The sequence below is a fragment of the Rhopilema esculentum genome, chromosome 15, assembly GCF_057945365.1.
Source record: "Rhopilema esculentum isolate cy_ngs chromosome 15, ASM5794536v1, whole genome shotgun sequence".
NCBI classification, from domain to species: Eukaryota; Metazoa; Cnidaria; class Scyphozoa; order Rhizostomeae; family Rhizostomatidae; genus Rhopilema; species Rhopilema esculentum.
Window position 1 is genome coordinate 9239017 of NC_142829.1, and position 106644 is coordinate 9345660.

At 36.4% G+C, this 106644-nt stretch overlaps 8 protein-coding genes across 9 annotated transcripts; 6 read left to right on the forward strand and 2 right to left on the reverse strand.

Annotated features, from left to right (window-relative positions):
* The first annotated feature begins 5491 nt into the window (after positions 1-5491).
* Positions 5492-6139, forward strand: LOC148958473 (uncharacterized). The gene has a single exon (XM_089112844.1). It carries the CDS (start codon positions 5492-5494, stop codon positions 6137-6139), a length of 648 nt encoding a protein of 215 aa, XP_088968970.1.
* A 1430-nt stretch (positions 6140-7569) lies between these two features.
* On the forward strand, positions 7570-13888 carry LOC135685378 (b(0,+)-type amino acid transporter 1). Its single transcript, XM_089112845.1, has 2 exons — positions 7570-7705; positions 12471-13888. Exons 1-2 carry the CDS (start codon positions 7570-7572, stop codon positions 13886-13888), a joined length of 1554 nt encoding a protein of 517 aa, XP_088968971.1.
* Positions 13889-23187: 9299 nt separating this feature from the next.
* On the forward strand, positions 23188-33556 carry LOC135685379 (uncharacterized). The gene is made up of 13 exons (XM_065201307.2): positions 23188-23306; positions 25824-25898; positions 26394-26537; positions 27381-27479; positions 27599-27725; positions 28403-28494; positions 29128-29271; positions 29671-29736; positions 30227-30336; positions 30747-30816; positions 31255-31562; positions 32283-32343; positions 32695-33556. Exons 1-13 carry the CDS (start codon positions 23298-23300, stop codon positions 32749-32751), a joined length of 1362 nt encoding a protein of 453 aa, XP_065057379.2. The 5' UTR covers positions 23188-23297; the 3' UTR covers positions 32752-33556.
* Positions 33557-35025: 1469 nt separating this feature from the next.
* On the forward strand, positions 35026-50668 carry LOC135685203 (lysine-specific histone demethylase 1A). The gene is made up of 18 exons (XM_065201047.2): positions 35026-35197; positions 37100-37283; positions 37587-37619; positions 39601-39734; positions 39993-40071; positions 40418-40516; positions 40949-41055; positions 41988-42069; positions 42662-42756; positions 43026-43168; positions 43505-43595; positions 44198-44271; positions 44446-44506; positions 45127-45200; positions 45700-45944; positions 46930-47126; positions 47928-48170; positions 49678-50668. Exons 1-18 carry the CDS (start codon positions 35123-35125, stop codon positions 49993-49995), a joined length of 2334 nt encoding a protein of 777 aa, XP_065057119.1. The 5' UTR covers positions 35026-35122; the 3' UTR covers positions 49996-50668.
* Positions 50669-52439: 1771 nt separating this feature from the next.
* On the reverse strand, positions 52440-56484 carry LOC135685204 (heterogeneous nuclear ribonucleoprotein Q). Its single transcript, XM_065201048.2, has 3 exons — positions 55818-56484; positions 54256-54792; positions 52440-53941 (listed from the first exon to the last, which is right to left on the reverse strand). The coding sequence occupies exons 1-3, from the start codon at positions 56400-56402 to the stop codon at positions 52964-52966; spliced, it is 2100 nt and encodes a 699-aa protein (XP_065057120.1). The 5' UTR covers positions 56403-56484; the 3' UTR covers positions 52440-52963.
* Positions 56485-68220: 11736 nt separating this feature from the next.
* LOC135685333 (transient receptor potential cation channel subfamily A member 1) lies at positions 68221-78691 on the forward strand. Of its 2 annotated transcripts, none has more exons than XM_065201242.2 (10): positions 68221-68731; positions 69416-69780; positions 71133-71397; positions 71907-72231; positions 72515-72714; positions 73619-73948; positions 74184-74606; positions 75825-76512; positions 77050-77228; positions 78305-78691. In XM_065201242.2, exons 1-10 carry the CDS (start codon positions 68352-68354, stop codon positions 78513-78515), a joined length of 3366 nt encoding a protein of 1121 aa, XP_065057314.2. In that variant the 5' UTR covers positions 68221-68351; the 3' UTR covers positions 78516-78691. The 2 variants fall into 2 exon arrangements, with proteins under 2 accessions (XP_065057314.2, XP_088968756.1); XM_089112630.1 differs by having other exon boundaries at positions 68594-68820.
* A 137-nt stretch (positions 78692-78828) lies between these two features.
* Positions 78829-82943, reverse strand: LOC135685334 (uncharacterized). Its single transcript, XM_065201243.2, has 3 exons — positions 82637-82943; positions 81838-82063; positions 78829-81736 (listed from the first exon to the last, which is right to left on the reverse strand). Exon 3 carries the CDS (start codon positions 81422-81424, stop codon positions 80372-80374), a length of 1053 nt encoding a protein of 350 aa, XP_065057315.1. The 5' UTR covers positions 81425-81736; positions 81838-82063; positions 82637-82943; the 3' UTR covers positions 78829-80371.
* A 10918-nt stretch (positions 82944-93861) lies between these two features.
* Positions 93862-105726, forward strand: LOC135685620 (uncharacterized). The gene is made up of 3 exons (XM_089112846.1): positions 93862-95552; positions 100627-100658; positions 103592-105726. The coding sequence occupies exons 1-3, from the start codon at positions 93981-93983 to the stop codon at positions 105117-105119; spliced, it is 3132 nt and encodes a 1043-aa protein (XP_088968972.1). The 5' UTR covers positions 93862-93980; the 3' UTR covers positions 105120-105726.
* The last annotated feature ends 918 nt before the right edge of the window (positions 105727-106644 follow it).

The window sequence follows — 106644 nt, forward strand, 5'->3', positions numbered from 1 at the left end:
CCATCTCAAGATCGCACGCTAAATCTAAATGATTTTTGCACAAAGTAGATACCGGAGAGGTTTACCAAGGTAGGAGGTGTTTTTATGAACCCGCCGATAACGTTGGGCTTGGCGGTAAATGTCCAGGTTAGGCTTCATTTCATGAAATCATTGAGAGGGTGCAAGGCGTTTTGATTTACTGAAATAATAAGAAATGCTAGGAAGAAAATCAGAAGCCCCAATCTGAAGAAAATTACGTTGCATAAGCAAAAAACTTAACAAGGACACAAGAAAATCGATTGAAACCATCAAATAGATTTCAGGCTGTGGATATTTGTACAAGAGAAAGCTAGCGTTATTAAAAAATTGCTTCCAAAGGTGTGCTTTCCAGCAAACTGGAATCATCTAAATTCGAAAGTTTTATTTTCCTTAAAAACACCCCCCTTAAAAAAGTAAAAGCTGAGCCCTCCTGAGCCCTCCCCCTGTTCTATAGCCCTGACCTAAAGGGCTCGAAGGGCTGATATTCTAACGATAGTTTTTGAATCGACACTATATTGTGGAGGATGGTGTCAGCAGCTAAAGAACTTCAGGTCATTTTTTAAATTAGGCAAATTCGTAGTAAGCTGAAACAAGGCCTGCCTCAAGCGGCCTTGGGGCCATATTTTGAAGAAAGCTTATGGGTATTGTGCAGGATTTTTCATGGGTCTAGGGCGATGTTGAGATTGCTTGGATGCATTTTCTGAACATCCCTAGAACATCTTTTTGCAATTTTTGCCGTTTACCATGATGGCGGCCTTCACAAAACTCCTAAGCAAGTTTACCCCCGCACCACCAGAAGGGGGAGGCGGAAAGGCCACGACCCCCTTCTTTTTGGTAAGCAAAAATATTTCCATAGAGGTCTTGTTATGAAGCCTTGAATTCAAGTTCAACGTATAGAACTTGGCCCCTCCACCTTGAATTTCGTGTCGTGGGCCCCGAGTATAGGTTGAACAGTAGCAAAACAATTAAGTCTTGTTGCTAACCCGCCTAAATTTTTGAAAATTCTTGATTATAAATGAGAGTACTGATTTTTCAACAATTTTACAGATCGATCAATTCTGTCTTTTAAAGACCTCTGGTATTTGGAATTCTTTGCCCACCATGAAACGTGAAAAGCAGTTGTTATGATATATGATTATATATTGCGTCTCCTGCTACAAGATCAATGCCGTGAAAGCGAGGTTATACATTTGCAGTCCACGAATGCCGCATCCTTCCAAAACCTTTTTAAGGCAGAAACGTCGATAACATTACTAAAGTCAATATTTTAAGCAACATCACATACAATACGCAGCAAAGCCAGGTCATTCAGCTAGCCATTATTCCTTGTCATTTTGACGGACCCACTTTGCACATACAAAAAAGCAGAATTAATTTCAAATATTTTAATATCTAATTTCAGGCATTTTGGGGCCTTTACGGAAGAAAGCCTTACCTGGAATGACGCATAATTGTTATATAGTCATTTGCAGTATTACCACAAAGGAAGAAATATTTTTTCTACCTGAACTCAGTAAAACTTGATTGCAGTCTTTTAGAACAAGGTGTTGCGATAACATCGCGCCCATGTTTTTAGGGAAATCAGAAAAAAACTGACTTCTTCCTTTATTAGCCCTCTTATTTATTTTTCAGGCCTAGAATAGGAGAATTTTTCCCTACGTAAATCTACAATTTTAAAAGAAAAACGGATTTCTTGTTTTTCTGAACAGATTCCCTCAGTTGTGCTACAATTACTTGATTATCGAATGTGGCCTCGTATATCATATAAAGCTCAATAAAATTTTTCCCCACGGTAGATTTTGAGTATGTTATAGAGGAAAAAATTCTGCTCTGGATGGTGGAAAATTCGCTTTTTTATCATTTTTTTCTCGGTTGACTTTAAATTGAACGCTCCACGACCTCACAATATAGAAAAAAGCAACATTGGAATTAGATGTGACAAAATAAGCGTAGCGAGGGTGTGGTATGGCGAAATCTTTCAATGCCATGTAATGCTCAAAATTCAGTATGCGTTAACCGAGATAAATATTCTTTTTTAAGGCTAGAATAGGGGCTTGTGACCATATGTTTTGTAATTCTTTGTTCTTTGCAAAAATAATTTTGAGAATTTGACGGATGTGAATGGTGCGATTGTTATATGGTATAATGAATTGTAAAACAGGACCTTTGAATGGAGACAAATTCCCATTGTGTCTTTTGTTAGATTTGAATTGTTGTGACTGCAATAGTCTGATGACGTTGTTGAATGGTTTATTTATATCATTGAACTGATATCCCTTTATGATGAGGCTGTTTTTTTAATTCTTGTAATTTTTAATATAGCTCCTTCTCACTGGTGGTATCTCTTCTATAAATTAAAATCAAGTGACGGCTGGACTGGGCCCAAGTTCCCCAGTCCAAAAATAGCATTTTGGGGCAAATCTGAGTTAGAGTCTATTTCTAAACTCACTTAGTGCATCAAACTACTTTACAGCTGTTTATCGTAGAGTTGAATTGAGTTGTGGTATAAACAGCAGTAGAGTTGTGGTATAAACCTTTAAAGGACTGGGCCCAAGTACCCCAGTCTAAAAATAGCATTCACGGGCAAATTTGGGGGTTAGGGTCTGACCCTTATCGTTTTCAGCATGCCAAACTACGTATTTCTACCACCTTTTAGCTCTGTATCTTTATTTGGAGTTGAATTCGCATGAATGCACCTTAAATGGACTGGGTCTGAATGTTTTGCTGGTATCACGATTTGCATGATTGAGCCTATTTTGTGACTTTAGAGCTTCCATTAGAACTCTTGTACTTCACTGTATATTTCCGAAACTTTGAAGAAACATTTGAAGATAGCACAATAAGGGACGCCAGTTTTCCCCTTTGCCCCCTCTGAATTCTTCCCCAGCACGCGACTGCATTGAGGTGAAAAATACTACTTTTCGGTTGAAGTAAAATTTTGTCCGCTAAACTGCCGGGTTTCTCTAAAACTACCGTGGATCGGAAACATTTCCATGTGATTTGAAAGTCAAATTAAACATAACATTACAAAATGTTTCTTTGCTGTTAGTCCACGTATTGTTTACAATACAAAAAGGCCGTTCCATTAACCATCCAAATGGATTGCGTTCCTACCAGCCAAAGAAGCTTCTGTTATCTAAGAATTTTACGTGCCAAGGTGATTCTAGCTATGTAGGACGCACAACCCAAAGATTGGGGGATAAAATAAAACAACATGTCTCCTCTAACATTAAAAACAAAACACTCCCCCAAATGAAAAAGCCTCCTCGGTTCTGCAGATCAAGAACAATAAAAATATGTGATTCCGCTATCGGGCAGAATTTACTAGAAAACAACAGATTGTGCAAAAGTAAAAAAACCATGAATTTCGACCACAACAGGGTACCGTATTCCCTCTACAGGTAGGCTGGAACACATTTTAGAGTGGGGGTTCTAGAAATGCAGGGGGCTCCTTACGTAGTTTTCCATCGTTTTCTTTGATGCCACAGCCTTGATATCATACTTTAGCTAAAAAGTTGGGGGGGGGGGGGGGACGGCTACAGCCCATCCAGCCCACGGGCTTCGGCCTGCCTGTTTAAAGATAATTAGCTGGATTTCACAGTTCTATTATGTAATAACATCATCAAGCATTTAACGTTCAGAAAATAGCCGTCTACCGGGAGGACAGCTGGCGATATAATCAAGCTGTACGTGTTGTGCTATTCTTTGCCAGATTGAATGGAAGTACTCATATCAATAATCAAAGAAATATGTGACCATGTTTATGGGGTGCCAAATGGGCACAAAATTTCAAGGCGGGACAAAATATTTGCACAACTTCTTGGTGAGATTTTCGCTGATCGCTTGATGAAATTTTCAAACTGAATTTTGTCCCAATCAGTATGTTCACAGAATGGTCAGCAAATTGTAAGCCCAAGACATGCAAACGAGGCCATTTCTCAAACGAATTCCAAGGATGACGTTGGTGTCTGGCGCGTTTTTGTTTGAAGACCTAATTCGCTGAGATGCAATGGCCTACATCACGTATCAATTTGTCATAATGTTAGTAAGAAAGATAAGCCTAAGCAAAGTAGTATGGAAGCTAACACAAAAATGCCCAATGCACCCCTGCTTAACCTCACTGTTCTGAGATGTGATGGTGTTTTTTTTTGAAAAGAGGAAAATGAAATTGAATGTTGTGCTGTCAGTAACATTTCTCACATTAAGAATGTTCACCCAGAAGTCGTCAAAAAATCTTACACCCGTTTGCATAAAATATGGTTCTCAGATATTTCTAGGTTGGAATCATTAAAAATTGACGTTTTAGTTTGCTCAGACCTATGGAGATTTATGGATGGTGAAGTTAAACGAGGGGGCCAGGAAAAACCTGTGGCCATAAAGACTGCAATGGGATGGGTGCTGTCAGGCCCATTACAATGTAAGAATTCAGATTCAATTGAGTCAAATGTCAACTTTATATCTGAATCACCAATTTTGCTTTTGAAATGTGACAGATCTGCATTAGAAGATAAAATTCAGAAGTTGTGGGACTTCGAAACAATTGGATAACGTGAAAGAAATGAAGTACATGAGACCCTGTTAGACAACATCACTTTCAATAGCGAACGATACTCTGTTGGTCTACCATGGAAGGCAGGTAATAAAGTTTTACCTACGAACTTTGCCAATGCTTTAGCCAGATTTAACAGCCTTATTAGAAAACTTGAGAAAGACCCTTCTACACTGCAAAAATATGATGATATAATGAAAGAGCAGATTGAATTAAGTATTGCTGAACAGGTATCAGAAATGGATGTCACTGAAAAGGTACAATACATTCCCCACATGGCTGTAGTGAGAGAAAAGCGGAGACAACAAATGTCAGGATTGTCTAGGATGCGTCCTGAAAAAAAGAAAGTTTGATACCCCTTTAGATGATTGCCTGCATGTGGGCCCGACTCTCTCACCTTTAACTCACCTTTAATTTTTGACATCTTGCTACGTTTTCGTGAAAGTAGGGTAGCTCTTGTAGGAGACATAGAGAAGGCTTTCCTTCCCCAAGAAGACAGAGATTATTTGAGGTTTCTATGTTTAGATGGTATAAACAAAACAGAGCCCAAAATTTGCATCGTGAGATTCAGACGTGTTGTTTTTTGTATCAATTCATCGCCCTTTCGCCCTTTCTGTTAACTTTGTATCAAAGTTAACAGAAGGATTTTACGTTGAATGTCGATGAACCAAGATCACTCTATTTGAATGCAAAGGAAAGAATGCCAGCTGGGGGGCTCAGACTCCGAAAATGGAAAAGCAGTGATCCCACTCCAAAAAGTGAGATTAAAGAAGAGACCAAATCAGAAGAAAACACAGTGTAGCTAAAGATTCCACCTATGCAAAAGAAAGCCTTAGGGGTACAAGTGCTTAAAGTAAAAAGAGTAAGGTTTTATGGGTAATATGGAACAACGAGACTAATAGACTGGAATTTGACTTTACTAGGATGTGTGACAAAGTAAACAAAAATCATCCTACAAAGAGAGGTATTTTGAGTGTTTTAGCTTCTCTTTTTGATCCTCATGGAATTTTAAGTCTTGTTGGTGTGACTGCTAGGATTTTGTTTCAGGATCTTTGTAAGTTAAATGTAGGTTGGGATGAGCATATATCAGACTTATTGGCAGCAACATGGAAATTGTGGCTAGAGGATCTTGAAAGGTTGCAAAATATCAGTTTACCAAGATATCTTTATGACGATGATAGTGACAAAGTAAGACCTGTAGAAATTCATGCATTTGGCGATGCAAGCAGGAAAGCATACTGCGGAATAATATATCTGGTATATGAATTATCTGAAGGCATCAAAACAACATTGCTGTGTTCAAATAGTAGAGTTGCCCCTTTGAAGGAAATAACAATTCCAAGGTTAGAGTTGTTATCAGCCAAGAACTTAGCCACTTTGGTAGACAATGTGCTAAAAGCTCTCAGTTCTCAATTGGAAATCACAAATATACAGCTACGGCTAGACAGCAAAACAGTCTTAAGTTGGATCCAGGGTCAAGGTGAATGGAAGCAGTGGGTCCAATTTAGAGTTTTAGAAATTTTGAAGGTGACAAATGCAGATGATTGTGAAAAGATGAGAGAACTCTCCTGATAGTTCAAGGGGCACAAGTTAGCCAACTAATGATCAGCAAGTTGTGGTGGGAAGGTCCACATTGGCTGAAAGAAGGAAGAGAAAACTGGCCTTCACAAGAGGAAATTGCTCCAAACTCTGAAGAGGTTAACTGTGAGAGAAAAAATGTAACAGTAATGGTAACAACTATTGAACAACCTGCTGATATCAGTAAGTACAGTACTCTCAAAAGATTGCTTAGGGTAACGTCATTCGTTTTCAGGTTTTTTGGAAATTTAAAGGCAAAGAAAGAAGGAAAAGCTTTGCGGTTAGACAAATTGAGTGCAGAAGAAATTGTAAAAGTTGAAAAAGAATGAATGAAAATTGCGCAATCATCGATGAAGGGTAGTTAGGTATTTGAGAAAGTAAGAACGTCACCGGGAATTGAAGATGAGAATGGTTTGCTCGTTTGTAAAGGTAGGTTGGAAAATTCTGACTTGAGCCTGGAAGCAAAGCATCTACTTTTTCTGTCAAAAGAGCACAAGCTGACAGAATTGATAGTTAGAGATTGTCATAAGAGAGTTACATTGTTTAGTCAGAGGCACCTTAGCAGAACTTAGAGTCCGATTTTGGGTAACTAAGGCTAGGCACTTTGTTAAAAAGGTCTTACATTCATGTTTTGTTTGCAGGAAATTGGAAGGAAGACCATACCAACCACCACCAACAGCCCAAATGCCAGACTTCAGAGTAAAAGAATCTATTCCATTTGCAAATGTTGGAATTGACTTTGCAGGCCCGTTATATGTGAAAAGTCAAAAACAAGCTTCAAAGAAGGTATACGTTTGTTTATTCTAATGTTGCGTGACTAGAGCCCTGCATCTAGATTTAGTTGAAGATTTATTTACTCCTACATTCTTAAACTGTTTAAGGAGATTTTGTGCAAAAAGGGGCACACCAGAAAAAGGGGCACATTCAAACTTTAACGTTTTTGAAGAAATTTCATGGAGACAGGAATGTTCACACTTTTCTAGAATCTAAAAGAATTGGCTGTAACTTAAACCTTAAGGTAAGTCCTTGGAAAGGGAGGAGGGCACTTTGAAAGAATTATCAGAGGTGTTAAGAGATGTCTACGTAAAGTACTTGGAAATGCTAGATTGACTTCTGACGAACTACGTACGGTTTTGTCAAAGGTAGAATGTATTCTTAACAACAAACCTTTGACATATTTACATGATGAGGTGGATGGAGAAGTATTAACTCTATAATATCTATTGGTAGGTAGAAGATTAAGCATGCTATCAACAGGTATTGGTTGTAAATTGAGATTTGATGAAGACGCCCTTGATTCATCACATTGTAAGCGCTTTTCTTACTTAACCAGATTGTTGAATAGTTTTTGGAATAGGTGGAAGAAGGACTATCTCATAGATCTGTGAAAATCTCACCGAATGAATAAGAACAACCCAGCGAACATGAATGGAGGAAGCATTGTAGAAGTGCAGGACGAAAATCTAAAGAGAGATCAATGGAAAATTGCAATCGTCAAAGATGTAACTCGGGGAAAGGATGGTCACATACGCGGTGCCAAGGAATGCAAAGCTGGAAGAGGTAAGCATGAGCCTTTAACTAGACCAATTAAAAAACTATATCCTTTAGTGAGTTGAAATGGAGCTTTGAGTGAGGAGGATGGAGCGAAAAATAAGAATTTATTATAGAATAAGAAGAACGAGAGGTCCGCAGGGAAGCAACCCATAAAGCCCTGGTCAAACGATACAACATTTCACCCAACATTTCGCCTAACATGGTGTTGGGCGAAATGTTGGATCGTTTGACCACCTTGTTGGGTCACCCAACATCGTAACTTTACCCAAGTAGACAGCACACAAGAGATACTCGTTATTTGATGTTTTCTCTATTGTCAAAACAGTAAGACTAAAATATTCTAAGTTGGATTACACTATATTAAAACACAAACAAAGGAACACTGTGAAACATCACACAACACGATGACAGTGACGCACATTTCCCGGAAAGAGAGTTACTAACACAAAAGCGCGACAAACAAACATTTGACATTAACACGCAACATAATCAAAGATCTAGCTAAACATAATGATAATAATTACTGAAGAATACAAGTCCTAAAAGTTACAATACAAGTTACATAAAGAAGAGGCATCAAGCGTCAATGAAGAAACTGTAGCACAGAGGAGCTACAAGAAAGCGCAAGGTAACGAATTTAGGCCACGACTTTGATAGAGGATGCGATGCTCGTCCGGAAAGACCGTGATGACAGTGAAAAAATCTGAAGAGATGGCAGTGATTGCCTTTCATTTTTTCGGATCGAAATGTCGTGAAACTGTGCAGCCTTCAGCGCGAACTTCTACCCAGTCCTTTTTCGATCTGCGCGTGAAAATGTTGGGTGAAATGTTGGATGAAATGTTGGATCGTTTGACCTCCATCGTTTGGTCACATTCTAACATAAAAAAGAAATGTTGGGCGAAATGTTGGGTGAAATGTTGGATCGTTTGACCAGGGCTTAAAAGCTGCGGCAAACAACATGCGTCTTAAGACGCTACAGTTACTTGGCGCATAGGCGCGGATCTAGACCGATTGCACAGGTTTAAAAAAACCGGTCAAATTCTAAGAGACATGTTTCTCTGTGAATTTTTAATTTTCATCTAAAATTTCAATTTTGACTACTGCTAAATTTCTCCCTGACTGACTACAGTTCCTCATTTTACATACTGAATTGAACCATCACAAGATTCCGACAGAGTTCCCAGCTTCCTAATTCATCTTTTATCCCAAAGTATCCGAGGAATTCAAAATTGAGGAAATCAGTCGCCACTCAAAGTGACAGTTTGGAGTATGCTACTATGCGCCCTGCTCCCAGTGCCTGCAAATTAATCACATTTTACTAACTGTCACAAACCCAGAGAGTAAAACATCAGAAATAAACTGTGTTTATAACTCAGACACTTTAATACAAATAAAACATACGAAGCATACTAGGCCCTAACCTAACCTAAAGCCTTACGACGAGTGACAGAGTTTCGTTCAAATATCTTCTCATGTCTCCGTCCAACTGTCTCTACTTAAACTACAACTCTTATTTGTACGAATGGAATCTAAAATTAGCGATACACGATGATTATGGTAACGAACCGATAACAAGTAAAAGGAAGGGCTAGGTTAAATGATGCCATGCAACGTAAAGATATCTGAATCAAAAGTATGCAAAAATGATAGAAAACTACGCAAATGGTAAAACAACAACATAGGGACGAGAATGAGTAACCTATGACTAGGCCTAAACAATGCTGGGAATGTCCCGCACCTATAACAAAACTCCCCCCTGAAGACTCAAGACACTTTGCAGCTGCTGATGATTCCGAAAACGACTTATTCAATCTTATAGATTCTAAACTAAATGAAAAAATTGATTTATTAGAAGTGAAGAATTTGGTTGAAAAACTCAAATCTGGCAAAGCACCAGGTCTTGATTTGTTGAATGCTGAGCTCTTCAAACATTTAAATGACCGTTGTTTTACTCTCTTTATTAAACTTTTTAACAAAATTATAGATTCTGGTGACTTCCCAGCAGAATGGTCTATAGGCGTCATTGTTTTGCTTTTTAAAGGTGGTGACAAAAAATTATATAGAGGGATTACCTTGCTTAGCATTTTCGGAAAGCTTTTCTTGGGTATTCTTCTTAACCGCCTGAATCAGACAGTAGAAGAGTTTAACATTCTCAAGGAGAATCAAATTGCTTATAGAAAAACATATCGAACCTCCGATCACATTTTTACGCTTCATGCTGTAATTGAGAACACATTTTCTAGTAAGAAAACTCTTTATTTATGCTTTGTTGATTTTAAGAAAGCTTTTGATTCCGTTGACTACAAAAATCTAATTGATACATTGTTGTCTTATGGTATTAATGGTAAAGTGTTAGATGTCATTAAGTCCCTGTATGCAAAAGTTAAGTCTTGTGTAAGGGGCCAAGACAGCCTAACTAATCTATTTTCTTGCCATCGTGGTGTTAGGCAAGGTTGTTTGTTGAGTCCGTTGCTGTTCACTTTGTTTCTTAATGACTTAGACTCAAAGATTAATGCTGTGTCTACCGGTGTCAGATTGGGTGATAGAAATATCTGCACCCTTTTATATGCTGATGACTTAGTTTTATTAGCTAATTCTGCTGATGATCTGCAATCCCAGTTGAACGAGCTAAACCAGTTCTGCTTGTCCATTAATATGGAGATAAATGCTTCCAAAACCAAGATAATGGTTATGAGAAAAAACAAGTAAAAATCTAAGGCGTGCAAAATTTGGAAATTTGGTGATAAAGAGATCAAAGAATGCAATGAGTACAAATACCTTGGAGTTACTTTTAAATCTAATGGTTCCTACAGTGCTCATGTTGATATAATTAAGCAAAAAGCTCTTATGGCTTGCAAGTCAACCCTAGGTGTTAAAGGATCTACAACGTCTCTTTGGGTTTATGCAGAGTTGGGACGTTGTTCGTTGCTTGAACATAGACATATTAACATCTTAAAATCTTATAATCGTTTAATAAATCTCGATTCCTCCAGATATGCATACAGAGCTATTCAAATGCTAATTAATGATGCAGATTCCGGTGTTTCTAATTGGGTCAGTATTGCCCGTTCCCTGATGACCCTTTACAGAATACATACAACAGATAACTCCTCTATCGTGAAATCAAAAGTGTCTTCTCATTTAAGGTCAAAAGTTATATAAAAATTTAAAAGAACAAATTATTCTCAATAAAAAGCTTTGTACCTACGCATCTTTCAAAACTGTTTATTAGTTTAAGCATTACTTAGACTTGATACCTAGCAAAAAGAAAAGATCCAACTTTGCAAAACTACGTCTCAGTGCTCACAACCTCAGGATTGAAACAGATAGATACGGGAAGAATCCTATTCCTAGGATTGATAGAAAATGTCCGTATTGTCAATCTTTTGATAAAACTGCTGTGAAGGACGAAATTCATTTTTTATCAGTTTGTCCCCTTTACGAGACTGCTAGGAATTCTATGTTATCTATGATTTATTCAAAATTTCCCAGGATATCATCCCTTGACCTTTGTGATAAGTTTATTTGATTGATGAGTCAAGAAGTTACGGATTGTCCGATATCAATGTCTGATAACTTTATATCGCTGGCTTTTGAATCACGGGATTCTTTTGGGAAGTCCTCTACGTGCATATCCTCGTAACGTAAAATTTCTAGCTCGTCATCATCTTTTCATCTGTTTATCTTTGTATTAGCTGTTTGCTGTTTTCTGAGATTTATTGTTAATTTGTAGTCATGTTAACTTGTAAGTATAGTAATTCTGTTGGCTGTTTTCTGAGATTTATTGTTAATTTGTACTTATGTTCTGAGATTCATTATTAATTTGTAATGATGTCAACTTGTATGTATGGTAATTGTGTTGGCAATGGGCGATTTCGGCCTACAAGCCTTATTGTAAAAAAAAATAAAATAACATAAACAATGGAAGGGAGCGTCGCTAACAGACGCGAGACATGTGACGTACGAACGAGAGGTATGCCACAGTGAATCGCGCTCGCAATTCGGAATGTTGAGTCAAATGTTGAACAAAAAGTTCAGTCGTTTGGCCACCCCATACTCAACAACGCTGAACAACAGTGAACATGACTCAACATTGTTCAGCGAAACGTTAAGTGAAAAGTTGAGTCGTTTGGCCAGGCCTTTATATAACTGCAAGATCTTCAACAAAGTTCTTTATTGGCCTACGCCCTTCTTCAAAGCCCTCCAACCACAGCATCTCTGCTTGTAAAGGCGGTATGTCCCGTCAGTCAACCGTTGAGAGTTAACAATATGCTTTGCGGCGCATTAAAATCAATGGAAAATGTAAATGGCCGAAATGCGTCGGGATGTAGTGCCTTAAAAATTTTCAGGGTTTTTGCTTCACAATATTTCTGAATAGTTTTCAAGGTTTCTTAAAAACAAGACAACATAGTTTTCGATTTGGCGCATGTTGAATAAACTTATTAAAACAGAATAGAGTGAATGGCTTTGTTTCTTAAAGAATACCAGCATTAATAACCTCGAAAACAAATCTGTGGTAAGTGACGCAAAAGAAGGTCAACAATTGCGGTCATTGTTACAAAATGTTTTTCTTGCAACAAAATCAAGAATATTACAACAAGAATGATGTTAAGATAAACTCTCTGATCCTGTCTTGTCATGGCTGTCGATTCTTCATCTAGCTGTTTGGCCAAAAATTGCATACGAAAAAGCACCAAGCCCCATGAAAATGTTGCACAAGGAGAAAACTTGAAACGCTCGCTTGGATTTAAACACTTGTTCTTCTATGTAGTTGGAGCTTTAGTTGGATCTGGGATATTCATCTCGCCGCACATGGTCGCCCAACAGACAAATAGCATGGAAGTGGCATTGATCGTTTGGGTAGGGTCAGGCATTGCCTGTGTTCTAGGTGCCTTGTGCTTTTGCGAATTAGCAAATTTTTATGGGAAAACAGGAGGAATGTACCTCTTCATTAAATATGTTTATGGGGAAATCGGTGGCTTTCTTACAGTATGGACACAAATTTTCATCATTAGTCCTGCTGGTATTGCAATTATGGCAGCTACGATCGGACAGCAAGTGGCTAGCTTTTTCTATGAAACAAAAACCCTCGAAGAAGAATTGATTGTTAGAGCAGTTGCCGTTTTATGTGTGGTAGTGAGTTTCATTTGTAGCTGTAATAGCACGAACTTCGCAGCAAAGGCCCAAATAGTCTTCACAGCTGTTCAGATAATCATAATCTTACTGACCCTCGTGCTTGGGGTATGGAATGCATCTAATGGCGACGCCAAACTGTACAGTCAAGGATTTAAATCAGCAAGGCCATTTGATTTTGAAACTCTAAACTTGGCACTTTACAGTGGCCTCTGGGCTTATGATGGCTGGGGGTTCATTTGCAATCTTGTCGAAGAGACACAAAATCCTGAGAGAAACCTCTGGCTTTCCAGTTTGACGGGAATCTTGTTTGTTACGTTCTGTTACGTAGCTATAAACCTCTCTTTTATGACGAAATTGTCCTTTCTGGAAATAGGAAAGTTCCAGTCACCATTTTCGGCGTTCATTAGCCGAAGCCTTGGTAACGATTTTGTATTTATTGTTCCAATCCTAATTTCTTTGGCGTGTTTTGGAACGATGAACGCTTGGCTTTTCACGTCGGCGAGGTCATTGCTATCTGCATCACGCGAGGGACAGTTTCCAACACTTTTCTCCTTTATTCATCAAGAGAAAAGAATTCCTATATTAGCGCTGCTGAAAATATCTGTTTTAACAACAGTGTGGATTTTAGTAGCAGGCAGTAGAGTTGAAATACTTTTGACATACTTTTCGTTTGCGATCTGGCTGATCTATGGCATGGCACTATTTAGCGTATTGGTTCTTCGCTACGAATGTCCAAACGCTGAGAGGCCTTACAAAGTATTCATAGCTTTTCCTCTAATTATGAGTATCGTTTCCAGTTATTTGATGATTGCATCCTTCATCAAAATGCCATTGCAAAGTGGCATTTGCCTTATAATTCTTTTATCGTCAATACCATGTCACTTTATTTTTATAAAAAATAGCCACCAGCTACCGGAACGCTGGAAGAAGTTAACAGAGAGGTTTTATCAAAAAATTTCAAATCATTTTGGATTGGTTCCTTGTATCCTGAAGGAAGAAGAAGACAGCGACAAAATCTTGCCAAAAGGCGAAAACAATACTATGTCAGATTGAATTCAATGAAGTTTTGTGGTGCATTTAAATTTCTACTCAGGGTATCAGAGTCGCAAAAATTTAACGGCAGCAAAACAATAACGAGAGCTGCGGAGGCGAAAGAGAGAGAAAAAGGAAGGAGAGAGAAGGCTCCTTCGCAGCTCTCATTATTTTTTGTTGCCGTTAAATTTTTGTGGCTCTGGTACCCAGGGTATTAAATTTCATTTGATGAAATAGAATAACGACTTTGTGCAAGTATATAATTTCCAGTTCGTCTTACGACGTGGAACGTAAGACGAGATGGAAATATGAAGGGGGTGGGAAGAGTATAGATAAGATAAAGTGAAAATAAATAATAGCTGGATTAGGAAAGAGACGAAAATTGTTTATTAAGACCATTAGGAATAAGAGTACCAAGATTAAAAGTAATAAGTTTTTCGAGGGTTTTGCATTTAGTGTTCTTACGAGGTGGGTAGCAAAGTCCAGTGATTTTCATGTTGGCTGGTGTATGGCCATCTCTGTTGAAATGAATTGAGACTGTTGCATCTGGGTCCTCTCTTCTTGTTCTTGAAGGGGTATTTTCTTCTCTAACGGGTATTTATCTGACGGGACGCCTCCCCAATGTAGTCTTACGGTCTACGTCGTATTCCTACTTTGTTCCATATAGTTTATCTTTCGATTCTACTGTGCTATTCTTTTCTTTGCCGGATGAAAAGTTAAGCTTTTTTTTTATCCACTTTATTCAATGTTGGTTTGCAAAATGATAGCTAATAAACAGCTAAATAGCACCAACTTGTAACAATAACAAATATAACAAATAAAAGTATCCAATATTAGAAAGATATGGTGTGCATAGTCTACACGGGCAAGTAAGATCCGTTTGTTTAATTTTAGCTTTTAATTCTTTACAATTTTTTGTCGATCGAATGTCTAGTGGTATAGAAATCCACAATTCATTACATCTATAGGATATTGTATCTAGCCCATAAGTAACAGTGTTCGGCTTTTTTGTATAAATGATTGATTTCGTAAATTACCGTCTACTCTCGATAAGTGGAACCTCCACGGGACCGAAAAAGATGGCTCCATTTATCGAATGTTCCACTTGTCCGAATTACTCGATAAGTGGAACCTCCATGAAACCCAAAAAAAGTTCCACTTGTCGAACTTCTTCCTTGTCTGATTTCTCTGGAGAACGGGGCATTTACAAATAATGAAAAACTGGAGGAAAGGAACAAAAGAAAAGGCTTTATAAGTATTTATGTTCCATATGATGATATTTTTAAAGCAATGTAGTTATGCAAAATAATCTTTTATACACGCTTGTTTTAGAGTTTGTGAAAGTTTCTTTTCAATTAATTTGGAAATTTCCATGGTACAGCGTTGAAGCTTTTCTGACTCTACAAGAAAACTAAAGACCAATGGGGTTTCAATGGCACTTCTCAATTGTGTTGATGTAGGCTTTTCCAGACGTTGATCTCTATTTGTATCACCGCCATCCTCTTCATCATTCTCTACTTCGATTGGCTCCTCTACTTCACGTACCATTGCAATGATTCAATCGTTTCTTTCATCGACTCACTCATCCATTAGAAGCATGAAAGTCTTTGAGTTCTAATGATTTTGCGAACTCTAGAGCTTTTTCTTTAAATATACTACAGCTGATAGGAATATTCCTGTATCTTGCAGTTTTCAGCCATTTATAAACGGCAGAGTCCAACTCCTCGTATGACGCAGTCTTCATTCTTTTTCCCTTTTTAAAAGCATTGTTTCCTTCAACTGCTTCAAATATTTCAGCTTTCTTTTTTACCCAATGTGAAACTTTGCTTTTAGCAACACCAGATTTTATATTTTGCTTAATTACATAAAGACAGAGGTCAGAAGAGTGAATACCAATCAAACTGGCATTTGAAAAATTATATTTGCGTGTGGAAAAGAATTATTACCTAATCTACCCAGTAAAGTACGAAACTGCAAGCCAGTTTCGCTGCTACTTAGTTATAATTGCTGTAAGAATGCCATATTGCGAAGGCCTATTATGAAAATCATGCAATTCGGTCGTCCTATGTTTACCTCGGATAATAATTTTACTTGACAAAAAGAAGAAACTGGTTCAACTATTCGTCAATTCAACTATTCGTCAACCGAATTTTTCGATACACGAATGCTTTTCTCTCGAAACTTTTCTTTTTGCGCATGTGTCGTCGCGAATTTTTCAGACGAACGCTGCAAAAAAACGTCAGAGGAAACTAGCCTTTAAAGGCTCTTGCGCAAGCGGCAATGCTTTGCGACTATAATACACCAATTCGACTTACGGCCTCATTTTGAAAAATTCTTCAAATTCTGTTGTATAACATTTTTGACCTCAGATTCAGGTTGGGAGCAATGATTTTAATCTACTTGGAAGTTTTCATCGTGGTATTGATCACGATATTGATTTTATGTCGACATAAAGATGAAAATTTTTTAAGGGATTTGACCGTGATTGACAACTAGGGGAGTAAAGTTTCCCCCCGAAACGATTTTTTCAAATCCCTTAAAAGTTTTCAAACTTCATTTCTCGGTTAAATCTAAAATACAAGCTCAAATAATATGAAAAAATTGTATTCGTCCTAAAATTATGGCGATAAAACCATATCTGAGCTTAAAAAAGTCGTATAAAAAAGTTTGGAGAAATTTCCAAAACGAGGTCGTAAGTCGAATTGGTGTATTCCTAAACCGGCCCAAAATCGGTACTGCATGAAAATACAAAACACAGTCAATTTCTTGTGACAGTTGCCTATAAACATACCGCTTGCAATTGGTAATGCCGACGAGAAGAAAGATACCTTTATCCATCCAATTAAAGAATTGTTTTCTCGCCTGCGGTTATCCAAATGCGGGTTTTAAAGATTCTACTCGGTTTCACGTCCATTGGCTCCTTTTATCCGATTGATGCTATCTTGATTAATTCGTTCATAACATCACAATGCAATTATTACTCACTTTCAAAGGTGTATCACGAAAGGGCAACCAATTCAAAAGTCAAGAGGATTTGTCACGTAGATTTCCGAACATTACAGGAAGACATCTATTAAGGAGTGGCGCTAGAAACTAAACCACGATGTGCCGACAATCTTAGAAAATTTAAAGTGCCGACGACTATAAAAATGGTTGCCGACATATTTTATGAACTCCCCTTTACAGTATCTTTAAATCTTAAAATGTGTTGAAAATGAATGAAAAAAATGTTTTTATCCGGCAATCAAATCGTGTATTTCTCTTTTAAAAAGATCTACGACAACGTTATGGTCAAGCATCTTGCCCCGCTTTGACTGAATATCATGGAAAAATCTTGTTAACAGTGAAAATGGCTACGCACTTAATAGTTAGCACAAGCCCTGAGGCAAGACACAAGAAAAAATTTGCGACCACACCCTTTACTTTAGCTGAAAATACATTCCCGAATATTTCTTGGAGCCATCTTCTTCCAATTGTTTGAAATGTTGTACTCTTCTTGGGCATGATTTTGTTATGCTTGAATAATTCCGTTCTTAAAAAAGTGAATTCATTACTTTAAAAGGCCCCATAGAGCCTACCCTGGGTACCAGGTTCACTATATAAAATAATAGTACCAGACTCAATTTTATTTTATATATAGTGAGTCTGGTACCCAGGGTACATAGAGCCTTGAAGCCCTAGGGAAATTTTCCTTGGAAATTTGAAAAATCTTGTTAACAGTGAAAATGGCTACGCACTTAATAGTTAGCACAAGCCCTGAGGCAAGACACAAGAAAAAATTTGCGACCACACCCTTTACTTTAGCTGAAAATACATTCCCGAATATTTCTTGGAGCCATCTTCTTCCAATTGTTTGAAATGTTGTACTCTTCTTGGGCATGATTTTGTTATGCTTGAATAATTCCGTTCTTAAAAAAGTGAATTCATTACTTTAAAAGGCCCCATAGAGCCTACCCTGGGTACCAGGTTCACTATATAAAATAATAGTACCAGACTCAATTTTATTTTATATATAGTGAGTCTGGTACCCAGGGTACATAGAGCCTTGAAGCCCTAGGGAAATTTTCCTTGCCCCCTCTTTGCAGCCCTGGACGACAGTTTTTAATAGATCCTTTACTCAAAAGGACAATTTATAAAACAATAGCCTCCAAATTTATTATTTTTAATTGATTCAAATTGGTTAAGTTGACGCTGCATTTTTCAAACGTTGCTTGCAAGTGGTCCCTGAACACTCTCCTTAAGCAACTGCACTGCTTACTAAGCACAATATTTAGCAACTGCACTGCTTACACCCTTATGAATTAAAAACAAATTAAGAACAATCCAGCCTCATGGTTCTAATGAATTTATGGTTCTACTGAGAGTCAAAAAGCTAGCCTGAACTTCAACTTAATGGTTCTTATAAAAAAGTAAATTCATTCAACAGTTTCAGAGTGCCGATAGTTCTTTTTTTCTTATATTGGGCTGCCGACGGGGTGTCATTGGTGACCCTTTGGAATGGCAGCTGCCCCCCCCCCCCCCCTGTGACACCCAACAGCGCCACCCCTGCGTCTATCAGAGCAATCTGCAAAAAATGATTGAAGTATTCAAAAAACCCTAAGGAATTCAAATCCAGTTATCATGAGAATAAATTTCAGCGAAAACAACAGTAACTACAGCTTAAATGCGGGAAATGCCGTCTACATGTGCGTTTCAGTTTTTTTTATAGAATGTTATGTCACAATTTTCAAATATGTCAAAGAACACCCATTTAGTTACTTTCGTAGATCGAATTTTTCGTCGAATCAGAGACGGCGGCACGAAATTTGAACTTTGGGGGTGGGGGGGGGGGGGCTAAGAATAAAGTTTAGTGACATCGGAGGACCCACCATGGTGGGATACGACGGGAAAGGAAATTTTTGAAATCAGGCCTTCTAGAATGGCTAAAAATGCATCTCCCTGACTAGAATTTAACAAATTACTATACCTCTCAGAATAGACAATTCGATGATTCTCAAAAAATTGTTTTTGATTTTAAGAAAAAAATTGAAAGGGGAGGCTTCAGGGAATGAAAGAAAGAAAGGGTGACCTTGCTCAGAGTGCACATCAATGCAAATAATAAAAAGCTGTTATATTAATCTAATTAAATCCTAGGTATTTTAATTTATTTCTTTAAATAGCTTTTATATCACTTTAGAATATTATCATTTTTATTCCTATAAATAGTAGGCTTTAATTAGCTTATCTTTTAGCCACTACTGTAAAGAACGTCTACTGTAAATAAATTACTTATATTATATTATACATTATATTTTATTATATTGAATGCCAGGGTGCACTTCATGTACTTGGGTCCGAAGATCTTCGGACACTCATGTTTTTTGGCGTTCCGAGTGCAAACTAATGAAAAACATTTTTGACATACATAAAATCTTCGTTAGTTGGCGTTCTAAACATGAAGACATTTACGTAGTGCGTACACTTGACATGAAAGTCACCATGGATTGGTAGAGAGAATTTTACTTCCTGAACAGAAATGTGCATCTTCTTTGTCTCGGGTATTTTCAGTAGGCCATGTTTACACATCCAAAATGCAGATATTGCAAAGATATAGCAAACATTATCTACTGAAATGATAAAACTAATCGACAAATAATAGAAATATATCTAAGTAAGTTAGCAAATAGATCCAATAAAATCAAGCAGTATATAAACAGTATGTTCCCTTTTTATTTCATGCTCTGTTTCCAAAAATAATAAAAAAGACCGTCAAAAAATTTTCACTTCCTACAAAGTGGCGGGACTTCGGCCCCCCAGCCCTTCAGTGGCGCCGTGCCGGCGAATATTTCTGTAGGTTCAGTCAGGAAGAATCTAGACACTTAACTGGTTACCAGATTCACGAGGGCTATGTCTTCAATGTTTGTGTTTATTTTCAACATCATCTTCTCATTACGTATTCTCTGTTTCTTTATCGTGCTCTTGATAATCACAGGCATGGTAGTTGCTTTTGGCATATTGGAAAAACCAGACCCTATGATCCTAGGACCATTAACTACGAAGAACCAAGAAGGATCCTTAAACTCTTAACTACTACATGATTATGATGATTTGCGGCTCCCCCAGAGCCATGAATGAATGCATTTTCATTTTCCCGCTCTTTTCATCATTGACGAGTGGCGTCAGCTTTTACTCGGCCGTAGCAGTGAACATCAGTAGACATGAGCTTCTCATCGATCTTCAAGCCTTTAAAATACATATGTAAAGTACCTGAGTGCAAGAGAAATAGTACAATTGTAGTTATTTTGAGAGAATGAAGGACTGCATAATATCTCAGTGGAATTTAACAATTTTTTCCGTCAGTAGCACAAGGATCAATGCCGACAAGAAATGATTTTAACAGTGGCTTGCAAAGGTAAGTTTATATATGTTAATTAAGTGGATAAAACAACTTTTAAGGATTAAAAACTGTAGTTTTATGTTCTCCCTCCCCCCTAATTATTAAAAGGGTTTGAAAGGGACATTTTCACGCCTTCGTAATTGACGATCGCGGAAGAATTTTGACCGAGTACAACGGCAGTTTTTTCATAAATTTATTAAAGATTCAATTTAAAAAATATTAAGGTTATCTCAGACCTGCCAACTCTCACGGTTTTGCCGCGTGTCTCACGGTTTTGGCCTCGATCTCACGTTCACACGAATTTTTGTTCATTTCACACGGTTTTTCAAAAACTTATTTTCAATTTACCAATGATGTTTAGATTTTATTCAGCTTTTCCCCTGCAAATTTTATGCATGATTTTATGTACAATTTCCCTCTTCTGTGTTATCGTTCTTGAATCACATCACAGCGCTGCTGACGTCGCTGGTTGGCTTAGAAAAACTCCCTCGGCCTCCTGTCCCGTTTCTCGCTCCTATGTTTGCATGCAAACGAGATTCATATCATTTCTATAATAAAATGGCCATCATGAGTATCTTGGCAATGAAGTCCAGATTCCAAGAATCAGTGGTTCTCTGTTATAAATGGCAACCGGAAGAAGAAGTTTTGAAGAATGCGACAAAAGCAACTTTGAACTATAACAAAAAATGTAAATCTTTTGCTATTTTTGGTGAAAAAGTTCGCGACGCAAAATCTTCAGGTTTTTAGCAAAATCTCCAGGTTTTAATTAAGAAAAATTTCAAATATCCAGGTTTTTAAGCTTGGAAGGTTGGCAGGTCTGTTATCTTTCAGCACATTTCACACGTTTATTTTTTGTGGGTAGTGGTAAAAACGTTCAAAATAGGCCTAAATCTAGCTGCGAGACACGTCTGTTATCATATTCTTAATTTCTGATTGGCTAATGGAGTATGGAGAATTTTGGTCGCTCAGCCAATCAAAGACTTGCGAGCTGAAAATGCTCTATTCATTAATTTGAACATATCATAGCGAAATGGACATATCACTGCCGTCGGGGAAGTGGGTTAACTAAGATATTGAGGGGGGCTTGTTCCCCCGTGCCACCACCCCTGCCGGCGATATACACTTACGTGACTAAAGTATTGAAAGGTTAAAAACAAAATGGCGGCTCCAAAACTAGCATTCTAAGATTGATTGAACAAATCTTGCTGTTTTGGCGGGATTCTAGAAATGGCATCAGCAAAAGTGCGATTCCTAACAAATTCAATTCATTTCCTACCTTTCTATGATAGAAAAGTAACAAAATGTCAGGGATAATTGGAAAATATCAATGTTTTAGTTTTAATGCCGAAAACACAAAAACGACCAGAAAGAGAACGAGAAGCAATAAAATATTTGGGTCTAGCGAGTCATTTTTTTGCTGAAACTACAAGAAGGTTTGGTTGCAGCAAGTTTACAACATATGTATTTACAAGACCATTAAGTTAACAATGCCTACTAAAATTAAAAGAATGGTAGGCCAGGGCAGGCCGACAATTTGTTGGGCCTAATGGCATCTGCAAGCTGGCGTTGTGTGCGAAGTTAATCAATGCTGAATATTTTGTCCAATTATTTGTGGAAAGTCCCCAAGTAGTGATTCTTTACAAAAACAAGTAGTGATTCTTTGCAAATACCATTTATTTTTAAGCAGGACAATAAACCTAGTTATGATGCAATTGTGACAAAAAATTTTAAAAGTAATGACGTCATGGTCTTTCAACAACCCCGTCAAGGTCAATGCCTTGATGTAATTGAAAACAGCTAGTTTTCATTAAAAATCCAAAAAAATAAAATCTTATACAATTTTCTTGAGATTTCCTATTGTATCCATTTCGTTGCAAAGCTAATTCAATGAGTTCCAGTGCAAATGGCGGCTGCCAGATTTCTTGAGGTCATCCAACAAAATATATGATAAAGCAAATTGTACTTATCTAAAAAATTCTATTTTTTACAATTTATTAAATGTATCTTTATTTTTACAATTGGAGCAAAATTGCAATTGAAAATCTCAACCAACAATCTTGTTTTGCTCCACCGATTTTCTATGGTGTTTTAAGAGCAAAGGGTTAACCACATTTGCTTTTAGGCGATCGTTCTAATACTTTTATCACGTAAGTGTAGAAGAATTTCAAATAGTTTGAATTTTCAAGGCGAACGTCGCGCAACAGCACAAGAAACGAAAAAATTCAAATACGCATGCTCATAACCTTTCACCTGTGAAAAAGCGAAAAAAATCCGCCTAATGGAGATTGGCCTTAAAAGATGAAAATGTATGAAAAGCTCGTTATATCGAGGGTAATTAGGATGAAGGGACCTAAAATTTGGTTCGTAATAACGAGAGTTCGTTATATCCGGGGTTCGTTTTACTGAGAAAATTTGTAAGGAGTCTGTAAGGCAGAATCCAAGGGACCAGATATTCAGTTCATTAAACCGGGAAGTTCTTTATATCCGGGGTGCGTTATATCGGGATGTTCAGACGTTAACGATGTTAACGATGTGGATGTTAAAGATTATGTGTTCATATACAAGGACTGCGTATACCCACCTTGTCAAGTAACATTAAAATAACGGCTCACGATTGGTCAGCATTCTTGAGATGCAAAACTGCTCACATGACAAGCTAACCTCGCATAAGAGGTAAACAGAACGACCGTAATGGCTGGGGCGATGACATGAAAAATCAAATGTTTCTGAAAACACTTGCAGACTTGCTTGCTTTACCTGAACACGTTTCCTTTAACTTCAGGCACCGCGAAGCGTTGAGAATAGTGTGGAGGGTCTAGAAAAGTTGGGGGGCTAAAACCGTATAAAAACAGGGTTTTCTGGTAGTTTATAACTTGATATTTGGAATTTTTTGCAAAACAACCAGGGAGCTAAAACATCCCTCTCCCCCAGCCCAATCCCGTTTCTATATCCCAGGCTTATGTTTCTATGACAACCTAACAGCAGCAACAACAAGAAATAATGAGTTCAAGAGTGCTATGGTCGGACAAGTCAAGAAGTCAATAAAGCCCCAACATGAATCAGGTAGTGAAAAGTTTTATGAATTAGCTTTAATTTTTGCTCCCTGCATACAAGGCAACTGATTAACCAACGAATCAGATATTCAGCCCTGTAGCTTTGCAAGGTTAAGATCTAAAGTATGCTCGACCATAGTTTTAAACATCCTCTTAAAATTTCTGTGTCCTTTAAGTGTGAAACAGTCTAAAGCTTTTTTAATCTCTTTGCAGTTCGCTTGAGAACTTTAATCTCGTCTTGGTCTATTTAATATCTGGAAATAATGCAAATAATTTTTATGACAAGCGAAGAATGGTGCAACGCTTGAACAGCTTCCTTCAAGTGTAACCTGTAACGCATATAAAGTAGAGTGCAATAATTGCCAATTTTATGATAGACTAGACTTTTCCTCCAAGCTAGTGCTTTAACACAAGACTGAGCCCGGTTTTTGTGTGATGAAATAATTATCTTTGGAAACCTGTACTCATAAGCCTTTTAGCTACTTACAAGCCTCTGATGTAACACAGGACTCCACCAAGCGAAACCTTAAGTATTTTGGAGGTTAGAGAGGATCGTCTGGATTTTTTGTGAGTGGCCACAAAGCTATTGTATAATCAAATTTTCCCTATGAGGAATCCACAGTTTCCCTAAACATTATTTTATGGTCTTTCAGCCTGACCTTTGAATAAGCGATCTGCATGTGTCACCATAAAGATCATCCTGGCAGCATATTTGTAAAGATTTTGCAGCTGATCAATTTCAGTTGCCCAATACCTTTCTTTACAGTACCTATGCAGAGATATACAGAGTAGAAGTTCAGTTCATTACATTTTAAATTAACTACATACATAGTGAATATAATTAATCAAACCATTCAAAATACAGATTAATACAGGAAATTAAATTACTATGCAAGAACATAGAAAAGAACTAAATAATAATAGATAAAAGAAGTTTTAAAAAGTTTGCATGTTTCAAAAGGCCTAAAAGAAGCCGTACATATAAATTTTTTTTTTCTAATCCAATTTTTTGAAGGCTTTAATAACTACCAGTTCAATGAGCTTAATGAGATCAAATCCATTGCACCAATCATTTTGGTGTTTTCAAGCAGACAAATCAGAGATGAAAAAGGTGCAGCAGCCTATACTGGCCTGGAGACAAAATAACATTTCCGAGAGTCTTGAAATGACTGGTAAAATTGACATTGGCTGACACTTACGCCTTTTGCAGCCTTGTCTGTTTCTTTAAAAATTAGGGCCTCTCTAGCTAATTTCTATTTAGAACTCCCTATTTTTACAGATTTATTGAAAAGAAAAGCAAGCAAATTTTCAATAAATGGCAATCAAACTTCATAAAGTAGCTAAATATGCTTTCAGTCCCATAATCTTCATTCTACTTTAACTAATATTAAAAGTATATATTCCCTAATTTCCTGAGCAGTTTATCCCCTTTCTTGTGCACGAGTGGCCACAAGTAGAAATTTGCCTTGGTTTATTTACTTTCATGAAGTGGCTTGATAGTAGGAAGTTTAGAGCTGCAAGCTGGATCAATATTATATGCAAGGTCCTTACCCACAGAACAATTATTTATATGCAAGGTCCTTACCTATTAGACTAAGAGATTTCCTCTCATTTATCAATCCCTGACCCAGATTAATTATTGTTGCTTGACTTTTTATCAAAAAAAATTCAATTTTTCCTCCCTGTAGCATTGTAAAGAGAACAGTGCCAACTTAATGAAGGAAACGTCTACCATACCTATCACTTGCCGGTCTTACTAAACCAAAATAAGAACAGATTTGTTTTAAGTTGCTTTGAGCTCAATACAAATATGTTGAAAATCATCTTAAGAAGAGTTCTGTGACCTATATTTTTTTAATCTTTGGTGTGATATATCTGTTTGCCAGTCAGTTTTGTAGTGCCTGGCACCATATAGGCAGAGCTTCAGATTGTTAGATGTGTAGAAATATACGCTTTTGAGTATGTAAAATAAGCTGTTCTGCATTTAAAAGTTAGCTGGTTGAATTTCAAACATATAATCAACAGAAATATTTTACATATTATTTCAGCAGTCTTATGCATCTTTTAATATGCAAACATATGTCACATCAAATTTTTGTCCCCAGCATCAACCCTTGTTGCACAATCACATGCACAACTAGCAACCTTGCTAATTTAGTGGTCTGGTTTTTTAAATCAATTTTTGAGAACTCTTCCTTTTCACAGCAAAAAAATTTTAGTGTCCATTATTGTATTTATTTTGTTAATTTGATTTTTTATGAAGTTCCTCCTCCAATCAGTCAAACAATGGTTCAATTGTAAACTTGATGCTTAATGGCAGAGCTTGATCAAGAGGGGCTAACTTTTCAAGTGAAGAACTGAGCTTTTGACTTTAACTTCTTCAAGGGAAAGCTTATTTGTCACATTTTTTATGGAGGTTATTTAAAAGATAAAGGGCTTGACCATTTGCCCTTTCCCACCTTTTAGCCCTGAGTAAGGTTTGTCTAATGTTATCTCCATCTGATTTACTTTTTTCCGTTTATTACAGGTGAAAGTCAGCAACCACAGACGAAAAGCTTCAAAAGTTGAGAGAGAGCTTGAACGTAGAAAGATTAGACAGGAGGTTTGAAACTAAAATAATAGAATGCTGGATACATTATTTTTATGAGCTTTTTTTCATGACGGTTAACATCATGCTCTCTTCACCTAGTCCTTTGTAAGTTTCTTGGTCCGTTATTAGAGCGAAAATGCGTTATACAAGTTCAATATTTGTTTGTGCGTAACTGGAAAGTTTTCAATCCTTTTGCTTTTTAAAATTTACATTAACTGCCTAAAAATGTCGCTTTTGCCTCCAGGCTAAGTATGTAGAACTGAAGTTGATGATAAAGTAAACAACGAAACGAATGCTCAATGAAATCTTAATTGAACAATAAAATATTATTCGAAGAAATGTCTTTTGTTCCTAATGTATAGTTTTCGATTTTGCAAGCAAGGAGCATCTGAAAGAGAACAAGCAAAATTGAAGCCATTACATACTTATCAATGATGTAAATGATAAGATAATATCTTAATCATATAGTGAAATGTCATTTGTTGCACAGCATTGTCATATTTTTAGATGTACCTTGACGCAATGGATGATCTAACTGCTCTACGAGATCACTATAAAGCTGAAGTAAGACGAAAACTAGAGGAAAAGGTGAAAAAACAAAGAAGACTTAGAGAGAATCAAAAGGCTACGAGAGAGGCAACGGATAATGAGGTAGCAAATTGAAAAAGAGCCTGCTATCAACAGCAAAACATTTTTCACAATAAAGTACGCATTTTATGTTAAGGATAGTCAGTGGTTAGGGTCGTGGAATACAAATCCAGAGGTCTGTGATTCGTGTCACTGACGTAACCAAACAGTCACTTAATATGGAAACACGTGACCAGCTTTATGTTATTCCAAGCGTAGGATTCACGGGTTGTGGTCCCATTTATTGGAAGGGCCTGGACTTGTTCGATAAGAATAGCTTCTTAGTGTCCTAAAACGTACAGTATGGAGCTGGATGGAACAAACACAATAAATGCTCTTCAAAATATAGATTCTCATCTATTGCTTTGATGAGTAAAACTAACTGTCTTTCATTTTGAATTGTTCTCTCACATCTTGGAATCAGGGAACAATAAAAACAACACAGAGAGAATAGAATATTTAGGTATAATATGATGTACGTTTCAAACACCGGGAAAACGAAAAAGCTTGCCATGCTTCTCTCGGATTTCCTGTAAGGTCTCAATTTAAAAGAACTATGTACTAAGTGTTAGACAAAACGGTCTTGCAGAGAGAACACCCATGTTGTGTTTGTAAAAGCAATCTGGATACGATTTTAGGTTTACCATTTGTGCCAGCGTTTTATAATCTGAGGAATGTCTGGCAAACAGCGTTTTATTTAGTTTTATGTACCATGTTACTGCTTTTTGTAATATATTGTACATTTTAAATTTGTTATGTGTTTATGTTCTATAACATGCGTTTATCATTATAATTGAATTCGTGGAATTCATCAAAATAATTTCTTGCAAAAACAACCTGTAGTTGACAATCACTCATTTTTGATAGAATACGCCAACACGCAACTTCAGAGTCCAGCTCCCTAAATCCAACAATCTTGAGGATACAGATTTTCTGGAGAAAATAGAGTTATCTAAATCTTATCAGGTTTGTTCTTATGATTATATCCGGTTTCGCACCAGCAATTTTATTTAACCAGTAGAAATAGTTACGTTTCTTGGAAGTATTTGAACATTCATCCATTCATTCCATTTCCAAACTTTCAGATTATTCTAATACGGGATCATTTAGAAAAGAACAATGAACTAGACAAGAAATACAAGGTTGATGAATTCCACAGAATGATCTTGAAGCCTGGTGTTTTGAGAAGATGCAAGATCGACATGGCAAAAGGTATCTATTTTATGCATCCTCATAGTGTTTCAATTATGTTTGCTTGGCTATCCTTCACTAAATGATGACACAATAAAAACCTTAGCTTAGTATCAATTCATTTCAAAATTCTGGCAGCAAAATATTTCGTGCTTTCTCGAATTTTCAAAGTGTAGAAACTCATTAACGCATTCGAGTAACTTGTTCGTCTTCGAGGCTATGATCAGCGTATTCGAGTAAATTTTTCGTCTTCGAGGCTATGATCAGCGTATTCGAGTAAATTTTTCGTCTTCGAGGCTATGATCAGCGTATTCGAGTAAATTTTTCGTTTTCGAGGCTAAGATCAGCGTACTCGAGTAACTTGTTCGTCTTCGAGGCTATTGCGAAAGGTTAGATTAGACTCACGAGAGAATTTCCTGTCCTTTTATCTGCTCTTGAAGTAATTCACCTGATCGTTTGATTGAATTTAAGACTGTATACAAATACTTAAGAAGCAACTTGTGAGTGGCATCGGGTTTAATAATTGGCTAATTGTGGATTGAAAGTAAGCTTATGCCGCTTTTTTATCCGATGATTGCACTTAAGTGGTCATACTATGCACTCAAGTCCTCATCTTTTCATCGAGTTTATAATTTACTGATTAATATCTTCAGCGTTTTAAGATTTATAAATTCTTGTAACTTTTTTGTTTCCTGAAGGAAATGCACTAACTTTTGAGAAAATCCGCACAATGACACAGAATGATAACAAAGACGCCGACCAGTCACTTCAGAATAGAAAAGAAGAACACGTGAGTCACGTCCGCTTTTAACTGTTGGAACCGTTTCATTTGGGACCTGCTATCCGTTCTCTTTTGGCTTCGCTACAGAATTAGTTCCATTTGGAACCATTCCATTCGGCTCTCGTGTAAATGGGCAGAACCGCTTGGAAGCGAGCTAAATGAGAACGCTTAGGGAACGAGGCTATTATAAGACGATTTTCAACAGTAATGCAGTTTCCTCCTCTTTCCAAACGAACCGTCTCTTTGTGCTTGTAGCTGCCATTTTTTAAATTTATAGCTTCTATTTCTGTTTGTTCTTGTCGAAAATAAAAATGAATCATGCGATTATCTTATTTACTGATTTTGGCGCCAAAAGTTTCACATGTTACTCTTCCCTCGTAACAATGCTGGGACTCTGACGAATGAAAGACGAAAGGCTTGATAATTATTTAAATGTTTGTTTTTTAAAGTCTTTTTTCAAAACTATTTCTCTGCATACACCGGAGTTTTTATAATATTTGCAAGATATTTTTTCAGTTTTATTGTAAGTTGACGGTTTTTATATTACTTAGTTTTCCCTTCCATTTACAGTCTCTCTGCTTTCTAGATGATCAAATGTTTAATATATATTATAATTGATGTTTGAATATGTCGTTATTGCAGGTAGAAACTATTCCTGAAGAGGATGAATTTGAAGAAGTAAACATTGCCAAGGAAAAAGTGAATAAACTCAAACGGCTCAAAAGTATTGATTCGAAGCATAGTACCCATGTTAATCTTGATAACATAGAAGCTATGTTTCCATCTGTAAGTTGTTAAAACTTGTGCAAAGTTTTGCTCTAGTATCTTTAAAGCAAGCAGTTCTTATACCATCACAATTGTCTAGATTATTTAACTCTCCATCGAGACAATGGAATTAGAACCAAACTGCGTGTATACCTCTGAAAGTTTTTATGTATTTCTTGAGCTGAATCTGATTGGTTCAAATGAAGCATTTAAATAATAGCTGTCAATAAAATACTGGCGGTTGATTTACAAGGGCTTCCTACTGTCTGGCTACCGGGTTAAACTAGAAAAGAAATCTTTATTACGCGCTGGTGTCTAAAGACGTCTTTCTGCATAGGCCAGATTTGTATGATCCTCTGGGATATTGCCTAGCAGAGCCTATGGTGTTTTTTTATGTTGAAGGGCGTGTTTTGCTTACAGGTTCCTTACCCAGAGCTAGTTGCTGTAAATCGAAATTTCGACAGCCCCAAACCAGATGCTGATCAGGTATGAAAGAGTATACTGTTAACAACTCAAACCAATTTAAGAGCCCACGATAATCAGGGCATAAGGACGTTGATATATGAGTTAATGGTCATCAATGGGTTTTTTACTGAGACCATATAGCTATGCTCTACCTTAGGTAATTCTAGCGTAATTACGAGTGAAATTGTACATTTCTGTATTATAACTAGGGTAATTTTACATTTCTTTATAATTACTAGGGTAATTCTACATTTCTTATGATATCTTTGAGATTTTATTGAAGAGAATTAAACATTTTCATGGAAATTCTCCGTCGTATATGATTAAAAAATTCACATTTGAACACTCGCTGTTACGAATTGTTCATGTTTAGGTTAAACTCTTCGGTGTACTTGCGATTGTTTTTTTATAACTGACCTTAGTGAAGATCTTTAAAAGAAAAGTTAATCAAATTTAATCTAATAATTATTCATTGCTTTTAGAAATCATCTTTCTCCACAATTGATTTCAGGTTGAAAAGCAGCTAAAGAGAGAAAAAGTTCGTCAGGGTACAGAGAAGCAAAGAAGAATGGTGCAACAAATGTTTCAAAGATCACAATCGTACGAGACAGCAACTGAAAGGTTCTTTTTCTGATTTGTTTCGCTTGTTTCCAATTCTTTGATTTGTTGTAACCTTTGACATCTTTCTAATTTTGATACGAAACTGATTCTCCCCTTCTGATTTCCCCGAAACTAATTCGTTTTTGTCCATTGGGGTACGTTTCAAAGCTATTTAGATTCCTCTATATAATATTGCGCTGCCTTACAGTCTTTGCCTTAAAGTACTGTTCCAGTCTATCGCAGCACTGCATTTTGCTTTATAAACTAATATTCTATAAGTATTAATGATACTCCTTTTACTTATGAAGAAACGTTTTAGACATACTTAGAACAAGAAGCAGGGAATTCGATGCTAGTACTGCGGTATGCATCTCCTAAATCTTCGATCATGCAAGAAATCTCATTCATTTCTTTTGTTTCATTTCCTTCAGACTGATGACGAAGTACCAGCACTTCAATTTTCCAAACATGGATGAAGGAAACAGTGCTAAGGAAATTTTGGTATGTGTTGACAATTAGTTTTATACCAATGTTTACTGGAAAACCTTCAAATTTGTCTTTTTGATATGCTTATGAAGAAATTCTGTACAAATTTTGGTACATTTGCAGTAGTAAATGATATATTACTAGCTGATGCATTTTGAGATGTAAATGCAGATGTGAACGCGCGGTATTTCGTAAAAGATGGAAAGAAATTATGGCGAAAATTAAGTTTTGTTCTTTAAGCAATCTGTTATCTAAGTTTTCTTTAGTCTATTATCTAAGTAGCGTATAATATGGGACGGGATTTCAAAGTCACTGCAGCAGTTTTGCATTCTCTAAATGCCCGCTAATAGTAAATGCTGTTGACTTTATCGTGAATTGACAATGTTCATGTTTGTCTTGATTAAACTTTTATTTTTTGCATCTTTTAAAACTTAATTTTTATTTATCGCTTAGATGTCAGTACCAAAGACTCCTATTCGAGATGTCATACAAGAACCAGCGAAGAAAGAGTCTCCAAAGCTCTATTCCCGTTTACCAATGTCATCAGACTCAAACACATTTATCGACAAGTATTTAGAGTCCCTAGACGAACTTCACATTGCAGAACATTATTTTTTCACTGGTTTTGAGGAGGCAACTGAAGCCAAAGGAAAACTGCCAGGAGATTCTGGCTTAGAAAGCCAGACATCCCGTTGGAAAGGAAGAGTCCACACAGATGAGGCACTTCGAAGACAAATTTTGGGTATCAGAGAAGAGACAAGGTATTTAAGTCTTGTTATATGCGCAATATATTAAGGAAGTTGCTTTTAAATTTTTAACAGTTTCGGCGCAAATTGAGATTAATGATGGTTTATCACTAGCTCCCTCGTGCACGTTAACAGCCATGGTTTCCCTTTCATTGATTGAGATTTTAACCCTTGTCTTTTGCTATTTCAGAATGTTTATCTGTATCTTTTGGTTAATTGACTCTATATTACGAATACTAAATCATTTTGAGGCGTTGATCGCCCGAAAGACCTTGATAATTTTCTTTATTTGACAATCTGTTGTTGTTAACTGAATGAATACGGGACTGCAAGTCGTCGTCTTTTGAAGTTAACGCTGCAATTATACTGGTTTTTTAAATGCTTCTAAACAGCTTTGAATCAGTAATTCTTTTGAAATTCGCGAAAATTTGATTCTTGAAATAAATTTCTGCAAGTTTCTTACATTTCTAAAGGCTTTATTTATACTTTTATGGTAATGATCTATTTTAATGTTTCTTGGCAATTTTGGTTGGATCTGTATGATCATTTGCTTTGAGGAGTCGTCTTAAGATACAAAATTTGAAGGGGGTGGGTCTCTTGCTTGTTTAGTTTTAGAATATGTTCGAAATTTCTTTATTTGCAATGTATGACAGCAAGTTTAGGTGGAATTGTCACTTTGTTGTTATGAATTTAGCTTTGATATTTGTTAATAGTAAATGCCAATCAACTTTTTAGGGAACTGCCAAAGATTGCCCCTCTGACGATGTCTGCTCTAGAGCAAACAACGCCTGTTAGGGTAGGTCGGAAGTATGGTTTTATAAACTAAACTAGGAAGTATGGTTTTAAAAACTAAAGTACCATTAATAAATTGTTTAAGGTCTGTGTTCTGTGTCTTAAAATTTAACTTTTCCAGTTTTAGATATCATGAAGGAAAATTGCCATATCTAAAGAGTTTTAGATTTCAGTGTTACCTTTCAGTATCAAGAACATAGCCACAATCATTCTTAGTCCCTTGTCATGTTGCAAAGCAGGATTGTTATATTTTTAAATATTAAAAAAATTGTAATGCTGCTATTTCTGCAGGCAGATTTGATTTTATGTTTTGATTTTTCATTCGGTTTAAATTAATCTACACTTCCTATTTCAGTTCGTCAAGGGACCAGTTTTGAATTGGATCAACCCAGAGCTGGAGCCACTTCAGTGAGAACCAATTTTACTATGGAAAAATATTTTTCTCAGGAAACAGAATGAACCTTTCCATTTTAAGAGGAAAGAAGATCAAGAAATAGTTGTGAGCAATAGGCAGTGGTACATTTAGGTGACAATCTCCTCGATTTGTCTTGGTACATGACATTCTTCTCGCTGAGAGTATTTCTCGTTATAGAAATTTTCTATTTTGTACATTGACGTTTGTATTTGTAATACTTTTATGATAATGTTGTTGTTTATTAGTTTTAAATCGTTAGAATTATTATATCATATTATATTAATCAAAATGCAAGGGTGCATATGCAAGATTCCTTTGTATGTAGTTGAGTCCATGACACATTTGTACAATGATCAAACTTTTAGTCAATTTTTAAAAATCATATAGGGAATACACAGTCTTTTCACAATAGTTTTTGTCTTCAATGAAGATATGTTAGTTTTGTATCGTACTGTAATATATCATGCCTGTATTGTATTTTTGCATTTGCCAGAGATTTTTTAAATTTAAACAAATGAAATGATTTTAAAGGTATTTTAACACCTAGATTGATATAGAGATAATCAGTCTTGGAATCAATTGAAGTGTTTTTGAGTTATCTCTTCTTGTCTTTCCAAAGAAAACTTTTGCTGCCTTTATTGCAATAAAATGGCAGTAAATTTGGTGAATAACATGATGAAATAAAGTATTCAAATGCATTTACGTTTCTGCCTGTCGTATTTGGATTGCGTCGTAAACTAAACAAGAAGCCCTGTCGAGTTTTAATTTGTTAGTTTTTGTGTAATCGAATGGATTTGAATTTCCTGCAAAGAATTTTTTCGATCATGCGCTTGCATTTTATTTTTTATTTCAGAGCTTTAATATAACTTGTCTCATTCAGGCGCCGTGGAACATTGCCCCTCCCCATCCCACTTTTTGCCAGAAATGCAAACAATTAACTAATGAATCACCAGTCAAGACCCTTTTTATTCAGTTTTAGCTCCCCCCCCCACTTTTCTCAATGCTCCGCAGTGCCTGGCTACATTAACAAGAGTACTTGACTAAGAGTAACTTTCGATTTACGGGAGTAACTTTCGAATAAACTTGTCAATGCCGAGTCAATGCCATTACATATGCATAGCATAAGAAGTCCAGGGTCCAAGTCCAAACAGTGGTGGTCGTGATAAGAAAATGTCACCTTCGGTTAAAATTCAATTTCTTACTGCAATTTAAACCTTCATATTTTACAGCCAAAATGAAGCTACAAAATCAAAGCACGTTGAAATGAGTTCGATAACAAAAAAGTTCATAGCAACAATGGGGTTGTTCATTTCTGTAAAAATATCACAACTTGCCTCTTACCTCTTCTTTCTTGTCACTGGCAAAAGTCAGAATTGATTGGCATTGTTTATAAAACTAAGTTCCATTCGAGAGGCGATAAAAATGTCAGGAGCGCATCCGAGATTGTAAAGATCAAAGAAATTTGGCGCAACTGACAAGAACTTTTTCTTTACATGAACACATTTTATGCTGTTAGAATATATGTAAGACTAAATTTTTGGACTAGAGGGAAGTTAGCCTGACCACTTTTTTGGTTTCTAAGTTTCCTGCAAAGAGGTGGACCGAAGGAAATGGGCGTTTCTGGGTCATACGATCTGACATGAAGGAACTGCGGCACAAGTGATGAAGACGTACGAAGAGACAGAGAGCAAAAAGAAAAGAAGGAAATGAAGACCAATGAGTAATCTTGTGGATGTCATTTAAAAGAATTTGGAGAAGAGGGGATGTACGAAGGAAGACGCTGAAGATCGGAAAAATGGAAAGAAGCGAATGAAGGTTCACTAAGAAAGACAGGAAGGCTAAGGAAAACCACAAGAAAGAAGGAGTTCGTTTATTATCTCAGTTTTTTTTCTTTTTCTCTTCTTACGGGAGCCTTTTTATTATATTTTTGTAATACCATTGTGCTCGTTACAGTAACGAGCGATTGAAAGAATACGTTTTCTGCCCAGCAAGCCACTACTTATTGGTGTAGCGGACGCTAAACGTCAGGGGGCTTAAGGTAGCTGTTGCCCCAATTTTGCTGCTTTATTGAGATAGTACTGCCCTGGAGTCTGAAATGAGACAAATTTTGCCCGATTTTGCCCTGCAGTCCTCCCAGCCCCCGATGTCTCCTACACCTATGGAAAACTACTAGCAGATTAATGTTTTATCATTTCTTGAACAACCTCACTTGCTACTTCAGCTGAAGTTATGATTTTAGCCTCGTTGCAGTGGGAAATTTTGATTAAGAGGCAGTCATTGTTTTGGAACATCTGGCCTCGCTGGAAATAAGCCGTATGATTTGGTACCATTGATTTTAAGTTGTTACATTTGTTTAGCTCATAAGAGCATGAGTGGAAAGCACGGCCTGAAGACAGTATTAGAACTAGATTCAAGAAGAATGAGTAACAGAAAAAGACCAAAGGTAAAAATCAAGGTTTTATGTAACCGGTTCAGGGATTGTATGATATTTTATGATCAACCATATTTTGTTTTTATGAATTTTCTCTAAAAGACATCAGAGGGTGACGAAGAGGAATCCTTTTCATGGTCAGTCAACAACGATATTCTTTAATTAGAAAAAGGACTGGACTTCAAGAAGATTTTTTTATGTGAAGGGTTTGTTTTGAATCACAAGGTAGCAAGGGGCAGATGATCGCCGTGCAGGTGGATTTGTCGAATTAAAATTATAATTTTCGTATAGATATTTCGATATTTCGTAACGATTATTCAGTTATAACATCAAGCTGTAAAATAAAACGTAAGAAAAATGACTTGATCTAGATCAAATCTTTTTTTGTACATGTGGGAGACCAAAAGCAGGTTGCAGTTGGGTTTTATTGTTTATAGATGCATCCTCATTAAAACGTGATGAAGAGACATAAGTCCAAGGACACCTCATTCGTATGGGCCAAAAACAGCAGAAATCTCTAACTGAAGTATTTAAAAACAAAAAATCCCTAAAATATATTAAAGCTCTGGCAAAAGACTAAACATTTTAAACATATCACTCAAACTTTGTTTAGTAAAAAAGGTTATTCATTTTCCCATTCTGTTCATTTTCCCACTCTGTTTAGTGTTTTTTAGTTGTCTTGAATACTTTTGATCAATGTTTGATCTTTGGCAAAAATGTTGGGCACCGTTATTAGCAATGTTTAGCCAATGTTCTTGTTTTGCCACCAATTGAACATTTTTTGTACTTGTGCAGGCGTAGTAGCTATATGTGACGATGATTTGAAGTGAAAAGTGACTGTTAAAGAATTGAATCAATTCTGATTATGAAGAATGAAGCTTTTTTTATTCACTTAAGAAGGCAACCTGACCTAGGGAGGAAAATGATTGTAATAATGGGCTGAAAGTAGTAGAGGGCGTAGGGATCACAATAGAACTGAAAAAGCTATGAACAAATTTATGCACAGTTTGGCCACATGTAAGCTCCAGTTGTCCATCATTATTTGATTTTAAAAAGTATCCTGCTAAGTTTCCCATTGCCTGCACAATGTCTTAAAGCTTCAAATTAAAAAAACTTGGTTAAATGTTTATCACCCTGGCTAAATTTCAATAAACTCGACTGAACAAAATTTTAGTGAAATTGTTAGTCATTTGGTTAGGGCTTTATAACTAATAGGAAGTTATAGCTATCTCTATCATGGTAGGCTATCCATTACATTGTTGGGGGAGAGACAAACCAGCATTTGTGGAAAAGTCTGTTGGATTTTTAAAAAGATGAAGAACATTAGAGTATGAAACATGGGAGTCAAGAAAAGAATGAGAATGAAACTATGGTTTCAATGATGCAACTTATATGATAGTTTTGATTAAATGCTGTGAAGAGCAACAAAATATAAACTTTGCCTTTACCCTAGTGTGCATACCGGTATGATGCACACTAGGGTAAAGGTCAATCAATCAATCACTTTTTCAATCATCAAGTAAAGATCAATCACTTTTTCTCTGGTTCAGAATAATAGCCCTAAACAATAAGAATTTAGACTTCACCCCCAACAATACTGCATAAAAAATCAAGAAAGCACTGCTAACAAAATAATGTTGGTTTAAAAGCACTATGTCCAACCAGTCATTTTGACAAATTTACAAAGCTTTCTCACAGCACATCCCTCCTCCCTGGAACAAAACATTTTGGTATGCTTTACCCTCTTCCTGCTATCCAGACTACTATAAACTGTCTTTATCCAAAACTAAAATTGACAAACATGATTTTACCTCCCCTTCTTCTTAATTTTTCCCATCTTTTCAGAATAACCAACATAAAAGGTCACATTTTTTTAGAAGTGTAGTACTTGATAAGCAATTATTTTTTTATCAGGTAGAGTACTCAGAGGTTGATGAGGGTGTCTTGCAGAGTGCAAATGAAGAAATGATTGTTTCTGAGGATGAAGAAGAATTGGCTGATCAGAATGAGCCATCTGAAAATATTGCAAAACAAAATATGATTGCTTTGAACTTACAAAATGAGGCTGAGGAAGAGGAAGAAATTGACCATTTTATTGGTAAGCTGGTATCAAGTTATTTTTCAGATGTATCTAAGGGTAATGTCAAGGGAGTTTATTGCATAACTTTCCAGGTTCTAATACATTTTATGTACTGACAGAAATATGCAATCCGTAGTTGTTTTTAGAAAGTGCTGTGGAGGTACATCGCTTTTATTGAATCAAAAAGCACACCTCAAAGAGTCCTGAAGCTTCAAATTTCAATTCTTGTTTATTTCATTTCCAATTATTATGATGATTTTGTTCTACTTGGAATTTATTTTATAGAATGATAGAATGTGAGTTTGTTGTTTTTAATTTCAGATCCTGTGGAAGTTCTAAAAGAAGCATCTAAAAGTAAGATTTATTTCATTTGACTTAAGTTCATTGTAATGTAGTTAGGTGAAATTTCTACAAAGATGTCTAACCTAACTCAATGATCAGTCATTTATAATTGTTTTCATTGATCCTAAGGGAAATTTAATAAAGGCTTTAAAATTAAAATTATTGCTTTTTGTCTGGTAGGCAGGTTTATTTGGAGTTACATAATTTACAGTCAGTTACATACAGTGTTTGTTTTTTAATGCGTGCAACCATAGGCACATACATAGGCACATGCCCAGAGCAAATAATGGGAGCAATTTGTTGCACGCATGAGTCAGATATTTGACCGTTGTTATTGACCTTCCTTTTCCTAGTCCTTAAACAAAGTGTTGGAAGTTTTGCTTCCAGAAATTTAGCAACATTGTCTTATTCTCACAGCAGATTTTTCTGGAGGAGATACAATATCATATGCAGGCCAACAATCTTCATAAGTGCAGCAAATATAACATACAAGAGTTCCCAATCTCAAAATTTATACTGTTTGCCATGGTGTCAAGAATAGCACCATTAAAGGCAATTTTTAACAATACTTTCTATGTCATTGAAAATTTCACTGTTTACAATGTTTTCTCCATCAAAAACTTTGTTCAACAATTTTTTGTGAGCATTAGTTTCGTCAAACACATTTTTGTTATTTAGTACTTTCCTGAAAAAATTTGAAAATTAATTTGCAAATTTGGAACAATTTTTGGGGCTTGATGTGTTTTCCCATATTTCTATGGGTAGATTGTATTGCGGTTTTTTTCTTTTCTGAGCCTCTTTTTTGAGCCCTGGGTGTTGTGCTAGAATTTACCATTGGAAAGAGTCCCTTAAATTGTTTGTATGAATGGGCTAATCAGTTTGCTTTGTTAAAATTCCACTGGGAAGAAGGCTGTTTTGCGGCAGTGCTAAAACATTTTCATTCCTCTTTTTGCCAAGACTGTCTGTCATTTCATGTTAATTTTTCATTTTTGTTCCTTTTACTTACTTTCTTTTAATTTGTATTTAATTGCGATAGAAACAAGTAAAAGTAACAAAATCAAACTGCGAACCATAGTGCATATCACCCTCAACATAAATTAAACCAATCAAAAAAATTATCATCTTGAAGATGGGATGGGAATGATTCTTTTAAATGATTAGTTAAGTTACAAAACTATGCACAATCCAAAAGTTAACACAATCTGAAAGAAAGTGTAAATTTTAATTCCTGAGAATTAATGCAATGCTGAAAGGAAGCACTGAAAAAATTAAGGTTTTTGAAAAAAAGCCAGATAGGTAACAGAGGCTCTGATGCAAGTTGGAAAGTGGGGGAGGGGCAAGGGCAGATTAAAAACACACAAAAAACTTTTTAAAAATATCTTCTGTTTTTGGAAAAAAGAAGGGGGCATGGTCCCTTGGCTCCTTTTTGTTAGAGGCCCTGGGTAATAGTGTGAGTCGCATGCATGAAATATATTATGTGATTTACACATGACAATATCTCTATGACAATGACTGGTCATACATCCTTTACCAAGACAAATATTGAATCAAGGAACATTATAAAATCTACAGAATTACTTCTCATAATTTGTTCATCATACTGATTATTGCCATGGATGTAATGTCCCATTCTTTTCAGCCAACAAAGGGGCAAACAATGTTGTATGTTCCCTCCTAAAATTAAAAAAAACAGGCACATTGATAAATTGTTGTGCCCTATTCATAAGTTTGCCTTTCTATCCTTTTCTTGCGCAGGGGTCCCTGATCTTTGTCACTTTTTGTTTTTGGCTTTTATATTTTTTATAACAAACATTTAACATTTTGTTTTTATGAGCTTTGTATGTATGCCAGCATCTCCATAGAATGGACAATGTGTTGTGGCAATTAACATATAAAGCAGGTTCTATAAAGATTACTGATATAAAATATTGTACTAATTTAGGAAATTAGACTTTTCTACAGCCTTTATCAAAATTATATTTCGTTATCATAGCTTTAGAAGGAGCAGCATTTGCAAGCAGATTACCAGCTGAGAAAATGACTGCCCAAGAAATGACCTGTTTCCAAGATGTAATCTCAGGCCCTCCGCAGCTACAGAAGAAGTTTTTGTTCATCAGAAACCGTCTGGTATGTGTGCCAGAAATTGTTGTGTTTGAACAACTCGTTTGTTACAGGCATTTTATACATCATGTAAAAACATTTTGTTTTTTCTTTATTGTCTGCTTTTGCTCTCTTTATCACTGAAATATAGAAATGCTAATATTCCACAAGTTTGGATAGAAATAGAAATGTGCATTGTTTTGCTCAGAAAAATCTTCATGGCTTAAGTTACCTAAGATTTATTTATTCACAGTAAAACTGCAAAATTATTTCTTTTCTGTACAGCTGCAGCTTTGGATTGAAAGCCCTAGGCAGGAACTGACTTTGGAACATGCTCTGGCAAAAGTAGAGGGAGCCTCAAATGGTTAGTATATTCATAAACTCGTAACCAAGTTGTGGTGAGCACTTAAGCAATAATTGAGTTTTGCATTAGTAAATTTTTCTTACAGTGTTTTTTAACAATTCATAAAAAGCTAATAACGAAGGAGAGGCCAAGAACGTGAATATCAAATCTTTTTTATGATTCTTGATATCTCTGGGGTATTGTATGCCATAAAAACCAAATCTTAAAGTTGTATTTTATCTTAAGAATTAAAATATTTGGACCGTTTTCTAAGTAGTACTTTACCTAAGTAGTATTGTCCAGAGCTGGACAAAAAACTGTTTTAATGATGATAGTGACATTTTAATGAACGCCTTCGATTTTTCAGATGAAGACAGGATGCTTGTTGATCGTCTACACGCATTTCTTGAAAGATATGGCCTGATTAATTTTGGAGTCTATAAATTCTTGAAAGCGAGACCACAATGTAAGTTTTGAATAAATGTATTAATACGGCTGCCTGATGATTGCATCAAAACCTGAAACATGGTGTTGCAACTTTCATGTTCTATAAACCAAAGCAAATTGATTTGAGCTAGATTGGCTTGACAAAAAGGATGAAAAAATTTTCAACTTGTGGCAAAGTTTGATGGTGCTATTATTAAAATTTATCGTTTTCTTGTGCAATCTATTGATATTTATAATAAATCCTAGCGATTGCTCTCTTCCCAATATGTTATTTTACTAAAAAGAAGCAAAAAATCAAATTTTTTTGAGTTTTTTAATGATTTCCTAAAAAGTTACTAAATTGCCTCATATACTTTTGTTTTTATTGCTCCCTTCAATGTGACTCGTTGGTACCTTTATAATGTAGCTTTTATTACTGATGAAGCCATTTAAAGTCTTGGTTCACTCCTAGTGAAAGTTCCACCTAAAATAATTGTTATTGGAGCTGGAATATCTGGACTCATCGCTGCAAGGCAATTGCAATCATTTGGATGTGATGTTGTTGTTCTTGAAGCAAGGGTTTGTTAATTTCTTTTTATTTTCGTTCAATGCTTATTGAATAGCTTGCTGTCTTGTTTCTTCCAGCATTAAAAAGTTGTGTATAAAAAGAGAGCTCTTGTTTAAAATGCTTTTATGGCGTACAAATTAAACAATACTGATTGCTGATTGGCTAAAGCAAAACCAATCTACATTTTAGAGGTGCTATTTTCTACTGGCTGATTTCTTCCATATCTGGGTATTCTTATATGGCTATGAATGGAACATGCTCTAATGAATGAATGAAAATAGCTTCTAAGTATTCAAGAAAAGCTCCAAAATTCTTTAACCTACTTAAGTTGATTTGATAAACATGTATGGAAACTGAATAGGTAGCCTTAACATAAAAACTGAAAACTTACAAGAAATTAAACAAACAACAAACAACATGAATGAATTATAAAAAGAAGCAATTTTTTGTTTGTTATGATTACCTGGTAACCTTTATATTGGCTTAAGAATTGTATCAGACTGTTAAAAATTGTAATCCTAATTTCAATCAATTCGCCAACAAATTAATTCGAGAAAACACAATCAATTTTATTATATCAGCGGAAGAACTGTCCTAAAATTGCCAGTACAGTTTGCAGTTTCTAATTTGTGAGAAAGAATTATGATATTTTATAATAGAGAAGCCCTGTCTAGCAGAGCTTCCTGTGTTGTTTTCGGCCATTCCCTTCATTGAGGCGCTTACATGCCTCTCATCTACAGGTTCTTGCGCTCTTTTCTCTTCTTTCTTTAATTGAATTTTTAAAATGTTAAATTGTAAGTGCCGTTTGCAGTGGAACCAGATGACGCTTTATCATTTCCACTGCAATCGACATTTTTAGATGCTTAGTTGCTTGCTGTAATATATTTTATCGTTGATAAAATTTATTTTATAAAAAATTTATTATTTTGCCTTTCTGTTGAAGGAGCGTGTAGGAGGTCGCGTAGCAACAGTAAGGCAAGGTCAATATATTGCAGATCTTGGTGCTATGGTTTTAACAGGTCTAGGTAAGATATGATAAACCATCAGCTTTTCATATTTTCTAATATTTGTTACGTCAAAGATTATGTGTTTTATAAAGCGAAAACAGTGTGTTTTGAGATTTAAATGATTTCCACGATTTAATTTAAACTCAAAGGGTATTCTGAGTAATCAGCAACAGTTGTTGCGAGTAAGTCATTTTCATGTTTGGTTTTGCCCTGACTTCGCCTATCCACCCATCAAAATCTTGATTATTGTTCATCCCTCATACAAAGAACTATACGAGAGACAAAGAGGTGCAAATGACACATGACGGTCGCTAACATGTGGTTCATATAGTTTTTGGAGACTCGAGTCAATGGAAACTGGATCAATGGGACATTGCTTTAGGACAAAGATTCCTCCTGTGTGCTGCTCTGTTTCTGCTATGTGTTGCTCTGAATCTCCATTTCTAGACAATCGTTTTAAAAATCAGTGTCTTTCAAATCGCATAATTACGTTATTCGTAAATACATAATTGCACAATTTCAACAATCACGTAATGTTTTTCAAAATAATTTACTTTTTTGTCTGAATCATGAATCGTAATTTTCAAGTTAAGCTATGCTACATTTTAAGGTGGAAATCCGTTGACTATTATCAGCAACCAAGTGAACATAGAGCTACACAAGATTCGTCAAAGATGTCCGCTTTTTGAATCAAATGGTCTCATCGTAAGTATTTCACTGATTTTAGCCATTGAACTAGTGACTTTGAAGTTAACAGTTATGTCCGTCCTTATAATATAGTGATTCGTCTAGAGTGTCATGATAATGACCATTTGTGAGAAACTAAAGGGAAGGGAAACGTTATCATTGTAATTTTTTGTAATTTAACATCACCCTCTGACCTGTTTAAGTTGAGCTACTCTAATCGGAACGTTGGCCGAAGTCTACTTGCATCTAATTTCATGAGTGTTAACTTGTGATGTTGCTCTTGGCAGGTTCCCAAGGATAAAGACGAATTAGTAGAGAGAGAATTTAACAAGCTGCTTGAAGCGACAACTTACGTATCACATGTGCTTGATTTTAATTACATGAACGGGAAGCCATTGTCACTTGGACATGCTTTGGAACTTGTGATCAGGTAAATCATTTTCCTAACAAACAAGTAATGACCATCTTCAGAACAAGATAAGTGTAAGCAAGTCATGGTACAAAAAGTCGGTGTACCCTGATATGCTGTGTGGTAATGATCTATCTATCTGTGTTAATGATAGTGCTGTAATATTGTTGGTTAAGCTTGGACTGATCAGATGAAGTTGCTTTGCATTGATAGATATTTTTCTTCTGCCCATAAGCAACTTCTACGAATTTCATGCATTTGGCTTCATTTTCGTCCTTTAAGCTAAATTGATTTTCTTCTTTGGTTGTTTTTTATTGATTCACTTCCTTTGTACAAAAGTTGTTTGTTTTTGTCAAGGTTAATGGAGAAGCAAGTAAAACTTGAGCAATGCAAACATGCCAAAGCAATCCTAGATCACCAAGGAAATCTAAAAAACGTCCAAACCCAGGTAAGTTCACCAGAGCAAAGCTTGTTTCTTTTGCAAGGGATTTATTATTTCAGTGGTTTTACAGGTTTTAGATTTTGCTACAGACATCAATAAATTCAAAACCTGTACTGTAAGCGTTTATGTTTTGATTTTTGTAAAGTTCCCTCTTGAAAATATTTTTATAAACCATTTTGCTGACCTTACGCCATATTCGTAACCGATTATTCTTATAGTGGGTCTTAGTACAATATTTTCTTATGATGTATTTTTTAAATATTCACCAGGTTTACACAAAGGGCTAATCAATTCACAATTAATAAACTTTGTCTTGAACTTTTAGAGGCGATAGTCTCTTCAAGGTATTGAAATTGCTCAATATTGAAAATCTTAATAAAGAAGCATTATATCTTAGTTTTTAAGGTTATATTTCTTTACATTAGATTAGTTAAGATTAGATTAAGTTGGATAGGTTTATTACATGTAATATGAACAAGGCTTGTAAGTAGCATCAATGGGGCTTCAGATGGGTACAGATGATTTGGCTACACAAGAACAAATTCGCTACATGATGGTCCATGCTTATTTTTCTTGTTGCTTTATGTTGCACTTGTCTTGTGTTCTAGCTTATAAAAGTTCAAGAATCTATTAAAACTACTCACAAAGAATGGACGGTTGCACAGGAAAAGAAACCACCGAGGTATCGGCTATGAATATTATTTTGAACTGTATCGTTGTTCTTTTAGTTGTTTCAATTGCTGTGCACCAGATCGTCTTTAATCGCATGTTATTGCTCAGTCCGTGAAAGTTTGCCTCAAGAAATCATAGATGGTTCTCACAGTATTTTATCATATATCGTTTTAACTTTGTTTAGAGATGTCACTGATGAGTTTAAAGTGAGAAGTAAATATCGGGACTTGTGTGCATTATTCAAGGTTTGTATTGTGAATTAACGTTTAATAATGTTTTTAATGTTATCATATTTTTTCTTATCACTGCTAATTACGTGGTTTGAAAACTGATATATAATTTTTATAGAGCTTATATAACTTTGTTTTTGAGCACTTTGTTTATTTTCACTGATGATGATATTTAATGATTAAAGACATAAGGACAATATTTGGACCCTCAGTGCATTCATGACCGGAAATTTAGTACTGTTTGCAGCGATATTTCAATGTTAAAACTTTGTTGCTGAAACCTACAATGCTTGGCAAAAGTCTTGGAACATTGATGTCAGTTTCCAAGGTCAAAATCAATCATCTCCGTCTCCCCCACGGAACAATGTTGGTTTACTTTGAAACGGATTAGGATTTTAGGAAGCACTTTCTTTTGCGCTTCTTTTGTGATATTTCTCTAAATTATCCACGTTGTTCTAGGGGGAAGTGGACGGAAGTAGTAATTTTGTTCGGAAAAGGAATAAAAGATATAAAATTCAACGCAAATTGCTGGGTGTTCCAAGTACTTTTGGCAGGCATTGTACTTATGAAAAATACAATAATAAAATGCTTGTTTTTATAGGTTGCGCTTGTTTTAATTTCTTTTTTTGAATTAGGAATACGATGAACTGGTTGAAAAACAAAAGGAATTGGAGACCAAGATATCGGATCTTGAAAACAACCCTCAAAGGTATGGCTCCGTTGCATTGAACGTGCCGATAGAAATCTTTTTTGGGCAGTTCTTATCGCCATAGTCAGAGAAGAAAACCCCATTCTACTTTGCAGCTAGCTCTATCCATTCAATTATTTCCAAAAGCTAATGTCCCCCTCCCCACATCGACATTACTATTTTATCCTTACCTCTGAAAGACTTACTGACTTTTATTGTATACTTTTTGTAAGTAACTAACACTGGCCGGCGGGGGGAGAGGGAGGGATTGAGACAAATTTGAAAGAATAATGGTAACTTAAGGGCTTGATTGCTTGGAAGATTCACTGCGGGGCTGGGATTTCACCCTTCCTACCCGAGGCGAAAATATGGGTACTAAAGTGTTTCAAACATTTTGGGCCAGATCTGTAGATACACAGCTCTTCTCGTGTCTATTTCGCTGCACCGTTGTTTATCTCTCTGTGACTTCAAAATTTGAATAGCCTTTCCTTTGCTCAAAATTCTTTGTTATGTCTTTCAGCGATGTTTACTTGTCATTACGCGATCGTCAGATCCTGGACTGGCATTTTGCTAATCTAGAGTTTGCGAATGCAACGCCCCTGAGCGCTTTATCTCTGAAGCACTGGGACCAAGACGATGATTTTGAGTTCACCGGAAGTCACATGACTGTAAGCAATGGCTACTCCTGTGTTCCTGGTGCTCTGGCGGAGGGGCTGGACATCCGTCTAGATACGGCTGTAAAGCACGTAAAGTATCACAGATCAGGTAAGCGTTGCTTTTAGTAGTGTAGTGTTTGACAAGGAGAGTATCTCAAAGAATTGAACGAGTGTTCTTATGACTTATCAAGTAGTTGATCAGTAAAACTTTTTCACCATTTTTACAAGCGTAGCTCGTAGACCCGACGTTTAGTTTTTAGAAGCTTTTACCATTTTACTACTTAAAAAGATGTAAAGAGGAATGATTGATGCTGATCAACACTAACAGTAAATCTTTGCAAGAAGAACCAACCTTTTCAAGAATCAGACTTTGCTTGGTTTGTATTTTAAGAGTGCATATTGTAATTTCACGGTTAAAGGTCCTTATGAAAAGGAGTTTAATCCACGCATTTTTGAGTTAAAAGAGCCAAAAATCTTTTACAAAAATATCTTCAATTCGATTTTACCCTAAGATGCAACCTTGTTTAAAAACAACATGTACCTCAAATTGCAAAAACAGAGACTACAATTTCAAATTAATCCTTGGTCAAGATGCAAAATTCCATAAAGACTACTCCAGTATATTAAAAACTTTATTTGTTTCTCAGCTTGAATAAGGTGTTTAAATACAAGCTGTTTAATTAAGGAAGGACAGCTTGTAAATGTATAGGTTATTCTTTATTGGTGTTTACTGTATTAGGCAGTAATTGGTTGCACTTGCAGAAGAATAAACATAGGAATCTACAACCTTGTAACATGTTAATTTTTCAATTCTGGACATTTGGTAAACGACAACTTTGACAAAGATTTCCTCAAAGTATTAACTCTGGTGTAAGGCAAGAGATCCGAACGATTTTCAAGACGACAATCCTGCCTCTCAACTCCTGGCATTAAAAAATGAGTGCTTATGAAATTTTAAATTTGGCACTTTTGCCTGTTGTTTAAGTAGTTTTAGGCAGTTATATAAGATTGATTCAACATAATTCAACATATAGTTTATTTTAACATCGAAGGGGAGGTTAATAGAAAGACGACTGTATTAATTCCATCTCCAGGAGTTGAAATCACAGCTGTCAATCATCCGAAAAGCTCGATGGGTCCAACGCAGACATTCAAAGGTGATGCCGTTTTAATAACTTTGCCCCTTGGGGTTTTGAAGCAGCAGACGCCTCCGGCGGTGAATTTCAACCCACCATTACCTGACTGGAAATTGCAAGCAATCGACAGAATGGGATTTGGCAATCTTAACAAGGTGATTTTCTATTTTCGTGTATTTTATGTTTCAATACGAAACTAGGAGCAAAATCAGTAAACTGACTGCACTTTAAAAAGGCAGTGGCACTGAGGCTTGATGGTCGTATTAAGCATGAAACTCGGAGTGAAAACTTAGAACTGTCCTGTTCGTGGCAACACCACCAAATTGCGTTTACAGCTCTGCCTAAACGGTATCGAGTACTTTATGACAGACAGGTAAACAGTAATTTTCATCATAGACAATTCAAATGCAGATTCTTGTCGTAACTGGAAGACAAAACGTTTAGTTTGGTTTTTATCGAGGTTCTTCTTAAATTAGTATTCTTATAATTATAAATTTTCATCTTTGTCAAATAGTCCAATACATCCTGCCTTCAACGCCTTGTACAGGTAATCTAGAGATGAAAAACTCTTTGAAATTCTTGTCATCTCTGCTTCCAAGCACCCGCTACATGGCCGCTTCTAATAATTAACAAAACGTTCAAGTTTCAGGCTGCCAACCTTTCTGTTGTATTAACTCGAAAGAATACAGAAGGCACAATTCATGCCGTAGTCCCTATTCATTGATTTTATTGATATGTTTTTATAACTCTGTATTAACAATTAAACTCTATTGTAAAAAAATCAATGTTTACAGAAAGTTGTAGTAGCTTTGATATACAGAACTCAATGGTTCTGCCAAAGATTCACTCTTTCACGCATTTTGCGATTACCAGGCAAGTTAAATTCTGTCATTTATCTTTCCTTCCCATAACTTTGCAGGTTTATTAGCATCTTATGACCCCTTTTTTTCTGTAAGGTCGTCCTTTGTTTCGATCGCATTTTCTGGAATCCCAACACGAACCTGTTTGGTCACGTTGCTAGCGCCACAGCCAATCGCGGCGAGCTATTCTTGTTCTGGAGCATTTACAAGGCCCCCATTCTGCTCGCCCTTGTTGCTGGTGAAGCGGCAAACAAAATGGAAACATACTCAGATGAAGTGATAGGAGACAGAGCCATAGCTGTTTTGAAGGGAATTTTTGGTGCAAATACAGTTCCTTCGGTAAGTTATCCATCTTTCCACAACCTGGATAATGTGAACAGTTTTTTGGCACGCTAATTTTTCTTTAGGCACGCGGCACTAATTGGTACCGGTCTTGTGCTTGCGTTTTTCTGATTGGCCTATTTCGATCCACAACTGGGTATATATTTTTGACTGTGTTCTTTCGGACCCTTATTCTGACGTTTTATGCTCTGAGGAGTGTCAGACGAAAAAGCTTTTAGCCGATAAGCTTTCAAATGTTTGCTTTTTTCAAAGCCATTTTCAAATCCTTGATAACTTTTTCTTTTTATCATCGAATAAAAACAGGAATTTGAGAGGTTTATTTGAAGGACATTCTTCACTGTGACAACTCTCTTGCCTAGCACTCAAAACACTACCGAAGTTGACCGGATGGAAAACAGCGAAGATCCATAATCGAAGATGCCAGTTTTTAACGACTTGGCAGAAAAAGCTTCTTTTTTGGCGCTGGTTTTTGATTATATATCTAATAAATGTCGTACAAAACTCTTAGTATGAACACCTTCTCAAATCATTCAACATCTAATGTTTGGAGACGCTTGTCCCAAAAAGTTTATCCGAAAGCGTTTACTTGGAGGCACGGAGCCTGAATATTTTGGCAGTAAATGTCATATTTTTAAAAAAGCACAGGTTATTTCAAGTAAAACTCTTCAAATCTTTTCACAAAGAAATCCAATGCAAGGTTTATTTCAGAATCGTTAAAAGAACTTTTTGAAAAGCTTACGCGCACAAGTACATGCCAGTATATTTAGTACATTTCTAGGTACATAGATAGCAATGTATACAACCAATTTTCAAAAACAGAATACCAAAGATTCCTCCATCATAGTTAAAGAGCTTTTTCTTTTTCTTCCTGATCTTCGCAATAAATTATAAACACTGCACATATTTATTTGTTTTCTGATTACGCGCAGATCTCTTCTACGAGTTTGCATTTAAGACAACACGATAAAATTCAACACGAATACATTGCAAATTCAATTTCTTTTACGAATTTAATTTCTAATATTGATATAATTTAAAATCGAACACTCCAAAGATTAGTATCTCGAGTGTTTAACATTTGCTGCAAAACCTAAATTGAAGGCAAGCATGGGATTTTGCATTCCTGAAAATTACAGAACTTAAAGATTGTTAGCTTTCTTTTCGGGACTTCCAAGAAATTACGAAAGTATATTAATGTCTTTACAAAGCCTCTCTGCCATTCCAGAAATCGATATCTCACCGCCATGGCAAATTTCTTAGGGTTTTTGTTGCGTATGGAAAAGCTACCTTGTTTAATAACTTGGGCTGTCTTTTTTAACACTTCAAGTAAACAGTACATCAAGGGTCGATTTTGTGCATTGTGCACAAGACAGTTCAAAATCAGACCTTTGATGTCCAGAAAAAACGAAGTCGAATATAACATTATTGCAAAGTCCTTCCTTTATGGTTTTAAACTAACAAAGGGCTGTCAAAGGCCTCACAGTTCATTTTTCTCTAATTTCAGCCGAAAGAAGTTATTGTGACACGCTGGAAATCCGATGAATGGTCACGTGGATCTTATTCTTACGTTGCAGCTGGTTCTTCGGGGAATGACTATGACATCATGGCAGCGCCGGTTGCACCTCCACCGAATCCGGGGATACCAATACGACCCGGATCGAACATGCCTCGGGTTTTCTTTGCAGGAGAACATTCGATACGCAACTATCCGGCTACCGTTCACGGGGCTTTGCTCAGCGGCTTGAGAGAGGCGGGTAGAATAGCGGATCAATTCCTTGGACCGACATTTGAAAACAGTTATACTGGCTCATCAATGACCTGAAAAATAAAGCATTTCACTAAAAAAGACAAACAGTTACACCGTTTCTCAACGTGTTTTCGTATAAGATGCTGCTTGAAGAATATCTTGAGAAAAATTCAAACTTTCGAGGGATTAGTTGTAATATTTCATTGTTTATTTGTAAAATAAGAGTAGAAAAGATATATGAGGAATTAGTGATAAGTATCAAAAGTAAAGACATTTATGACAAAGAAAATTAGTGTCAAACCTACCACTTCATTGATCGATAACTTTTTCAGAACATTCTCTATAGAAATCGAAGAACATCCAAAGTTTTAATCCCCTGTTAAGTCGTACAGTAAAAATCGCCGAATTTTATATTGCTAAATTTTATGTAGTACACACCAATTATGTGCTTTGAAGTGGTGAAAATTTCTTTTACCTCACGATGGCTGCCCATTCAAGTCTGAGAAGCTTCCAGCAAACCGGTTTTAGAAGCAGTTCAAAAGAATGTTAAGCAGCTATAAATCCCAAGGCAGCTTCTTAGGGGATCTGTTCTTTGTTGTTGAATTCTTTGTAAATACGAGCTAACTCTACCATAAAATTTCTATGGGCAGCCGGCCATCAGATAAGATTGAAGTTACATTCCGAAGTTGTTTTCTCTGTAAGACATTTTAAAATTCAATTATTGTTTTTTTAACTGATATCGACAGAATTGTCTCTTCTGGTCCATTCTTCCTTTTTCCTCAATTCAACATCAAAGAGTTTTATTGAATTCCTTCTTCATGATGTCGTTCGGAACAGAAGACCACATCACTGATTGTGGTTAGAGAGGTTCTTTTATATGGTTCGGAATGGTGATATGCCATGAAAGGTCCCGTAGAATCGACAAAGAACAGCATGGTTATTACATATTGTTATTGTTAAATTGCGGTGCAGACTTTTGAGTCGTTCTGAACTTGTACTTTGCGTTAGGGGCCAGAGGAGTTGGGTTGAACTGCTCACGACAAAATTATACAGCGGAATAGAAAAAAAGGGGATGCCTAATTACCCAGTGGCTTGCTGGATGCTAGATAGCGGAAGACAGCTGTCCCATGACAGATAAAATGTGTAGCAAGGATACCATCAAGCTGATGAAGCTTCGAAATTCTATCACGCTATGTTCACGTTTCTACACACAGACATTTTGATGTTGTTGCAGAATCTGGGCACTCGTCTTCATATCTGGTTTTCCTGTAACACTCTCATTAACTACAAAAATTACTGTACTTATCATGTCCATTGTGCACTTAACCCAAAGGGAACAAAAACGATATCAAAACTCGAGACCCTACATTCACTATGCTTACGTAAAATTTCAAGTAACAAGTTTGCATTTTTGACAGAAAATTCAACGGTTAATCGATCCTCCCTTTTTTTCTTATCCATAATTTATTTGCATGCAGTTTCACCGAGATGTCAAGTCACCAGTACAATAATATTTTCTACATGGAGAGTGTCGAATGTTAAAATCGCAAGTATGCCACAATTTTTTGTTCTTTGGGTCATTTTGTTACAGCACATTACAGTTACTGGACTCTACTTGACCAAATCTCAAAGCAGTGCAAGAAATTACAGCCTTCGCGGGGAATGTAAAAACCATTCATTCTAAAACATTGGTACCATTCACAAATTTTCAACTATTGCCAATCGATCAATAAATATCACTACATTTGCGCTCAAACCTTTAACTCATTTACGAAAGAAAACAGCTTCAAGTTGCCAATTCAAGCCCACATAAAAAGGGTAACGTTAGAAGAACTTTCGGACCATTTTACGTAACAAACTCGACGATTTTGCCGAACAGCTAATTAGAAACAGAATTTAAACTCATCGTCTGATTCCGTAAACATAAGCATGACTGAAGCATTTGGTTATTATTTCCACTATTCCGCCTGAAGTGTTTAAGCAAAAAAATTTTGCTTTACTCAAGCGCGGTGCAATAAATTATAAATTTCCAACACCAGCACATTGTGGTGAGAACCCAACAGCATGTCTGCAGTAGGAGTAGTGATTATACTGTTTGAATAAAAGTTTCAAATGCAGACCTGCTAAGGTACTACAAATGCTTGGCCCTTGAGGATTACAGATAAATAGGAAAAGTCTTTCAAATACTTACCATCTAGCTTCCATCAACAACAAAGTCTAAGCATAAGCCAAATTCTCATTATTTTCAGAAAAATACCCCCAAATCACCATGCCAGCATTTTCATTTTAAAATGAAGAATGCAAAATAAATTCAAAACATTATTCCAAACAGAAAACTTGAGTGAAAAGATGTATTTCATAAACCAAAATGAAAAGCAATGAGAATAAATGAATCGAAAACTTGGAAAAATGTTTGCGGCATCCATGGACTGAATACATAAACTTTAAACAGAACTTGATAAAATTGGATTTATTTATCAATCCAGAATTTGCAGAATTTCTAAACAAATGAAGAGATATTGAAGAAACATGAAACTGGTTTTAAATGCTACAATAACTAAGCTGTCTTTGTAAACAGATTTTCAAAAAAATTCTAAGAGCTTCTTTGATATGGTTCCGAGATGTTAAAAATAGATCTTTAACTGGCTAATTTACCATTTTGTCACACAGATAAAAGGAGGTTAATGAGTTTTGTATCAAATCTGTAAATATTCGGTTTAAATCAAAATTTCCACTGTTTACATACTTCTTTCATTCCCACTTGTTTTAATAAGACCAAAGTACAATACAGAATGTACTGAAATAAACTCAGTTCAAAGTTTTGAGCCGCATTTTGTTTTATTGAAGCAGACTTTGACATATTTCATTTTCTCTAGTTTTTCTCCATTTTTCGTTCCTGTTTTTAAGTCTTTTGGTTCTTTGAAAAAGACATGGTTCAAGTCTTTATGAAAACAAAAATTTGCCAGGCAGGTGTTTCATCTATATGTTTTAGTCTTGTTTTGCACAAACAAATACTAAATAGAGGACCAACACCATCAATCTCCTATTTCCACTGTTGACCATAAGAATCTTGGTACCATTCCTGGTTTCCACTACCACCACCATATCCATAATAGTTTCCTCCATCACTTTGACTTAATGGCTTCTGTGCTATTGGTTGAGGATTCCAGCCACCACCCTGTTCTCCACTATACTGCCTCTTTGGCTGGTTTGGTTGACTGTTGTCCATCTTTCTCTTCATTCCAGCTCCACTTGGTGCTCCTCTTCCACCAGATGGACCACCGCGTCCACCAGACATTCCACCTCTTGCACCTCCCCTTTGACCTCCTCTTTGGGCACCTCTACTACCCAAACCAGTAGGTCCACCTCTTGCACCACCACCTCCTCTCTGCCCCACACCACGTCCCCCTCCACCTCTACCTCCAGTACCTCTACTAGACATACCACCTCTACCTCCTCTACTACCACTATCATAATATGAATCATATGACTGATCACCACCACCTCCATAGTAATCATCATAGTAGCTGTCACCGTACCCACCACCATATCCTTGGTCACCGTAGCCTTGGTATCCCTGATCATAGCCCCCATAACCACCTTGGTCATAACCTCCACCATAAGAATCATATCCCCAATCATCGTATCTCCCTTGACCCCCTCGCATTCCTACTCCTCCTCTCATTGGTGAGCCTCTCATGCCACCCCTTGGTCCACCTCTTGTCATCCTCATAGGTCCAGACTTTGCTGCATTTAAAGCACCAAACCCAGACATACCCCTCCTTCTCTCCTTTTTATCAGTTTGTGGTTTTGCCAGGGCAACTTCAATCTTTTGCTCATCAATTTCTTGTCCATTCAGTTCTTCAATAGCCCTTACAGCATTTTCTCTTTCCTTAAAATGGATAAAGGCATAATCTTTGATTTTTTTCACTTTCTCTATTTCACCATACTGTTTGAAAAGCTCAGTTAATTTGTCCTCATCAGTGCTTGGGGTGAGATTTCGCACATAAACAACTTTCACCTGAAAAAGAATTCATATTATTTATTTGAAGTCAATAAAATAACAAATCCTATACAATGTATATGATCCCAGTTCCTGAAAAGTAAGTTGACAAGTAATAAAGAATTCAAATAATCTTATATGAAAGCTTCTAAGTTTGAATAATAGTATGCAAATAAATTTTTACTATCACTGGAATGTATAATTCACAACTCCTATTTACTTACAATTCTTATAAATATATATACATACAAATAAAATTTCTAAATTTGTTGGAAACAGATCTGTGGTGAGCTTAGAAAAAGAAAGAGTAAGAATGTACAAATATTAATCACCGTTTGCATTATTTCATCATCTGGTTCCTCTTGTGGATCAGCCCAATCAACCGTTGGCGTTATATTACCAAAGACTCTGATCTTGCCACTCATTAACCTCCTTCTCGCCAATGAAGCTGATTTGTGACTTTCGTATTGTAAGAAAGCAAAGCCTCTGTTCTTATTCTTGTCTTCTGATGATATGTACACAATGACATCAATAAGTCCTTCTGTCACATTGCTAAACTCATCCATAATCTGCTGCTTGGTTTTAGACTTTGGAATTGAACCCACAAATAACCTGTCATTAGGAAGAGACAAACAGACACCCAGCTTCCGGCCTCCTCTCACTTCTTTTTTGTCCATCTCCCTGACAGCCTTCTGGGCAGACTCTTTAGTTGCATAAGTACAGAAACCATAGCCTTTATTCAACCCAGAGATAGGGTCAATCATTAAACGAAAGTCATAAATCTGTCCAAAACCTTCAAACATTGGAATCAGCTCATCTTCAAACATGTCACGTGGAAGTTTTCCAACAAATATTTGTGAGCAGAATCTCTAAAAAAGTAAATAGTAAAACTCATTAATTTAGTAAACAGGAAATTTCCATTTGTTTTGGTAAAATTGGTAAAATGCTTAAAATGGTTTACAACTGAATGTGATATCTTCTATTTCTTTGGAAGTGCTTGTGATACAGAAATCTGATACATCTGTATTAAAGAATTGGATGGCAGTCATATTTTCCAAAGAGATCTTGGGTGTGCAAGAGCAAAATTTAAAGAGTGCATGTGTGCACTTTGGTAGAAGCATGCACTTCCATTCTGCACTTTGGTGCAAACAATTTTACTAGCACCCTGTGCTGGACTGGAAACTTTGTTTCTTGCGCTGACAAGTTTACTGTGAAAATTTGAGACTGTGCACATGAAATCATACATTCTTAGCTAATTTTACAGATAACATTGTTTGTTGTTATTATAAGGGAATTTTGTGTGGCCAATATGCCAAGCACGCAGATGTGTGTGCAGCCAAAATATTGTGCACGTGCAACAAAGTCTTCAGTCTGGTAACAGTGTAAATAAAGAATTAACAGTGAAGGAAGTTGAAGATGTACATGATTGATAATAAATTGTTATCAAACAAATGGAAGATTTTTTCAATTTAGAGGCCACACCCTTTACAAGGTGTGAAGGGAAATTTCAAGGAAAATATTTTTGGGTGTGCACTGGCCAAGACTACAGTCTCAAAGACATGAATTTGATGAAAAATACTATATACTCCATAGGGATTAAAAGTTAAAAATAACAACCTTCAAATTTTATCCAATTAAAGTCATATTTTTTAACTTTAAAGTAGGCATTAACAGATAAGATGTGCTAAAAAGTTTGTTCAAAGGTGTGAATTAATGTCACAAAGCAAAGTTTTAATTCGAGGAATTACACTAAAGGTTACTGTACTGGCATTAATCATAATGCCTAACATTTTATCAAAATGATTTTTAAATGTTTTAATGTATTTAAGAAGCATAACATAACAAGAATATCGTTTGCGCATGACTAAAATAGCGAAAACTGTCTCTTTCTTACCTTCTCACCTTGTCCAGGTGCTGGGCCTTCCCAGCCAGGTGGTGGTCCGCCATATTTTCTTTGTCCAGTTGTAATGTCGAGTGTATAACCAGTTCTTTCCAGCAAGTCCTTTACCTTATCTTCGTTTGGTCCAGCTTTCCCTTCACTTTGTGGTTCTCCTGATTTTTCCTTCTGTTTGGTTTTTGTTCTGTGCGTCTTCATCACTCCACACAGGAATGCACTTTTATTCTGCACATGAGACAAGTCACTCTTTGAAAACTGATCTATAACTTGTATAGCATCATCTTCGACAAATTCCTTCAAACCATCAAGAGCTCTATCATCAAGTTCTTCCGGTGTTATCACACCGTTTTGAACCAAATAGTCAATTTTTGCCGCAAGTCTTTCGCTTACACCTTGTCCTTGTAGCGTGCTGTAAAACTCCGTGTAGGACGGATAGGCTTCCTCTTCGCCATGTTTTATTTCACCTTCGGCATCATACATTCCCCCATCTCCTTCGTAATGCTGCTCTTCTTCACCGGCACCCATGTAGCCCCCTTCGTAATATTCTCCTTCGGCATATTCTTGCTTGCCTTCATCAGCCATTTTGCAATGATTATAAAGCGAATTTGTCTCTCACGATAGCGATTCCTTTTAGGCCTTTGCGACAACAAAAAGGAATGTAGAATGCAAAGCATGGTCGAAACAAGCGTACACAGCATTCTGGGAATGAATGGATTAGGACTGTCCAATCATGTATGATTGCACATTCGGAGAATCTATCAATTGATCGAACTTTTTCTCAAATTGACGGTACCATACGACAATGCAACCAATTATACCGTAGGAGCTTTCTTCGGGGCCATTTTCATAGTTCTATAGAAGGGAGAGGCTTAGTTTTGACCTGATAGATACTGAGCAAACCTTTAGAAACTGCCTTTTCCTAGCTAAATACATGATTTGCTGCTTGTATCCTATTTGATCTTAATTTAATTTCTATATATTAATATTTATTCACAAATATCTTTCAGATTAAAAAAAGACAAATTAATAAATTATTAACAATACGTGTCTAGGAAAAACAAAATTTCTGTTCTACCAAGGGGTCGTATTGGTACTTCACGTTTAAAGGTTCAAAAGGAGCAATTGATTTTTTCTCTCAAATAGCTAAAATGATTTTTAGTTTTTTGACACCAGAGAAGCAAAAACTTGGTTTTCCGATATTCTAAAATTTCTTGTTGTATAATCTAAAATCTGGAATCTTTCCGTGAACTTATGACGAAGATTGTCGGGAAAGAGGTCAGGCGAAATTTTAAAATCTCTTTCCTCACCGGGAAATAGACTTTTAGGCATGCACGGCACCACTGGGGTAAAGCACTTTGAGCCAAAGGTCACCCTTTCTTTCTTTCCCGAACGTCTGTCACTAGCGTTTTAGCATGACTCCGCCCCTTCAAAATTTTTCCTAAAAATCAATAATCAGTGTTTTTCTGAGAATCGATGAACTGTCTTTTCTGAGCGGTATATTATTTGGTTAAATTTTAGTCTGGGAGATGCATTTTTAGCCATTCTAGAAGACTGAATTCCAAAAATTTTCTTCCGCGTCGGACCCAACAGGTGGGTCCTCCTATGTCACTAAACTTGATTCTCAGCCCCCAGGTTCATTTTCGTAGCGCCGTCTCTGTTAGGGGCCCGAAAAGTCTGCCTTCTGTAGTTCTGGTTAAATTTTCAATTGGACTATGGTTTCATAGGTGTCTGTAGTGTAAAGTAGAAACCTAAAATTCAATGGGATGTCACTTGCAGAAGGTAAGATTTATTACTCAGTGGTTTCGTGAAGTGGCACAATAGAAATTGCAACTATAACATTAAAGGAATATCTAGAAAATGGGTCTGGAATATTTAAACATTGATTGGCAACCAAAGACCCTTAGGCACGACAAACATTTTATCATAATTATGCGCCATAGTTCTATTTAGGTTGATTATGACATGAAGACTTTTAAGTGCAAAATATTGAAAAAAATTTGAATGAAAGCAGTAATTGAAAAATAAAACTTTATCGATAGTCTCTCTTGTTTTCCAAAGCATGACTTGTCCGGCAAAATATGATCTATCTTCGGGATGAGCAATTTAACCTTTGACGTAATTCTTCAAGTAGCCTATAGGTCCCTGAAACATTCTCACCTCATTCCCATTCTTCAAAACGGGTGCACAATTTGCAAAAATGGGGCGCCAGACATGCTTCAACTCTGTGATGGAGGGGGCAACTGCAACCTCAAATTCGCCGTTTACCCTATCCGCCTTCATCATGGTTGAGAACACTGTCCATAGTCAAGAAGTTTGCAAACCAAAAATGACGGTTCAATTACCAAATAACCATCAAGATTTGTATTCTTGAGAACCTTCAATGTAAACTTTGCATGTTGAAAAGTAAACCTCCATAAGAATTGGACACAGTTCCAAAGCTTGAAATTTTTTTATGCAATTTATAGTCTGGGTCAATTAGAATAAAGAAACTTTTGATGCTGTGTTATCAAACTCAATTATTCAAATTTTTCCGTGAGTTCAATTTTTTGCCAGAAATAGCGAAGCTGCATCCTATCATACCAATATTATTTGCTAATATTATGTAATAGGGGTTTTTGCAAATTCAAGCACCCTATCCTTCCATGAGAAATTAAGAGTTCTCGCGACTTCTATTCTCCAATAAAACAATCTTTAATCAATCAAGTGTTTTTCTATGACCGGAAAACAGCATCTGTTTTATATTTCGCTGATTTCTCAACGAAATATTACAATAATACTTTGTGTCTTAATTAATAAGAGAACAATGCAATTCTGAGCAATAACCGTAAATCAATGTAAAACGTATTTAAGTATCCAACCGGGGTGTGAGAATTATCACTGAAGATGCAGTTGTTACTGCATAGTGCTGCATAGTGCTGCAGAAGTGATTGAAAGTGAAAAGTTTAGCTGAAAGTAATTACGCGGTGAAACACCTCTGTAACACTTGCATAGAGTTTAGATTTTAGCTATTATCAGGTTCTCGGTAATTGATTTATCACTAAGAGCGTATAAAAGCAGCATTGGAAGCATCAGCTGTTACATAGAGGGCAGCAAGCAAGGCTCTTTTACAGTAGATACAGAGTAATACATTTACTGTTGAAATTGTAAATACGATCTGGAACTATACTTTTGAAGAAAAGTTAGATATTTAGTTTGTTGTCTTCTCTATAAGAAAGTTGACATTGGAGCACCTAAGTTCTATCGAAACATTGTCGCTGAACTCTGAGCTGCACCGAAGAAGCTGACTTAAATAGAAAGACCATCCTTCGCTATAATTGCTTAGGAAAAGAGGAGGTAAACATTTGCGTGAAAGCGTAATTGAAGAAAAGCGTAATTGAAGAACACCACTGTCGACTTCTAATGTCCAAATGGTCACTTTTCATCAAAATTATTTCTGAAATTTGAAGCTGAAGACATGAGGTGCATGAACAGCTTGGAGAACCTGACCGAGACAACTCGCATGGTATTGATTATCTTCAATGTATTGATTGCGGTCCTTGCAACATTGAGTAATGCATTAGCCATTTATGTATTCATGAGCAGCCACACATTACTTACACGTTTCAACAGTTACTTAATATCAATGATGATGACGGACTTCCTGGTTGGCACAGTATTAGAGCCACTTTTTATTGTTCAACTTGCTTCCACAGAGATGGCTAGAAGCTGCAATCTGAATGATACGAGCCGTTTTATAATGGTCATACTTACTGGAGTGACAATGGGAACCATCGCATTGATAAGCTATGACCGCTTCATTCATCTGTCTAAGACAGTTCGCTACAACTTGTACATAGGGAATGTAAAAGTTGCAGTGCTCACTGCGTTATCGTGGTTACTCCCTATTGCAATTACCTTCTGTAAATACTTGGATGACGAAGAGCTGGTTTACTGTACAGTTGTCTTTGTGTATGCAATAATTATGGTGATTATTACCATAATTTCATACTATAAGATCATAAGGACAATCAGGAAGAAAAGAAAGCAGATTTGCACCCACCTTGCTGTTGGTATCCAAAAGCAACCCCAGATTATAGATCGAAGATTGAAAAAGAATACTAATGAAAAAGCAATAAAAATGGTATCAATCGTTATTGCCTGCTTTATAATTTTCATTGCACCGATTTCTGTCTTCCATGGTATCTCTGCATCATCTAAAATGCTCCCGAAAAGAGAGCCAGCTTCAAACATGGAAGTACCAAACAGACAGATGATTCTGTTTTACTCTGTTGCAATGACAATTTCAATGGTAGGCTCAATAGCTAACCCATTAGTGTACTACTATCGTCTGCCACAGTTTCGAAAAATAACAAAGAGGAAGCTTAATATCTTACCAGCTTAGCCGAGATGTTAAAATGATATCATTGTCATAGTGGAATCACGTGGCAGCATCGTAGTGGATTTACGTGACATCAAATGATATATATTTAGCAAATTAATTATATTCATTGTAGCTAACTTCAACACAGTTAATATGCTTGATTCCAGTCTACTGTATTTGAGAAGTCAGTGAAGCGTTCGAAAACTTTCATAACCTCCATCTTGGAACAACAATTGTGGCGAATGCTGAGAGCACATAGTCCAAGAGACTGATGATATAAACATACTTGTCGATGCTTGGACGATCTCCATCAGTTTAGTCGTGAAAAAAGTTCACTAGAATGACAAAGACCTCTAGAGACTGGTGCTTCTTACTGCTATATTGAAAAATGCTGCTCTAAAATGTCAAAAGTTAGTTGCAAACTTTCAACGATTCCTATAGACGGGCTTGAAATAGGTCTATTCATTCGTAATCCATTTCAAGAAGAAAATTTCTCAGCAACAAAGTCTGACTTCCAAAAAGCATGAAGTAAACTTTGAAATCATTTCTTTTAAGTGTAAACAATTGGCAATGTTATTCAGTGTGCCAGTTAAAACCGACATATTTCCAGACTCATCACCCATTACCTGTCTTCTCCTCAAGGCTCTTTTAGCGAATTTTTGTAAGCTAGTTGTACCTGTTTTTATAGACAATAAAAACAATTTAAACATTTAGAACCTTGACTGTGGTATTTGCAGATTGCTAGATACAATGGTATGCTACAAAGGTATTGAGCAGTAGAAACTAGAGATTGACATGGCACTAATTTCACCCCTTTATTCGGAGAGTGAATATTGAATGGTAAAATTAAAGTTGGGATACCTCATGAGTCATTTAAAAAATATCTTCTATTTGCTTTTTACATCAATGACCCATCCACTTGTCTAGCCGCCTGTTCAAAAAGTAATATGTATATTGATGACACATTTGCGACCAGCCTTTAATACCACTCAGTTGACCTAGGTCATGGAAGATGCTGGGTAAAGGGGAGAAAGAGTTATGGCAATAATATTTAAGACAGGCATCTTAAAGATCCATAAAACATAAAATAGAAAATAGATCAGCAATCATCATGATTACGAGATTCTAGTAACAAGATTGTTGAAGACGTGAAAGTCTGGATCGAAGCTCAAACGAGAAAGGCCAGATAGAAAGGTTTTGTCTAAAGAACAAAACAAGCATTCAAGAGCCTTTCATGTTCTTCTTAAGAACTTTTTCTGTTAAGCATGCTGAATAACTTCTGTCTAACAAACTGATAAACGTCTGTTTACCTTAAAACGTACTGAAAACCCACCTTTACTCCATCCCCTCATGGTCTTGTAAATGCTAGAAATGGCATAAAGCCAACATGTCCTCACCCACAAATCCAAAGTATAAAGCTTTCAAAAAGCAAAGTAATTCATTGGAGCTAAAAATTTAGGATATCGGGCTTACTTTTGCGTGAATAACGAAATATCTTGGTGTGCAAATTGAAAAAATCTTATGCTAAAAAAAGATAGTTTTATCCAAAATCACTAGGGCGATATGCCTTTTGAAGCTCGCAAAATGCTTCTCCTCCAGCAATTGCATACTAGTATTTTTGAGACACCCTTTAACTAAAGGTGTTCTGCCTGGGGATGTTGCAGTATGACTAAACTGGGCCACGTGCAGTAATTACATAGCAGAGCTGACATGACTCTAATGAGAGCACCATCTTATCAGTAATGTTGATTGGAAGAAAGCCATAGACGAACTTTTTGCTAAGGAGACAAACCATACTTCTATGACCTTGCTCCAAAAAGGGGATGGAGGGTCATCAAAAGAAACATAAAACAACGAAGTCATAGATGAAGAAAGCGTAGGTGCTTCTGATAGACGATTTTACCGACAAAGTAAGGGTTTTCTGTATCAACTGAAGATTTACCGACCAACTCATGAAATGTCACACTCCTCTACACCCCTCTCCCATTAACTACGTCCCTGGTAAGCATTTCGCAAAAACATCATCATAGCTGACCTTGAAAAAAATTCTGAACACAACAGCTGACTAACCATTAGCTACAAAAAGCCCAAGATAGAGTAGATAGATGTCAAGGCAAAGAATAACCTCACAGCAAAGTATCGGAAGACATCCAGTTCATCACTTAGACTACTTGTAAATAATTCCATGTTGAAAATCAGTTTATGGTTAGTTGGTTCAATTTAGTATTAGATTTTCAGCCTCGAAGATCGTATATCAATGTAATATCATTATACTAATAATATTTTAAGTTTGGTTTTATTTGCTAATTAGCTATTGTTTACCAATATATCACAAACGTGAAATAAGTAAACAAAACATTTTTTTCCTGAATTGATTCAGCTAATGGACTAAAGATGTGTGCAGGTATTTGTTATTTTGAATTTTCTTTCACTGTATGTATTGGTTTCAGATCTAAGACGTTTTTATTATTAGTGTATTGAACTTATATTGTAATTAGGTGAGTGAATTTAATGTAATTAGGTGAGTGAAGTCACGCTACAAGTTTATGATGGGCTAACAAGTTACGTTTACGTTATAGTTGTATATAGTCACGTTTTGTATATATTTGAAGATAAAATCAACGATATGGAGTTTCATTCACGTCTACGCTCTACCGAAGCTTTGTTCAAAATATAATGTCGCCCAACGCGGGGCACGGAATACGACGAAATCATGGCCACTGAAGCAGAAGGTAACAGTGGACAATTAAAGAAATTGTTAGCAATACGAGGAGGAAATAGAACCTCCATTACGAAGCTTGAACGACAAGTCACGGCTCTTCTTGAAGAACTAATTATTGATAATGGCAGTGGCGCTTCTATTGGGGGTCAGGGCCCCCCAGAAATTTTCGTTGCCCCTTGTTTTGCCCCCCCCCCCAGTTTTTTCAAAAGTCTCTATTAAAAATTCAATGTTTTCTTCCAAAGCTGTTCAATCGTTGTTTGACTTTGTTAGGGTTGCTCTCTTTATTTTCCTCAATTTTAACTTTATTGCATTTATTTTAGAAACTAGGGGCCCCGATAAGCGTTTTGGTTTGTAACCGAGGTGAACATTTATGAAATTTTGGCTCCTTTCTGATAAGTTACCAAGTAAAAACCAAGTGTTACCAAGAGTTCTGTAGTTACCAAGAAAAACTAATTCTTGACAATCATTTAAACTCTATATTTGCTATATATTATCACGAAGATCCACCTTCTTGCGGTGGGGTGCGCAGGGTCAGCCCAATACCATCCCAGTGTACCTTGGCAATCTACTATTGCTTATCGAAATTGTATGACTTGAAGTTCTGTGTGATAGAATGATTTGCTTGATCTTATGGAGGTTGTATATAAGTCATAACTACTATGGAAAATTTTTACCAATCAGCCTCACAAAGCTATTAGACTTTTATTTTTCAGAAGTTTAGTTCTTCTGTTGAAAACCATGTTCATGAAACATTATTGTTAAACAGATAAAACTCAGTGGAGTAACAGAACAAAGTTACTTTTAGTCAAATAACAAACAGCCCCGAACCTTTAGGGGCCCCCAGCAAGAATGTTTCTTTATTATTTTCCCTAGGGGACACAGCTGCTCCTTACACCACCAATAAAACTATTTGGCATAATGATAACAACCTTGATAGAGCTGTACCAAGGACATACTTATCTATGGGGAGCTAAGAACCGGTGCCTTGTAGCTAGCTAATTTTGAGCCACCGCGCCACTGCTTCACATTCTACTAGTTCCCAAAGTAATAGCTAGCGTTGGCTCCTATAACTGAAAGTTTGGCCCTCGGTTAGCCCCCCCCCCCCCCAGATTTTTAAGGCTATGGATAATGGAGAAAAACAAACGTACGTGAACGGACTAAACGAAAAGATACTGGAATTATGTCCAGACGTCAGCATCGAAAAAGAAGTCGATGAAACAACGGAGCTGAATTTCAGAATCGATGAAATTCTGGGAAGAATTCAAGCATTTAAAGACGGTCGATACTCTCAGACCAAAGCATTCGGAGTTGGGAGTGGAACGACACAAGCTATTACGTCAACGCCTTCCAGAGATGCTGAAAATGTTCAAGGAGCAACAATCAACGACCATGGTCTGAACACGAGCGGGGTTACCATGGGTTCTGTTGCCATTCGTCTGCCAAAAATGGCGCTCCCACGATTTAAACGGAGATATTACACGTTTTATGTCCTTTTGGCAGAGTTTTGAAAATGCAGTAGATAAAAACGAAGGCATAACTGCGGTTGATAAGCTCACCTACTTGGTGAATTTGTTGGAGGGTCCAGCATACCGTACTGAATCAGGACTTGAACTGACGGAACAAAATTATTTCAATGCGGTGGAAATTCTAAAGGCAAGATTTGGCAATAAACATCAAATAATCTCAACACACATGCAGGCTCTCCTTGGGCTACAAAACTGCCCAAACGAAAACGTGAAGCAATTGCGTTTCATTTACGACAACATAAAAGTACACGTAAGGGGGCTTGAAGCCCTTGGTATGACTTCTGCAAGTTATGGCAGTTTGTTAGTACCCATCCTTATGGCAATAATGCCGCGAAAAATTACGTTGCATGTTGCAAGAAAGACGACCGAGGAACTGTGGCCGATTAAAGAAATATTGGAGATTGTCAGAAACGAAATTGAAGCCAGGGAATTGAGTAATAACATCAAGCCCGTCGAAAAGAAATGTGACAAAACATTAGGATATCAACCAAAATCACCACAAGGCACTACCAAGACATTTTTGACAAAAGAAGAAAAAGTGCAAGTAGTGTTTATTGTGGACACACGCACTCTCCGTCAAGCCAGGAAATAACGAATAGAAAAAAGCTTCTACTGGGAACCAAACGATGTTTTTCCTGCTTGAAATCTGGACATATGACAAATAAGTGTCGGGAAAATCGCAATTGCAAAAAGTGTGGCAGAAATTTTCATCACGAATTAATTTGCTACAAAGGAGCAAAACAAACGGAGGAAGAAACAAAAGAAACTACCAGTGTTACAGGAAAACAGGATATCAGGTTTGTTGATTTTGGTTTTGAAAGAAGACAGGTGATAAGAATCTGGGGTGCAAGAAGGGCGTTACAAAGTTTACAAGCTCTAGGAAGGAAAGACGAGGAAGATTCAGAGTATATCTTGGGGAATCAGGGATAAAAGATCAGATCTCCTGGTAGCAATGTGTATGAAAATAACTGTTAAAAATGGATTGGTTGGCAATAGAACGCCGAGGAGAATGAAGTTGCAGAGATTTGTAAAGTTGCAGTTGTTGATGAGATGAATAGCAATTTACCAACCCAGGTATGAATCATGGCATTAGATCTATCAGAGATAATGCTGCCAATCAACCTAATAATAGTGCATTACAAACCATTAAATATGGTGTTTTCTGATGAAGAAGTTTTCTGCCAGACAAAATCAAAACCTTAGGCAAGAGGTGTAGGAGATCACTCTGCAGTTACCAAAGAAGTCAATCTCAGAACTATGCAATTACCAAAAGGAGTCAATAACAGAACTATGCAATTACTAAAGGAATCGATAACAGAACAAGGCAATTACCAAAGGAGTCGATAACATAACTATGCAATTACTAAAGGAGTTGATAACAGAACTAGGCATTTACCAAAGTAGTCAATAACAGAACACCAAACGTGAGCAGCATGAGCTGGAAAAGCCCCGGTAGATCTTACTGACCAAACCCTTCACTAATTGGTTACTCAACAAAAGACTAAAGCTCAGACAAGGTGTGCTGGAACTCCTATAACACCCCCTAGACCTGTCACTGAGTGAATACAAGCAGTTTCTCTAGATCAAAAAAGAAAAAAATATATCTAAAGTTAGAGATAACTACTTATACTAAGTGCTTATAAGTTATCTGTTAGAATTTAGAGAAAGAATCAGAGAAGGTGATTGGTATACTCTTACTAATGCAGTAGAATATCATGGATACCATACACATTACATCTTAGACACAGACGTCACAGGAAAAATGTTAAAGATCATATTGACCAGGAGATGCCAGAGTGCAATGAGCTAGCAGTCCTTATTTTGGTAACCTGATCAAGAAGCAGAAAAGTTACATCAATCTGTAATAGTTTTGTCGATTTATTTTACATTTACCAGGGAACATAACCTGACCAAGAAACATGATATTTTGATCAATTTACACCAGCTTTGCCAATTTTACATTTGCCGCATATTTCTTCTTTTCTTGTCATCCATTTCTCAACAATATGATGCTCCCTTTAACTGTGGTGCCCTTAGCACATGCTTAATGGTTTAAACGACCCTGCATACGTCGATACAATGGTTCGTTGCCTAAATTTGCAGATTGCTGGCAGTATACAAAGCAGAGGAAGTAGAAAGCTAAGTTAAACCCCTATCCAGTTTTGATATTTCAGGACCACTGCCATGACGGGTGTGAATTAAAGTCTGTTTGGCATTGATAACATTAGAATCTAAATCAAGTTGCTTGTTATTGATTTCATTTTTAGCGAAATTGTAGAGATTAGCGTGTCAGAGGTCTGGGAACGAGTACATGGCCCAAAAATAGCATTTAGGGCCATTTTGATGATAGTTGTGAATCTAAGTCACATTACCGTGTTATGGTTAGCATTTATGCTAATTTTCATGCCATTGATTTCGTTTTCAAAAAGTTAAAGAGACTACCAGTTTAGAAGTCTGGGAACAAGCATTCTAAAAATAGCATTTCGGGGCATTTTGAAGATGCGTGTCGAACCAAATTCTTTTAGTGTGCTATAATTAGTATCTAAATCAAGTTGCTTGCTATTGATTTTATTTTTAGCGGAGTTGTAGAGATAAGCATGTTAGAGGTCTGGGAACTCGTACATGATCTAAAAATAGCATTTGAAGGCATGTTGACGATGTGTGTGAATCTAAATCACATTAACGTGTTATGATTAGTATCTATACAAATTTTTCATGTCATTTATTTCGTTTTTTCAACAAAGTTATAAAGATAATCAGTTTAGGAGTCTGGGAACAATTTACCTTTCTAAAAAAGCATTTGGGGGCATTTTACAGTCTGGATCCCGATCCCATCTTATTTGGCATATCAAACTGTATAGTTGTGCAGATTTGTATGCTTTTATCACAATGTGCGCAAGATCATCGTTTTAGAGCCCTTAGCTATGTCAAAACACCGAAAGTGAGATTTTCACTATACATAGCCTTCTTTATGTTTTTGCTCCTGAGTTCTAGCCACAAGTGAAGGCAAAATTCAAAATTTTTATGTTATTCCTGTTTCTGTACCATTTTTTACGGCACTTGATGTGCAGTGAAAATTAAGGGAATATCAAGAAACTTTTGGTACTACAATTTGATGATTTGAACTTTTGGAACTAGGCCTTGAGGTAGGTTCCTTATAAAAAAAGCGTGTATATCAATGATATTTCAATTTTTTTTGAGTTCCCTAAAAAATTCGTATTTGTGGAAGGGCTTGCCTGATAACCACCAGACCCAAATTTTAAAGACAATATTTCCTTTGAAAACCGGGTCTGGTTATGAGGCTATGGAAGGGCTCCCTAATTAAGAGTTTGAAATGAGAAATGAATTGAAATGAAATTAAATTCAATTGAACTCAATTCAATTTTAATAAATTCAAGCTTTTAATTAAAGGTTAATTGATGTTTACTAATTTACTTACAATTATAAAGCTTAGGACAAATAAAAAGAACTCAGACGAGCTATGGGGTTATTTACCCTATTACAGAATTACAATTGAATTGTGAAATGAAGGCTGCATCTCTGTTCTCCTTTATCTGCATGGGATATTTGATCTTTTTGCCCATGTTTTGTTTCGAAAAGTATGGTTTAAACATCTGCGAAAATATTGGCTCGGTCAATCTCACGAGGCTTCCAATGCCTTTTGAGCATAACCACAGAGTGGCATAACTTTGCTGAACTTGTCCCAGACATCCCAGACTATGTTTTTCTAATAATAGGATGATTGACACACAGCTTGATAAATTGATAATTCGAAACAAATATCACGCCTATAGCGCCTACAAAGACGGAAGTACCTCATATCCTTTTTAGAAGGCATTTGTTGACAGAGTTTCGTTATCAAGCCCAAATAACAGTCGGTTTTGCAAAGTAACAAGTTAAATGCAGACATAAACTGAAAACAAATGGAGCTGCATAATTTTGGCGCGAATCATGAACTAGAAGTACCCAAAAGGAACAATGGTTCATATTCGCTGCTAAGAAGAACGACTGGTCTGGCTCGGAATCGAAAATCTCGCTTAAACCGTGGGATAAAACGGAGAAACGGCGTTCAAGACTTTACATTGCATACAGCTGTCACCGAAAATGATATTGCGACAGTGAAGGAAATTTTAGCAACTGTTAATGATGAGGATATCAACCGTCAGGATGAAACAGGAATGGCACCTTTGCACTATGGGGCTAGGCTCGGTTTTGAACAGGCCACTTCCTTGCTTATTGGTGGCAGGGCGTCACTGGATCTCAAAGCAACCTGTGGTTCTACTGCTTTGCATCTTGCCATTAAGTCAGTAGCACAATTTGCAATTATGCATCTTTTTATATGCAGGAGAATGAGTTGATTGCTCTTTGCACCACCGCAGTATTTTGTCAATCGTTGAGTGACTGGTCTTTTTATACGTTGTCATTTGATAACATTTTTAACTGAGAATTTTATTTAACTTTTTGTTCTTAATAAGCCATTAATTTATACGTCTTCAAAGGAAGCATTATTAGAAGACTGGTACCCCCAAGCCAACTCCCAATTTATCATTTGGATCCTCCATTCCATATTTACCTAATCATAATTTTTGACACTGGCTTTCCCATTGAAGCCCTCATTTGTCTAATTGTTTTATGCAATTCATTACATAAGGCCTCTTCCAGTTTGAAACAGAAAATTAACATAAGCCATTTTTCTTTGTTAAGTTCCCCTCTCAAACCCTCTCCTTCCTAAACTCATACAATAATGAGGGCAAAGGAAAACAATAAACTCAGAGGCAAAATGTAATATTTCTTTTTGTCCAGGGCTGTAGGAAAAAGGGGTGGGGCTAGAGCAGCTGGAACACCCGGATAAATGACAAACTTTAGTATATTTCCTTCAAAATAGTGTGTTGAATGAGATAGAGTACAATGGGCAGCCCCCTATATGAATTTCCCTCCAACGATACAGATAATTAAAATTTTGAATATTAGGTCTTTTCTTTCTTAGGCATAGAAAAATAAAAGTTGCCACACTGCTGCTGAAAAATGGTTCCAATCCAAACATCTATGATGAAAATGGTCTGAATGCATTGATCTTAGCTGCTAAAAATGGCTTGTCCCAAATTGTTGAGATGATATTAGAAACAGATTTTGTTGAGGTGAATGCTCAAGATATGAAAATGAATACAGCTCTGCATTATGCAACAATAAGGAATGACTTTGAAAGTTTCAAGGTTTTGCTTGAAAACGGTGCTAAACTTGAAACTGCCAATTCTCATGGAGAGACCATACTTCATCTTGCTACTGCTGAGAAAAATTCATCTATCATCCAAATTATTCAGTCATATTTTTCACAAAAGGAGCAGATTAAGGGTATGTAATTAGTGAAATTTTTGTATTAGACATTTTTCATTTGTTTCATTTTGATTCGTTTCTGGAAAATAAGAATATTTTGTAACTAGCAGGGCCTTAAATCCTGGGGGGATGGGGGGGACTAGACCCCCCCAAAAATCTGGAGCAAAACATTTTCCTTGAAAGAAGGTAATCCCTGGTAGCCGGGTTAGAACCAAACCACGTTTTCTGTGTTATTGCAACAAACCTCAGCCACTAAGGTTATTTTTGTAAGCAGAGTGGTTTTTATAATTTTTACAAGATAAAAACTTACTGTTTTCTACCGTTTTTTACTGTTTTCTATCGTTTTATTTTTGAAAACAGAGTATGAAATAAAAAGAGAGCAATCTGTCATTTTATTTGACCTATTTACTAACTTATTTACATACATTTCTATTATTTGTCTATTATTTACTTTTATTTAGTAGATCACTTTTTGTATCATTAAAATGTATTCTTTTTGGTGTGTAAAAATGGCCTACACAATGTGTGACAATGGCCTAAAATGGCCTGAGAAACGTTGAACTTTCTATCCTGAGCGATTCTAGTATTTTATTAAATTTAGTCTGGGGGATGCTTTTTTAGCCTTTCTAGAAGGTAAAATTTCAAAAAAAATTTCCCGTGTCGGACCCAACCATGGTGGGTCCTCCTACGACAGTAAACTTGATTTTTAGCTCCCAAGGTTCAATTTCTTGGATCCGTCTTTGAAAAATGTTATCCATCCAATCATACACACAAGTCAATGTACTAAGGAATATCTGTAAATACCTTCTATAGAGCAGAAAGTCTTGAGAAATCCAAGAATATTGACTTTTGTTTTTAAAGTAATTTGCCCCTCGACTGTTTCCATAACACATACCATAAATCCCTTGTGGTGCCATGACCCACTGCATACTTTATATTCATTCGTTCTGCTGACCCCCCCAATTCACATGACAGATTTACGGCCCTGGTAACTAGAGAGCCTCTTATATTTTATATACCTAAGGTGGCTTAATTGGAGCTATATCTAGACACACCTGAAATTACCTTATCCATTGACATGTTAATTATCTTTATTTTTGTTCCGGCGACTACAAAATTAAGCATCACAATGCATTAAAATGTTTGGATTTAAAGTGGAAATATTACTGCTGCTCACTTGTGTATTGATTGATGTATGAATTGCCATCAACTGGATGTATTTTTGGCGACTCCTTGTGGGTGCACACGAAAATATTTTTACCACACCCTAATGAAATAGGCCCTTTGTTAGGCTAGCCACCTGTCAACTGTGATGTTAGATGACCTTCATATGAAGAGATCTTACTTATTCTTGTTGTATTCATATGCAGATTCAAAAATTTTCCACGATGGCCTACTCAATCGGAGAAGAAATGATTCAAAAACAGCGCTTCACATAGCATCTCAGTTAGGGGCTGTTGAAATCATGGAGGGTCTTATCAATATGGGCTGTGATGTTCTAGTTTGTACATCAAACAATACCTCTATGCTTCATTTAGCTGCATCAAGTGGCAATTGTAATGCAGTGAAGCTTCTGCTCAAAGCTGGAGTACCAACTGATTTGCAGGACAGACACAAACGGACAGCTTTGCATTGGTATCGATTGATAATAGTTGTGTGCATTGATTGTGTTTTGAAAATTCAACATATAAATTTGTAATTTTCAATAATCACCATTCATTCTATTATCCATAAATACATTTCAACTGCAAGAAATTTTGTAAATATAGGTAGGAACTTATTAACAGTTTAGTACCTTTGATATTTTCTTTTCATAATTAGTGGCAGTTTTAGGTGTATCCAAGGGGGCTGCAGCCATATGCATCTGTCTTATGAAAGCCTGAAGGACCCCTGCATTGAATTGTAAAGAATATGGATCACTTTTTTAGACCCTACCCTCCAGTCTCTTCAAATGGGACCTCTCTGAATAACACTTCTGTGATGAGAGCTCCCTGTTAATTTTTATTTTTATTATTGTTAATGACAATGTTTGTCTCACTGTATATCTATAGGATTTAAAGTAATAAGATAAAATGATATTTAATAGAATCATCACAATACTGCTTTATTCATAACCTTTTTTAAGAAAAAATTTTCTTTTGCAGGGCAGTGGAAGCTGGTAATAGGAATATAGCACATGCATTAATTGAATATAATGCAAATATTGATGCCAAAGATGAGTTCTGCCTCACTCCCCTTCTGCTTGCTGCCATAAATGGTTGTGCTGACATTGCTGTTTTGTTATTAGAATGTGGAGCCACGTGCAGTGTTAAAGATGTTAACTTGAAGAACAGCCTTCATTATGTAGCTAAGAGTGGAAACTATGAGCTTGCGTCCTTGCTTCTAAAAAGTATGAAAACTCTTATTTATGATGTGGACATGAAAGATCGAACCCCTGTTCACTATGCAGCACAATATGGACATGCAGAGGTTTGATTAAGTTTCACTAGTGAGTCTAACAAAGGTATTGCAAAAAAGTTCCTGTGAAACACATGAACTACCCTCTAAACAATTTTTTATACCTGGAAATTTCTTTGCCAGGCTCCTGATATTTATAGCACAGCAAAAACTCGTTCAAGTGTTTTCACAGATAGTAATCTTCAATTTTGCAGTAAATCTTCAATATTTGAGATTTGGATTACGTTTTTACAAAAATAGATCAACGATGATATTCAAAAGAAGCTTTATTTATGTAAACATTCCTGTCCAACAGATCTTAAGATTATTCAAGAGCGAAACAATGCGATTGAACGAAGAAGATTGCAATGGAGATACCCCCATGCACCTCGCAGCGAAGTATGGAAATGCGTCATGTATCGAAGTGCTTGCCAAAGAAGCTGAGAAAGAAACTCTTTATTATACAAATCAGGACCAGCAAACGCCATTACATGTCGCTGTTATCGCAAAACAACTGTAAGTCATTTTTTAAGTAATTTATTGTAAGTACTTCCAAATTCCACTATTAAAGTGTTTTGAAAGTGTTTTAAAAGAAATCGAGAAATCTCAACGAAGATTTGTCTTCATTTATATTTTCACACTATTGCCTTGGTCCTCATTTTTACATCAGCTATTAGCAGTTATATCGATCGCCTTCTCGTTTGTAGAAAATCTATATGTCTTACAGCATTTTATAAACAATTTTTGTTTGTAATTTTTCTAGAGACCGTCTGACCACAGATAATCTAGGAAGGTTTCTGAGTTTTGAAAGTAAACGTGAAGACTATTGTCTTATTTTGATGTCTGCAGGTTTGAAAGGGTAAAAATAATGAATGAAAGTAAGGAAGGAAACGTTCGTTACTAACAAGAAAGGAATCAAAGAAGAAGTTTCAGGGAAAATGTTGAGCTTGCCTCAATTTCATACACCACCACCTTTTTGGTATTTTATTGCCTTTTAAACCACAAGCGATTCCAGAGTTTCAACATGGAGATTTTATTTTACTTGCTTGTAGCTGTCATAAGTTCCTCGGCTATTTTAGTTTTTTCATTCTCCGCAGAATGTAATATCAATCATGGTGTATTTTCCTGCAGTATCTAAATAAAGCGTCCATGGGGCTTATTTTAACACAACAATTGTCCTCTGCAGATGAAGGCTTATTAAAGGGTAGTGTCTTATTAACAAAGTTCACTTAATAGCTGGGGCGTTATGATTAACCGTCAGAAGGATACGCATTGGGCCATAAATATGCGTGTACACATCAAGAATTTGCTTGCTAATTACATATCAGCGCTATTTTTTTATCACTGGGTCAGGTGACGCTTAGGCAAAGTTTTGTTATCCTTTCTTATCGTTAATTTGCTCTTGCGATCGCCATTCTAGAAATGCCTGTGAGGTATTACTTAAGAATGGTGGAGACGTCGGCCTAGCTGATAAATCAAGTTGGACTGCTTTGCATCACGCAGCTACTCATGATGATGCTAGAATTCTAGCGATCCTGCTGGAGAGTGGCACAGAATTAGACAAAGAAGATGACTGGTGCAATACCCCATTGATGATTGCTGCTGAAGCAGGAAATGTCAGCGGTGTCATGTTGCTGATAGAGCTAGGTGCTAACATAAGGCAAATAAATGAGGACGGAGACAACTTTTTTGATTTGGCAATCGATCTCCGCAAAGTTGATGTCTGTAAAGCAGTTTTAGAGAGTGATAGGTAACTTTTTGCAGTTGTTTCAGATCTTTTAATGTTTAGGCAAAAACAGCTTTTTCAATAGATAACAGAGAGTATCTTCGTGCAGTACCGTCATTATCCAAGTTTGTGTTGACTGTCCATAAAAACGAAATTTTTGGATGACGGTGACAATTTCCTAGAGTACAAATTTTCTCCAGCCATAATTTCCTTAAATCTTCTAAAGTGTGAAAGCTTGCTTAATTTGTCTCTCTTTTAGATGGGAAGAAGTTATGTCCAGCAAAGATAGCCACGGGCAACATTTTATGAAAAAGCTAGTTGAAAGGTACCCTGACCAAGCAGAGGTTGTGCTTGATCGATCAACGAAATTTTCAGATCATCATCCAGAACATCCAGATTTCTCCGTAACGTTTGACTATCAGTTCTTGGAAGAGTGTCCTAAGACGCAGTCAATTCTCTCGGACACGTGTGCAGTGCTAAAAAAAAGTCGAAACGGACTGTATTTTGCTCCCAATATATTGGCGGAGTTTGGCAGAGAGAGTCTCATGTCACATCCCATTATATCGAGTTTATTCGAGATTAAATGGCAACGTGTTTGCAGATACGTTTACTACCTGAGCTTTCTCCTATATCTGATTTTCATCGTTTCCTTGACTGTACTCATAATGCTGGAGGGGAAAGTGTAAGTATATTCGTTGTATATAAACTGCCGAAATGTTCCATGAGACCTGTCTTGACTAAACCATAAAGGACATACTTTCTCTGACATAATGATTTTGATTTCTCAAGACCTCGTTTGCACAAGAGTGGATCCTATCCGTTTCAAAGAAGTACGGATTGATCTTAACTTATTAAAACTTTTTTGATCGCTATCCGAACACCGTGGGGCTCTCTTTCACAGGCGATCCTGTATAAATGGAATCTCGCCCGGATCCTGTGTTGACTGTTGGATGTGGACCAGATCGGATCCTTTTACGTCCCTACCTTGACGGTTTTCTTTAAAGAAGGTTGTCGGTGCCAATTTTAAAATGCATATAGGTGTACTGTGTGGGTCTAATCTGGGTCTGCTTATGTTTATTTGGATCTGTTCCGTATACCGTAAAACCTTGAATTGTCCCCCCCCCCCCTCGAAAAATCCCCCACCCTAGAACTACAAATTGTCAATTAGCCACCCCTCAAATAAGCCCCACTGCTACCACAAATCCTCGAATTGACCCCCTCTCGAATTGTTGTTTTTGCCATCCGAAGTTGCCTTTGGCGATTTATTGAATTACTACAAAAATTCATACTTTTGATAATGTTCATAAAGGAATACTATAATTTTATAAGCCCACTCGTACAAGGCCCCCCGAATAACCCCCATTCAAAAATATCAAAACTAAATAAGCCCCCAGGGGGTTAATTCGAGGATTTACGGTAAGCACTTTGGAAGTATCAAGATAGTTTTGGATCCGATCTGGTGCAGGCCTCGTGTAAACAGGGTCTAATGCTATGCAGTTTGTTTCAGACTCCACAGCACTCTTACGTTAATGCAAATATCACTATGAACAGATATCCAAATCTTTGTACTTTAAGTTTTGATAACTTTTAAATCGTTTCAAAATATCTTACATTGCTCAGTTTATTTTCTCACTACTCAGTTTATTTTACAGTTCCCTTTACCGTCATCAGAAAAAATCTAAGTAGATGCATTTGGGAATCTTAGCTTTCTGTTCATTGACACCTTATGTATGTTTCAACTCGCTTAACCGTGTACAAAGTTTTTGCTCGACATTGGAATTAGAACACTGAAGAAATATGCTATTTTAAGAGATATGCAGTTGACACAAACATGTATATAGACCTTGAGATTTTGTCTCTATTGTTATATAGTCAATAAGGTTTCAATGCTTTTCCTTAGGTTCATAGCTATCTCAGTGGAAAAGGCAAAGCTGAACACCACATCAGACTTAAAAGCAAATGAAGTCCGGAAACTCATCGAAAATTTGCCTTCATCGAAAAAAATTGGAAAAGTGTTCGGTTACTTCATTTTAATATTCTGCGCCATACAAATACTGAAAGAGTTATTGCAGTTTGTGGTGTTAGGCTGGAGATACTTTGCGAGTATTGCGAACTATATCGAAATTGTTTTATACGCCACGTCCTTATATTTTGTGATAAAATTCATATTTAACCCAACTGTGACAGAGAACTTGTACGAGACAGGAATCATATGCATTTTTCTGGGTTGGGGAAACACACTGCTGTTCTTGCAACGGATTCCGCTATTCCGCCTGTACATTGTCATGTTTGTTACTGTGTGTATCACAATTTTGAAACTATTGGTGGTGTTTGGCCTGATAATTCTTTCATTTACTTTGTCGTTCTACTTGCTGTTCATCAGACAGAAAGCTTTTCGCAGCCCTCTCATCAGTGTATCGAAAGTTTTAGTTATGGTGACTGGTGAGTTTGAATTTGAGGACGCTATCAGTTCTCGGCTTGGTACCAAAGATGGATCGAACATCCTGTATGTTCCATACCCAACTTTGTCCTACGTGATATTCATCTGCTTTGTCTTCCTGGTTGCAGTTGCTTTCACGAATCTTTTGGTGAGTGCACTATTATTTTTACAAGCATCTTTAATTTTAGCTGCTCGCTACCCATTTATCTCTTTGAATAGGCATATCTTTTTCTTTGTTGACAAATTGTTCTCTCATATTGTCATGCCATGCAGAAAAATGGCACTTACAGTCACACCTTTTACGTTGAAGCATTTTCTGCGTTAATGGATAATAGTAATCTGCTATTTACGTGTTTCAGCTAAAGGCTTTTTATGACACGAAGCATTTATTCAGCACTTAAACACTACCCTGCTATTTTCCTCCAAAATACTGGCATATTTTCCACGAGATGTCACATACATTTTGTGACATTTAATTTCTCTGCAACTCTAAAAATTTGCAGTTTTGAACGAGGTCTAAAATTTTAATAATTAAAGGATGTGTGTCTGTCAGAGACAAAATATTGGCCATAAGGGGGAGGGGTTTTACCCCTGAAAGTTGGTCCAATGCGAAATTTTTTGTGTCAAAGTATTTGTCCTGGTATTTTTCGATTGTAGATGATGTTATTTGTGTGTTATTTTCTAGGTAGGTTTGGCGGTTGGGGATATTGAGAACATTCGTAATCTTGCGACTGTCAGCATCCTTCAGCAGCAACTAGAGTTTATTGAAAGCGTTCAAGAAATCTTGCCAAAGTATTTCCTTCAGCGTTTTGTATATATTCCAAAGTACACATACTTCATCAACAGGAGAAGCAAATTTGAAAGGTACTTAATTATTTGTAAAGAAGCATTTGATTTGTTCAGATTTTCGGTCAGCTACTTAATTTTATGAATGCTGTTTCTTATCCAATAAATTGTTTCGTTATCCTAATTGTCTGGTAGCACTGGTAGGGTCAGTTTGTGTGTCGTTGTCGGTTTAGGGCTTTGATGTTTGTTTTTACTGTGGATGGTAGGTTTGTTGGCTTGTGTAATTGGTTTGGGCTAGTCGAGTCAGTTTTTACTGCTGATGTTAGTGACATGTATTGGTTTGAATATCGTTGCATTTATGTAGAAGAATTCTAGGCCATAGGTGTTATGTTCTTGCCCACTGTTCTTGCCTGATATGCTTAGCATTATCAGTGCTCCAGCCATAGCATGTAAACTTGGTAATTAGCAAAAATGCTCGATACCCAAGAAATATGAGAGGGGGGATTTGGCAAGTAGCCAGGTAACTTCAAATCTTGTACTTTCTGCTTGCTTTCTGACAAGGACATGGCCACGTACAGCTAAAAAATTATATGCGAATCTACTTCAGGTCATTTGGTCAGGTAAACTAATATTTGATTTGAGCCTTCTCTGATAAAAATACTCGGCTACCAGTAAGGCTCCGATTAAGATTTTCCATGCATAATCTTTGAAAAAGTTAATTAGCAAGATTAATTGAATAATTTATACAGCTGTTTTTCTGTCTGGTCAAATTTAAGAAGACTTGATTTGGCACCTTGTTTGACCAGCAAATATGTCATGTGTAAATACTAAAAATTGGGATTTAATTTGATTTTAGTTTTTTTTCTACTAAGCAAAAATATAGCTTGTTCGGGATATTTATTAGATGGCAGTTTATGAAAGCTCACTGGCAATCTCCTTCGCAAAATGTTGAACTCAAACTAACGTTGGTCCAAATATTACCGATTTTTTCAACACAGGAACGTAGCAAAAAATTCAATAGAATAAACTATACATGTCTTAATATTCTAGCTGGTTTTTAACGGTTTCCGTTTTTTTATGATCGTTGAAGAATTTTATTTAATTTTGATCTTGAATAAGAGAGATGTAATTTGACATTTTTGCGTTGGATTCAGGCTCATGGTAGCGATGGCATTCGACACCAGAGGTGAAGACTTGAAAAAGCTTCGAATGAAGCAGTTGGACTTTGAGACGAGGCTAGCGGTCAATGGAGGCCCTGATGATTCGCAAAAACAAAGAATAAACACTTTAGAGCAGTTAGTAGAAAAACAGCATATGATGTTTAGTATTAGTTTAGATCAAAGAATTCAGGCAAACAGAAAATAGAATTATCGCGATAGAGCGGACTAAATTTAATGTTTTGTTATTTGACTTTTTGAAAGTTTCCTTATGATTTTATGTTCCTAAAGCTATGTGATTTTTGCTTTATTAGAAGTAGATATTAATAGGAAAATTGTAATTTTTTATCTTTTACTGTCGTGGATATCCATCTTGAAATTTAACATTTTGCTTCAGTTTGACAAATTCTAATTCATCTCTTTCTGATCTTTTTCCTCTGTGAAGTTTTTCGATTTACTTTATTTTGGCGTGAAACCCTTGAATATTTGAAAAAGACCCTCTTGGTGCATCATTTCCATGCTATTCCCTTCTAAAAATTCTGGTTACCCCAGATATCTAATCCTTCAAAACGCTCATTTATCAATTTTAAGGAGAATAACGAATATTTTAACACTTTAGGGGAGGGGCTAATTACCTCCCCAATCAAAAGTGACTTGCCTTTGATGCCACCATTGATCGCTTCTACAAAAATTAAATTGGTGTTGATTTTGATATTGTTATCACGAACCACCTTTATCTTTTTGCTGAATGGGCAATGAAACTTTCTACAGTCAGATTCTGCATTTCATGGAATTGTGCCGCATACAAATCACTATAAATTGTTCAGATCTCCAGCGGGGGTTACTCTTACGTCGTTTTGTTACCATATTGTGGTATTGTAAATTTTTTTTGTAGTGTTGTGATTTCAATATTGTTGTGTTATAAAAAAGTCGACCATCTGAAATAATTTTTCGCAGAATGTAGGAATCGTTCGGTAAAAATAAAGGAATTTCAATTGCAAACCCCAAATCAAGTAAAAAACCTAACATAAAAGAAGAACTGTAGTAAAAATTCAGTCGGGCCTTCATCTTAAGATTTTTTACTTTTGATATCGGCTATTTGTCGTTTTTGTCAAGTTCGTTTAAGGTAACACTTTCTGCATCTGTGTACACCCCTGGCCCCTTAAAACCAACGTTGTCTTTTCCCTTTTTCTGCTTATTTTTGACTTCACTCTTTCGATCTTAGTCATTCAATGACACACGGACGAGGGTTCCACTTTTCGACTACTGGCAGATTAAAATAGACATATGGCTCAAATTCTGTGTGACAAAAGCTATCTTGCAATTTCATTTATAACTGCATCTGTATCACAAACTATTGTTATATGGTATAGCTATTGCAATTTCCATGACCATTGTGTAATATTACTTTCACAGGGCCTAATGATATACAATTCACTGGCAGTCTATGAATAAACCATTCAATATTAAAAGCGATGCCTTAGTACAATGCTAGAAAAGGAACAGCTGTCATTTTCTCTCGCAGAGTAATGAGAATATTATTTTTTGCAGCTTTCTTCGTTGAATACATCAAAGTAGGCTGTTATTGATTACAGTTATAGTGATAATCAATTTTAAACAAAAATAAGTTGCCATCTCCTCAATGGTTAAATGAAAGCTTTATTTGAGATAGATTTAAAGCTTTCTATATAATGTGATATATTTTGTAGCTAGTTACGAAAATATTTTATATGATATTAAAGTCTCTCGAATAAATGGTAAACATGAAACTTTGTCCAAAGGCTCAAGTAAATGCGTACACTGTTCGTTTCCCCTTTCAGTAAATGATCATTTCCTCAGCTGCATCTGAAGTTAAGTAATGAGCAACTAACAGTCATGCATTCATCTTCCCTTCATTGTCACGAAGGTGGACAAATGTCAATATGATTTGAATTACGTGTCAAGTGCCGTTGAAATTCTGCTATATGGCACAAGTTTGTCGTGTGTCTTCCAATATGTCGCCATAAACTGCGATGATATTTGGACTTCTGCTGAAGATACAATCCCACAATAATAATCCGGGCTTCAATTGTTTCCGACTGGTTCTTGGTTATGTGTAGGCCTGAAAGTCTCACTTGAAGTTTCGATGCCTCTTTTTGCAAATCGAATCAACTCGTAAACTTTTTTACGGATTTCCGAGTTACAATAACAGTAGATCAACGGGTTAAGGCTACAATTGACGATCCCAAACGTAAACGACCAAAAATACACGTAATTGTCGATAACGCGTATATTGCCGCCCAGTGATTGAAACATGGCAACAACTACTTGCAATGAATAGCAAGTCAAAAGAGACAGGATCACGAACCTGACAATGCGATTCGCCTTCAGCTCTCTTTCGGCCTCTTTCTTCTGAAAGCGCCGCGTAAGTTCTGCCTCCGCTTTCGTTATTTTACGTACTTGCTTCAAAATCTTGAAGTAGACAATAATTGTCCATACGTATGTTAAAGATATAACGGCGCTCTGGACTACATAAAATGCCATCCTCTCTTGCGCGAAAAAGCAGTATAAGTTCAGAACTATCATCGCAGACCAGATGAGAATAGAACCGAACACCATTGTACTTTTCGTAAAGACGCGCTCATAAACGTACGGGTAAAATATTGAGATAAATCTTTCGAGAGAAACAAACGAAACTGTCAAAAGAGAGATCCCAACAAATATATATCCTGAAATTGAGGCAAAGGTTAATAAAATGCAATCCATGCCTTCGTTTCCACGAGCGAAAACCATGAAGAGAACAACGGAAATAGGAACTTGTACAATGACGCCACTGACGAAGTCAGCTATGCATAGCCCAAAAAGAATGATATTAGAGCCTTTTAGAATATTGCGATTTCGAAGAAATGCCGTCAGTACCAAAGCGTTGAGGATTATTGCAGATACTGCAAATATACTATTCATAACGGCAACAGTTAACAAGTTGATCTTGAATATGCGAGATTTTTCGTAACCTAACGATGTATACACGCACCAAACTCGAAGCGCTGAAGTCATTTTGGTATCATTACCCATGTAGTGAGCATCACTATCCATCTCCATTTGGTAGAAGTGCTGGAACGTGTTAACCGCCCTCATTAAGTTGTCTTCTTGAACTGACAAAAATCTACCTTTGAAGTTTTCAGCAAGCTAGATGCCTTTGAGAGTTGATCAGATACTAGATGCTTGTGGAAATTTACCTGTATCTTAAACACAGGCTCTTTGTTAACGATAATCACACATTGCCGTGATTGAGGACCAGTGCTCAAAAGTGTCGACAATAGCCGTTTCTCGTTGTGTATTTTGGTTCTGGAGTCTATAATAAACAATGTTCAGTGTTCGGGCTTCTCGTTTAGAAATGACCCCACGAAGAAAGAAAGAATTTACTGAAGTTTTCGGTGTCTGAATTCCCTATCAAAAGCAAGTTGTTTGATAGTTGAACGAAGTTTCTAAGAATACAATGCAACTTTCAAAGCCTTGAAAATGTTCGTAATATTGTTAAGACGACCTACCTTCTTCTCGTGTCACTCGTCTTGTTCCAATAACCTCGATGCTGTGATTTCTCTCCAATTTATTCTTATTCAACACTCGCCAGATTGATCTATTCTAGTCAGGTTGGGATTATCCCTTTAAATATTTGATCAATAGAAATTCTGCCGCGATGGAGGAAATAGCGCGTCCAAAAGCCAAACAGGATAAACCTCTTGGTGTTAATGGCGATTTAGCTGTTACTTCCATCTGCAATTAGAATAGAAAATGGTTTTGTATTTTCATTTGAATTAAAGATTCAACACGTAATATGTGGCTGCAATAAAAAACTTTATTATATGCTCATTTTGCGCAATACCCAGGTTCAGATAGTACGAGCCGTGCACTGAATATTTCAAATATTAAAGTTAGTATTTTGTATAATACCTAATCATTGTATGCATTATTCTTGGGATAGCGTTAGCGAGTTGACAATTATTCCCCATTAAACACGAGGGTATTGTTCGTTTCGATAATTGTAGAGTGCTGAGTAAATGTTTTTTAAGTAGAACACTGATACGACTGGAGAGTATAGAGAAAACAATTTTTCATTTTAAATTGTAAAGTAATTATACACTGTATGCATGCTCAGAGATGCTGCTTTAACACCTTTGTTTTGACTGTGCATTTGAAGGCGTGCCTAGAAAATGTAAAGCTGACGAAATTTTCTCTCTGTCATCAATTTTCTGCCCCAATGACCAAATGAGATGCCATCACAACTTGCTTTGCATTTTATGTTGACGACTTTTTACAAGAAAAGGACTATGTCTAACCTGTACTTACGTTGAAATGTATTAATCTATGACCAGCTTTCAATATTCAAAATTACTGCTAAGTCTTTTACATTAGCATGTCATCTGCTCTGCAAGTAATTTGCATTCTTCCATATTTAGTTGTCAAATGTGCGAGATTGCAATTTTTCTGTAAACTAAGTACAGATGTTTAGCATATAGAAAGATTGCTCGGTAAATTCGTAAGCAGAATGCTCAAACATTGCAAAATATTTGTTAACACATCATTCGCAAAGCATCTGTATTTGTGCAAACACCCGCATAGATAAACGAATAGAAAAACGAAATCGTCGAAACTGGTGTTTTGAAATTAATGATATTTATAACGACCCTAAGGGTTTCAACTGTTAACAAATGTCGTATTTCGAGGCAAGTAGCTTAGCTATAGAATTTACTCCTTGTCTTATGTAAGAAGGCTTGCTTTCTAACGTTTCACTCACTCAGTGGCCAATGTCTTCAAGGAGAGTAAGTGGAGCAATATGTTGAGTCAGAGGCTAGGGTCTTTGTGGAAAAGTAGAGAAAATCCCGTTTTAGAGTTCTTCCCTTAAAAGTTCCTCCTCTCGCTATCTCTCATCTTGTTTCTCTTTCTTGACAGAAATTGCATCGCTACTAAAAAGTAGAACAAGTTTTCTTACTTGGTTGTTTGCAACTAATGCAATATGTATGTTTTTAGGCGATATAATCAAAATAAATTTATCTAGACCAACAAATCATTGTGAAGCTACTTACTGCAAAACCCTTAGACCACCACAATATACCCACGTGGTTTATAAATAAAGTTATTGCTTACCGATATTAAGATCATATTGTTGAGCTTTTGTTAAAGTCTGGTGTAAGTGTTTCTATTTGGTTGAAAGCTTGGAAGATTCTGAAAATTCCATATTTTTCAAAACACCAAATTTTTTTGCTCTTCTTTTGGTTGCTGAAAACAAATTTTGTAAGATTTAGATGAGTTTATCGTTCATCTCTATTATTGCTATCGCTTTCTAACAAAGAAAGGCTGGGTAAATATTATGATGCTTAAGTAATATTTTCTTTGCCAGCAGGGTTGGACATTTCAAAAGAGCTTGGCAGAGTATCCATTGATCTATCTTTACTTTCAGAATATCAGTGTTTGGTAAAAACGCTTATTTACAAAAACGAGGACAGATTTAAATGGAAATAGGTGAATATTTGCAAGAGAGCTATTGAATACCAATTTTGACGGAATCACGAATTAAACATTGAAGCTCGACGTGACAGAAAAAAGGCCTGTGGCCTCATAATCAGATCTAAAAACCAGATCAGATCTAAAGCATATTGTACAGCAATGTGTCTTTAAAGTGTGACTCTGAGGATACATCTTAACACTTAAAAGGACGGGGGATTGGGATTTACACATAACATTTGCTTCAAAGGATTAGTGTCATACGTCTCAGGACAATAAACAAGTCTAGGCCTTACTTCTTTTGCCAAATCTGTCATTTTTTAAGTGAAATGCTGCAAAGGCAGTTGTTCAGAGTCTATTTGGATAACTGTTCTTGCGTCCAACTTTTAGGTGAATAACTAAGACCGTGATTATCAACATTAGAGAACTCTCCTGCATCAAACAATGTACTTTGATAAGTTCATGGTAGTAGGTTGGTTTCTATGACATTAAATAAACATTTTGATATCAAAAGTGTTTGTCACCAAATGAATTCAGCTTTAGGACCATTCACTTGATACAGGCTGAAGCAAAGTGGCCATAAATATTTGTTGCCTAGCAAAGCAGTTGTTGGGAGTAGAACAACAGCTTATATTCGAAAAGTCATAGAGTCGTCAATTTAGTTTAAATCTGAAAATTTAACCAACTTTATGAAAGTTTAAGCTGTGAACCACAACACTTCGCTATATGTATACTCCTGCTGGCCAGAGAAGTCAAGCCACGGCAGAGATCATCTAGGTTTAGCTAAATCTAGTCAATCAAATTCTAGAACAGGCATTTAACTATGCCCTTTTTAATTCAATAGTCAGCTTTATCACTGCATCAAGTAATATTTTGTTTGAGAAAAGGGAAACAATATTTCTGTAGTTAATGCAAAGTTTCACAGAACCTTTGTATCCTTATGGAGATGCTACGACTTTCAAAACATCGTAGTATCCAATCTCTTCATTTACAATGTTGATTTTTACGTCCCAAATGAAGTCTCCTTCAATGATTTTAACACATTGGACTACGCTGTTTACATCATGTGTTAGTTAGAATAGTCGTGTTGACTACACAACAACTGGTAGGCGGCTCGTATAACAACAAACGAAGAGAAGCAACTGAATAATCGCATTTTCCTGAAACACAAAATAAAATCTGCAAATTACTATTTTTGTTTACATATTTCGTCCACCGTGATTTGTTGGTGAATGGCACAGTCGATCTTAAAAGGTTCTTAATGATGTATTTGCCTTGGATAATCCACACTTTGCCTTCATTTTCCGTCACTGCAATACATTATCAGAAGTTTCCCAGCAAAAACAATCAAACGATATTCAATGAACTGTCAATGCAAAGTCAAGGAAACGTTTCTGCGTTACCTTCAGCGTGTCTTTAACTCAGTTGTTTCTTAGTTTGCCTAAGAAAAACACGAATACATGTGTTTTTCTAAATGTTGACTAAAGAGTAATATGAGCAGTGCCACTACTTATCTAAGACCTTTCATGATGATGTGTATGCTTTATACAGTTTTTTACAATATTCATTTCCGCAAGCTCTTGGCAGTAATCAATCAATGTACTTTGGTGTGCTCTCGTGCAAGCAGTTCGCCTTATTAACCAAAACGAATGTTCTTTACTGCCTAAATATACCACAACCCAGAAACATAATGTAAAACAGCGAAGACATAACACAAAATGTTGAACTATTTCAAATTTCATCTATTCCACATAATTTTAGAACTTTGCTGTGCGAATCATTTATTTTCACATTGCCAGAGTGACAATATGATGACGTCTTATGATATAATATTTATTCTTTCACTTATGTCTATACAACACAAAGAACGCGCTGAAATGCTTTGTTACAAAGTGTCTAATACGTCATCACTTGGCCACTTTATCCAATGCATTGCGTTCCAGCATTCAAGGAAATCTTTGAAATGTCAAATATCACCAAAAATTTGTCAAAATTTTTGCATAAGTGAAGACGTATATCGCTTCATTCAGATACAAATGCTCATCAGACCATAGTTGGTTCACACTATATCAACTATGATCTGACTTTCTTTGTTAAAAGAAAATTACCCTTCCGACTTTCTCTCGGCCAGACTCAAAACACTCAATTACTTATTTCCTCAATGTCTTTGCGACATGCAATAAACTGTATCATCATAAGCAATTTGCATATCTGGGAACTTTGTATAGGAAAACAGACAGTCAATAATGAAGATATTGAACAATTGGGACCCAAGAAATGAGCCTTGAGAAAAACCAGTTACTGTGAATTTCCAGCAATTGAAGTTACTACTTACTTTCCCCCAACTATTTAAAAGGTAGTTATGAAGGAGATCTAATACTTTACTACTGATGCGATAATCTCCTTTTTTTGCTAAAAGGGATTCATGACTAAGACAGTCTTAAGCCTTCAAATGATCTACTACTATCACCCTTACATTGCCCTTCTGCTCTATTGCTCTGCAGCAACAGCAAAAAGCTCGTATTAGGTAATAAAACCCTCCCCACATCTACATATTGTTATATGCTGGAAAGCAAAAGCCGGAATGAGGTACCAAAAATATCTGATTTCATCTTACTTGGATGGTTTTTCTATGCTTGTTCTCAACAAAATTAAGGATAAGTTTGCAACGGTTGTCTTTAAAATGTTTTTGAATCAGATTGCAAATCTTAACAAGGCAGGAAAGCACATGCCAGGTTTTGTTAATGTTAATCAATCAGTGTCTTAGATAGAACTGTTGAAGTCTGCCAGCTCTGGGATATGCCATCTTCCACTCCTCCGTTTTGCTTTTCAATGGCTACAGGAGATCCTCACAACAAATACCCTAATCAGTTAAGACCCTGCAGACAGTCTTTCTTTGATGTAACAACTTCTTTTATCTAGGACCTTTTCAGCTTGAGAAATATATCAAGATCTAAATATAACAAGTACCTTCATGAAATTTGAAACAAACCTATGGTCAATCTTATACGCCATGAGCCAAAAAATTCCACTAATAATTTTTATTTTATTTTCTTGTTAACCTTTCTCTAGCTGTATTCTATCTACAAGAGACTTTTTTCAAAGCCATTCTTAAATTTTATACCACAAAAAAGATTGCTTAGACTTGCAGATATGTACCATGTTGCCTGTAAAATACAATGCTAACATCGACATTTTTATGTTATCTTATTTGCTTTGAGATGATAAATATTAAATAGCATAATACATTTGGGGTAGTTTCAAATAATAATATGAATAAAATAACTTCATTTTGCATGTTTACCAAGAACCATTTGTAATTTTAGTCTGCTTGTTGGCAGTTTTGAGCTACAAACCAACCCCCTTTGAAAGCTCTTTTCTGCTTGCCTATAATAAGTTATGTTATGTGCCTCAGTTCATGTATCGATGTCTCATGAGCTGTCCTCATTTTTATTGAGAATTTATAGCATTAAATTTCTACATGAACCAACAACAATCCTACCCTCAAAAGAATTACGTTCTTGTTTACAAGGATTTTCAGCATTAAGCTACAAACTAGTCAATATTACACGGGAAGTTGATTTGAGCCATTTGTGGAAAAGGCCTTCACAGTCTATAAATCTATCATATATTAAAGTGTGGGGATGGAAAGAGAAGGCTAATGTTTTCTGTTAATTTGGATGGTAGCTGCATTCAAATTGAATGGCTATTGAAGATGCATCTGCAAAATTTGGATGCCTTTACCTCTCACTTAATGCAGTTGTGATAGTCAGAATACGGAAAAATCACCAAAGACTTGTTGGATGCATTAAAGAAATAATGCACTGTACCTTGCTTCCTTCATAGTTCCAGATCTGTACACTCTTCTCGAAGAAACTTGGGAATTCAACTTAGAACCGCCTTGCTCTATACTGCCGCTCCACAGATCAAAGGGTAGTTATCGAGTTTTAATTTAGTGCCTTTGGTAGGTGGGAATATGGATTCATTGAGGATTTTGAGGGCAAATTTATCTTTAAACATGATTGTTTCTATCACTTTATAACAGAAAAAATAAAATTTGTATGTATTTATCTGATAGGTTTCTTTGAACAAAAGCATCTGTATATGCCAGAATACTTTGTATATTTAACATATTCATATAAACAATTTGCAAAATATGAGCCTTAAAAGGAAGGATTGGGGGGGGGACAGGAACCCCAATCACCTGATACAGTATATATAAAAACATAAACACAGTTCAAAGTAAGTAAACGTACCATTATCTAAAGTTTTTACAGAAAAAACATTTTGAAAAAGGTGGTACAATACTTTTTTAGTTGGTGACGTTAGGGAAAGATCCATGAGCCTATAGCAAAGATACAGCAAGAGAAAAAAAGGAAAAGAAGAGAGAGAGGAAAGATTTTTCATTTATTACAATCCAGCAACGAAACTAATACACTGTACCTTAAAATGTAGCTGTTTACGATGTAGGAATGCTGAATTTATGTGTGTTTTTGCCTGAAGTAGGACTAGTGACTGCTCTCTCAGTTGAGTTGAGAAAGATATCGACAGAATACTTATGCACCAGAGAAATGGATAATATTTGATCGCTTGTTTGAAAGAAGAGTTAAGTCCAATAAAGGGCGTGGTAGAAATTGAGCTCTCCAGAGATCTAATAAAAAATATTTGCAACCCCAAAAAAGAAATTATGATTGAAGTCATCATTAGCAGCTTTTTCGCATAATTAATGTGATAAATTTCAAGCACAGAGCAATAATAACTTTCAAGACAACCTTTTCTGAAGCAACACAAATCTATGAAAGAATAAAGAGGGAAGATTAGCATTTGGTATTTGATGAGACAGATTAAATCATGCATCGAGAATTATAATTAGATGCATCGTCCAGAAAGGAAAGAGAGGTGGTTTCTGAGATACACATGTTGAAAGACAGACATTTGAAAATCTATAAAGTAAATATCAGCGAATATTTCACAAAATTTTTGGAACATTCAAACCTTATTAGAAACTTAAATATACTAAAATGCGTGCGGTTCAATATGATGAATTTAAATAACGATCAATGTAGGTAAATTGTACCAGGAAAATTTTTTTAAAATAATTAACGACGTTTCGAGCATAGCCCGTTATCAAGTGATTTGTTATTTATTAGAAACTTATTTGAATTGACGAGAGGTTTGAAAGTCAAAAGGATGCTTGGTTTTTGGGATGGAAAAACCCTTGTAGTTGCAATTTGCGCACATCTTTGACATTCTGGTCATAAACATATCCATATATAGAACTTCTGGCTCATCACTATGTCATCACAACTAGATGATGTTCTACTGGAAAGTAAAAAGGTGTTGCAAAAATCTCAGCTCGTAAAAGAATAGGCATAATGAATATAACTTGGCACATTTTCAGATAATGTTATGTTACAGGTGCAAAGGCCCACTGTATCTGTTCCTAAAACGTGGGATTTTTCCGAAAGTCCACAACAGGTAAGTTCTTAAAAAAAGGCATACTTTAAAAGCTAAAGAGGGGCACAGTCACCAAATGCATTCTCTCTTCTGACATCTTTATATACTGAATTGAAATTTTGTTCAGAACATGATCACAAAACGATGTAAATTTATAATGTTGACTGAAGGAGCACCCAAACACGCTGCAATGGCCCTGGTAAGCGTAAAAGACATAACTTTTAATTCCTGTGCGTTTATTCTTTCAGAAAAAGTATCTGCACGACCTGTCTACATATTTAAACAAAATACTAATTAATGTTCTCATTGCTGTGCAAACAGATGCAGCTGTGTCAAGTCACAAACACCATGCACAGTTTTCTTCGGTTGTACAAATGATGCAAATGTTTATTGCAAAAATGAATGGAACACTTTCACCAATGGAATGGATAGTGATAACGAGGTCAACAACGGCGAAGAATTGTAAGGGGAAAGAAATGGAGTGGATTTCTAGTTGCATGTTTCTACAGCTCATATTCCGTCGAATGATTTGTAGTTTAATTTGATAATATTTAGTTTTGATTTTTAACCTACACATGCTTAGAATTGCTTTTGAAAACCATTTCGTCAATATTGTGGCTTATCTTATTCATTTACTTTTGCTAGGCATGAAATGGTACACACAAATTATGTAAGATGTGAGTACATTCATATATATAGTTAATCTTTCAAAAATTGATCATTTTTGGCAGTGGCTTCAAGTGAAATTTGCCTGAAATTTAAAGCCTTTCTGTAAACTCGTAGCTAGCAAATTATTTCTGTATAAGAAAATAAATTTTCATTTTTGTCGAGCATGATCTTCGTATTTTAGATTCTCATTCTACAAGATTCTTTCAGCTCAAATTTCTGTTGATTGGCAGGTAGTATTTGAATGTTCTTCCTTTGTAAATCCTGGAGATTTTATTTAATCTGTTTAGCTATTCCAAGTTTGTTGTTCGAGAGACCTGAGACTGTTTGAACCGAAAGTTGGGTACGTAATTCTTCAAGTCATGAGGATGATATAAGAGCTGATAAGTGTTTCTTATTTCGAAAACACTTTGCTAGAATTCAGGATTCAATCTTTTAAACAGTTTTCAGCATTTCAGTACAGAGATACCTTACGTCCGCCCCACACAGTGAGGAAATTGCTGAGCAAAATGTCATTGGGCCTTCTTGCTCAGCTAAATTCTCGCCGACCGCGGATCATTTTCGCGGATCAAGTAGTCATAAATAGCAATGGGGCAATCGCAATTCTTAGTGCAGGTCTGCATCATTTCCACTCGAGATACGATGCTAACATAGGATAAGAAGTGAGTGAGAATCATGCCATTGTGGGAATATAATTTCATTGTTTCCTCATCAACTGACTTACAAGTGGGGAGGGAGGATTTGGGTGTAGCAAAGGACATTTACTAGCAACCTGTGATCAATGTATGAATTTTCCAGATTGAGCCTGCTGTATACTTAAGTATCGTTGTTGTTTCTCTATCGCAAAACTGCAAAGCGACGATAATAAGGAACCTCTCAGTCCTGGTACATTGATTGGCTAAGCATCCAGTTTTATTGTTTTGTTTAACAGACAGGTGTATCGGAGGAGCAGCCAGGATGAGAAAGTGAGCAAGATTTTTCACAAGTGGCAGGAATTATCAAACATGTTAGATATTTTCCTCAGAAACACAAATGAGTAATTCCTTCACAAAAGTGATTTGTAACAGAACAATTCACTGGCACGTTGCCGACTGGCATGCACTGTAAATTTGCAATTATGGTCATTGTGAAGAAAACATAGGGCTCTTTCCTTCATTTTATCGATTTTATCCATAGATCTGCCTGAAAAGAAATACAATATAATTCAAGGCACTCGATTAAAACTAGTTGTATTAACTGCGTTTTCACTGGATTCCTGCAGTGTCGTGAGCAGACCAGATATTTAAGTAATCCAGCTTGAAATAAATCATGTATCACATCACAGTCTGCGATAAAGACTTTTTTAATCATTTGCAAGTTCTTTCAATATCAGCAGAAGAAGAATACTGCAAATTATTGAGTTTTATGCTGAGGTATCATTATGTCGTGGAAATTTCCCCTTTTTCCGTGGAGCCTGTGGTGTTTCTTGGAATGCTGGCATTTTTCCTGAATATGGTTGCAATGCCACAGATGATATTAGATAATGTGTGCTTGAAGAAACACAACGAGACAAAATGTGCAGCAATGTATACGGGTTCGTTTAAGAAAGAATACGACACAGTCCAAGAAATTTCAACTCTATGGATCGATGCTTTGTTGGTGGAAATGGCATTAGTTACAGCAATGTTTTTGCCATTTATGGCAGCACTATCAGATGAATTTGGAAGACGCAAAATGATGAGTTTGTCTCCATTTAGTCAATTGTTTCAAAGCATTGTGATCGCTCTCATATTGAGTACGGGGTTGGCTTTCCCCACCTGGCTCATGGTTCTGGTTGCTTTGCTCCCGTGCTTGGTAGGCGATTTCGGTGGCCTCTTTGTATTTACATATTCGTACATTGCAGATATTACGTCCGTCTTCGTTTTAAGTTCTTCGTAGTTCTCCTTTCATTGTTAATCCTGCTGCCATAGGCGCAGGCTTAGGGGGAGGGAATTCAGGGCCCTAACTATGAACTGTGCTATTAATCTATAAGTCTGATTTTTTTGGCAAGTACTTTAGTGTTATGTTATTTAATATCTTAAGTTACCGTAAAATTGAGGTCAACTCAAGCAGATTTAGGCCAATCAGCAGAGAAAAGCCGGTATCATCAGAGAAAGGTAATCTGCGATCAGCGCTAATGGCTATGGATAGGTATGTGGTAAAATATGTAATATTCAGCAAGAGAAGAGAGTCAACATGGGAATGTAGGAGTTTCAGAAGGAGACATAAATAAAGTAGATAGCAATAGGAAAGGGCAATATATGCAAAATGTGCCAAATTTGCTTAGAATTGGGCCAGATGTGAAAAATTTGTATCCAGCACTTCATTCCAATTCCATAAGATTAAACCCAAACCAGTTAACGATACGGTAAATTACAAGCCACAAAATTAATCCTTACAGGGAAAACAAAGCTCCGATCTAATATTCTTTGACGATAAAAGCGACAACAAATTTGTATTGTGACAAATAAAAAAAGTCAACGTTGCCACCTCGAGTCACTATTGATGGCAACGTTGAATCCGAGGTTTAACGTCAATAATAGTTGTTCTTTCAAGATCCGTAGCAGCATTGATGCCCTCTTTTTAAGATCTTTACTAAGTTTTGAAAAATCTGGTTTAAGAAATAGTTAAAAACCCACTGTGTTTTTGCAGAATTTTGACAGATAACTTATGAATGAATTTAGCTACAAAATTACAAAAGTTACAGAAAATTTACAAAATTCTTATCCACGAAGACAAAAAAGCTGAACACACAGCTTTAGACCGGAACTTTTTTTTCTAAATGACAAGAAGTTGTGGCACAGCGAGTTTTTGTCTTACCTGAAACCGTGAAATTTCTGCTGACGTTGATGAAAACCCTAAAATCTACGATATTTTCCAAATTCTATGGCAATTTTCAGAAAAAGAATTTCCTTCATAAAGTGTTCGTTTTTTAAATCCCCTCCGTTTACTTACTTTTCGACTTTCCAATGACTCACAGCGTTTATTTTAACTCCTCCTCTTCAGTGGTTTAACGCAGTTTAGGGAACTTTAATTCGATATCTAAAGGCCCCAGATCCAAGGGGCCCCACCATAAGATGTCTTAATATATGATCATAAGAAGTTCACCTTATTACAATAAACTCTAAAATTTATTCACCTGAGGCATATCATTTTGTTCCCCAAGTTAACGAGGAAAATTAGCATTCTTTCATCTTGCCATTCTGGTACAAATGCTAAATACCATTGGATTCGTCCTTCCTGCAGTTCGCGGATTGGTGGCAGCATTTGGGGACTGGGGCACAGGCTAAGATTGGCCCCCGTTTCAGTTTTATTGTAAGGGTGCCTTTGTTACTCTATGGCCCCTCCTCCATTTAATGTTCACACATAAAAGCATTGTAAGTATGTTAGTTGCGTCTCAAGTCAGACAATGAGTACATGATGAAAACGTCGTGTTTCTAACAAGCTTTTATATTTTGGTTTCTTAATAATTTGCTTATTATATTCTCATTACTTACAGAACAGTTTTGTTACTTTGTATTGAATAAAAAGACATGGTATTAGTAATAATACTGAATTCAAGATGCTGCACTGACTGATATTCGCCCGTATTCCTAGCCAGAATTTCGTTGTGCCATTTTGGAGAAGCTATGATTTTATTACATAATTCAAAAACTGACTATCTTTTCAAACTAAGATAGGGACCTTTTGTCCTCTGCGGCATCTGAGAAATCTTTTCTTAAGGGAAGAAAAAAAGGAGTAATAGAGCTAAAGAAATGCGTAAATCGAAAGACGTATTCATAACAAGTCTCGTCAAACAGTACCTATTCATAACAGTACCATTTGTTTTGCGACCCACCGGGTAGATTAGGAGTAGTCACGCTTATCGATCGGACAGTACTTAATAAGTGTGGTGAGAATATTCTAAGACAGAATAGAGATCTCTGGCTTCTATGAAGGTTGTACCAACTGCTTCAAAATGTTGGCGATAATTTCTTCAGTAACTGTTGAACCACTGATGTTTTTGAGCATGCAGGCATTTTTCTTGCATGTTGTTACCTTCCCTTAGATGGTTCTGGAAAACGTGTGTTTGATGAAACACAACCAAACTAAATGTCAAGCCATGTACACGGGCTCTTCGAAAGATGAATACAACAAAGTTCAAGAAGAAGCAACTCTTTGGTTCGGTGCTATAGCAATGGCTATGTCATTTGTGACAGTTATTTCCTTACCTTTTGTGGCACAGCTTTCGGATGAATTTGGAAGACACAAAATCATGAGTTTGACCCCTCTGAGTCAGTTCGCTCAAAGTGCTATAATCGTTTGCATATTGAGTACAGGGCTGAATTTCTATACCTGGCTGATGGTTCTGGTAGCGTTGTTACCTGCATTTATAGGCGAAATAAGTGGTCTCTATTTGTTTACATCTTCATACATTGCAGATATTACGACAGAGAAGACAAGAACTTTGAGACTAAATCTTCTGGAATCTGCTTCGATATTATCTGGTTTCGTAGCAGCGATGTCGAGTGGACACATTTTAGATCACTTTGGATATAAAGGTATCTATATTGCCACTTCAGGATTGGCAATCATTGCTATTTTATATTTGGTTGTTTTTGTGAAACCGATTGATAGGTCAATGTTAGAATTGACGGAAAAGGCAGACCCATATGCACATATAAGGGAGGGACAGGACGAGAAAAATGATCCAAAAACTGCACCCGAAGACTTTGATGGTATCAAACAGAGGAATGAAGCCCAAGAGGTTAACGAAAGGGAGGCATTGATAGAAAAAAGTGATGTAAACGAAAACATTATTGATGCAAACAAAAGTTCTACTAATGAGACAAACATTGCGACTATCGAAGAAAGTGGGAAGGACAGTGCCTTACTAGTGAATGAACCAAGTGACAGAAATTCAGAAGAAGAACAAAACGAAAGAAGAAAGTCTGCATCAAGTAGGCTTTGTGTTTTACTGAGGAAATCAAATCCTTTGAGCAACTTCAAAAGATTTTACAAGGTTCTTAAATCTCATGGCCAGTTGAGATATGGACTGGCACTATTCTTTGTTTTGGTACTTACGACAGTGACATATTCAGCTGAAATGGTTGTCACTGTTCTTTTCTTGAGAAACGGCCCCTTCTACATGGATCCAGTTCAGATAGGATATTTTCTTGCTTTTAAAAGTGCAGGAATCTCTGTCATTGGTCTTGTGATTGTAAACCTCTTGTTTACACGTGTGCTTAAACTCAATGACAACACAATTTTATTGCTGACCGTGTCAACATACGCGATTTATTGTGTTCTACTTGGATTAGCAAGTTCAACTTTGATGCTGTATTTAATTCAAATCCTTCTTGCGGTATCTACACTGACGGTACCAACAATTCGAGCCATTATCTCTAAACTAACCACTCCTTCTGAAGTGAGCCTGCTTTTTTCAGTATCACTTATTGTTGAGACATTTTCAGTTTTGATTGGCTCGATGATTGGCCCACTAGTTTACTTTTCCGTTGTCTCTTCGCACCCTGGTTCAGTGTTTTTTGTCATCGGAGGTTTCATGATTGTCAGTACATGTCTTGCATTGGGAATGTTCTTAGCAAAATGCTTGAAAAGAGAAGAAAGCTCTGAAGTTGTGGTGGCCAATGATGAAACATAACTCTTTAGAAACTGTTTAGCGCCTAAAAAATTATTTCTTAATGTTTAAAAGCGTTTCTTACCTGATGTTGTAGTTTTCACACATTAATAAGACACACATTAAAAACAGCAGTTTAAACTCGTTGAAGTGTATATCCTGTATAAATATTCGTCTTATTATATATTATTATAATGGTTAAATCTGATAAGTAAAGTTTTAAAGTTTTTCAATAGGAATGAAAACATCAAATAAACAGCAAAAAAGACAGTTCCTAATCTATATACATCTTGCAACATGCAGCAGGGTTGAAGGAGTATATAACAGATTGGATGGTCTACAATACTTGGGAGGCTTAATTTGTGTGAAGTCAGGAGCAAGACAATTTAATTTATGGCTTTTTTTACATTATTGGGATTATAAGGGGGCTAACCCCCCCCCAAATGATATAGTTTCCGCCATTGAGAGTTTAACTATGCAAATGCAGCTTTTCTTGGTACCTTGGTAAGGGTGAAACTGAATTACCTTTACTATATTCATTATTTTGTAGTGTACCCAGATAAGTGCTACGTCTATTTCCAATAATTCAATGCTGACATTCCTCAATTTTCACTCCTTTAAAATTCATCTATCAACCCCAAACAAACAGGTCACTAATGGCTAATAAGTATGCCAAAAATAAGCTACAATTCTACGAGATGCCGCAGCAATGTTGCAGTTCTAGGCAAGACATAAATGCTTTATGCTACAGCTACTTTTTACCTTGATGTCAAACTCGATGCTGATTAAAGCTATGTGTTCTGCAATTTGTCTTTGTGAATAACAACTTTATGGCTTTTTTCATTTAATATGTCTCTGCTGTATATCAAATCTAGTTTTTGACTGTAATGATATCCTTAGTTATTTTTCAAAACTTTGCAAAAACTCAGTGAGTCTTCAACTTTTTCTTGCTACCAGATTTTTCAAAATTTACTAAAAGATTTAAGGAATAAGGGAGCTATGATGCTTTGGATCTTTAAAGAACAGTAATTGTTGACATTAGACCTGGGCTGCAACTTTGCCTTCCATAGTGACACAAGATAGCAACGTTGACTTATTTGAGAGGTTACTTTACAAATTAGTTGTCGCTTTAATCGCTAGTGAATAGTAGATTAGAGCTTTGTTTTCTCTGTAAGGATTAATGCTATGAGTTGAATTTTCGTATCTTTAACTGGTTTGGGTTTAATCTTATGGAATTGGAATGACAAGTACTGGATGCAATTATTTCTATTTGTGCTTCAAGTTTATGCACTGGTAGCTAGTAGGGTAGCGCTAGTAGTAGAAAGGGGGCTAAGTCACAGAATAGAGAGTGGCTACGTGCTCACAAAGAAGAGACATCTTAAACATTAGAAAGACCTAACCGCAAACAAATTCAATAAAAAATGCAAAATGAATGACCCACAAATTTTCATGCTAAATAAGTAAATAGGTTTCGATTTGGTTAAGTTAGGTCGAAGGGAATAGTCGTTATCGTAGAAGTTGTATTGGTCCTCCCACCTCTCCTCGTGAGGTTTTCTCCTAGATACAACCTTGGTGCATGTCATGTTCAAATAGTACGAGATTGCTTAAAATGTATAATATTCACTTTAACGTTTAAGACAACCAAAGAGGCTTTTAGTGGCTGATGAGTTATTGAATTCGAAAACTGTTATTGAGGTTGCATTCGCTCTATCATTGATAGGCTGCTCCAAAGTTCGCTCCTTGAAATGAGAAAAAATGAGCAAAGACTTGCAACAAAATACGTTGGATTGATGCTTATCGACATAATAAGTTTTCAGTACTGTACTCTCTTGACTAAGATTTCCTGGAAAAACAGTAAAATACTAACTTTTTTATATTAATCGTGCCTCGCATACATCATATCTCAAAAAGACACTAATTTCTTATACGAGCTAATATCTCTCATCCATTTTGACTGCACAAATGTACCTAGACATTTCTTCCAAAATCATTCTTTGTAAGATGCATCGTGGCAACATTGAGATGAATCTCTCAGCTGTCAATATGCCTGGAGAGAAGTTGTGCGGGGGGGTTGTGATGACTGATGACTAAACTGCACATATTGAAAAACTTCTGAATCACTGCTGCAAGAATTGTAACCTGTAGCAGTGGTTATTTTCATTTACGTGCCTTGACAAAATATTTCAACTGGCCTACTGTAGCTGATAAAATAGAAGTTTAGCGCACAGCGACGCAAGAGGGCTAGCTGGTCTGACTGGGCTTGCCTCTCAGTGACTTGTTTTCTGTTTTCTGAGATATTCTGTTCACCGCTTCAATTTCTTTGTCCTTTTCATCTAATCGATATTCTGTATCGGAGGGTCGCGGCGCACTTTTGTTCTTTGAGCAGCGGTGCACTTTTGACTATGGTTATAAAATAAATAGATAAATAAATAGTGAATTTGGAATTGTGAGAACACATGAATACTAATTACAATTTTTGAAATAAATCTTTAGAACCTCCTAACATGCTAAAGGGCAAAGCATCATTGAAGTGGCACAGGGAGTTATTGGGAAGGGAAAAGAATTATTTCTCTCCTTTCCATTCTCCTCCCGATTTCTTGGGCTCGGAGTACAGAATAACAGAATTCGGACGCAAATAGCATTTATTGAAATAGCTGCACTTGTACCTTGTTTGTGCTTTAATTGAAGGATAATAAAAAACGGTGGGAATTTAGATGCGAGTTGATTAAGATACAGAAAGAGGGAGACATAAAGTTAAATGTCTTTCGATGTTGTTTAGACTGTGGTATCATTCGTGTATTCCAAGCATTGACAACTTGATTCACAAAGTGATACTTTACTTGGCTATCTTGATCACGTAGCTGATTTTACAGTTATTACGCTAGATTATTTAACAATCAATTGGTTTATGTTTACAAACATCTTCGAAAATTAAACATCATTGCAAAAACAAACAGTTGACTGACGTTTTGATTTGACTGAAGTCTATCCGTATGTAGTCAGGAAAATTACTGGTCCAGCCAGCCTAACTTTGATAACAGCGATAGACCAGCTGGGAATACTTTGTTGTCCAGACTACCTTATTTGCTTGAGCTTCCATTAGCAAGATAATAAGAAGATAATCACAAGGGATTGGCGTGCATATCCTATACTACATCCTTCAACATTGGTGAGTTATGACGTCACTTTTAGGCAGGGAAATAGCTGTAACCATCTAGCAAACTGCCTAATCACAAATTTTTCACTTGATCTGAATTCAGTATGAAAAGGAGGATCGAAAACCACCAGGGGCCATTTTAGGCGTGGCCCCTAAGTCACGTGACTGATGACGTCATCTTTTCCTGGTCTGAGAATAATCAAAACTCGAATTTTTTATGGTATCACTCGATAGGGAATCAAAAAACTGAGAAGAAAATTTTAAAAGAACTTTGCCATTTGACCTTTGCCGTCGAAGGGAAAATTTTTTTATAATCTTAATACTTCAAGTTTGCCGGAAATTGCATTCTTCGGAGCAAATTTTAATAATAAAATTTTATTCTCAAAATGAATATCCACTGGTGGAAAGCGATGGTATTGATCGACTTCTTCCTTGTTTTACCTTTTGCGACATAACTGCATAAATTTTCAAATCTTGGACAAACTTTTCAAATCTGGTGGAAGGCACAAAATTGACACTGTCCCGGTCTTCAATATCAAATAAAGATATAATTTATGACCAATATTGCAAATTACAATAACAAAATTTGGTCCTTGAATACTCAGATCTTAACTGACAAAATCCGAGCAGCAAAAACTCTATGGTAGAAATCGTTAAATCCTGAGAAATCATTTAGTTTCTAGCATTAAAATCTTTTTTCTAAAGTGAGTTGCCACGAAACAAAGGGAAAGTATTTTAATCCAAGTTATTTATGTTGCTAAAAGGTTCGTTTCACTCCTCCATTTTACCTCACCTCAAAAAAGGTGGCCCTTTCACCTCAAAAATGTTCTTTCATGAGAACTTATATGCTAGCTGTAAGCTACTTGCTACTTGTTGCTAGCTGTGGCTACTTGTTTCAGCTTTCAGTTCACTCACAGATCTTATATCTACAACAAATATTACTTGTGATGGTCGCTTTATCATGAAAATAAGAGATAAGATAAGACGATTAAAGGCATGATTTGTTAGCATCAAATTTAACAGCATTTTGCAATACCACAATCGTGGCAAATGACAAATTTATTTCAATGCCGTGTCATCAGATAGTCTGGGACAGATTTTTATAACCGCACCTGATTGCATTACATAAATGAATAGGTATTGAAAGTTATCTACCATACAAATACAAAAGAGTGTTCTTTGAGACAAGTTATATAAAAAGGCACTCCCTTAACATGATGCAATATCTGAAAATGCCACCATTTTCTGCAGCGATGCAATCCAGCCATGGCCGTAATGTATCAAAGCTACTATTAAAACTACCGTAAAAGCTCTATTAAGCCTCCTTTCTTTTAAGCCCCCCTTGTCAAGCAAAAACTTATAATAAGCCCCCCTTCTCTACAAAGCCCCCTCTCTATTAAGCCTTTGATTTCAAACAAAGAATACATGCGCATTTAGAGGGTCTCTTGACGGGTGCGATGATATTAAGATCGTGTGCATAAAATACAGCCTATGTAAAGACTTGCTTGTGCCCCTTAGAAGTCAGTAACAATTTGTTTAGAAGATGTCCCAGATATGAATTGATCCTGGTGACGCTGATGAAGATGAGGACATTAAAACTGATTAATTTTAAGAAACTTCCGAAGCTGCCAGCAAAGTTTTCTGAGAACATTTTTATAAAGAAAAATGGACAAGGGCATTTTTAAACATTTTTGACTTCAAATTTGTAACAAGCCCCCTTCTCTCAAAGGCCCTCTCTCTTTTAAGCCCCACGTCATGAACTTGAATAAATAAATAAACTCCGTTGGGGTATCCATCACTCTTATAAAAGAGTTTTCTACTTTTATCTAAGGATTTGTACAAGTTAGCGTAAAGGGTCCACTATTTGGGCATTCTTATGATTTTGGCAGAAAACTTTAAATTAGTTTTTCAACCCTTAAGGCCAACATTTTGAAAACAAGAAGGGCAAGAAGGTAAGATGTTTGGTTGGCCCAATTAGAATTGTGTTATTGCTACAGAAACAGAATAGTAAGCCCTGGGTATTGTTAGAACACAGGGTTCCCATTCATTGCAGGACATCACATGACAATTGCATCATTGCGCTGCAATTACATCAGCTTCTGTAAATTGTATTATTCTTAGGGTATATAAGGGGTGGCTTTATAGTTAGGTTCAGTCTTGCCGTAAGCTTTGTCGAACTCAGTGTACCTTGTCGCTAGCTTGAAGAATTGTGTTTGCCGTTACATTGTCGTCGTTAGCCGTTTAAGATTTCTTTAGTCGTTTGACGTGAACTGATGAATTAGAAGAAGTGTATAGAGAATTGGATAACAGTTTTTGCCGTATTTATCGTGTACGTTTCTGCGAACGACATACGAACTCACGTTTGTAAAACCCCCTTTTTAAGTGGTTTTACAGTATCCATCATTCTTTATTCAGTTCTAATACTTTTGCTAGCTTTTGATACTTTGAAATAATTTAGGTAAGATACACAAAAAAACACGAATTACAATCACCTGTTTGTAGAATGTTGACTTTTTCTACTTTTAAAAAAGCTGTTATTATAATAATAATAACAATAGTGATTATAATATCATTATTATTATAATAACAGCCAGTGGCGGAGCCACGGGGGGGAATAGGGGGGACTAGTCCCCCCACTTTTTAAGAAAGTTGGTTCTTGAGATTCTTGCAAACCTGATGAGAAAACTTCAGGGGGGGTATGTACGTTATCTATTCGTCACATGTAAATGACATTTCTTGGAAGACAACAGGTGTTTCCTCCGGAAGAAAATGTTTCAAACAAGGGAAAAGGCCGTGGTCCAAAAGGGCGCTGTCCCTGACACACCTTTTGTTCCCCCCACTTATCCCACGCTGGAGCCGCCACTGATAACAGCTAATATTTAAGTTATTATCTTTATCTACAGTTGGTTTGAGCTTTAGTTAATATACATAGATAATTATGGAAAACTAATTAATACCAGCCATTTATATACAAAAGATAATAAAAGTACGATATTAATCTACCTATTTGCATAATTCACAGCCACATTTGTCTCCATTCCAGGCGTGTACACTTTTGTAAGATTTGGATACGTTTTTCACATTCTTCATCGTATCAGTCGTAATGGGGATAGTGCGATGATCATTCCATCAAATTGCTTCTAAAAACGGGATACGAAATAGAATTTTTAAATAATATTTAACAGTAATGCTTAAAGAAGCGCAGTACATTTCCCATGACTTGTCAAGAACTTTCTCCGTTCGAGATCGACTGATGAAACATAGGCGGCGCGTGGTGGAGAGCTTCTTTAAAATCCCTAAGGCCTCCGCCAACCTCCCGCCGGCTCCTTCAAACGTACCGCTAGCATAATGTGTGAATTTTTCAAAAGATGGTTGTCTAGTCTAATTATTGTATCATCTCCAGCCCCCCCCCCCACTTTGAATTCTTGGCGCCGCCCCTGTGAAAGACTAAACGACCTCATGATTCTTACTTGCGAGAAAGACATTTTGGACAACGTAAATTTAGATAAGATAGTGGAGTAATGGGCAAGTCGTAGAAGAAGAAAAATTAACACCTTAACAATGGACCACGTATGCTTTGATGCACCAATTAAACTAACAGTCTTTATGCTCGATTTTCCAAATTTACGAAATCTAGAAACTTTATCATACAGCGGAATAATTATTTAAGAGACAATTTATAAGGTTTCGTTGGTAAAAAACTATTAAAGTTTAGGCCCTCATAAAAAATAGAATTGAACTTTGTCAGTCGGAAATTTTGAGCCCTTCACCCCCCACCCCCCCCCCCAAATATCTGCCAATTTACGTCCCTGATGGACTCTCATGATCAAATGAAATTCACTTGCTAAGCCCTCTTGTTAAATTCAGAGAGATTTAAGGCGGCTCAGCTCACCTTAGCAAGTGAATCCACATTTAGTTGGACGAATTATGTGTTGGCAACATTTTATTTCACTATAGATTTCTCATGAACGAGCAATTTCTTATCAGTCTGTTTGTGTCATCGTAAGGGTGGGGCCATTGGTCATTGATCATTGACCATCGTCTCAAACATTTTCATCGGACCACTTGCTTTCTATCTTTCGTTTCGAAAATATTTTAGCAAAAAAATATTTTAAAAATCTTGAAACCGTATTTACCAACACAATTTATGGCCTAGAAATTTGAAATTAATACGGCAAGCTAGCAAGGTATAACTAACCTTTCAAGACTATGCTAACTTTCGATAATCTTGGTTTGTCTTCGTCTAACTTGCAACTTCCCGTACTGAGCCCTTATGCGGAATCACCTTTTTGCCCTTTTACTGCTTGAGTGGTTTTGCCCCACCAGCTCAATGGGCAATTATACCCAGTTAGACATCTAGCGCTTCGGCGCTTCTATTATTATCCTTTCTCTATGGAATTTGCCCACAGTACAGCCTCCCTTCCTAACTTTCAAGGACGGCACCCCCTGTATCTCGCTGAACATTTTTTTTTTACTGAACAAAGTAATGAGATGCGGCTTGCAGTGATGGAGTCTTTGACGTGTGCCAATTTCCCGATTGAAGTTTTCAACTGAGATTGATTTTGATACATTTCAGAAATTCGCTTTATTGAAAACAATTGAATAAAACCAGAACGTTGAAATATGATACTCGGTTGTGAGTGAGTCTCAATATTCCGCAGTCATTTATCTGTGCCACACGATGAGGGTAGAGTGAGAACAAGCACCAAAATCAGCTATAATGCCGTTCAAGCGTATGCCAATTACTGTGGAGCCTTTGGTATTCTTATGCATGCAGGCACTTTCGCTCAATTTAGTTGCCTTCCCGCAGATTTTATTGGAACACTTGTGCTTAAAAAAACACAACGAAACGAAATGTGCAGCAATGTTAACGGGTTCGTTCAAGAAGAATCGATGACATCCTGCAAGAAGAATCGAGCCTGTGGTTTGGTGGATTTTTGGTTCTCGCTACATTTATAACTGTATTGACTTTGCCATTCGTTACAACACTATCAGAGGAGTTTGGACGAAAGAAACTCATGTTTTTTACCCCAGTGAGTCAAATTATTGAAAATATCTTGATTGTTGTTATTCTACAAAGTGGCCTTCGTTTCCCCACGTGGCTCCTGATGGTGGTTAGTGTATTTTCGTGCTTTTTTGGTGATGTAAGTGCCTTGTACGTATTTGCATGCTCCTATATATCAGATATAACAACAGAAGAAACAAGAACATTACGAATGAACTTTTTAGAAGCCGCCACCAATTTATCTGGATTCACAGCGAATCTCTCAAGTGGATTCATCATAGAAAGGATTGGATACCTTGGAGTTTTTATCTTGAATATAGGGTTAGGTATTTTGGCCATTTTGCACCTTGCTCTGTTCGTAAAACCAATAGCACCGCCTACAGAAACATGTGAAGGGCCGAATTCAGTTGTAAACGAGACTAGGAAGGAAAGCAAAGAGGCTAGAACTTCTAACGATCAGATGGAGGCTAGAAATGAGGAAATTAGTGATACACGTGATAGTGAAGAAGAGAGAATCACCATTGCTGACGGTATTAGAGCCGATGTTAAAGATGAAAAAAGAAAGAAAAGCAAGGAAGAACAGTTAAAAAAGGACGACATGAAGAGGGATCTTGTGCAGGAGGGCTCATCCTGCAACCATGTTATTACCTCCAGTGAACCTAAGCCAAGTTTACTAAAAAGGCTTTTGTCAGTAGCACAAAGATCAAATCCTATTACAACTGCCAAGAGAGTCTACAGTATATTAAAAGCCAGTGACAAGCGGAATTATGGCCTTATATTGTTCTTTCTTATAACATTCACAACAATTACAATCTCAGGAGAGTGGTCTGTGATTGTTCTTTACTTGAAAAATCATCCTTATTATTTTAGTCCTAAAAAAATAGGCTACTTTCTGTCATTTCAAAGTGCACTTATTTCCTTTCTTGGTATGGTCTGTTTTAACTTTCTTTTCACACGCCTCCTTAAACTGAACGATTTCACCATCTTGTTCATGACCACATCAATCTCAGCTGTATACTGTGTTTTGATTGGGTTTGCAAACTCGCCCTTGATGCTCTACCTTTCCCAACTAGCGCTCGCTTTAGGATCACTTGATACACCGACCATAAGAGCTATGATTTCAAAAATAACTCCCCCTTCGACAGTTGGCATTCTCTTTGCAGCCTTGCTTATTCTCGAAACATTTGCTATTCTGATTGGCTCAATGATAAGCCCGTTGGTGTACTATGCAGTGGTCTCGATCCATCCAGGTGCTGTCTTTTTCGTCAATGGCTTTTTTGTTTTTGTCAGTGCATGTGTCTCACTTGGCTTGTTCTTCTCAAACAATGTTAGAAAAAGGGGATCTTCTGAAATCGAGGTTGAAGTGCCTGATGTTGCAACTAAACTCATGGATGAAGCTGAAGTTTAAACAAATATCTTCATCTTTAATATTTCTTTGTTTTAAATATCTTGATTTTTAAGGTTGTAATCTTCCCTATTTCAATTCAAGGCGTAAGTCATCGTAAATCTACTGATTATAGGCACAATCGAATTTTCTTTGTTAATTTTTTTGCAATTCTGCTCAGCCTTCGTTGGCTATGGCTTTCGATCTATGCTTCATCACCTTAGAAAGACTGTTCCGTATGAATACTACTCCCAGCAGTTATTGCAAAGTCTCTCTGAAAATTCTAAGTTGAAATATTTTATAGAAGCTAGATTTCTTAGCAAAGGCTAGATACGCAATCCAGAAAATAAACCTTTAAAGCATGCTCATTATGCAGTGTTTGGAAGTGATCACGCTGCAATTTCAAATCCTGATTGTCTATACTTGATTGAATTTGTGATAACGGGATTCAATTTTTTCTTGCAGTAATCACACCCACACACTTTCAATTGCGTAAACCCTTCAGCTACTTATCAGTAGCTGATCGGCCCTTTCTTTTTAAAGTAGCAATAGGTTATCCTTACTTGAAAATTAAGTTTATGCTTCTCGCAGATGAACCCTAAAAAGTGGCTATCTAAAAACTTAGGCCTACAAAAAACATATTTTCCAGAATTAAGGCAATTTAAGTCTTATTTAAGCTAACTATTTCTACCATGGTAGCAGTAAATTTTTCAATGTAGTTTTTCAATATTTTCATTTCTCCAAAGGTTAAACTTACAAACACTGTGTCATATTAATAATACATTACTTTTCTCTGTTCATTTTTTATTGTTTTTACTTTAACAAATTTGTCATCTTCTGTTGTTCAAAACAATTCTTTAAAAATTGCAACTTATATTTAATTTATTGTTATATTCAGTAAGGGAAATCAAATGAAATCACAAAATGCCACGAAAATTGTTTTTAATTGCGATGTGTACTAAAAAAACCTTTCCATCTAAAACTCCAATCTTCACTTACATCATATTCGATGCTATCACCTGCATTATTCATCATTTATTAATGGGAAGACCATTGACACGATAAAACATAATATAATTCCAAAGACATTGTTTTCCAAAAAACGTTCAAAAAACCTTTTCGATACAGTATTCACAGTGTGCAGAACAGGGCTTTCCAAGTCCTATGGGGTGGCTCGACGCCATGGCATCAAAATAACATTAATGCTTGCGCAGAAATATAATGTCAGGCGATTAGGTCCAAGCTCTTGTCACGAAAAATTAAATCATGTCAGACCTTTCAGCTGCCGTAAGTGCAACCCCCCCCCTAACTAATTACTCCAACACGCAGAGGCTCAGAAATGCTGGTGCACTACAATACAAGTGTGCAGGTAATTATGCTTTCGTGTGGATCTAAGGTTTAAGTTAGCCTTCGTGAAAATAAGTATCAAGACAAGATCTACTGGATATTTTAGACTTCTAGCTGAGAGAAACTGACGAATGATGTAATCAAATAGCTATGATCCAACACAAACAAACAAAATTGGGTTTTAAATATCTGTCGGCTCATC

Excerpts from the sequence above, each read along its gene's own strand:
- LOC135685203 (XM_065201047.2), top strand. The coding sequence starts at position 35,123 with ATGAGTGGAAAGCACGGCCTGAAGACAGTATTAGAACTAGATTCAAGA. Across the intron at positions 41,056-41,987 it reads TTGTTGTTCTTGAAGCAAGG|GAGCGTGTAGGAGGTCGCGT; the intron begins GTTTGTTAATTT and ends TTTCTGTTGAAG. Across the intron at positions 43,169-43,504 it reads GCTTTGGAACTTGTGATCAG|GTTAATGGAGAAGCAAGTAA; the intron begins GTAAATCATTTT and ends GTTTTTGTCAAG.
- LOC135685378 (XM_089112845.1), top strand. The coding sequence starts at position 7,570 with ATGAATGGAGGAAGCATTGTAGAAGTGCAGGACGAAAATCTAAAGAGA. Across the intron at positions 7,706-12,470 it reads GGAATGCAAAGCTGGAAGAG|TTGGAGCTTTAGTTGGATCT; the intron begins GTAAGCATGAGC and ends TCTTCTATGTAG.
- LOC135685379 (XM_065201307.2), top strand. Across the intron at positions 25,899-26,393 it reads GTAGAAAGATTAGACAGGAG|ATGTACCTTGACGCAATGGA; the intron begins GTTTGAAACTAA and ends TCATATTTTTAG. Across the intron at positions 27,480-27,598 it reads AGTTATCTAAATCTTATCAG|ATTATTCTAATACGGGATCA; the intron begins GTTTGTTCTTAT and ends CCAAACTTTCAG.
- LOC135685333 (XM_065201242.2), top strand. The coding sequence starts at position 68,352 with ATGGAGCTGCATAATTTTGGCGCGAATCATGAACTAGAAGTACCCAAA. Across the intron at positions 71,398-71,906 it reads AAACGGACAGCTTTGCATTG|GGCAGTGGAAGCTGGTAATA; the intron begins GTATCGATTGAT and ends TTTCTTTTGCAG. Across the intron at positions 72,715-73,618 it reads GCTGTTATCGCAAAACAACT|AAATGCCTGTGAGGTATTAC; the intron begins GTAAGTCATTTT and ends TCGCCATTCTAG.
- LOC135685204 (XM_065201048.2), bottom strand. The coding sequence starts at position 56,402 with ATGGCTGATGAAGGCAAGCAAGAATATGCCGAAGGAGAATATTACGAA. Across the intron at positions 54,793-55,817 it reads CACCTGGACAAGGTGAGAAG|AGATTCTGCTCACAAATATT; the intron begins GTAAGAAAGAGA and ends TTACTTTTTTAG. Across the intron at positions 53,942-54,255 it reads ATGATGAAATAATGCAAACG|GTGAAAGTTGTTTATGTGCG; the intron begins GTGATTAATATT and ends ATTCTTTTTCAG.
- LOC135685334 (XM_065201243.2), bottom strand. The coding sequence starts at position 81,424 with ATGAGGGCGGTTAACACGTTCCAGCACTTCTACCAAATGGAGATGGAT.
- LOC148958473 (XM_089112844.1), top strand. The coding sequence starts at position 5,492 with ATGTGTGACAAAGTAAACAAAAATCATCCTACAAAGAGAGGTATTTTG.
- LOC135685620 (XM_089112846.1), top strand. The coding sequence starts at position 93,981 with ATGGTTCTGGAAAACGTGTGTTTGATGAAACACAACCAAACTAAATGT. Across the intron at positions 95,553-100,626 it reads AAGAAAGCTCTGAAGTTGTG|GCCAACATTTTGAAAACAAG; the intron begins GTGGCCAATGAT and ends TCAACCCTTAAG. Across the intron at positions 100,659-103,591 it reads AAAACAAGAAGGGCAAGAAG|AAGAATCGATGACATCCTGC; the intron begins GTAAGATGTTTG and ends GGTTCGTTCAAG.